We start from the raw sequence: 144,179 nt of genomic DNA on the forward strand, positions 1-144,179 counted from the left end.
CCATATGGTGTTAGAAGCGGGATTCTGAGCAACACCAGCATCCAAAGGGCCACACACAAAATAAAATGGAGATTTTTTTTAAAGAGTTTCTGTGCAAGCAGGCCAAACAGCAGGCAGAGCAAGATGAAAGACAAGCAAGGCAAAACAACCTACTATTGCAGCAGCAAACGCAACTCCTAATCGAGCGGCAGGCAGCACAGGATGAGCGAATGGCCAGGCTGCTGGCCCAATCCCATGTGTCTGCCAGTCCAGAACAAACCCCCGGTCCTCCTAAGGAAAATTTGTCCAAACGAGGATCCAGCGGTTTTTCTATTGATGTTTGAAAGGGTTGCCAAAGCCATGGGTTGGTCTTGAGATCGCTGGGCAACCGCTTTTGCCCCGCTCCTCATAGGAGAAGCCCAGGCCTCATATCAGGGCCTACCAGTGGATCAGGCTATGGACTATAAACAAGTAAAAGCCGCTATACTGGATCACTTAGGCTTGACCCCAGAGACTTACCGGCAGCAGTTCCAGAACCTGAAGTACACCTCTAAGATGAGGCCCTGGGTCCTAGCTCTGTGATTACTGGACTTGTGTACTCGCTGGATACAACCCGAGCAGCGCAGTAAGGAGGCGATTCTCAAACAATTTGTTTTGGAACAATTCCTACAAGTAATAACTGTCAGGACGTGCTCACCACAAACGAGACGGGACCGCGGTGCTGAGGTGGGATAGGATATAACGCCACCCACAGCCACGAGGGCACGTCTTGAGAGTAGAGTGGTCTGGGATTCCGAGTCGGGGCAGGAGAGGTACGGATGGTAGAGGGTGCTGTTTGCCAAGTCCGGGGTTAGAGAGAAGGATGTAATCGTTTACCGTTTGCCAGGATCGGGATGCCAGAGGTGCGGAGAGTCGTGTTGCCGTATGCCGAGTTCGGGATGCCAGAGGTGCGGGTAGACGTAGCGGAAGCCGGTTCGGTACACGAGGAAGACTGCAAAACAAGACAGGACAAGACAGGACTAGGGAGGCAGAGAGTGATGAGAACAACTGGTTCTATGCTCAGCCAACGAGTCAGTGACACTGTAAGGTATATATAGGAGAGAGGATCCAATGGCAGCGCAGCAAGGTGGGGGTGTGTGGAAGGGCCAGGCTACGGCAGGGATAGGTCCAGCATGAGTCCCAGGGGAGGAGCCATAAAGCCCAGTAGTCAGACTGCATTTGATTGCAGCAATGGTTTGAGGTGCTGTGCCTTTAAGGGGTTGGTGCGGCTCTGTGTGGCCACGCCTCTGTGTAGCTGTGCTTGCGGGCGCGTGACCGAGCGTAGCCGCCGGCCCAAAAGTAGAAGAGGAGTTTTGGCATGCGCGCGCACCCACGTGGAGCTGTGATCGGCGTTCCGGAGGCTGCCTGCGTGCCGCGGGGGGACCCGTCGGAGCTGCAGGTGAGTGGGGAGCACGCCGAGGGCGGCGTGACTCCCAGACCCTTACAATAACCCCTCCCGCCCGCTCTTGGGTAAAATGCCATGCTGCTAAAACCCTAACTTTGGCTGTCCAGCTCGTTGAAAACTTCCTTGGGGCTGAGGATAAGGAGAGTGTCCTGGACCCAACGGATCGACTCCACCGGCGCTGGCTGACACCCAAAGATGGAGACCAGATCGATGGGTAAACTATGACCCATCCACACGCAACCGGCAAGTCCCACGAAAGGAGCCGTTGTTTCAGCAAATGAGAGGTCTAAACTCCGGTCCCCGCCGAGACCCTCGTATACTTACGATGTTGGCTCATCACCAAACGAGAGAGACTTCAGAAGACATTACACACAGGACCCATCCGACTCCTGGTCTCCAATATTATGTCCAGCTGAGCGGTATCCACGTCAACCTCAGATGAGAGATACCTCGCCATGTTCTACCTGCGGTGAACAAGGCCACCATCATATGGAATGTCCACAGATGGATTATTCCTTCAGCAGGACAGTTGCCTCTGCCTTCCCCAGAGAAAGTTGCAAACCATGGCTACTTCCAGTCCGGATTGGGGGTAAAACCATCCTGGCCCTTGTGGATTCAGGCTCTGGGAAAACTCTGATCTTTCAGGAATTGTTACTGCCAGACGTGCTTTCCTATGACTCCTCATGGAGCGTAGAGTGTATACACAGCGATATAAAATGGTATCTGACGGCCCAAATCCTGCTACAGGTAAAAGGTCGGGTAGGCCAGGCTCCAAGCTGGTGTCGCTCCTTGGCTCCCTGCCCCCATTTTGCTCGGCTGGGACTGGCCTTTCTTTTCAAACCTACTGGCTCCCTCTCAGGAGGAGCCTCATTCTCTGGTACAGGAGAAGCCTGGTACACTATTCCCCTTCTCAGCAGATCTATTCCTCAGTAGACACAGGGTTCCGAAGGCTCAGAGGCAAAGATGTTGTGACAAACGGACTGGTTACAGAAATCTGTGACTCAAGGTGGCCATACTAATAGGCATAAGTCACAGGTAATGACTGGGGATGTGTAATGCCTGTATGCCCGCAGACCTGGCCAGTCCTCAGTACTGAGGTGGGTAAGGGTATAACACACACCACAGCATGTGGTAATGCGTTGCCGGGCCTGGTAAGAAAAGGGTTAACGTATATTTGCAAAGTCCGGGGTGCCAGAGATCGGATAGTAATGTCCGTGTGCCAGAGTTCAAGGATTGGAGAGAGCAGCGTAGTAGTGTCCATAAGCCAATGTTCAAGGGTTGGAGAAAGCAGCATAGTGAAGTTCCGTAAGCCAAGGTTCAAGGGCAGGAGAAAGCAGAGTAGTCAAATCCAAAGCAGTAAGTTCAAGCCAGGGGAATCAAACAGAAACAGGTACAGGAATCAGCGCTGGAACAAACAAGGGAGCTAGGCATAGACACTGCACACACAGGAGTCACAGGAAAGCTATGCAGAGCAATGAGTAAGTGGACAGAGTGGGGTTATAAAGGAAGGAGAACCAATAGGAGAGAGGGGAGGGGCAGAGGGTTGAGAGAGAGTTTGTAGGGATAGGTCAGAGAGCAGGGGAGGAGACAGGGGAATAATTAAGGGATATGGCTTGTAAGCCACGGGGGGCGGCGCTAGACAGCAAATAACTGAAGCATGTGCGCTCGCCCTCTGTAAGGGTATTATGCGCGTGCACCGCACGTGTCACAGAACGTGAGGGAGGCAACGCCGCGGGGGCGCTCTGCAATGGGGGCGAGAGGGACGGAGATGCAGAGGAGTAAGGTAATGTGGGGGCTGGGGGAATAGAGGCACGCCGGGAGCCGCGGGTGCAGCGGTGGGGTACCAGGGATCGTGAACGCGCGCGCGCACATTGCAGAGGACACGCAGGTGGCCTGAACGCACGTCAGGGCATGCCAATCGCACCGCAGAGGAATGGCCGTGAGGGAGAGAGCGAGGGAGCAGGGAAGAGAGAGGGCTAGAGGCAGTGGAAACAGAGGTGACGGGGATATGCTGGGAAGCGCGAGTCCCCCGATCCGTCACAGGATGGCCTTGAGGGAGAGATAGGCCATGGGGATTTATCAGCTATTTCTACCTGATTTTTGCCAGAGGCAGAGGGAAGACCCATTCCTGGCCAGACAATACGAGAAAGTGGTAAACATTGATGACCAGATATTGAATGCACAATGGGTAATGGTGTTCCCTAATTTTGAATTATCAAATGTTATTCTGTATAGGCTGAACAGGCAGGCACAAACAGGGGAGGTCACCAGACAAATTTTGGTTCCCCAGGCATTTGTTAAAACTTTCTTCACCCTTGCCCATACTGTCCCCTTGGGGTGGTCACCTTGGTAGAGATAAAACCTTGGACCGTATTTCGTTCCGGTTCTGTTGGCCAGGGATGCATAGTGATATTGATAAGTTATATCCTGAGGCGATCCCACTGAGAACAGCAACTGCGAAGCAAGTAGCCAACAAATTGTTGGAGCTGTACTCACGGGTCAGGCTTCCCCAAGTTAATTGACGCCCTTGGTAAAGCGGAGTATATATCCACGCTGGACCTAACAAAAGGATACTGGCAAATACCTTTAGAGGAGGAGTCCAAGTGCAAAACAGCCTTTGCCACTCTCATAGGTTTATACCAGTTTGTGACAATGCCATTTGGATGCATGGAGCCCCAGCCACATTCCAGAGACATATAGATAAAGTGGTGAGACCTCATAGGGCTTATGTCTCAGCATGCCAAGATGACATTGTCATTTATAGTAAACACTGACGGGCCAATCTAAATAGGTTGAAAGCATTCCTGAGGTCTATAAGAAAGGCAGGGCTCACAGCCAACCTTAAGAAATGTGCCTTAGGTAAGGCGGAAACCAAACGCAGTAGGAAGTGGAAAAGTAAGGCCACAAACCGACAAGGTAGCTGGCCTGAAAGAAGTTCAGACACCCTGAACAAAAACACAGGTACGCTCTCTGTTGGGTTTAGCAGGGTACTATCGGTGGTTCATCCCCAACAACTCTGAAGTTGTGGCACCACTAACAGACCTCACAAAAAAGTGTGATCCATCACAAGTGGTATGGTCTAGGGAATGCCAGAGAACCTTTGAGGAGGTAAAACGGTGTCTATCAGAGGGTCCTGTCCTTAGAAGCCCAGACTTTAATAGGCCTTTTATCGTACAAACTGATGCATCAGAGATAGGGCCGTGGGCAGTGCTGTCACAACAGTTTGAGGGGGTAGAATATCCAATCGTAGGAGTAGGTAATTGTTCCTGAGGGAAAGAAACTACTCGTTGATTGAGAAGGAATGCCTCGCATTAAAGTGGGCAATTGAGGCCTTGAGGCATTACCTGGCGGGAGTCCATTTTACCCTGGTGACAGACCACACTCCATTAAAGTGGTTCAATTCAATGAAAAACTCCAACACAAGGATGACCAGGTGGTATATAGCCTTCTCATTTGAGATTCAGCAGAGGCCTGGAAAAGAAAGCACAAATGTTGATTTCTTCTGTAGAGAAAGGGTGGATGATCGGGATTCAGCCTTGTGTGGCCCCAGCCAGACACTAACAGGGGAGGAATGTAACAGGGTGAATATCAGACACCAGCCCTATGCCAGCAGACCTATGTTTAGGTCTGCAGTCCAGCAGTGACCGGGTTAAAATTCAGCTGGGAAAAGGTCTGGTTAATTGGTCAGGTCCCTGCTGCTTCGTTAAGGAGCTTTAAAAACCCAGAATGCTCACACATGCCTAGCTGTCTGAACCAGTGAGAGACTGGAACGCTGGAGGAAAAATGCTTGCTACAAGGTCTGTCTTTCCGGTGCTATAATGTTTGCTTATTGCTATTCTGGACTTTAAAACAGCCCTTGTGGAAAAAATGGCAAAGCCCTGCCCAGGACTTAATTTTCTGTTTGTTTGCATATGCTGAAAAGAAGCTGTATTATTTTTGAATGCAATATTTTGAGGCTAAATAAACAAGCCCATTCAAAGAAACCCACGTGTTGTATTGACCCTGCAATATCCACTTTGACAGATATGGGCAACTGTTTCCTTGATAGCAGATACCACGCAAGAGAAGTAAAAGCAGCTACTGATAAAGCTGTGGACACTGAAGCATAGTGACCTATTGACAGTAAAAAGGACACTATTTCCCTAGACAGATTATGCTTTACAAGCATCTATTGGACTGCATCCCAAGCTTTCAAACAAATTATTAAAAAGTATTGGCACATTATTAGTGCCAATCCAATTTTAAGGCAGAATCTGGATTCAGTAACACATTTTAGCTACACTAGGGGCCAAAACCTCATGGTCTAGCTGTTGAAAACAGACCTTGTTGAGAGCAGGATGCTTAGACCAGCGAATTGGTTGAGTAGCAAAATGGTGCAAAAAAATTCTCTTGCTGTGTTAACTGCAAGCATATCATGACCGGCTCTGCATTTAACCATCAGCACACAGGGAAGTGGATCATCATTAGACACAGGCTCACTTGCGACTTAGCATACATTGGCAAGACCAATAGAAAATTGAAGGAGAGAATACCCCAGCACAGGTCCTCCTACAAACTCCCTCTAACAATGTAGACTTAAAACATCAACTGGTAGCTAAACACTTAATTGAAAAGAAACATCAATTATCAACATTTAAGTTTATGCCAATTGCTCATGTACCAAAACCAAGCAGAGGAGGGAACCAGGGTCATTTGCTATTGTAGAGAGAGTCACGATATTCAGTATACTGTAGTCCTTTGATTGACGTTGAACCTAGAACCTGCCTTTTTTGCTACTGTTTTTGCCTATATGGAGATACTGCCTGTACTGCATGTGATGGTGAGGGGGTACCCAGGCCAATAAATAAAGGTATTATGCCCGGCTGGTTGTCCCTGAGTCATATTGGGAAAATTCACAGTGTCAGCTCTGCAGCCCAGCAATGGCTGCAACCCTGTAAATGTAGGAAAGACTCGCTGATCAGTTCTACCATAAAACAATACCAATGCCTAAATGCATAAAATACATAAAGTTCAGCTACAGGCACTCAACCACAGACAAAATAAGTGTGGGTATGTCCCCTGGTTGACCCCAAAATAGTTCAAATACAACCTTAGAGTCCAATCATATGTGATTACAGTCCAGAATAATGAGACGTTCCAGGAGGGTGCTGAATTCTCAGATGGAAGTACTAACCCAGCACTTCAATGGTAACTACAAAGGATGAAAAGAACAGAAAGCGCACACTTCCTGGTGCAAATTTTTTTGCACCAGGAAGTGTGCGCGTTCTGTTCTTTTCAACCCTGTAAATGTGTTATAATTGTCTGTGTGTGTCCCGCTAGGTATAAGGGGACAGCAGCAATGCCAGGAATGAAACTGTATAAGTATTGTAACCAGTAATGTGTCAATTATGAACATTGTATCAGTGTTTCCCCGCAGACCGCAGAAAGGAAAAAAGGTTTTAAATGACAGCAGCCTCACGCATAGCTCATAAGCGGTAAGCTAACTTTGGCATGAACGTCCTAACTCTGTGAATATTGCTGTGCGTACGGCTGGGGGTAAATCATTAAAACTGTCATATTTTACTTTTTATAAACTTTTATGAAAAGTCATGAATGAAAGTCCCCCTCTTTTAAGTGTATTAATATTAAAAGAGCAAGGGAGTTTTCCTTCAAGCAGGTGGAATGGCGGAAACACTTGATTCACAAGTACCACGATCAAAAGGTATATGGCAGGACATCCCTGCAAGTGAGTCGTGCATGCCCGTGGCATACCTTGAAGCCCCTTTGCTCGGTTCCATGAAGTCCTGGCAACCTTGCCATAGGGGGGACGTTTAGATCCCACGCAGCGATTGGCTGCAGAGTATAGAGATAGAACTTTGGTGCTTTTAAAAGTCTGTGCAGCCAATCGGGAGTTAGATTCATCATGCAGTAGAAAGATTAATCTGAGCTGGATTCGAAACTTTACTACATCGTAACCTAAGTCGGTAGTTCGTAAGAACTAGGGAATCCACAACCAATTCTACGGCGGAACAACGAACGGAATACCTTCGGCGGAGAAAAAGTGGTAGTGAGCGGTGCCACTAGCCAAAGATTATTTTGCGGCTCTATTTGCGCACCAACCCCGCTCCTTGGAATTGGTGCCTAGAGACTTTGTTTCTGTGAATTTCGTTTCAGGAACATTTTATTTAGTTTTGCCCCGTCCCAGTGCCATAAAAATTGCAGGATGTTTTCTCTGATGAGTAACCTATGACTGTGCGTCTGTGTACTTATAATATCATTTGATGTATCTAATTATAGTCAATGAGGAAGCTATTAGCTAACATAATTTTTATGCTCCTTATTTATCTAGATATACGTGACATTGATATTATTACGCTAATATCCTCATATCTTCTCTGACATTGAGTGTTGAACATAACAATATAGTAACCTTTCACTTTGAAGGCACTATGTAAGTACTTACTGTGCTTTACTGTACCATGATGTACATGATTTCTTCTAAGCTGGATATGGGTGGTAGCAGTAGTACTGCCACCTGTGTTGAGCTGTAAACACTAAAATTGTAGTCTATGATGGTAATGTTCCTGAGTGAATGTCTAAATAATAGTGGGTTACAGAAAGGCTTGAGCTAATGTGGATATACAGTACAGGCATACCCCGCATTAACGTACGCAATGGGACCGGAGCATGTATGTAAAGCGAAAATGTACTTAAAGTGAAGCACTACCCTTTCCCACTTATCGATGCATGTACTGTACTGCAATCGTCATATACATGCATAACTGATGTAAATAAGGCATTTGTAACAGGCTCTATAGTCTCCCCACTTGCGCACAGCTTCGGTACAGGTAGGGAGCCGGTATTGCTGTTCAGGACGTGATGACAGGCGCATGCGTGAGCTGGCGTTTGCCTATTGGGTGATATGTACTTACTCGCGAATGTACTTAAAGTGAGTGTACTTAAAGCGGGGTATGCCTGTAGTTGGTTGTGCTAATCATGTACATAAAACCAAAGTAAGATAACCGTGCAAGTTCCTGCCTAACACCTACTTCTAGTCAACGTGGCTGGAACCCCATGATATACAACTCGCTGAACAAAAGGTCAACATGTGTGGTTTTTAGCTCAACTCTACTATTACTTGACCACACAGATCTCATACCAGCTAGTCTCTAGCAATATTAAATGAACTGCCGTAATTTTTGGAGGAGGTAACTCTTAGCCCCATGCATACATGGTGTAAGGTCTCCCTGGGATAATAGTATTGTGATGCTCTGCAATTAAACTATTTCACAAAGTTACTATATTCTAACCATGCAACACTGTATTTGCAGATTGGGTATAGCATAAGATGCAGTCTCTCACTTAAATAGTTTGGTTGAATGCGTGCTACTGAATGTTTAAAGATTGATCAAACATCACTATGGTCATTAAACTGCTATGGTGTCATTTTTAATATGGATATGGGAGCAGAAATAGGTTGTTAAATGTATGAGCTTTATTTAGAACTGCCTTAATTGATGTAGGAAAGCATTCATTGAGTTTTCCTCGGGGGGCAGCTGTGCATGATTAAAACTCTGGCAGCCTATAGAAGGAAGTAAAGGGATTAATCAATTTTGGACATATGTGATTTTATAATAGACAATTATTGTCAAAACGACACAACAATATACGTAGATTTATTAATGTTGCTTTATATGTTATGCACTGGATTGTGCTCTACTTCCAAATATGGATTTATGTTTTTCTAGATAGTTTGTGTATGGTGTCCATCACGTTGCTTAGTATAGCCCCAGTATCCATTAGGGGATTGTCACATGCTGTGGCTTAGTCAATAGGGCGGCTGCATTTGCAATTAAGGCCTTTTCAGTGCAAGGGAGCCTGCGCTGGCAGTTTTCAATAGGGACAGTTAAGAGAGGGTGCAGTTACATGTTGCTAGGCAACCAGTGAAGCTGTGAGAGATGACAGTTAAGACAGTTTTTGAAGAGTGTCAGTTGGAGCTGGGAGCTGGGTGAGTTAGGGTGTGTGTGCAGGGAGCAGTAGCCCCTGGCACTAGGCCTAGTTACCCCAGAGGCCCCAGATAACAGTTACCATTGCCCCAGTTTGTGGTTGCTTCAGGGACAGGCCCTACTTGAGGAGTTCTGCCCCTTTAGCTGTTTGGGTTTAGTTAAGGAGACACTCAGTGTTGCGCAGTCTGATTCCTGGGTCTGGGCTCAGACCTCAGTTATATAGAGACTATCTTCTCGGAGGCCACGCCAAGCAGTGACTGCGACCTGCCGGCTGCAGGCGGATCCCCGTCAAGGTACAGACGGTGCGGAGCTGTGGTGATATTATCCATGCTGGAATTCACCCCACACGTAGGAGGACATCACGTCGGATCAAGCGGATCCAAATCCAGTTGTATAGCGGCACCCGCGGTCTGGAGCCCCGGGCAGGTATCTATAAATAGTGCACCAACACGTCAAGGGATAGTGCTATCTCCAACACACGTGGGTGGGGTTTGGACATAAGGTACTTTGGGGAATACCTATGTGGATGGGTGCATCCGGTGCACGTCCATGTGTATGGCTATGTGCATTATTCTGTGTGGTACAGGTACCAAAGTTATTATTAGTAGCAATAGTAAACAGTTGTTAGCATACACTGTGTGCGTGTTTTATTATTGTGGTTCCTGTAAGAGGACCATCCCACTCAGGTGGGAACCCTTACAGGTGGAGGCGCTGTGTTCGACGAATCAGGTAACCCCAGGCTCCAAGTGGCGAGGTTCAGGCCTTCTGTGAGCCTATCAGGTAACGCACCACACCCGGTAACACAAGTGTAGATTTCACCCACCTGGTCCCCATCTGCGATAGGAGGGGGGGGGGGGGAAGGTGTTACATTTTGGAGGCACTGCTGAGATCTCAGACCTGGGGTGCCCTGTCCTATTTTTCATCCAAATTTATCAAATTTAATTTTCCACTATGTGGGTGCCCTCAACGCATGAGGTCCACGCATGGGCCACAAAGCTTAGCCCGACCCCGAACCGCCTGGTCGTTGTGGGCGGAATTCCTGCTCACGCATTCGCGTCAGACATCCAGGAGCATGTTCGCAAACTCCCTGGACTGGCGCAAGCATGGGTCATAGGGCGAAAGTATGATTCCCTCCATCAATGGAGTGCCATGATACTAAAGGTAGGTCATTCCATAAGCGAGGAAGATGGTCCCCAATTATTAACTCTGCCCGAGGGTCCGACCAATGGGTGCCCAATTATCTACCTGTAACGGTGTTTCTGGCCCGGCCTGACCCACCCAATCTCACATTGGCCCCTGTGGTCTAACCGGACCCCATTACAGTGTGAATATGCCTGATGGTGCACCTGCTGGCTACAGGACTCCTGAGTCTCCCGCATGATGGTGTGTGGGGAGAACCCGTCAGACAGGCAGCTGAGGTAGTGTGCTGAGTCTCACCTAGTTCCAGTGCAGCGCCTCCACCTCACCAGGGTCCCTGCGTCCGCAAGGGGATGATCCTGGCGAGGAACTCCTCCGTGGTGCTCCTCTCTGTACACTCATTCCAGATAGATACACGAGAGGGTTTCTGGCTGAACTCATCTTTATTGACACGGTGGGCATAGCTGCCCTCCACAAGGAGTATCTTCAGCCGCTCATCTCGCCAGTGCTCCCTTTAGTTAGGTATGTCACCCAGATCAGGGATTCACTTATTCCCGCAGGAATCACTGTCCTGTGCCAGGTCCCTGGACACAGCCTCCCATGGAGTTACTATAACATAACTGACACTCTGATAGAACTTGAACTCCTTCCTCAGCTCTGACAAGAACTGGAACTCCTTTCTCTGCAGAACAACTACTAGACAGCTAACTTTGCAACACAGTGCTGTGCCTTATGTAAGCTTCTGAGGCTGACACATCTCTGACATCACTAACTATGGAGTCAGAGCATGTGACCAGTCCCAGCCATACACAGAGCACCCCACCAGGGTGTGAGGGGAAACCTCCATAATTACTGCTGGCATGCCCACACTTACCAGGCCTTACTGCCAACAGGAGAGATGACTGTAGGCATTTTACATGACCGCTACATTCTCCCCCTGGTGAATCCCATCGTCCTCGCTGGGACCTAAATTTGTATACCTCTTTCCAGGAAGCACTGTAACGGAAAACATAATTAACATCACACAAATTTCCTCATAATACAGTACACATGAATACAGTCATCCGCCAAGCCCGCCCCGACCAGCAGCCACGAACCCGCGTAATGTCTCAGTACCCCCTTAATAATAGTGATCTGGGTCAGGTTTCCTCACTTCCCGGTTACCCATATCCAGGACCGTAACATAATAATGCCTAGGTGATCCTCTCTCTGGCACATAGGTCACCCTATGTTTGTGAACATTTCTCCCTATGCTCCACACTCGCATCAGGGTGTCTATCCTTTCTTCCGCCTTCTTACCTACAATGTCGCTCCCCCTATTGGCTAAATACAGCTCTATAGTTTCTTGGAGCCACGTTTCCCTATTGTCCTCAATTTCATCCATCAGGGGCTCCGGAACATAGGGATACTCCAACCCATGGGATTTTTTATATTTGACTATTATAGCCCTCTCCGCCCTACTGACCCTGGTCAGATCAGCATTACCTGCCCTCCCAGGTAACACCCATGATAGGGGCTCATCAGGATCGACTGGATCTGACAGTGTGTCGGGACCCATGGGCGCTATGTCTCTACGCTCCAGCTGGAACCACCTCTTCTGTAGTTCCCTGTCCCTCTGCTCGGGTGTAAACTCTCCCTCTTTCCACCAGAAATCCACCACGTCCTCCCGCCGGATGAGGAACCGAGTACGGTCCATCCATGCGGAGTACCCCTCAAATAGTGGAGCCCACCACCTGGTCTCCTTAAAGGGATTAGGCCCTGGTTCCCGGTCGTCGTCAAATGAAAATACCCCTGACGACCTTGTGGATCGCGAGTTGAACCACCTCGAGGACCCCGGAGCCTTTACTGCCGGTTGGGGTGCTGTATCCGCCACCCTCAATTCTCCCCCTCCCCGTGAATCACCCTCCGTAGCTCCACTGAGCTGCCTCTCCCCAGTCCGTTTTTCCTCCCCCCCCAAAGGTATGTCCACAAGTTCCAAGCTGGGCGGTGAACCCGGTGACCGTGGGATAGGGGTAGGGGCATTAGCTAGGGCATGGGGTTGGGTATAGGGGCATGGGACGGGACCCCACGGGGTTACGACCCGCTCCTGGCTGTCCGTAGACTGGTCCAAGGATGATGTCTCACCCTCCTCAGTCCTGAGATCGTCTCTCCGATTTCTGGGCAATACGAGCGGTCGGGGACCTTCCCCCAATCGCCGAAGCGTCGCTGCTTCCCCTTCCTGGGTTCCGCCGTCGCCACCGGAAGTGACGTCCTCCCCGGAACCGGAAGCGTCGCCATCTCGCGTTGGACCCCCATGCGGGATCTCTTCTCCCACGACATCCGGTTGCTCCGCCGTCGCCACCGGAAGTGATGCCGTCCCTCCACGTGCGCGTTGGGCCTGGCGCGGCCCTTCCAGCGCTTCGCCGTCTGTTGTGACCAGGTAAGAGATAGGGCTTTTTGGCTTACCCATCCGCAGGGGTGTAGGCGTCTCTCTCCCATCTCCGCTAGGTCCTGGGATGGCGGGACTCCGTCGGTCGGATCGCCGATCTGCGGGAGACGTCCGGTCACTCACCCCACGGGGCGTCATTCTCCCCGTCTGTCTTTTCCGCTCCGTTCTTGCTACCGCCAGCTCACGGAGGTCCTCATCAGAGTAGTCCCCTCGCCCCGACCTAGGGGTCTCGGGGCGGGGTGAAAGTCTCTTTGCCCCTGTCGCGGGGTTTAATCCAGCCGCCTCAATGGCCAGTGACCCAGCCGACTTGACCGGCTCCAGTCCCCTGTCTCCGGGACTCGCGCGGTTGATCCACAGCGCGCCCGGGGACTCAGCAGAGCGCCGTGTCACATCCACCGGGGGGTCAGCAGGCTGTATTGGAACGAATGTGGGCATAGGCCACAGATACAAAGTCCCGCAATGAGGGCAGCGTGCCATCGTATTCACTGTACCTCCGGGCAGCCCGCATTGTAGGCAGAGCCCGACTACCGTCTCTGTATTGGCCACCCTCACCACCAGCACCCCGCCGGGCACTGAGTAGGGCTGGGTGGAGACCATAGTGCCCACAGTGGAGGAGCAGGCCATTCTTTGTACAGGAGTCACTTCCTGTACAGGTCTCTCCTTCTCTGTGGTTCCTCGCAACTGACTGGTGGAAGTTGCTGGATCCGCCACTCCCTGCTTCGGCTCCTCCCTTTTCTGACAGAGTTGGAACCCGCCCCCAGGGGTTGCAATAATGGGCGGGTCCCACAGGGGAATATCATGCCCCTTAATTAAGGCCGCACCTCTCTCAGTCCTGGTGGGCGCGGTCTGCGTTTTCGCGCCAATTTCCTCCCCAGAGCTGGAGTCCTTTCCCGCGGCTAGTTCCCGCCTTCTCCTTGCAGCAGCTTTTTGCACAAGGTACCTTTGCTTGCAAATCACCTCCACGGCCGGAACTACTTTTTGTAGTGGCGCCGTCTGGATATCAGTCCCTGGGCCCAGTGGGTGCATTCCCAAAGGCCATAATTGAAAATCACTCCCCCTGGTAGAAATCAGGGGAGGGTCCCATAGACTCAACGGTTGACTCAGCACAGGGGCTGAATTAGTCACTGTCCATTCCGGCGCAGCCATAGCTTTCGCGCCATGCCCCCCATCAGGGCGGGGCTCTGCTGTTCGCGCCATTCCCGGCCAGCTCCTGCAGCAGCCATTTTTTCTGCGCCCGGCCCATGCGGTTTCCCTAGCAAGCGGGAACCGCCATTTTGGTTGGTTTTGGCGCCCAAAAAGTCCATTCGTTCGCTCTCCTCACGGGGTTCTCCCCCAATTATAACAATTTCTTCACACTCTTCAAGGGTGGCCCCTCGCTGTCCCATACAGGATAAAAACGGGGCAGCCATAGCCTTCGCTCCGCTCCAGAGCAGCCTGGTCAATGACAACTCGGCGACAGTCTGCTCTTCAGTGGGTTGCACGCCACGGGTGCCCTCCCCATCAGCCTCTGTCCGCCATTTTACGTTCTCCGCGCCACGCGGCTCCTCCACTCTCTCATAACAGTTGTCGTACATGAGGCTCCACTCTGCGGGGCAGCCACCACACCGGTACAATAAAGATTAGCTCAGATGCACCACCACATGTGTACCTTATCTAGGTGTGACTCAGTGTTGCACTACCTCAGGCTAGGCTCACTCTCTCAGTGTCTGCTGTGACTCCTTCCTCCCAGTCTGTGCTCCCTACGGTGAGTGTCTGGAATGGCTAGGTACTCTGGCTGGCTCTGCCATGCAGTACTTGGGGCGTCTACCTGTCTTGGTCAGCCTAGCGCAGACCCTCTCCAGGACTCCTGACCAAGTTAACAGGCTGTCCCTTCTGGCATCCTACCAACTAGCACTGCCTCAAGGTGACTCGGTCAGCTATAGCCCGCTCCAGACCCCTCACTCCCTTCAGGCCCCTAGGTTGTCCCTGCGAACTGACAATATCCCGTCAGCCCCCTGACCACCCCTAGGTCCGTCCCTACGCAGCACAAAGTGGCAGCAGACACTCTCCCTGTTTCCCAGTGACCTAGCTAAAAGCCTGTCCTGTTGACGGATCTGCTCTCAGCAGCGCCTCCAAATGTAACGGTGTTTCTGGCCCGGCCTGACCCACCCAATCTCACATTGGCCCCTGTGGTCTAACCGGACCCCATTACAGTGTGAATATGCCTGATGGTGCACCTGCTGGCTACAGGACTCCTGAGTCTCCCGCATGATGGTGTGTGGGGAGAACCCGTCAGACAGGCAGCTGAGGTAGTGTGCTGAGTCTCACCTAGTTCCAGTGCAGCGCCTCCACCTCACCAGGGTCCCTGCGTCCGCAAGGGGATGATCCTGGCGAGGAACTCCTCCGTGGTGCTCCTCTCTGTACACTCATTCCAGATAGATACACGAGAGGGTTTCTGGCTGAACTCATCTTTATTGACACGGTGGGCATAGCTGCCCTCCACAAGGAGTATCTTCAGCCGCTCATCTCGCCAGTGCTCCCTTTAGTTAGGTATGTCACCCAGATCAGGGATTCACTTATTCCCGCAGGAATCACTGTCCTGTGCCAGGTCCCTGGACACAGCCTCCCATGGAGTTACTATAACATAACTGACACTCTGATAGAACTTGAACTCCTTCCTCAGCTCTGACAAGAACTGGAACTCCTTTCTCTGCAGAACAACTACTAGACAGCTAACTTTGCAACACAGTGCTGTGCCTTATGTAAGCTTCTGAGGCTGACACATCTCTGACATCACTAACTATGGAGTCAGAGCATGTGACCAGTCCCAGCCATACACAGAGCACCCCACCAGGGTGTGAGGGGAAACCTCCATAATTACTGCTGGCATGCCCACACTTACCAGGCCTTACTGCCAACAGGAGAGATGACTGTAGGCATTTTACATGACCGCTACATACCCTTACCTAGCAGTTTCTTTGGCTCCCTCATCTGGGGAGGCTAATCATGAGTCCCACGTAAAATGGCATCTCCCGCCAAATCAGGAGAGCGCACGTGCTAATGGCAGCCAGGCTGTACCACAATGCGTTACAGTAACCAGCCCGGGTATGGCGCGAGAACCAAAGCTCCACCCCTGTGACGTAAGTGAGTCTCAGTCCACCACTTCTGTTCCCCGGCAGGGAGAAACAGGATGCAGCTAACTGCACCCTCAGTTATACAGAGGTTGGCGAGTAAAAGGAGTGAAAGCACCCTCTTTTGTGCCCATGCTTACAAAAAGGAGTTGAATAAGTATGGCGGTATGGACTTTGACCCTTATCACCTACCAGTAGAACTTCTGGTGGCAAAAGTGGACAGGCATGGGTGCGTACGATGTTTCTGCAGCAAATGTGATTTTCCAGATGGAGAACTGACTTGGGGACCCAAGAGTGCTTGCTGCGGAGCACAGTTCCTGCAACCCATGCTGCTGCGGCCCACGGAAACCGCAGAGAAAGATGTGACAGACCCCTCTACTGGGTCGGTCAATGCTGCCAATCTACCTACCTCAAGAGCGGAGGTTTTGGTGGGCCCATGTGCCCTAACAGCGGTTCCAGACTCAACTCCAGAATCGGTTCCAGATTCGCTTCCAATGACGGAACCACAGGATGTTTGAACCAACGAAGGGTAAGGCGTCCCTACCCCCATTCTCTTCTACTGACAACAGTATCCAATCAGCCGTGGTGATGCGCTTGCCGGCGGACCACTCAAGTGACGCTGAGGACAACAGGCTGATTGACTCACCTACTGCGGACACTGCTGTGGGCCCGTGGGCCCTGCCACGGCCTGTCCGACCTTCAACAATGGTACCATCGGTCCCAGGCTTGGGATCAGTACCTGCCAACGACGACAGGGGTGAGTTGACTGCCCTAGGGGTGTCGGGTGTGAGCTCCCCGGTAATCGTGGAGTATGGTGGCTCCAAAAGTAGGGTCACCCGGGCGATGGGCTCACCCCGTCATCGCGTCCTGGTGGAGATGTCTCCCTTAGAAGACCTCTGCAGACCAGAGAACCGATTTGACCCCATCAAGGTATCCAGTACAGCGGCTATCGTGGTACTTATTCCTACAAGAGGAACCTTCAATCCTTCTCGTCTCGACATGGACCTGCATGTAGATATTGTGATGTCCCCAGAAGACGTCACCACTAAAGAGATTGCTGGAGTGAACAAAGACTGTGCTGTGACCGCTCTGGTAATTATTGCCTCCTTCATGCGCACGCTGGAGCGCTTCATTCACCATATGGTGGACCGAGGCAAAGAGCAAGACCTCCTGGCCCACCTCGTCCATGTCGCGGATGGCCGGGTAAAAGTTTGGCAACAAGACCCCTTACTATTCCTTCTACCAGGGGGAGGAGATGGTTTGGGATCAGAGACTGTAGCCCCCGATCATGAGCTCCAAAAGACTCCCAGGAGTCAATCACTCAATCAGTTAGGGGTACCCCACGATGAGACTCAGCTGGCCTCGGGTATCAACGTGATTTGTTGTGTATCCTATGCAATGCATTTTTCATTATATAACTCTGTTATATGTCTGCTACCCAAGCGAGGCCTTTGGGATTTTACCAGGGGGAGTGTATAGCCCCGGTATCCCTCAGGGGATTGTCACATGCTGCGGCTTAGTCAATAGGGCGGCTGCATTTGCAATTAAGGCCTTTTCAGTGCAAGGGAGCCTGTGCTGGCAGTTTTCAATAGGGACAGTTAAGAGAGGCTGCAGTTACATGTTGCTAGGCAACCAGTGAAGCTGTGAGAGATGACAGTTAAGACAGTTTTTGAAGAGTGTCAGTTGGAGCTGGGTGAGTTAGGGTGTGTGTGCAGGGAGCAGTAGCCCCTGGCACTAGGCCTAGTTACCCCAGAGGCCCCAGATAACAGTAACCATTGCCCCAGTTTGTGGTTGCTTCAGGGACAGGCCCTACTTGAGGAGTTCTGCCCCTTTAGCTGTTTGGGTTTAGTTAAGGAGACACTCAGTGTCACACAGTCTGATTCCTGGGTCTGGGCTCAGACCTCAGTTATATAGAGACTATCTTCTCGGAAACCACGCCAAGCAGTGACTGCACCTGCTGGCTGCAGGAGGATCCCCGTCAAGGTACAGACGGTGCGGAGCTGTGGTGATATTATCCATGCTGGAATTCACCCCACGCGTAGGAGGACATCACGTCGGATCAGGCGGATCCAAATCCAGTTGTATAGCGGCACCCGCAGGCTGGAGCCCCGGGCAGGTATCTATAAATAGTGCACCAACACGTCAAGGGATAGTGCTATCTCCAACACACGTGGGTGGGGTTTGGACATAAGGTACTTTGGGGAATATCTATGCTGATGGGTGCACCCGGTGCCCGTCCATGTGTATGGCTATATGCATTATTCTGTGTGGTACAGGTACCGAAGTTATTATTAGTAGCAATAGTAAACAGTTGTTAGCATACACTGTGTGCATGTTTTATTATTGTGGTTCCTGTAAGAGGACCATCCCACTCAGGTGGGAACCCTTACAGGTGGAGGCGCTGTGTTTGACGAATCAGGTAACCCCAGGCTCCCAGTGGTGGAGTTTCAGGCCTTCTGTGAGCCTATCAGGTAACGCACCACACCCGGTAACACAAGTGTAGATTTCCCCCACATGGTCCCCATCTGCAATAGGGGGGGGGGGGAGGTGTTACATTAGCAACACACATTCTCCCTTCCCATGTGAAGTGTATATAATGTGTGGCCCTTCCTTGGTAGCCCTGACAAAGGGCCCAATGTGAAACGATTGGTTACCTTTTCTGTAATGGGACAATAAATACTTAATTATCACTTGCGTGTCTTGTGCCAGTACTATGACTGTGTGTGTGTGTGTGTGTGTGTGTGTGAGATAAGGAAAAGGGATACATAGTGGGTACAGTAAGAGACTGGCAAGATGTAAGGTGAATAATAAATTCACTCTGAAATTGCTGCTAGAATAATGCCCATATGCCCCCTCCCCCGGGAGGCCTAACTACCCTAGTTTGCCTCAATATATAAAAACACTTCATTACCTTGTTCCTATAATACTTAGACAAATGCCATCTTCACTGTTGCGTCTGCGCACTGCACACTGCACACTGCACACACACGCCTTAACATAAAATATGACCACATAACTTCTATTTTTGCAGGAGAAACAGATATCTATCCTTGGCACCTCCTAATCATCAAGTGTTTTGCATAATCTGATTCGTGTAATCACAACGGTTACAAATATCTATTCTTGCAAATTGCTGTCAGGCCCAGAATTCCATATTATGGTTAATATATTTTGATAGGTATGGCTAGTCATGTCTCCTGAAACTTTGTAGGACCCCTCCAAGATGGCTTTTCAAGGTACATTTAAAAGTGTGAAACTATACATAATACCGCGCTCCTCCCTATAGAAGTTTGCTGCCGGTAAACAGATAGGCCTTACATATATAAAAACAAAAGAACGATTCCTGCGCTCTAACCAATTAGGCTAAAATAATAATCTCATGAAAAGGGTATTTTGTTAAACCCTTTGGCCAAAGCATTTGTAAACCTGCATGCCACGCCAAGGCATACCCGTTTATGCAGGTACCTACACTATATATATGTAATAGTTTTCCCATGGACTGATGAAAAAAGTGTAAAAGCCCTGAAGGGGTTAAATAAAGCATGTGCTTATGTGAGTAGTGCAATTAAAATCTGGCTAAAGCCAGTATCATACTTACCTTTACTATAGAGGTAAACTGTGTGCACAAATTCCCTGGTGTGAATGTAACGGTCAGACCCCCACCCAATCTCATATTGTCCCCTGTGGGTGTAATCTGCTCCCAATTACATTAATGTGTCTTGTGGTGCACCTGCTGGCAACAGGACTCCTGAGTCTCCCGCTGGTTGGTAATGGGGAATATCCATGACAGACGTCTGAGGTAGTGTTCTTAGTCCTACTCACATTTGGTACAGCGCCTCCACCCCATCAGGATCCCTACGGCAGCAGGGAGGAGTATCTGACGGGGAACTCCTTGGTGTATCTTCCTGAGGAATAGCTCCAGACCCACACAGGAAGGGTATCTTGAACCAGGGCATCTTTAATTGCATGTTACTTGGCAGACTGCCCATCAAAGCGGCCGACACTTAGCCGCACATTTCGTTAAGGTACTCCATGCAGAAGGTTCCTCCTCTCTCTCTAATCGAGTTGCTCTCCACCTCTCCCCTAAGGGAGATCACCAGCTGTGCCACTCTGACCAGCAGAGCTTAACCTTGAACCTCACACTTCTTACACTCTTAGGCCCGGGCCATAGAGGGGTGAGGCAATCCGAGCCGCGCTGACACTGAGGCTCGCCCATACAGGCGAGCCAGCGGGCGTGATCGGAGCCGGGGGGAGGTGGTTGGAGGCGGGGCAGTGACATCGCTGGGCCAATCGCCTGCGACGCACTGACGTCGACGTCACGGCGCCGTGACGTCGACACTGCTGTGCTGTGATTAGAGGTTTTCAGCCGACAGCGCGCTGAAAAACAGCTTTGCGCTCGGCTGAAACCTCCATCTCGTTAGCACGCCTGCGGACGCTCGCGTGAGCCCCCTCTCAAGGCATCCTCATTGAGGATGCAAGGTCTCAGCGCGGAGCGTCCGCACGCCTCAGCACGGCCTGTCCGTCTATGGACTCGGCCTTAGTCTGACTAACTTTGGGCAGTGCTCTGTAATATATAGACTCCAGAAAGACCCACCTCTGTGTCACTAGCAGTGGGCACAAAGCATGCTGTCACTTCCTTTGCTACATATGACACTTCACCAGGGTTTGAGGGCAAACCTCCATGATAGTTACTGGCAACCCTGCCTTCTTACCAGGATTACTGCCAGCATTAGAGAGATCTGTACACCAATTTTACACATGGCCACATGAATATAATACAACTTACACATATACATCAGGCCGTAGAAGGACACTCCCACCTAAAATATTTCTCACTCCTCTGGAATTCCCTCCCCTCAATATCCGACTAGCACCCTCTTTATACACCATTAAGGCACATCTTAAAACACACCTATTTAATCAAGCATATGGGTAGCTCCTTTTGCTGATACTATACATCTCATATGCATTTACTATGACACCTTGCAGACGCACTTACCATAACACCTCCCCTCTTACTGTCTCTGTAAGTTCTCTCTACTTACCACTTAGATTGTAAGCTCTTTGGGGAAGGGACTTCTTTTTCTAATGTTATTTTTGTGTATGACGTGCTTCTTCCTATTATGTCATGTGTTACTGCTCTAAAGCGCTATATATATGGATGACGCTATATAAGTAAAGATATACATACATTATTACATAAGGTTTATTTCTACAGCATCATTTATTTGTAGATTACAAATATACAATTTTCTGAATGTGCACCTTTGTGGAATGGGGATCTATGATCGGCAGCAACTACTTGTGAAAATGTTAGATTGCATCAATGGAAGAAATCAGATGACCTGGCTATTGATAGTTGGCTCACCTGCAGAAAAAGTGAATACATAAATAAAATGATTTATCTGCAACAGGACAATAATAACAACACTGGAAACTGAATGATATTGGTTGCTAAAAAAAGAAATTAGAAATCCTTTAAAGCAGCAAGGTTTCTTCTTGTATACCCCTTCTACCTGCAAAGAATGATGCTGCAATGACACCTGTGGTGAGATAAGAAATAAGATTTAATCACATTTAAAATAACACTTTAGTTTTACTTAATTGTATCTTGTGGGAAAATACATGTTTTCCCATTTTTTTTGTCCTGCTGAATTCATACTTATCAGCTTCTTACATGCAAGTTTTCTCAGTCTCATTGATTTTTCAGGAATGTCACCGACTTTAATAGAGTCTCTGTGACTAAAACGAGTACTTTTCCATTCAAATGCCACTTTAATTTTTTTTTTTTTTAATCCATAAGCACTCCACTGATATTTTGCCTTTGGAGGTTGACACCTCTGTACTTATATTTATATCTAGGACTAATTATGGCATAGTAATGTTTTTACAAATAAAGAAGCAAAGACTTTAGATTTGAAGACTGACAAATAGTTTTACCATCAAAATAGAGTAGATATAATTGGTAAAAAAAAAACTGGAAATCAATAGTGCTGTGCATGTCTGTTTTTGTTTAACCCCATGAAACATGTGGGTGCCATGACACCACTGTGCTCCAGCTCGGTATTGCTCTGATGACACATGGACTAATGTATTTGATACATAACAGCTGGTAGAAGTGACTGTACTCGCCGCCGTGAACATTTGCTCTGTTCATGTTGTAACTTTTCAATAAAGCACAACATAAAAAAAAAAAAAAAAAAAAAAAGGCAGTAAAGCTTGTTGTCTATAGTCTGTGTACACAGACTCACCCACGCAGGGAGCGGGCGCGCGCGCCCTCGTGTGCAGCCGGCCAACCACCCAGAGCGCGGGGTCTCGCGGATACGTCGCGTGAGGGGCTGGAGTGTGGCGCGCGCGCTGCTCTCTCTCCCTCCCTGCTTCATACTGTACTCCGCTCGGTGTCTCTTGCCTACACGGTCGGTGAGGCGCGCTCCCGCGGGGGGGAGGACGGCCGGGCGAGCAATAATCCGGCGGCTGTGCGGCCGGGCTGAGGAGCCTCGCTACTTTCCTGTGGGAAGAAGACGGTGACACTCCCCTTTCCTGCCGCCGCTGGAGTGTTTTGGGTGGGCGGTGGGATGTCTGCGGCACCGGGCGCCATCGGGTCGCAGGCAGCCGTCCTGCCGGTGACAGGAGGAGGTGAGGCGGCGGCCAGTGCAGCGCTGCTGTCTCGGGCTCCTGAGGCCTTTGCTCCTCTCCTTCCAGCGCTGCCCTCCCTCGTGGCTGGGGTGCTGGGCCCGGTGGATGAGGTGGACTCATTGGATGGTCCAGAGTTTGAAGAAGAGGAGGTGGAGATCCCGCTCAGCGCGCCCCCGACCAACCAGTGGGTATCTGCACATTCACCCCCCCCACACACACACTGCACCCCCCCCACACACACTGCACCCCCCCACTCTGATCACTTCAACTCACTCTGTTACTGCTGCCCTAGCCACCACACTCCTATGTACTTTCCACTCCATCACACTCTCGCCCTTTCATCTATTCTATTCCATTCTTGTATGTTTACTGGGCATTTCGCACCCCCACCTCTTGCACTTTGCGCACTCGCTCTGCCCCCTTTGCGCGTGCCCGGTACGCTCGCTCTGCCCCCTTTGTGCGCCCCTTTGTGCCTCCTTGCCCCCATTCCAACCCCTGGAACTTTTTTGCTTGGCCCTCTTTGCTGGTATGGGTGAGCGCACCTGATTTGGCATTAACTTGCATTGACCTATACAGTGGGTTCACGGTTATCCGACGGAATGCGTCCCGCAAACCGCCGTCAGTTAACGGACCATCAGAAAGCGTGTCCAATATTAATCGGTGGCAGTGACCGTTGGATACGCGAATTCGGCGTTGGACAATGCGTCGGGGACTGCATTGTTCGGCATCGGATAACGCGTTTGTCGGATAACACGTTTGTCGTTAAGCGGAACGTCTGATACCGAGGACTGCCTGTATTTACTAAAGGGTGCTAAGCTTTAGCACATCTCTACTCCTAGTCATTTGAATGGGAGTTAGGGTATGCTAAATTGTAGAACCTTTTAGTAAATATAGGCCATTGACATGAAGTGTAGTTAACAGTTTATCAGGCGTTAGCCCACACTTGCTGAATCTTCCCCTTTAATACTCCTAATCTTGTTCACGCTACTGTTTCTTTTCACCACCTTGTTTTTTGCTGTCATCGTCCGGCTACCTCGGTAGACCATGAGTCGCTTTGGTTACATCGGTATGGTGTGTATATGTTTACTTTGACCCGGGGTGCTGGAATTCAAGCGGCTGGGCGATGAAGTAGCAAGGGTGTATAATAATGGGCACCAGGACATTTCATAGCACAGTTGTCATTTATTTGTGACCGTTAACGTTGCACTGTACTTAAATACTCTTCGATCAGTGCCCTTGCTTAACACATGAATGAAGGTACATTTCTTGTTCCTTTACTGTAATGAGACACAGGGCCCCCTCCTAAGAGTTGTGGAACCTCTTTCCTCATTATTTGGGCAATACTAGGCTCATTGGAGATCCTAGCAGATCTTTTATACGTAACCCAATACCTTTTAGCCGTTATTGTTACTGCCACTTCTACTCCAGCCTGAGAGGAAAGTATATGCAGATCCGCGGTTGGAGCCAATCTGCCGTCACCCGGGAGTCCTCGTTACTGAGGCCCCTCTAGCGCATGCCGTTTCATACTTCGCACTTATCTTGGACTCCCTTAGTCTTCTCTAGGGATCCTAACTGACAAGGTTACTGTCCCTGTCTAGAACATAACAAAGTAAGAGGGCCTGGTCTATTCTATCACCTTAATTGCATGGGTGTCTACTCTCCCCGAGGCTCCTCTCCTCATGTCCTCCTGGAACCTAACCTTCCAGAACAGTCTCTCCTTAAATAACCCTGACTGACGTCTGGATCCCCAGGCAGGCCTAGCCCTACAGTAAACCTTTAGGAGGGGAGTTACATCTATGCATACTGTAGTTTTACACATTCTGAGTAGATTTTATTGCTCATGTATACTTTGTTGTACTGCACCTTTTAATGTCAGCACTCATATTTTTTTATTTTCTTCATCTGCTATTCTGTAATACAAACACATGAAGCATACAAAATAAGGATGGTAACAATACAACTTGGATTTAATGAGAGCTGAGATCAAAATGTAAAAATAGGGAAATGTTCCTGTTTTGAAGAGCTTGCAGTCTTTAGTGCTATTTCATTAAACTACACTAGCTGTGTCACACTTGTTCAGCTTACTGGATTAAATGGACATGATGCCTGCTATACAAATACATTAAGACAGCAGAATATGGCTGATATTGCATTTTAACAGCTTCTGTTTTTTTAGTGACCAAGGCTTGTTATATAGTCCTCGCTGCTGGGCAGGTGCCCGGCGTTGCACGTGGCGTGCGCATTCAGTTGCTAGGGTGCCAGCGGTGATGCCCGTGACTAACGTCACAGCGTTAGTCCGTGCTGTGATTAGTTTGCGGAGTGGCAGCAGCGCGAAAATACAATTTTATTGTATTTTCCCTGGTCTGCCGAGCCACTGCTCATGGCCGTGCGCCCAAGTATATACCACAGCCAATTATAATTGACGCGCGCACTATATTACACGCCTAACTCTCCAAGGGGAAGATACTAAGATACGGGTTATCATGCAGAGACTGAAGGCAGAATCGCTTTGTAATAACACATAGTGGAGTTTAGTGAATCCTGGCACAAGTGCTAGAGCAAATAGTGAACAGAGAATGGGCTATAGCAGTGGCGTGGGCAGTTAGTCCTGAGAACACTCCTAGTCCTTTTAATTACTACACCTATTATGGGCTCTAAGGCTGTGCTTATAGTGACGTAAGGCTGTGCTTATAGTGACGGCGACGCAACGTCGCATCAAAACAAATGCATTGCTTTAGCTGCCGCGTGTGCTTATAGTAGGCGTGATGGCTTGGTCACGATCGCTGGAAGTCATCTCAATTTGATTTTTCTAGTGACCGTAGCCTTACATCGGAATCACCGTCGCCGTCACTATAAGCGTAGCCTTAAGATGAGTCCCCGCTGGCGCTGAGCGCACTCATGCTTGGAGAGCGCTCCAAGCATGAGCGCCGGGTGTCCTGCATGTACACGCGCGTGTGAGGGGGTGGCATTGCGGGTAGTTGATCATGCGGGAAAGTATAGTTTTTTTGTTTGTTTAGCGCGGGTTAGCATGTGTGCGGGGACTTACATAGATATGTAAGTGCCGCCCGCTCAGCACTAGCGGGGACGCAGCCTTACATTGGAAGTAGCAAGGAGATTTATTTCATAGGCACTGCCATTTGTGATATTTTACAATGTAAATATACAGACAATGAATACGGGTTTAATATAATAGTACAATAATATGACCATTTTAATACAAGCTTGAGATATATAAACGTAGATGTTAGTGGTGAATCTGACTGAAGATATAGCAATGTAAGCATTGAGGCATTGTGAGACTATAGCAATAATGTAATTGCATTGTTTGTTTTTTGCACATCAGAGCCAGCGAGGAGGGTGTCACAATAGTTGGCATTTGCAAGCATTATTAAAATGCTTTTCTGATTTTAGTTTTGTCTAGGACTAGAGTCGCCTCCCTCGTTGGATCAGAGATGTTACTATATTAGAGAATGATTGGGAAACATTGGTGACTGCGCAAATGATGTGTATATTTCATGTTCTCCTGCACATTCTGCACTTTGTATACAGATTTTAGGTAGCTGATTACCAGTGACAGTAGGAGTAAAATGGGCACTCTGACTACAAATGCTTATACACCAACATGTGGAATATGACATTTGGCGGCGACCAAAGCGCCACTGGCTGTCTGCTGCCACTACAACTCGCCACTGTACAATTAGCCACATTTCAGTCGCACGGCGCTCCTACTCCCGTGGCGACATGGCTGGCAGTGAGTTATAGTGGTGGCGGACACCCGACGGTGCTTTGGCCGTGGACAAAGGTCCTAGACCATCAACGTGTTGGTTGTTGTGTTTTTTAAAAAAAAAATACAGTTTGTTTATATTTACCACTGTGACAAGGTGCAACATCTGAGGAGGGAAAATTGAACTGAGAAATAAAGTACACTCATCTAGTGTTAAAATATTTGTTGTTCTTCATTTGTGAGGTCCAACTAGTCCCTATGATGGAAACTTTATTCTCTTGTTTGTAGCTGCTAATATATTTTTCTTTGTGTTCATCAATTTGATAACAAACAACTGCCATGCCATTCAAGCCACGTGTAACACCTCAATCCTAGAACATGTGCAGATGTGATTCCTATTTGGGGGATGTCAGTAGTAACAGAAGCTAGAAGTGCCTTATTGTATGATGCTCAGTTGTTTATGTGAAGTCTGAAGCTCATTATCCTCCCATTTGCTTTCCTGCTTCTGACTCTATGCTCATCTGTTTTATGAAAGGGCTTTGTGGTAACCCAGCTGTCACAGCTGGTGAGGGGGAGTGCATGACAAACTAATTCAGCTCGGAGTTAAAGGTGCAGTCCCTCCTAACTGTAAAGTGAACTAATGTAAATTAATCTTAAGCTTAAGTATTCAGATTTGATTCATAAACATAGCGACCTGAAACTTGAGTGGTGGTTATCTTCCTTTTGCTCGTAACTTTTAGTTTGCGACTGGGTTGAAAAAAAGTCAATATGCTTGTGAAATTCCATAGGGTTATGTTTTTTTAAAAAATATATTAATGTATAGTTATTGTGTTACTTTGAGAACTGACATGATCACTGCAAATAATTGAATCCCTGAAGCGCAGCACACTTTCTTTAGGTTGATATTTGTTCCTGTTGGGTGAGCGCAATTTACAAGCAATGGTAAAAATATGTGGTTTTTTTTGTTAACCAGTGTTTTTTAAAGTGTGTTTCCGCTTAGGGTATTTGTATTAATTTTATTTTCCAGGTAGGAGGCAGGGTGTCTTCAGAGCTGAACCACGTTAATTTCAGCTCCAGTAACCCCTTGCTTCCTGAGATGCATACCACGAGGGTGAACAATATGATAGTTTAGAGGTCCCGCATCAGAAGGGCCGATACGAAGCTGTGATGTATGCAGCTCGGGAATGCAGGGGGTGCTCGGAGATGAAATTACCACAGTTCAGCTCTGGAGACCCCCTGCTTCATACCATAGGATTTTTTCCCCATGAAATGCTCTTTTAAAAAAAAAAAAAAGTGCTGCAAAAGATGCTGAACTAGTAACATTTGCACAAAATATATTTCAGGCATGAACTTGCACATGAGCGATGTTCGTAGCTGTTACACAAAAATGTCTTTTATACTTGAATTTTACAATATCGTACAATTAGCTGGTAGTTGATAATTACCATTACTGCTGAAATATTGAGAGGAAGAAAAATGTTCACAACTGATAAAGCATATATTTTTAGCAAATGCCTGCATTATTCTCCTCTGCTGTCTAACATAGAGTGGCCGTGAGAACACGTTAACTGTAGGGGAGTGGTCCCATAACGTCAGGATGTCATCCCTATGCACCTTGCAAGAGCAGCATTGTAGTAGGTGCCTATAAATGAATATGGAACACTATGGTAGTTGAGGTAGTGTGTTTTAAGAGTTGCCACATCTTCCTATATGTAGAAGTAGCTAGGCCTAACCTTTTTAATATGCTTTTGGTTCATAGGAGTGCCCACGCCACGTTTTAAGGATGGGAGTCTGTATTACTGGAGAGAACTACAGGCTGAAAAAAAGTCATTCACAACTTTGAGCAGCTGTTTACTTGGCACCTGTGTTAAAAAGATGCTGTAATTAGTATGGTAGTGTGGCCTTCAGGAACTGCAAGAATCAAAGGTTGTTTATAGCTAGTTCTGATATTCTTCCATACATCAAAGTAATTAAAATATATATTTCTAAAGAAATATGGTGTCTCTTGAAACGCAGATAGCACCAGCTTGGAGAACTGTGCAGGAAAAGGTGACTTGTTTGTATTGCTTCTCACAGGATGTGGTGGTTACCACAAGCTACCAATAGACGTCCTCTCTGTCTATTGTCTTTCTTTTAACTTGTAGCCACAATCGCCACATAACACCTGTCAGAATGGGGATATGCTTTATCTCTGTCGCATCAATTTTGGTAACTGGACTATATGGAGACATCTCGCCGTGGATACAATCCTTATTTTTGATTGCTTGAGGTACCTGTTATGGCACACCCAGGCCCTATGCCCGATACTTTCCATTGCCACAAGACCTGACCATTGACTTGAATGGGAATATAGCCTTAGGTCAGAATTCACTAAGCTCCGAATAATAAGGATCGGAGCTTGATTATGCATTATTAACCCAGGCTCAGAAACCAATCTAGAACATTTGCTCGCTGCTGTTTTGCCGAGATCAAATGGGTGCCGGTGCTTTACCGTGACTCACCCCACCGCCGAAAGCTGCTGCTGACCACCTTGCCACTAAGGTAAGTGCTTTACCCTAAAACCCCCTAACCCATGTCCTCACCCTAAAACTCCTTAAATGAGCCCCCTACCCTAACCACAAAAACGCATTAAATGAACCCCCTTCCCTAAACTGTAATTAAACTTACTTTAGAAGTGACTGGGATTCCAGCGGCGGTGTGGTGAGTCCCGGCGAAGCGCCAGTGGCCATTTGGTTGCAGAGATTAGATGCGACCAAATGTCCCATTCTGCTCAGAAAGCCCTTATCAGGCTTAAAGAATATCCCCCCCCAATTGGCATACCACTGTAAGTAAAAACTTTTCAAACGGAGATAATTCCCAAGGGTTGGTAATGGCCATTATGACTAGGTTACTAATGGGGCTATTCATAAAACTGCGATAGTGCCAAACAGGGCACTGTTGCACTGAAAATCAGTTTGTTAATGAGAGTTTCCGTGTGACAGTGCCCTGTTTAGCACTACTGTAGTTTAATAAATAACCTCATGTACTGCATATGAATGTTGCCTGTACACACTTAATGATTTGTTTCAATGTTTATTTGGGCACGGGAACAAAAAGTCCTCCGCTTTTACTCATTTCCCCTTCTGCATTTTAAATTGTCATGTCTCCCCTCCTGACTATAATCTGCATAGTTTGCACATCCTGACACTCGTGGTATTTCTCAAGGCCTCCTTTTTAAATTATTACATTTTGGTAATATTTTTCTAACATGACAACATTGTCTGTATTATTTCTTGGTCTACATTTTACATTTGCCATCATTTTCTTTACATTTCTTTTCTCTGAGGTATAGATTGTGAGCATGTGTCCAGACCCTATCACAGCTTGTTGTGGCTGTTTTGTTTTAGTGTGTGAAACTTCAGACTATATAATAACTAAAAAGCATAAATAAGTATTGTGCATCATATGTGACAAAAACAGCATTTGCATTTGTCTACCCCAAAACTCGACTTTTTAAGGGTGAGGGTAAGACATTAAAGACCTGTCACTGAATATTTTTTCTTGCTATATTGGAAGTATTTATTTATTTTTAATCATTCGACCCAATTGTTTTCTCTTTACATTTAGACTTGGTTTCTGTAGACCGAGCATATATTAGGGTACTTGGGTCACTAGCAGAATTCATCCTGTGTACGGATGTAAATATGCCCATACAAGTAATTTATTGAGTCTGGAAATTCTGTATCTAAGTAAGCTATGGCTATAAATGACATGAAGTATTCAATATTTTGATTTTATTTACTCTGCTAATTCAGTGTATGTAGTAACCAGGTTTTTGTCTTCTGTAAATGTTGGGTGAAAAACCACTCTGGCAAGACTACGGGAATTTGCTACTGTATATAAAAGTGCAGTCCTACATAGAATCAAATTAAAGAAATTACAAATATGTTTAATAGCTCAACTTGATGACTGCTATACTGTACTGTATTCTAAAACAATAAATAAATTGGACAAGTGAAAGTGTTTTTTAAATTAATCCTGATATTGTTTCTAAACATTAATCTGACCTTTTTCCCTTTCCTAACTAGCTCTAATTTAGGGGTAGATCATCAGAGATCTGTTGGATATTTAATAGTTCCGTTACTGCCCTTTATCGTATCGATACCCGTAATGCATATCCACAAAGGTGATTTGCTTTATGATACCCTCGTTGGTTAATGCGGAAAATATTGCATCAATAAATTAAGATACCTGGCTTACTGATATGCAAATCATAAGCTAATTCGCCGTTTACATTGCAGATCTTCAGACCTCTTTTAATGTTAGCGCATGGAAATAACGTTGTGGTAATGATGTCACACCAAAACCTGGCATTTCACACCCAGGCCATGATGATCATTGCGTTATTTCTGGGAATAGCCTACAAGCAATGTACAGTATAGCACTTAACTCTTTCCTTACAAATTTTTTTACACGTGTCATACAAAGATAAAGATATATAGATCATATAAATGTCTGAAACACATCATACGCTATTGTATGGATTTTAGTGATTAAAGTGAATGTAGGATATGTTTGTGACCAAATATGGCATATGTAAAACAAATATATATTTGCTGTGCTTCTCGTTGTAAGAAGCCTTCAGCTGGCAAAAAGATTGGCCATACATATGTGAAAAACAGAAAGTGAATTGCTGCGTTTCTCCCATTGTGCAAACAATATATGGTGAAAAATATACATTTTGAAACCCAAGTCTGTACGACAAAGGAGACTTTTGGTTGCATCTTTTGATCAAATCATGACATCCTGTTATCCAACATCAAGGTAAGTCTCAATATAGCAAGTTCATTTGCTAAATGCATAAAAATTCTAGTGAACCTCCCACAAGCTGCTCATTAAGCAGTTACAGGTGGATTGGCTAAATGCATGAATCACACCCTAATAGTGGTGCCTGCAGGAAGTGTGCTGCTAAGGATTTAATTCGGCCAACAGAAAATATCTATATATCTATATCGTTGTTATACCAGTTTTTAACTGCACTAAGGCCCATAATATAGTGGGCGTGTGCCTGTGCGCTCGTGCACGGGATGCACACTTTGTGTGTGTGTGTGTGTGTGTGTACAGTCCGTGCTGCTGTGAGCGACATGCTTGGGAGGGTACTCTCTGTGTGTGTGTGTGTGTGTGTGTGTGTGTGTTACCCTGTACCTATTCAATTTATATTTAAATATTTTATTTTTGTCAGAACGTTTAATTTATATCTCATTGGGTGTCAACAATTCACTGATTACCAAATTAGTGAAATGGTAACCCTTTTGCCTTCAGAAGGCCCATTAATGCACAGGTAGTGAAAGTGTTAATGCATAACTACTGACTTTAAAGCTGCAGTTCAGTCAATATCCTGCATGTGTGTTTTTTTTTAATAAATCAGTTCTGTAGTAAGAAAAAATACTTTTAGCATTTTCTGTTTTTAAAAAAACAACTTTGAAAGACCAATTTTCTTGTATTCTATTTTAACAGCCATTTGCTAAGGCACTGCCCCTTCATGTCCTGTCACAAGCCCTGGCACACCCCTTTGTCAGCCCTGCCCTCCCTCTAGCACATGTCAGTGCAGTAGTGCTCATGAATATTCATGAGCTTCCACTGACAGACAAGCAGAATATAAACAGATCCCTTCACTAATTATGTCACCAAATTTCGACCTATCGGGTAGCCACAGGATGCGGAGATGCAGAGCACAGCACAACAGGATTCCACGGGACAACCGCGGTATAGTAAAAAAATGCTTTATTCACACATCATGGTGCAGACAGGGACGGGAGCAAAAAAGCCTCCTTCCCACGCTTTTCACGTCTGTGCGGCGCTTCGTCAGAGTCTCTCTGCAGAAGCACGCATTCTGGAAGGCTTAACGGGCATGGTTCCACGTGAGTCTTTGTACTTATCATTGTACTAGGAGGTTTACTATAAAGGTGTTCATAGGCGTTGTTTTCAGACAGGTCCTCATTGGGAGTGATGTGGTGGGGCTTATATATCTCCACTCACCACACTCACCAGGACATTATATATATGTCTTAGCTACACGCCCACCTATATACCTCATTTACTCACTTATATACCATTAGCCCAGCCTATCATCCTTCTTCAATCAAGATATTATCTATTGATCACATGTTCAACACTTAAGGTCATTAGAGCACTATCATGAGCTATGTTCTTTTCCCCAAATTTCGACCTATCAATACATGGAGAACGAATTGACCAGCAGCTATACAGTTCTTTAGGTAATTAGAGATTGCACACATAAAACTATTGAAGTAAAAAAATAAATTAAAAAAAAAAAAAAGACTGAACTGCAGCTTTAAACAGACATGTCAGCTATCACAGATTTTCCCATGAGTCTTCCTGATTTTCTGCATGAGCGTTTAATATTCTTCACTGGAGTCTCACTGATAAAAATAGCACTTTTCTATTAAAAAGCTATTTTTATTGTAATTTTTTTGCATTTTGATTTCACTGATTTCCCTCTTATGGAGGTTAACATCTCTGTTTTAATTGGTGAGATTCCACTGAGATCTATGAGGCTGCTGATGCTAAACAAGCAAAGAGTCTGACTCCGAAGCAGCGACACTAGCAGAGAAGCAATGAGAGCTGAAATGTCTTCAGTTCTACGAGTTCTGGAAAGTAGGTGCCGAGGTTCCCTCTTCATAATTAGTAAGAGTTTTCTTGCGAAAAAGTGGAAAAAGCGACTGACTACACACATGCAAAACACATGCAACATACACAAACATATATACACACACACATATATATACACACACACATATATACACATACACACATATATACACACACATATACACACACACATATATACACACACTGCAGACTGAGCGGTAGCGGCGCAAAAACATAGTTTTCAGAGTCTTCCCCCTGATCGCCCAGCTCCACGCTCACTGCCGCGCAGGGCCCTAGTATAGGACGGCTGGCTAACCACAGCCAACTATAAGTGGCGTGTGCACGGCGCAGCAAGCGCGCCCACTATATTACGGGCCTAAGTCACAGAAGCATATACTTCATTTATTGACCCCTTCATGGCATATTTCACACAATTCACTAGAATTTGTATGCATTCAGCATAGGGACCTGCTATGAGGCTTACCTTGACGTTGGTTAACAGGCTTGTCATGATTTGATCAAAGATGCAGCCAAACGTCTCCTTTGTCATACAGACTTAGGTTTCAAAATGTATATTTTTCACCATATATTGTTAGCCTAATATAGTATACTGTAATCATGAGTGTATTAAGTGGGTGTAAAATAATGGTTATCCATGCATACCTCTACAATAATGAGCTTTTTTTAAAGTACAATTAAAATGAAGGAAGAACACTATAAATAACTTGTTATAGTCTAAATATTTTAGTCTACCATACATTATAACAATAATTGCATTTCTGTAGCTTTAGGTAATACTCCAGTAACACGTCTAACGCATTAATTTTAACGCGCGTCAAAGTTTGGCCAATGCGCATATACAGTGCATTAGTTAAGACTTCTTTCTGCAACGAAAATCACTATTAATAGCGCTGCTACCTTTACTAATGACCGTTATTTTTGCATATCATTAGCTTTGAGGATACCTGTTAAACTGAGGAGAAATAATGTACTTTACCTATTTCGGTAACTGTCGTTATTGGCACATTTAGTGGACTTCTGAGGATCTACCCCTTAAAGTTGGTATCTACGTGTATGATTACCCCATAACTGCCATTGTCTCTGATCCTCAATGACCATGCACAATTTGAAAAGCGCAACTACAAAATAGAAGGCTCAAACCTTTTCATCTCTATGGGAGTGCTATGGTGACTTGAATTTAAGAGCAAAAGTGAATAATGCCATCCCACATCCCTCTAGAACCTGATCTTTCTTACATTTAATACTGCTTTAAAGCTTGCAAATCATATATAATTAACAATTTGTTAATTCTGTTCAACATAGTCTTCAAAATTATATCATTAACTCTTGCATATTTCTTAGTTCGAAAAATGGGCTTTTTAGTTGAATAGGAGGCTTCATTGTTATCTTTGGTATATTGCGTGATATGTTGTAACATTCTGCCCTTGAATACTATAGAAACAATATTCTGCATAAAAGCAGGTTGTGTTATCTGGGGAAACAGTGTCAACTGCTACATCTGAATACTGACATAAGAAAAGCCTACCCTCTTTGGCAAAGTATTCCCCAAAGGGTAGGTCTCACAGTAGCAAATATTTACCTTGTTTTGCACTTTAAATTACCGCTCTTCACTCTCATATGTGAAAGTACTTTGAATGCCACATCTTTAAAAACACTAGCGGCATACCTGTTTGTTTGTGGGGGGTTAGCTTAAAAGACCTGCTATATTATTCACCGTGGAGGGCACATTACCAGGGGAACCTTTTGTTGGCATGCATCTCGGGAAGCTAGGGTTCCTCGGAGCTGAAATGAATGTGATTAGGATAAAAAAAAAAAATGGTAGCATATGGTCAATCTGACTCGCATAGTCACTATAACCTGAGCATTTCTTAATAAAAATATGCAAACCTCGCCAGTCTCCCTCGCGTTTAACATGGCTGACACTCAATTACTCTCACACATGCTGACACTCGCGCACTCTTTCTCTCTCACGCGCAGGCTGACGCTCGCGTTCTGTTTCTCATGCGCTGGCTGCCTCGCGTAGGTGGACGCTCGCGCACTCTTGAGCACAGGGGGACACTGGCACACTCTTTCCCACATGTACAGGCTGACGCTCGCACACTCGCTCTGTCGGACTTGCACACTCGAAGTTCTCTCATTTCTGCTCCAGAATAGTTTTCTATTCATCTGTTATACATACATTTTTGCTGGGATGGGTTGAACATTTTATAATTTTCTTTTCTGTTGTATTTTTATTCATGTTCATTAATTTTCTTAACACTTTTAGATATACAGATATTAAGTTGAGTCCTTACCAAAATTATGGTCATAGATAAGAATTTGTATCTGCATTCAAGTCTTGACAAAAGGCATACAAATGCAGACCTGAAGTCCATTTTATGTTGAGTGTTTGGGGATACATAGACCTAGATATAGGGTCTATGTCTTATAGGGTCTAAGTATTAGTTGCGCTTGTTTATTTTCTCTAATATGTTTAACTTCATTGCTTTCTTAATGTTGTCATTAGAGACATTATCTCGTGTGTTAATGTCTGACGTCAACGTGCTACATGTCATGATGTCGGATGCTGGCATGGTGTCCGCTTGTAATTGGGGTATGGCTATTTTTTCCATTATAAATGAGCTTTTCAATGAATGCACCTTTTTAATACAAATGCATACCTAAATGCCAACTAATTTCTGCCCATGACATCCGCTTTTGCTCTCACCTTATCTCCTCTCACTCCCGCCTACAAGACTTCTCCTGTGCTGCCCCCTCTCTCTGGCATTCCCTATCACATACCATCAGACTCTTCCCCCAGCTTTCAGATGTTTAAAAACTCCCTTCAAAAACTTTTTCAAGTAAGGCTAATCGCCTTACCTCTATCATCCTACTCTCCTCCAACCCCATTGGGACCAGCTGTGTCACTTGGCCAGTCTCTACTGTATGTTAAATCGCCCCACCCCCACTTCCCCCCAAAACCTTAATGGTTTCAGCAGTTAAACTGGGCCATATTCTAACCTGTGTCGCACCTTATCTTACAATATGCAGCCGCCTTACCTTCTGGTTTCATCATTGTCCCTCATTCCCTCTAGATTGTAAGATCATGTGCAGGGCCCTCATTACCTCTTTGAACATAGCCAGGATTAAGCACTTGCTCCCCCAGAGGATCTTACTTAGCTTGCCCATACCTTTGTGCACTAAACCTGCAACTTGTGCAGAATGCTGCAGCCAGGTTGTTAACTAACCAGACCTTGCCACAGATCACCTGTTCTTCATTCTCTGCACTGGCTGTCTGGAAAATGATACAAGATACACTATCTATTGCTCCCCAATAAATCTTTTTTGTTTTGCGTCGTTGGGCACTTAGGCTAGCAGCTTGGGATTATACATTGTCCCATCTTTTGTTGCCCCCATAGAGTGCAATAGTGGGTTTCTTCTCTAGCTTGGATTATTATCCAGACTAGATTTTTGTGTCTGGAAAATTACACATTTATTTCAAGATTGGCTTGCTGACATTCAAAGCACTAAAAGATCAGGGTCCCGGCTATCTGAAAGAGCTTCTAGGTCCCTATACTCCCATTTGCTCACTTTGATCTGCAGATGAAGTTCATAGAATCTCCTTGACTTCCTTTGGGGCCGACCTATTAGCCACGCTGCTCCCACTCTCTGGAACAGTCTGCCTCGTACAGTTAGAGAGGCCCCTCTCTGGAAATCTGTAAAAACAGGCTCAAGACCTATCTGTTTACCTATTTAGTAGCTGCAGTACTGTCCCATCCTGTATTGTATCTTTTCTTCGGACTCTTATAACCTTAAATGTTTTCTTCTGTATCTCTTTTTGTAACTGTGAAGTACTTTGAGTCCCGCTGGGAGAAAGGTGCTATATAAATAGTTATTATTGTATCTGCATGTTTGTCCTCCCTTGTATGCAACTGTTTGTTTTTGTAATAAACATAACACCGTACCCCATTGTACTGCGCTGCGGAATATGTTGGGGCTTCACAAATAAACGATAATAAGAATACATTTGCAAGTTAAAGTAATAATTTTCGAGGCGCATGCGCAGCAGCTGGATGATTGGACGCTTGGTTCCTGAGCTCTGTTCCCACCTGCACTAATAAAGAGCATAATCGCCATAAAAACCACATCCTCACCGTGGACACAGATAGCCACAGCAGCGGAACCTCCAAGGATGACCACCTGGTCAAAATCCAAGAAAATATCCTCTGTTTTAACAGATTACTTTAAAAAGAAACAAGATGGCGCGAGTGGGGGAGGCTCCAGGGTTCCAACCACGAGTGGGGACTCTGACTCCGACAGAGAAAGATCGGATGACAGGAGCGCTAGAAGAGATCAGCACCTGGTGACAGATCAGAAGCAGATTTGCAACTTGACCGTTGTCACAGAGCTCTCCAGTCCAAACCTCAGCCAGGGGACCCGCCCCCGAGATATTATAATGCGCTTTCGTCACTTTCGAGTAATGGACGCGTTGTGCCAAATTACCAGGGCTATGAACACCAATTAATTTGAAGGGATTGAGCTTCAGGTGTTCCAAGATTTGTCCCCCACCACTTAAACCAGGAGAAGGAATCTATTCCCTATAACCAAGACGTTAAGGGGATCTTCCCCTTTTGGCCTTTTAGCGCTAAAAAATGGAAACATGGTCACAATGAGGCACCTGGAGGAAGGAGATGCATTTCTAAGAAAACGACCTGAATTCAAACTCTACCATCCGTGCTTCAGGAGGGGAGTCCACACCCAATCCAGCTTGGAGGGAAGTGAGAAGCCCAGAACGTGAACGGAAGGATAAAGCTGCTAATTGATGGCAATTAAGCCCTTAAAGGAGAATGGTTCCATTCTGGTTGTGTTTTTTTACAGTTTAAAGTGGCACCACCTCTTTTGAAGCCAAAGATGATGCGAGCAGTGGCCATCTTGGATCCCGTCGGAGCGAGCGGAGGGCAGAGCGCACCCAAAACCTTTTTGGAGCACCCTGACCAAGAGCACCCGTCGTGAATGACCCCAATGGAGAAGCCCCATAGTCGGATGCAGCGGAGACAGCAGTACCTTTTGGCGGGGAGGAGGGGGGAAGGAACATCAAGCTACAGGGCAGCGAATTTAACCTCGGAGTGCCCTGGGATGGATGCGGAGGATGCGGTACAAACGACACATCAGCTCCTAAGCAGCAGCAGCCCAGACAGCACAGAGGGTCAAGCCTGGTGAGCGAGCAACGTGTGTGAGTACCGCGATGGAGGGGGTAGAGGCCGGACATTAGAGGCTTGACCTGGACTGTGGAAGTTGCTGGATTATACCACAAAGGGGACATAAGTCTGGAAGGGGCCTAAGGGTTAGGGGTTTTATGCTGCTAGCGGGGAGGCCGGTCAACCTGTGGGTCCCACTTAAAGACATCTGCGGTAATAGCATGCAAAGAAGCTGCTCGTAGAGCCTCAGACAGAGTCCTGGGCTGTCCCTTGTGTGTAACCTAGCTGGTCAGGTTTCTCCCGGATGCTTGACGCTGCCCATGTGTTTTCTTTGAAGAACGTGTATGGATGTTTAGGCAATGTTTAGAGGACTACTTAGAAATGCTTAAATCTACATGACGATGGTACTGAAACTCAGCTGGGACACAACAGGAGACAGGGACAGAGGCCTCTCATGACTACTGGCCCGCTCCTAAGGAGCCTGCCAGCGCAAGAAAGGTTACCTTGCATAGGACGTTGAGTTATACTTACAAATACATAGCTAGAGAAGTAGGTGAGAGGGGTAATATGCCACATTAGTTGTTAATTAAATAGTGATAGAACAGAGACTGCACGTTAGTTTTTCTGTCCAGTACAGGTAGCCCGAGGTTCAGTGGGCCCAGCTTATTTCTATGGGGGTCCAGTATCTCACATAGACAGGGCTCAGGCATAAGCTCATAAGGACATCCCAGGGGAGTGATCTACAGGTACCATGCTGGATTCAGTGTCAGAGTGTGTGTGTGTGAGACAGGAGAGTAGAACACGCCCCTTCTCTCTTTCCATTTGTCAGAGCAGGGTCATGTGACCCATGCAGGAAAGTATCTCTCCCTTGTCTCCCCAAGCAGAACGCTTGGGAGAGTGTGTGCGCGCGTGAGCACAGCGGGAGAGGAGATGTGCTGATTCACATAGAAGAAGGTAAGCGAGCTTAGCGCCAGCGGGGACTCAGCCTTAATGTGATATGTGCAGGAGATAAGGTGGATTGTGATTGCAGAAAAAACCTGGTGGCAGTGATACCGTGCTCATGTTGAATGATGTTATAAAGAGAGGCTACATCTAAGGTAACCCATAAATAAGATGTGTGCCAGGAGTGATAAAATGTGCTTGGTGTCCATAACATAAGGTAAATTATGCACAAGTGGTTGAAGGAAGTGATCTATATATTGTGAGATGTTCACCCAGGGAACCAATGCTGGAAATAATGAGTCTACCTGGGGGTGTAGTGAGTGTCTTGTGAATTTTGGGAAGGTGATGAAAAATGCGTATGATGGGATCTGGAGTGATGAGAAAGTCCCTTTCGGTGGAAGAGAGAACATGTAACATCTCTCCTTCAACCAAAAGTTCACCACATTCCCTTTGAAAGGAGATGGTGGGGTCGCTTGCCAAGATACTATATGCTTCTATATCTAACAGCTGTCTCGATGCCTCTGAGATAGAGATTATTATATCTAGGACAACTGTAGCACCCCCCTTATCTGCCTTTTTTATAACAATCTGACTGTTCAATGACAATGCTTTAATGGCCTCTCTCTGTGAGACCGTGAGGTTATCCTGCTTATGCCCATGAAACCCAGTGTCCCTCGCTTTGATGTCTCCAGCCAGGAGTAACAGATCATGTTCCACCGCCTTTTGGAAGGTATCAATAAATTGTCCCTTCATATATGAGGGGTTACATTTCGATTTACTTTTGAAACCTGATTCTTGCCTTCCTAAAAATTCGGAAGGATCATAGGCAGTGTTCTCGTTAAAGAGATCTGTTAAATCCTGCTGAAATCACAAATCTCGAAAATCTAGGGAGGGAGGCTGGGCATAATTAATGTCAAATAGAGGGACAATGTCATTGTCCAGTAGTTTGTCTCTATATTGAACAGTCCTAGAGGAAAAAAAACCGTTTAAGGGTTAATTTACGTATAAAACAGTAAACGTCCCCCATAGTAGAGAATAGGCTGAATCGTGTATTCGGAGCAAAAGATAGTCCTAGATGTAACACGGACTGCTCTGCAGCAGTGAGTTCATATTGAGAGATGTTAATCACATTGCAGTGTCCCTCATCTAGAGCTTTAATCTTTTGGCTGGCATTCCACCGTATGTTTTTCCTTTTACTTCTTGTCTTCCCCCATTTTTTGGAGCTTTTTGACTCTCCGCTCTGTTAGGGTTGGACATAACAATTGAAGTTGTATTTTCTTCTCCAGAGGATGGACAAAAGTCACTTTCTGAGAGAGTAAAGGAAACTGCATGTGCTGTATGAGCACTGTCTGAGGGTCCGGATTGGGTTCGGTCTTTGGGAGTTTTAAGGATGGATTTGTTGGTGCTGTCTTTTTTCGCATTGCAATTCTTAGATTTATTAAAGTTACCCTTGATCTTAGATGTTGCCTTTTGCCAAATATATACTTGTTTGGCCTCCATAATCAGCATTATCAGGTTCAAATTTAGTTTGCTTGGTGATGGTTATGATTTTTTCTTGCTTCTTAATTTTACTAGCCAGATTAGAGTCTAAATCTTTGCAACTATCAATGTGTGAAAAAGCCTTTAATTTTGTTTTTAAATCATTCACTTGTTTTAACCACCAATTTCTTTTCCAGCATTTTATGTTGGATAATGAGGTCCATAAGCTTGAATGAGCATTCATCCAAAATCATACACCATTTGCGCTCAAAGTCATCTTTATCAAACCCAAAGGATGGTGCTGTAGTCAGGCGTAACCCTCTTGGTATACACCTTTCTCCATTATATTTTTCAATGGTCGTGATCTCCCACCAAATTTTTTGGTCATGAAGCAAATACTTCTCCAATCTAGTAAAATGCATTTTAAGATCTGCATCTTCACAAAAAAGTTCAGAGGAATCATTGAAAATGGCTTCTGCCCTGAGTGCCCGGTGGGAAGTGTTGCAACAACTAAAAACAGTGTCTGTAGGGCTGGCAGATTCAAGATCCATGGTGCAGCCTGCTGTGTGTGTGTGTATGTAAGACAGTCAATCTGGACAAACTTCCACGTGAGCCAATAGTGTATCACAGCTCTATAGGATAAGGTCCCAGGTTAAGCTTCAGTACAATCAGAGAAATCATGCATTGACCATCAAGTGAAGCCGAGCTGCTGACAGAAAGTAATCCAAAGGTATGCGCTCAGACATCCCACTGTGTAAATCCAGCACTTAGTAGTGGGAGTAGCTGAAAAGGAAGCAAACGGAGCATAGGGGGACCTCTATGATAGTCGGGGCTCAGGGGTAGAGAAAGATAATCTTACCCCTGTCAGCTCTTCCGTCTTGGGTCTTGTTGCTCCTTGGTAGCGCTTCCCACGGGCTGCATCCGGCAGAGTGAGCATACAGAGATGAAGAGAGAGTATCTGGTGCCACAGCAAACAGCAAATCTGACGTCCGTTCCGGTGATTGTACAAAAAAAGCTTTATTGAAAAAGACACACACTTGTAAAACAGCAGGCTGCAGCACAGCCTCCTCCTCTACGCGTTTCACGCTATGCTAGCGCTTCGTCTGGGAGTGAGGAGAGTGACTGCAAACCCAACTTTTAAAACACAAAGCCCGCGAACAGGGGCTCAATTAAAACTGCTTCAGTTGTGAACCTCCAATAGGAACATGTATACGTCGGTAATCATCTGTGATGTGTTCTGCCAGGCTTGTCTGTGAACAGAACCCTATGCTGCTCTAGCAATGCCCTGGCTTGCACACGCTGCTGTGCACTGAGCTGGGACCCTACGTCTACCTGCTCTACTGTGCCCCCCTTCTTAGATTCCCCTACGAGGTCAGGCAGAGCATTGCTCGCCAGGTCCCCCATCGGTGGGCTACAGATAGCCAAAACTGATGCCACACTATGTAAAATACTCTAACATGTTAATGTGATAGGTCCTATTTCTACCTGTCTCTCCATCATAGTACAACATAGCTGTACAACATAGTTGCACTCACTCATCTTTCTGATAACCGTGTACGGTCCAGACCAGGCAGCCATTAATTTGTTCTGCCGAGTGGGCTTCAAAACAAGTACCTGCTGTCCTTGGATGAATGATCTACTATGGGCATTTTGATCATACCAAGTCTTCTGCTTGGTCTGAGATTAGCCCGTGCTAACCCCCTAAGCATTTCTAGCTGGTCTCTGAGATCTACCACATACTGAAGCCCAGAAGCATCAGTATTGGTAGTCTTGTCCTCTCATCCCTCACGGAATAAGTCAAGAGCTCCCCATACCCTAAGACCATATAGGAGTTCGAAGGGAGAGAAGCCGGTAGATTTTTGTGGTACCTCACGGTAGGCAAATAGCAAGTGCTGCAAATTAATCTCCCAATATTTTCCTTTAGCCTCTATTAAAAGCTTGAAGCATCTTCAACACAGTTTAGTGTTGGGACCTGCAAATTTGGCTATGCCTTGACGCGGCTTGCAGGCTTATACCACTTTGGCCAAAGGGTTTAACTAAATGACCCTTATGAGAATATTATTATTGAAGTATTTAACTATATACTATTTACTATATATTGTCACATTGGATGTAGCATTGGGCTTTTCTGTCTTTTTTGTATTTTTTAACTTGTAGCAGGAGTTGATCTTTAAAATTAGTTCGATAGTATTGGATAATAGTGGCTGCTTTTTGTATTTTTATTTTTTCAACTCCATGCCATGTTTAGTTTTTAAATATACTGAGCATCCTTTGATTTCTATAGCCGGGTTTAGCACACCTCCCCAGCAGTGCAAGATCTTTGTAACATTTTCCTGTTTGTGATCATTTGTTGCCAATATTCCCAGCAGTTTGGGCTGTAAACTATAACAATAGATAATGTTACCTTTAGTAATGTAAAAATAGATTGTAGCTGCTGAGTTACACTGATTGAACGATTGATTGGAACTGAAAGGCGGTCATTTCGTTAGGCACACAATCAGGATTTTTACAGATTTATAACAGGAGCACCAAACGATTGCCAGCTTTTTGGTAAGCAAGTATGAATATACATTGCCACATGCTTTACATATAAAAAAGAAAGAAGGGGGAGGAGGGGGGGAGAAATGTAGTATTGCTAGTTTAATAGTAATGTGTACACCTCATATAAATAACATTTCACCTGACCCTGTTCAGAATGAATTTAGTAATCTGTACTATGCATGATAGACACCAGTGTCACAAAAAGCATACTACTTACAGATAGGTCAGACTTTGGCGACTATGCTCTGGCATTCCCTTTGTGTACGCGAGATTGTATTGCTGTCTTGCACTCTAGTAATGTGCTCATGCACAGTGCAGTGTTAAATAAATCTTGTTGGCTATCGTCTCTGGAGAGAGGAGATGGGGGGTAACGGACTGCCTCAATTTAAACGACCGGGGCTCAGAGGTATATTGTCAGCCCTTGCCGCTAGAGCCTGTCTTCCTATCTGGGCGAAAGGAACCACGGTGTTTGTATCAGTTCCCCGATCCACGTGGTGGTAGGCGGGCAACATTACCGTTGTAAGACTCCCCGGGCACTCTCCGAGACGAAGCACCCTTGGCGTGAAACGCATAGAGGGAGGACACGGCAATACCTGTCCATGTGTGTGCAGCAATGAAGCCTTTTTTTTCTATATACCTGGGTTCGTTTCCGCTGATTGTCGGCGCGCTGCAGTGGCTCCGGATATTTCTTCTTTTTCTATTCCCTCTGTGTACTAAGGCTAGATATGCAAGCTTGAACTTGGCCTTTTAATTTTTTTAAATAATATTATTCTGTAGATGTATTTGAAGTGTGGGGTGAGAAATGTGTTTGATGTTTTCCTTTTTTACACAGGGTCTTTAGGTTGTGGAAGTTTTTAAAACCTGCCAAGACAAGTTGATAGTATACAGTGTAATTGTAACCTATTATGTGGCTGGTAGTTGCACAGTTGCTTTAAATGTGCACTTACAAAAATATATATTTTGTTGGGGGGTAAATTCATTTTGCATGTACAGTTAAGTGGTACAGTATTCCTTCATAGCAGGTTTTTTTTTAATTTTTTTAAACTGTCTGTTTTTGTCTTGTTGAGAGATTCTGCATTAAAATAAAATATTCACTCATTTGCATCGCAAGGAATTTTTCTATTTCCTTTGGGTGTGCTCTCATCTTATCGGGTAATTATTGTTTTTCCTTCTTCTTTCTTTGGCTTATGATTGCAGCATAATTAGTTTAAACAGGAAACCGTTTACCTGTGTGTGTAAATACAGTTTCCAAACAGTCCTATCACAAAATCATTCCCTGATGAAGTGGCCTTTATAGTTGCTACGAAACTAGTTGGAATTATACTTTTATTGATCTACTAGTACCCTTGGTATTCTATCACTTTGCTGGTTGAGCTGACCCTGATCGGTGAGACTGTCCCTCTACCAGCTACTCCTAAACGGAGCTTGGGACTTATCTACCTGGATTACGTGGAAGCCTAAAGGGAACCCTCCGCTTCTAAAAGAGCCCAGCAGATGAAAGCACAGCCTGATATGACTGCAGATTCCTGACATTGGGTGCAGCCTTCTCCTGTGTTCTGATACCTGAGTTTTAACAACTGTCAAAGTTACAGTTACATGCCTGTTTTACCTTTATCTGATGTACGCAGAACCTTGAATTACTTTTTAATATACATTGTTCACTCTTACTTCACCATGAGCGTTGTGCGCTGTTTTGTGTTTTGTTCTATCACAAAAGAGCCTTCTGTTAAAAAGTGTTTGAAAGACACCCACATCTGCTGCTATTCCCGGTATGTTAAGTGATAAAAGAGAAAGCTGACCATCTTTCTCTAGGCAGTAGGACGTGGTGATGAGATTGTCGCAGGATACAGCATTTAGAGCTCAGAGAGACTTCCAGAGCTTAAAGATCACAAGGCTCTGGAATATAGTGAGCGGAGGCACAGTGGAAGATGAGTTTGAGAAAAGGTGATGTCTGAGAACAGAAAAGGCGAAGAAAAAAATAAACCTTGTTTTTTCCAAAAACTGTTAAGTTGTAACTATCATTATGGGTCCTGGAAGCAGTTCAGGAGGCCGCATATGATAGTCTCCAAGGAGAAATCAGAGAGGACAGCGGATGTGCTGGAACAAGGGCAATAGATGACGGCAATACCTATGGAAGTGGAGAAAAATTGTAGAGCGTAAAATTCAAAAGATGGGAAGGATAGAAGTGGGAACATATAATGACTAGAAACGGCAGTGTATAGAGAAATTCTACTCCACCACCACACAGGAGCGAGGAGTTATGAGAAGGAAAGTCCACCATAGGAGAGTGCAGCCTCTGTAACGGTCAGAATCTGAGATTTAAGTTTTAGTCAGGGAAAGGAGATTTGGTGTGAGGGAGGAAGAGGTCATGTACAGTTAGGACCTGTGTTTGTGAGCATTTCAGAGAGCACATGAGTAAAGTGACGAGGGCTAGGCTGATTAGAGACAGGGAATAGATAAGAGGTTACAATTGGCACAGATGAGTCTGAAGCAAGGAAGAGAACAAGTAGTTACATCCACAGTGCAGGAGATAGTGCAAACTACGTAGCTCGCGCCAAAACAAACACTAGGACTACAATGTGTGCATGCGCTACGGGGAGACTGGCGCTTCGCGCTACAAACATGTTTGTATTTCCCGCGCGACGGCCGGATCACGTGAGCGATTCGCCCAATGAGGGCAAACAGCTCTGTGATGTCACGGTTACGCCTCCCTGTCACCTCTGCAGGACAGGAAATATCTCCTGCTGCAGGCGAGCGTGCGGAAGCTAGCACGTTCCACTATGGACGCATCCTAAGACTATGGAAGGGGGCCATAGTTAGGAGAAACATCAGCTGCAAAGCAACAAGATGGAAGAGAAAGGAGGTGATATTGGGACTTGCAGGAGTGTATCTTGCATTGAGCGGTAGAGGTGGTTGAAATATTGAACATAGAAAGGAGAAAAGTTCATGGGAACAAAGAAGAGCAGTAAAAGGGCACTCATGAGTGTTAGACCCCGCTCACATAGCACACTACACGACGTGCGCACACGGTCACAGATGCCTGGCGGACAATGGTAGTGTTAAGTATTGAAACTACCATTGGCTGCAAAGTACGGCGTCGACGCTGCTGCAGTCGCGGGTGTCTTTTCAATCTGTGATCTCCGGCTGCAGCAGCGTGACGTCAATTTCAGCAGCCAATCAATGTCCAGACGTTTACATTGATTGGCTGCTGAAATTGAGACTCGGCAGTGAAGAGGGGGGGGGGGGTCGAGCCCAGCGCAGCCTCGGATGGAGCCGGATTGCTACTTTTATCCTCCGTGCTAAAGGGAGCTCCAGCACAGTGCTGTGGAAAAAAAAAAAAGCACCATCCATTTGCTCTCCGCCCGTGACACTGCGCCGCCGACCTCCCGCTCTGTCGGATAATTCCGTCTGCTGGGGATGATGACACATTGCCCAGCAGATGGAGGCGTGCGAACGCAGCGTTGTGAAGTCCCGTGTGAACGCGGCCTTAGTGCTGCTGACTGGATGACAGCCAGAATAGTTGCTTTCCCTGCCCAATGTATATGGCCCCATTACCCTCCTGCTCAATGACTGCCAGTCTGCGCCCTAGTGCCCTGGTGCACCTATTCAGCCCACCAGCACCACAATCCTTCTCTTGCCCCCTCACCCCCAGCTCAATAATTTGCCTGCCGGCACCCAAAACTCAATTTTTACAAGAGCGGGTGGTGAGTCCTAAGGTCACATGAAACGGATTTGGTCACATAACAATTTTCTGGTATGACAGTGATTTAAGCAATGCGACATCCAGATAATGTCTATTTTCTGAACGTATGTGGCAGAATCCCTGAATGAATCATCTGAAGCTGTAATACAAAAAGCAACTACTCCAAGTGTTCACAGCTGTAATAGATGTTGTAGAACGTCCCTTGAATTTTAGATTTGCGAATTGGGAAAAAACAATTGGTGTCCTAAAAATGTACACACAATGTAAATTTAACCGGCAATATTTTTTCCCATTTTATCAAATTTTCTTCCTTTCCATCTGTAGTCCTTTCTCAGAGTTCCTTTTCTTTTTTTTTTTTTTTTTTAATACGACACTTTGAAAACTCACCCCCTTTGCATATCTTCTGTTTCTATACATAACATACAAATAAAAAATGCAATTACTTTATGTAAAATGTATGTTATTAATATTAAGGGGGGATGGTTTGTCTGTGTGAGAACTGCAGAATAATACAGTAAGATTTCCCCTCATTTTCTGTTTAATTCTATTGGCAAATATTTGGTTTACATAAAGTTGTCACTATATTCCCTTAATCAGCCCCTGACTTGTTTTATGGCTGCTAGTGGAAAAGTATTTTGGAATCATATCCTTTTGGTTGTTGTTGTGGCCAATCCATTTATTGAATCCCAAGGAAACTTGTAAGTAAGGGTTCTGCGTAGTCCTTCTATAGCTCACCTTCTCATGCAGTCTTACTCCATATCTTTTCAGGTGGTATCATGGCAAGCTGGATAGAACTATTGCAGAAGAACGTCTCTATCAAGCTGGCAGGACTGGAAGTTATCTAATCAGGGAGAGTGATCGTAGACCAGGATCATTTGTACTTTCCTTCCTTAGCAAAACTACTGTTGTCACCCATTTTAGGTAAGCAGGAAAGATCTCAATCGTTACTGTAACCTAGAGAGAATTGTATTATCTAATTATAAAGAGGTTAAAGAACAATGAAATCTATCAACATTGTAGTATATACAAAGGTAACCTCCACCTGCCAGAGAACAGGACACTGTGCATGTTTGGTAAAGAGAAACATTCACCATGTGATAGACTCCACAAAGATTCTTGACTAACATTTGCATTGTTTTTAAATGAATACCGGATTGAAGCAGCGGGTCTCTGGGGCCGAACCCCATTAATTTTCAACTCCAGGGACCCCTTCTTCCAGAGAGACAGACCTCCGGGGTGCCGTCGTCTTTCTGCAGTTTTCAGCCCTTGAAAGCTCCCGCGTCACATAGGCCAATAGCAAGCTGCATCGGGTGACGTGGCGGCTTCCTATTGGCGCGCAGGGCCTGGGAGCTTTGAAAATCGGCCATAATAGGAACCCTGGAGCGGCTATCGGCACCCATTACGGAAGTATCTCCGGAAGTAGGGGGTCCCCTGAGCTGAAATTATTGGGGTCCAGCTCCGGAGACCCTCTGCTTCAATCCTCTATTAAACAAATGAAGCGAATAAAATAAAAAAATGCCTTGGTTTGCCTCTCTAAGGCAGACCAACATTAATTTTCCTAAACTTTTAATGTTAACTCAAGAACTGGTTCACCAGTACCTTGACTTATCGGAGTATGACATTTGATTTTCTATCTTAAAAATAAATAAATACTGTAACCCCTTTCACTTTAACTTTTAGCTGTAACTTCATGGATCCGCAGTCTTCCTATCCTATTTATGTACACAGGCTTTTATGTTATACATTTCTTAACAAATTAAAATATTACATTACATTTTTTGGTGTGATACCTTTGGGGAGCCACAAGTTTCACTTGAACATAGGTTAAAAACCCCATGCTGCAGGAGATGAGATAAATGTTATGTCAGCGGGCAAAATGTTTTGGTATGTACTGTATGGAAACTGATTATTTCTTCCTCACAGGATAATTGCAATGTGTGGTGATTTCTATATTGGAGGGCGAAGATTTTCCTCACTCTCAGACCTTATAGGATACTATAGTCATGTGTCATGTTTACTAAAAGAAGAAAAACTCCTTTTTCCTGTAGCACCTCCAGAGGCAAGTAGTTTTGTGTGTGTGTGTGTGTGTGTGTGTATAAAGGTTGAAACATGTCTGTGAGTGGTTTGACTTGCTTTGCTAGTCCCATGCTGTGCTTAAAAGCTGTGTGAACGGCGATGCATCTGCTTAAATGGGCTCCATGTGTATGGATATTCCAGGCAAAAGGTGACACATTGTGTGCTCATTTGCATGTAATTTCCCAGAATCCCTTGCTGCAATGGGAGCACTGTATGCTAGGTGATAATGGTTGAAAGGCAGGGGTGCAGACCTGTCTAAAGCTAAGTCCCCGCTGGCGCTGAGCGCGCTCATGCTTGAGAGGGGACTTACATATATTTATATATGTAAGTCTCCTCCGCAAGCGCCGCCCGCTCAGCCTGATCAGCGCTAGCGGGGACTTGGCCTAAGACATGTGAACGTGCTCACAAGGGATATTCTTTATTGGCTATATCTATCTCTATCTACATCATTTTAAGTAATTTTGGAGTAATGTTGAAAACACATGCATCCCTCTATCTGGCTAAATATTTTTTTTTTATAAAACCATTTTTGAATACAATTATAACGTCTTGTAGATGGTGGGTGGAGAAGTGGCTGAAGATTTTTATAGAAACGTGTACAAATGTGAATATCATTCAAATTGTAATTGCAATGTTGTATATTTATATTTTGACATAAATTTAAAATGCCATGCACAGTATGAATATTGAGCTACAGCATTTACCCAAAAGTTGTCAGATTTACATTGAAACACAATTTTTAAGCAGCTAATGTGTTTAGAAATGATTTTCAAGTTTAATAGATTTGTTACACTTTTAGCATAGTTTAAAATTGTGGATTTTTCCTTCTCAGCCTGTGGAAGACCGGCGGCGAGTGCGAGCCATTCTTCCTTATACTAAAGTGCCAGATACGGATGAAATAAGGTACCTTTTAGCTGATGAGACGCAGTATAAAAAGCATTAGAACTTTAAACATTGCATGCTATGTTAATTTTAATAATCAGACATTTGTAGTATTGTTCACTCTTGACACACGTGTTTGCTTAAATCGTGTGCACCTCCTGTGCTTTAGCAGTGCTTCCAATCATTGCTGTATTATTTCTGGCTACTTTTTCTGTTTTTACTTTAATTAATTTCACTGTACATCAATATTGTTAAATTCAACATAGCTTGCTGGCCTATTGCACCGTTTTCCCACTATTGCCAGCTATTTGTCACGTGAAAACTTTTCCTCTTGCAGTTTCTTGAAAGGAGACATGTTTATTGTCCATAATGAATTAGAGGATGGATGGATGTGGGTTACCAATCTCCGAACGAACGAGCAAGGTCTTATAGTTGAAGACTTGGTGAAAGAAGTGGTCAGTTGTTGCCATTTTCAACTTATTATTTATCTTCCTAATCATTCTAAGGAATGTGTACAAGAGAATTGTTTAGTGACGGAGGGAATTTCTTATTGTTATATCGGACAGGGTCATTAATAACTTTTAGGTAAGCAAGTATCAGTGCCAAGGACAGAGGAAAATAGTACCGTACATTGAAGAATGCTGTATTTGTGGACACCTCACTTGACATTTCTCTGCATATTTGAAGGCGTTCACATATTATAATGTTTCCCAAAGGTGATACAGAGAAAAAAATATTGCTGTTACTTGCGAGATGATTAAAGTTTTTGTCTTTTTTTTTTACAAAATCCTTAATGTATTGGTATAAAAGTTTAAATGAGGACTGTTGCTGCACTACTTGGTTATGTCAAAGTTGGGAACATAAATTAATCCTGTAACCCCTTCTGATCTATTGGAATATAATACATGATATGATTTGTAAACTGTTTCAATATTTACACATATCTGTGATTCACAGGGGAGGGAAGAAGATCCACATGAAGGCAAAGTGTAAGTATTAAGATATCTAAATCTATATTTTTATCAATTTTTGCAGTTTATGAATTTCCTGGGGGTTTATTTTTTTGCCGTTTTTTAAATTCTGTGGCTTTTATCAACTGGTGTTGTATGTCTTTATTTGTATTGTATGTCTTTATTTATATAGCGCCATTAATGTACATAGCTCTTCACAGAAGTAATACATGTGGTAATCAAATAAATAACAGAGCATGGGAATAAGTGCTTTAGACATAAAAGTAAGATTAAGGAAGAGTAGTCCCTGCCCCGAGGAGCTTACAGTCTAATTGGTAGGTAGGGAGAACGTACAGAGACAGTAGGAGGGAGTTCTGGTAAGTGCGTCTGCAGGGGGCCAAGCTTTATGTATCATGTGTTCAGAATATCCACAGTGCTATTCATATGCTTCTTTAAGCAAGTGGGTCTTAAGGTGGGTCTTAAAGGTGGATAGAGAGGGTGCTAGTCGGGTACTGAGGGGAAGGGCATTCCAGAGGTGTGGGGCAGTCAGTAAAAAGGGTTTAAGGCGGGAGAGGGCTTTAGATACAAAGGGGGTAGAAAGAAGACATCCTTGAGAAGAACGCAAGAGTCTGGATGGTGCATAATGAGAAATTTGGGATGAGATGTAAGGAGGGGCAGAAGAGTGTAAAGCTTTAAAAGTGAGGTGAAGAATGGAGTGTGAGATGCGGGATTTGATCGGAAGCCAGGAGAGGGATTTCATGAGGGGAGATGCTGAGACAGATCTAGGAAAGAGTAGAGTATTTCTGGTGTTGCATATATAATGTCATTATGCAGAATCCAAGTTTAACTAATGCATGATGTGAGAATGTGGTGACGCACGTTCTGAGGACTTGTGGAAGATGTGCAGATAATACTCATACATTTCTTATCTTTGCTCTTCCCTGTGTGATGGGGTTTTCTTTCATCATTATTTTTCTTGCCACTGTCACCTTATGTCTGAAGTAATGTAGGCAACATTAATGGATAACATTTCACAACAGTAAAGGACTTGAATGAAGTTCTGCATGTCCAAATTCAGATTGGTGAAGAGCACATTTAGGGCAGCAATCCGTGCTGCTCAAACGGTTTAACCTTTGTTTACCTTTATGTAAACCTAGGAGTCCCCTTAAGTGGAAGCGAGTACCCTAACCACCAGGGACCCTACGGTTCAAATGAAAGTGATTAAGGGGGGTAGCTGACATGAGATGTGTTTTTAGGCTCTATAAAACGATATTGATAATTTCATCCATTTCTTTTACATTTGTAAAGATGGTTCCATGGAAAAATCTCCAAGCAAGAAGCTTACAGTCTTCTAATGACAGGTAAAAGCTGATTAACAACACCAGTTATTTGCTTTATGAATAATCTGTTTTTAATAAGATTTATAACAAATATTTGCATGTGGTCCTGACCTATAACAAAGTGCCTTATCAAATCCTTTAAAGCGGCAATCCATGCTGGCAAATTGTTTTATTTTTTATTGAAGCAGGAATTCTCTAGTACCCCGCTAATTTCATCTCTGGGGACCCCCTGCTACCGGAGATACGTACCTCCAAAGTCATTGTCAGTAGCCACTCTCCTCGGATACCAGGGTTCACAGTATCTCTGCTGCTCAAAGATTTCACACCACGTGGAACAATAGGAAGTCGTGACATAATTAGTGCGGCTTCCTATTGGCCTATGTGACGCGGGAGCTTTAAACTTTAAAGCTCTGCTTGATCAGCCAGAGCAGCTACCAGCACCTACTTCAGAGGTAAGTATCTCCAGAAGCAGGGGGTTGACTGAGTTGAAATGAATGGGGCTCGGCTCTGGAGACTGACTGAGCCACCTTTGATGAAGCAGGTCAATCCTCAAAATCTGGCCTGTTGGTGCCCCTTGAGGACTGGAGTTGCCCACCCCCTGCCTTGGCATATCCCTAATATTGGAAGACTTTGATAATATTTCTACCAGCTCTAGAGGCATGATTAAAGTATGTGCTTATACATTAAGAATAATGATATTGTGTAGAGCTTGTTAAAAGCTTAATGATATTTTACATTGATTTTAATATTGGTATCAAAATATTTATTAATATTTTTCTAGTTGGCCAAATAAGCAGCTTTCTTGTGAGACCATCTGATAATACGCCTGGTGATTACTCGCTGTATTTCCGTACCAATGAAAACATCCAACGATTTAAAATCTGTCCAACACCGAACAATCAGTTCATGGTGGGAGGTCGGTACTATAACAGGTAACATGTGAATGTCCTGTTAGTTATTTATTTTCTTAGCTGAATGAACTCATTTGAATACTGCATGCTACTAATGACATATTTTAGTAATAGGCTTGGAGGAGTTACAAATCTATAATATGGCTTTTCATTACCGGATTCTATATTAATAAGAACAAACAAAAACGGGTGTTCAAGAACAAATACTGGCATGTATATCTAACATTGCAGGGTTTATATAAAAGAGCCATACCCTTGACTACTCATGGTTAAGCATCAACAAGTAATTTGCAAAGAAGGCACCATAGTAAGAAGAACTAAATAAATTGGGGGTAATATATAAAGTATGGGAGTCTTGATATTCTATAGTAGGTGCATTTGTGTTTTCTGCAACATTTTGAAGTGTTTGCCAAGTTTTGATATATTTGTGAATATAACACTGCCTTTTCTTGTACTTTATAGCTCACTTCAGAATGTATCTGATTACCTGTCTCAGTTAATGACATGTTCCTTACATTTACTCTGAGGAGGAATTTTAAACTAAAAAACGTAACGTATGTGTATTTATGTGTAGTGTAGGAAAATAAAGTAAACCCCTTTCCATATACCTGAACATTAGGATTAGACTTTTGTTATCAGTTCCCCTGAAGTTTTTGCATAGTTGAACATGGGGCTATGGTTAGGTTAAATCTCCCGTATGTAAACACTAGACCAGAGATTCCCACCCGCCTTTCAATTCATAGAGTACAACTAGCACAGCAACTGTAGGGTTTGTTATTAACCTGTAATGTTTGGTGCACCTATCTTCGTGGTTTAGGCTGCTTCTATCCACGCAGGGCTCTACTTTCCTCACACTGAATGATCACCACGCTGGAAAAAATGCGTGTGGTTTCAGCCTCCATTGCTCTTTATCCCATAGGAGAAGTAATGAAGAAATAAATCCTGCCCCACAACTCCTCAATTGGGGGTTGCACAAAATTAGAGGGCAGTAGAACTGAGCAGTGCAGGTCAGCATTTATCATTTTTGAAGAATCCTGCCCTCCCTTTTTTTTTTGTTTTGGTTTCTGGTGGAAGGAGACAACTACATGAAATATAGTTCAAGTTCTGTATTCTCTTTTATATTTTTGAACAGAATTGATGACATCATAGAGCACTATAGAAAAGAACAAATTGTGGAAGGCTATTTTCTAAAGGAGCCTGTCCCAGTACAGGTAAGATACATATTTTTGTGTAGTGAAGAGATACAATAAGGATGTGTCATACAGCGTGGGTAAAAAAAAAGTATAATACGGTAAAGGCAAAAGTATAGCCGTTTGTGAAAATTCGATTGAGCAATGAAACTTTAATCTGTAATGTTTGTGTGTGGTTAGAAGTGACACTCCCAATACCTTACTTGATTTACTGTATGAATAGCCAGCAGTGTTTAGAGATTGATATTGCAATAATTAACATTTGTATCATTTATTCACCAGCATCAAGAACAAGTGCTTAATGATGTATTGGAGAGCAAAGAAATCTACAATACAATCCGACGCAAAACAAAGGATGCATTTTACAAAAACATTGTCAAGAAAGGCTATCTTCTGAAAAAGAGTGAGCAGTTTCTCTGTTTTTGTCATTTAGCTAGTTATTAGTGCATCAAGCGGTCACGGGTTCAAGCTGTGGATTTTGTCATAGGCTTTGGCAGGCAAAAGAAAAGAATATTGTCAACAAACGTGCCTGTTGCTTTGCAATGTAGGTGCCTGCCTCCTTTCAGTTCTTGTAACTGCATCCTCCAGTGTATGGTGGGAATAAGGGGATGTCTTATTAGTTAAAGGGTCATATTTTAAAGCCTCTCTGCTTCTTTAGTCTTTGTGAAGGGAGTTTTGGTGCAAGATCTCCAACTACAAATTAACTAAGCTAGGAAGGAACCACAGGACAGAGAGGAAGCATTGCCGTTTCCCTGGAGCTTATAATGAATCTGATACTGAGGCAGGAATGTCTACTTCTACTTAGAAGCTAAGCTCATTTTAACGTTCTATGCTTCAAAGTATGTTTTCCACCAAAGTATTGGAGGAAACGGAGGGGAAACAATGTCAAAGGGAAAACGACTGTTTACTTCTGTTTTGCATATCGCAACCATTTATTGTATTCATAATTGTATCTATATAGCGCCGACAGTGTGCACAGCACTCTTACAAATTTACAGGGCAGATGAAGTACAAATAACGGGGAGAAGAACGGCAAGTAAATGAGAACATTAGGGAAAGGGAGACCTTACCCCACAGACCTTTACAAGACCATGTATAAAATGGTCTCATCCACAACATTACACACTAATGTTTAAGATAATGTAGTAGCTATGTTATTTCATTTCGGTGCAAAGAAGTAGTTATAGCAATACGTTTGTTTTGTAGTTGCCTTTTTAATAGACTAGGCTTAGAGCAGTTACTCTCTTAAAATAGAGGAGATACTTGCCCTACACTCCTGTTCTTTGGGATCGTTTTCTTGTAGGATTATTTTGAGATGTGTGCTTCTCTGTGGCGGAATTTCTCAACCACCACATATAGTCACAGCACCTGAGGAAGGATTAACATTGGTCCCAGAAATGTTGTACTATCTTTTATATCACCAAATAAATGATCTAATTATCTTTTGAAAGAAGTGCAACTATTCTCCTACTAGAGTTACCTTAAAGCAGCAAAACGGGGGGAAATCCTATATGGTTTTTGTTTGTTTTGTACATCTGTACTGTAGTATTAGACAATAACTGCATTTTATTTAACTCTTAATGCCATTTTTAATGTTTTTTTTTTTTTTTTTTAATGGACTGATCATCTTTTGGTCGATACAGCAACCATTTAGAAACTCATATCGACTTCCCCTTTTGAAACAGGCTCTCACGCACACACTTTTGAGCTGTACTCTTTGGCAACAAAATATCACAAACAGATCTGTTGTGTTCTAAACAGCAGACTGGCTATTGCTCTGTAAGCTGTAACAATGTGTTACATTTGGTAATATAATGTTCATATCACTGCAGCATTTCACAGACTACAGCACAAAGGTAGAAGGTGGCCATTTCGTGTGTATAATATATATATATACAGTGTTCGACAAACCTATACATTTGCTCGCCCCGGGCGAATGGATTTAACCCCCGGGCGAGTAAATATTGGCCCAAGCAGCACACGTTTGGTACTAGGTGGCGAGTAGATTTTTTTGTGTGGCGAGTAGATTTTTTGGTGATTTGTCAACCACTATATATATATATATATTTATATATATTTATATATATATTTATATATATATAATCTCTCCTCTCTCCTGGTTTAAGTACACTCACTTTAAGTACACTCGCGAGTAAGGACATATCACCCAATAGGCAAACGGCAGCTCACGCATGCGCCTGTCAGTACGTCCTTAACAGCAATACCGGCTCCCTACCTGTACCGAAGCTGTGCTCAAGCAGGGAGACTATAGAGCCTGTTACAAATGCATTATTTACATCAGTTATGCACGTATATGACGATTGCAGCACAGTACATGCATCGATAAGTGGAAAAATGGTAGTGCTTCACTTTGTACATTTTCGCTTTACATACATGCTCTGGACCCATTGCGTACGTTAATGCGGGGTATGTCTGTATAAAGTATATATCTCCATCTCTGCTTTAATCCTGTCTGACAAATTTTCATTTACCAACCGTTTCCATCAGGTATAACCTAATGGATGCAGGATAACTCCTGTAAAGACTGTCAATGTAAATTTGAGGTACACCTATTAAAAAGGTCCCACAAACAGACTTACTGGTGTATTTCCTTAGAGCATATCAGAAGATGTGGGGATTTGCAATGTTCCCTTTGGACACTAGCAATCAGTAGGATATTTTATTTTCTATTTTACATTAATTATTTAGGGGGTTGTCACAAACGTACAATATTACCTGTCAATAACGCTTGTCAGTTGTTTGCAAATCCTTTCTACTTATTTCCAGAAAAATGTAAGTCATTAGTACTTTCATTTCAATCTGTTTTACTGAGAAAGGACAATAGAAAAATGTGTTCAAATATAGCAAGGAGTCCCTCCCTGGTGGTCCCCAGAAGTGAAACGTGCTGAAATGAAAATGGTGCGGCTTTGGGGACCCTCCTGGCTTCCAACATAATTATAATTTTTGCTGCTAGTGTGCTTTATCCTATTAGTCTGCGCATTAGAAGGCATCTTGTTTCCCAAGGAAAATGGGAGAAGACCTGCAGCTAAAACTGTAAGACTCAGAAAACCAAGGGGTCCCCGAAGCTGTTAAATAGTTTGTTTTTTTGGTTAAAGAAATAAAAAATAAAAAAGAGAGAACCGAGCAACTGGACTGTTCTTTTAAGCAATTAGTCCCAGTTAGAATGAAGTGTGTTTGTTTTTTACAGGCCAGTTTGTACTCTAGCCAAATGTAGTGTGTTAAGTGATTTAATGTATGTATTCTTTTTTTTGCAGGCAAAGGCAAACGGTGGAAGAACTTGTATTTTATTTTAGAGGGTAATAATGCCCACCTTATTTATTTTGAAAGTGAAAAGCGTGCCACAAAGCCCAAAGGATTAATAGATTTGAGTGTGTGTTCTGCCTATATAGTCCATGACAGTCTGTTTGGCAGGTGAGAGGTTCCAAATCCTCTTTGTTATTATGTTCTGAGTGTTTCACAAATTCCAAAACAGAGTAAACTTGTGTTTTTTTTTTTTTTTTTTTAAGCTAAATGTTGGGGGTGGGGCGGGGGGGGGGTTATAGCTTAATGAAAACTGCAAAGATACAATCACATTTTTCTGTTTCTTTTTTTTTTTGTCTTCTACAAATGTTCTTATTGGGAAAGTACTGTAAACTTAAAAATTAGTGACCTTAATCCGCTTGTAGAAGGAGATTCCCTAACTAAGCTGTGATACTGCCATTTAACGGTAGTGTTAACTGCCATTCAAGTCAGTGCCACTTAATGCAGGAACATAGAGCCACAGTATCATAACTTGCTGTGGAGAAAGCATTTCTCTAACATTTTTCTGACAATTCTTTGTTCTGCAGAGGGATCTATCTATTATCTTTGTTGTCTGAAGCAAAAGGAGATGGGGCTTTGCTCCTCACCTCACAGTTAACATTTGCAGTGTTCGCTACCTTCAAAGGCACTCGTGACATTACAATTGAATGACACTTTCTCTCTATGTCCAGTACGCACAAATGAGGGTGCAGCAATCTTTTAATTAATCCAGATAATCAGGTCTCTTACAAAGGCTCCCTGGTCATCTTCGCCCTCAGTTATGTTTATGAGATAGGTGAGGGGAAAAAAAAGGAGGAATAATAGTGTGATTAAAGACGAGGATGTTCATGTAGGAGTCGTCTTGCTCAGCAGTACTGTACTGTGCGTTTCAGTTTTTTCCTTGAGGGCTTGTGGTTTTCTGCACAAGGAATCTCGTGTGGTTTTGTTACTAGGCCAGCATTGTGCTTATAGACCTGTTTTTTCCTCTCCATTTAGAGATCTGTTACTGCTATCATTCAAGTGGTTTGGCTACTGTGCATTGAGTTTGTTGTTGCACATTGGGCCAGTCTGGTGGTGGTTTATTAATTATGTAGTTTTTAAACTATACTGGTGACATTGGCATCATACTACCACAGATAAAAAAAATTTCAGGTGGCTATGCTGCAAAACTTTTGGTCATACTTCTAGCCACAAAGATTGTTAAGTGGCATTAGCATTCTTAATGTAGTATTTAAAGGAATTTTCAGCATCTGATGAATTAATACACGTCTTGGTTTTATCTGTGACCAGGAAAGAGATTTTCCATGGAGTCTTTTTTTTTTTTTTTTTTTTCATGGATAATTAAATACAATTTTCCCACCCTAAGAAAGGAACTGCTTGGGCAATTCCACAATTCCCCCCCCCCCCCCCCCCTTTTTTTTTAATTTAATTTAATTTTTTAAAAATCCATTATTTGCTGTGCTGTTTTTATTTACAGCTAGACGGCTAACACAGGGAGAATTAGATAATGGAGCCTTTGTGGAGGACTGATCTTGTTTCACCGAGTTTATCTGACCCACAATTGGAAGGGGGAGAAATCGCCATTCATTTGTACTGCCATGGAAGGACTAGAATAGAGTAAAATACATTAACAGTAAGATTATTGGACCTTCATAATCGATTCATTTTGCATAGCATTTCAAACAAAACTCCCACATTGGCCACACTTCTCAGACTCCTGGTATAGCAGGGAGGTTGGCTCATTGCCGATAAATGCCCAATTATTTCTTCTCCTTCAACACTACTTCTAGAGAATTCATGTTCTTTGCAAATTCATGCTGCTCTTCCTAATGCCATCAATATGCTTTTTACATCTTACTATTTATGTAACTATTGTGGAGTATTAAATTGTTCCAAGCAAAGGTAACTAGTAAAATGTTCTGAAGACCTTGCATTTGTGCACTGGTTAGGGTGACCAGGCGTCCTGGTTTTTTAAGTGACTGTCCCGACAGTTTCTTAAATGTCCCGATTGCGCACTGCAGTTCCTGCTCCTCTGTACAATGTCTCCTCCGGCTGATAGGTGGTGCTGTGGTGCTGTGCTGCATCTGCTCTCCCGGCTGCAGTGTGCAGAGAGAGTGCTGGCAGGGCAGGCCTTACCTTTGGCGGGGCCCAAAGTGGCATGCCAGCAGCAGAGCCCCTCCTCTTGCAGCGTCATGACATCACAGTGTAATGTGACATCACGTTGTCATGGCAACGCGTCACCATGACCATGCGATACTTCAGGAGGAAGGCTGCTCTGCATAAGATAACACCCCCCTTACACCCTTTGCGCGCACACATCTCCCCCAGCTACACACATGCACCCACTCCGTCCTCAACTATGGCCGCGATTATAGTGGCCGCTGTAGGGTGCGGGTGATGTCACTCACGCGAAACCTGTACTGTAGGCAGGTGGCATCGGGAGGCGACAGCAGAGGTGTGGCCGTGACGTCACACGAGCGGTTCACCATGATTGGCTGAACAGCTTCACGTGACGCTGACATCACGCGGCCATTGCATGGAAAGACAAATTTATTTGTCTCTCCAGGATTCTGCCTCACCGTCGCGCTTCTGTGCGGTCGCACGCACTATGCCCCTTCACGGAATGCGTGCGCCGCCGTGGCCACTATAATCGAGGCCTTACGGTGAACAGCGGTGCGGTCCTGCACTGGTTCAGGAACTCCCCAGCTCCCTCCTCCAACTCTACCCTCTCCTGTCGGGCGGAATTTAGATCCCGGCACCAAGAGGAGGAAGGGAGCATGGGGCGCCCAAGGCAACCGCCTTGCTCTAAATCTGGCCCTGTGTGTCCAACTGGGATGGTGGCGGGGGCGGGAGAGACACTGGGGGGAGGTGGAGAGAGACACTGGGAGGAGGTGGAGAGAGACACTGGGAGGAGGTGGAGAGAGACACTGGGAGGACGGGGAATAAACACAGAGGAGGGGGAGAGTGACTGGGGGGAGGAGGGGGAGAGTGACTGGGGGGAGGAGGGGGAGAGTGACTGGGGGAGGAGGGGGAGAGTGACTGGGGGGAGAAGGGGGAGAGTGACTGGGGGGAGAAGGGGGAGAGTGACTGGGGGGAGAAGGGGGAGAGTGACTGGGGGGAGAAGGGGGAGAGTGACTGGGGGGAGAGTGACTGGGGGGAGAAGGGGGAGAGTGACTGGGGGGAGAAGGGGGAGAGTGACTGGGGGGAGGAGGGGGAGAAACTGGTGGGAGGGTGAGACACTGGGAGGAGGGGGGTGAGAGACACTGGGAGGAGGGGGGTGAGAGACACTGGGAGGAGGGGGGTGAGAAACACGGAGGGGTAGGGAAGAGATTCACTGTGGGGGAGATACTGGGCGAAGGAGAGACATTTAGGGAGCAAGAGGAGAGAGACAGGGGAGGGAGGGCGAGAGAAGGGAGAGAGCATTAATACAGCATCAATGGGTACACTATTGGATAAATACCATTTAAATATTTATTTTTAAATTATGTAATTTGTTTTATAAAAATGTTTTCCTTTTTTATTACATTTCCTCACCCCATAACTGGTATAAGTGGAATCATCACTTTTAGTTGCACCTACCTCAAAATACTAGTCTGAGGTCAGTAATTACAGTGCGAACATTTTTAATTGGATCTTATTGGGGAAAATTAAGTAACCAATTTTTGAAGATCAATCTCCGCCAACCACTTTTTTTGTGACTTTATTGTTTTCATTAAAATGTGACCATCAGGAACAAAGTTGTTTCAAAAGATCTAAAACAATCAGTGTCTCCCTCTACTTAATTTCATTTATTTCCACTTCACATTGATACACACACCCTTATTGTCGCTCATTATTATTTTAATATATGCAAGGTGTGACTTTACATTTCTTTATTTTAGGCCAAACTGTTTTCAAATTGTAGTTCAGCACTTTAGTGAGGAGCATTACATATTTTACTTTGCTGGGGAGACTCAAGAACAAGCTGAGGTAAGTGACTATATTATAAAAAAACATAAAAAAAACAATGCATTTTACTACAATGAAGCTTAAATGTGTAAGTACAAGGGAAACCCATTCCTGATTCAAATGGATCAACGGGTATTCTAATATTTAATCAAGGTCCTAGGAAGGATACAAATGTACTTCTATTTAGAGTTGCAACCCTACTACCTCCCAAAAGTATTTGTGGAACCTTGATATAAATGTATCATTTATTTTGTAGTTACTTATTTCTTTTCTTTTTTTGGAAAAAGGTTTAGTTTCCCACCAGTTTATTATTTCACTGGCATTAGCCATTACAATAGAAATGCCAGTAGCCATTTTATCTTTCCTAGGCGATGCTTTCAGCAGCTGATATATGTAATTAAAGTCTATAATTTAATTTTGGAGATTACATCACCGTAAACCGGATAATTGTGTCTTTACTTTATTTATATCAAACACTCCGGGTCTATTGGGTACTATATACTTTTATTTGACAAAAAGAGAAACAACCTTTTAGAATCTGCCATCATTTTTCTCTTTGTGGCAATAGGCTAAATTCCGTTCTAGTGGATGACTTTCTGGTCATTTGTTTAAATGTTAGTGCATGTATTACTGATTTCACACTGCTCTGCATTAGGACTGGATGAGAAATCTTCAGGCATTTTGCAGTTTACGAAAGACAACCCAGGCCACATCAAATAAGCGTCTTCGTCAGGTTAGTCCTGGATACCTGTCTGTATTACTCTGAGTTGTACTTTAAAGCTATAAGATTTGTTTGTTATGATTGTTTGGTAGTCGAGCTTAAAAGAACATGTTGTAAACATTTGGTAAAGGAAATATTATTACATTTGCGCTTAACAGAAAAATAAGCCCCTTGGTGCTTACGCGATGTTTAGCCAGATGAGTAGTGATGAAGACACCTCCATCAGTTTTTAGGCTGGTTAGGTTTTAAACAAACCTTTGAAATTGATTGAAATGTAGTATGGGCAGCTGGACAAATCGGTATCTGTATCATATCAAAATACATATCTTTTAACATAAGTGCACGTTTGATATTTTCAAGATGTCACCAGGGCTGGCATGCTAGTGTGTCTCTTGTGATGTCCTGAGAAAATCATGCCTATTTGCACATTTTCACATTCACCTCAGTCCTGGAGTGGTGAACGAGATCTGAATGTAAAAGGAGAATACAAAAGACCACTGTGTACTGACTAGTATCACTCCTTGCAAAATCTAGTTTTCTTCAGTGCTATTATTGTCCCTACAAATATACGCCTGAATGTGCCTATATTTTACATGCCATGCCTCCTTTGTTGTGTGTGTCCCACTGATTTTCTTACTGACCATCATCGTACCAATGTTTCAATTGACTTCCTCTCCCATGTCCTCATAGGGTTAATTTTCTTCCCAACCTCCTCTCTTCTCCTGTTTGTCATTGTCTCAAGTTCTGTCGTTTTCTCTCCGAGTCTCCAGCTCCTTTCTTGCACACCTCTTAAAGAAAGGGGCTTGCCATTTAGTATCGCACTCACCGGGTCAATGTATTTTTTGGGAAAGCAATTAAAATATTTGTATTAATCATTTCTTTTCCCCCCTAGGTCAGCAGCCTTAATTTGCATGTTGAAGAAGCACATAAGCTCCCAGTAAAACATTTTACTAGTCCCTACTGTAATATCTACTTGAACAGTGTGCAGGTAGCGAAGACACATGCCCGTGAAGGTCAAAATCCTGTTTGGTCAGAAGAATTTTTCTTTGAGTAAGTTGCTAATAGTTTTTGACAAACGTTTGACCTGTTTTGTTCTCTTTTCAGCCTTTCATGTATATATTAAGTCACAAAGAGTATTACAGAGTATCACACTATCTTCTTCTTAACCCCTTTGATGACCGAGGGTGCCATAAACGCATGGCAGTGACTGGGTGGGGGAATAATATTCTAATTTAAAATGCATGGCTTTCTTGTGTATAGATGTAATGCATGTTATTTTCAACTCCAGGGACGCCCTTTGCTCCCAAGATACGATACTGGTGTATTTGGCAATATCCATGCTCCTTCTAGGGAAAAAAAATGGCCGACCAATCTCACGTGTCCTTAGGGCCAATAGAAAGCTGCAGTGTCATCCATTGTGGCTTCCTATTAGGCAGCCATTTAAATCCCCTTTAAATAACAGACATTTGCCAGTAAGCATCTGGTGAACCAGGGATTTCCCAGAGCTGCAAATATCGGGGTTCAAATGCTGTAAAAAAAAAAAAATTTGATTGGAGTAAGTTCGAGGGACGGGATTGCTGCTTAAAGCTTGTATCTCTGTGAATATTTTCTGTATCTCTAGCTAACATAACTTGCAAAATAATAAAATATAGCGTTATGTTGAAATCCGGGTCCAAGTAAATTTTGTTTAAAAACAATTTAGTACTCCCCAAATTGAGATTGCTGGGAATGTCAGAAATTCATCATAATCTCTCTTATAATATAGTAGCTGTACCCGGCATAACATACACTAATTTAGCAGATCTTAAAGTTTATTAATTAAACATTACTCTTTGTTTTCACTCCTCCCTGTAATGCTTTGCTGTTTCTTGTTCCCTCTTGCCCACCTAAGGCTAAGTCCCCACTGGCGCAGAGCACGCTCATGCTTGGAGAGCGCTCCAAGTATGAGCGCCGGGTGTCCTCCAATTACGCAAGGCGCGCAGGGGGGGGGTGGCATTGCGGGCTAGCTGAGCGCACGGGGAAGTATAGGTTTTTTGTTTATGTAAGCACCGATCGCGGCTGAGCTTGTGCACGCGCGTGAGCGGGGACTTGCATATATCTATATATGCAAGGCTCCTTCGCAAGCGCCACCCGATCAGCGCTAGCGGGGACTTAGCCTTATTCTCCCCTCTATCATGCCACTCCTTGCCTTACTGTGCCTGCTCCTCTCTGTGTGCACAACACTGCCTCCTCGCCTACTCATCTCTTCTATCTCCTCCTCTCCTTGCTGTCTCTCGGTTTCCTTCACCTACTAACCTTGCTGTCTCTCCTCCCCTCTCTGCACTTCCTCCTGCCCCATGTGCACACTGCTCTTCATTCCCTTCTCCTAGTCATCCATCTGTCTCCTCCTCTCCTTGCTGCCTCTCCTCCCCTCCTTGCTGTCTCTCCTCCCCTCCTTGCTGTCGGGGCTTAGCATCCCTGTAACAGCTGAATCTTTATACGGAAACATACTTAAGCCTTTTATAGAGATAGATATAGAGATCTATAGACATTTCATATTTTCCAAGTTGCAAAGAAGTGAGATCGACGCTCGTGCTGTCTTTTGATATACAGACGTATGCCTGAGCCCCTTGCAGCTATCGGCCTGGAAATACTCCTAAATCTCCTAAGTGAGATCTCCCAAACCAAAGAAAAAAACACAATGCAAATAGTGCACTGCGGGTCAGTGAATTTAAAATATATGTTTTCATTTTAAATATAAGAGTCCATTAAAATATATAGTGGGCCACATAAAACAAATGACAATAATAGAATGAAAAACAATAACACGCTATGCTAACAAGAAAACATGAGAAAATAATTATAGTGATAAAACAATAACCAAAATTCACAAAGAGTATGGTATATAATAACAAATACCAGTGATTAAACTAAATAAAAGATATTACATGCATAAAAAGTTGAGCTGACCAGGTAGTGGGAGTAGGGCTGCTGCAGAGACTCGCTGATGTTGGGTCTGGACTGCGATCTCCGACAGCAGATTGAACACCAGCTCGACCTTCCTGGTTCCGCCACCTCCTCTGACGAAGCACGCAGTGCTTAACACGTAGAGGTCACGTGAGGCTGTCTGGCGCAAGCGTTAATTGGTTTGTGTTGCTGAACCAGGAAGTTCAAGCTAGCGGTCCATTGGATGTCTATTGTCATTTGTTTTACGTGACCCACTATATATTTAAGTGGACTCTTATATGTAAATTAAAACATTATATACTTTAAATTCACTGACTCCCATTGCGCTGTTCGCAGTAGAAGATACAAAAATGGACTCAGAATTGGGTTTAGTCTTTGAAGTTCAGTATTTATCACATGATCACCACAAATGCCGAGAAAGTTAAGAACTAGTAGTTTAAATATTTTCTTCTCTATAATAGTGACCTATCGACAGATATCAACAGGTTTGAGATAAGTCTAAGTAACAAAACAAAGAAAAGCAAAGACCCAGACATCTGTAAGTATGTTGTGTTTCCCCAACCCCCCTTCCCACTCTCTGATATTAAAACGGGACCTCAGTAAATGGCTTCTCTAAATGTAAATCTTAATTTAATTTTTTTAAATATGAGGTAATGAAACTGATAGGGTGCATAAGATAAATGTCGTATACTGTACATCAGCGGTAGCCAACTCCAGTCCTCAAGGGCCACTAACAAATCAGGTTTTCGGATATTCCTGCTTCAGCACAGGTGGCTCAGTGGTTGAGCCACCTGTGCTTAAGCAGGGATAGCCTTAAAACCTGACTTGTTGGTGGCCCTTGCGGACTGGATTTGCCCATCCCTGCTCTGCATAAAGCATTTATATTGTTTTAACAATTGGTACATTTTTGTTTCTTCAATGGAAACATTTGTGTATACAGCCTCTTAAAATAGTTATTTGGTATTCTGCCGTGAACAGAAGAAAGATATGGTTATCTTCTACATAATATAGGAAAAAGTACATTTAGTGTAAAATACAGGTATGGCCGTTCTTTTGACTTTCTTTCTACTGTGTTTAGATTAAGTTGACTTTATTTTTCCATTATTATATTGAGAATGAAAAACTGGATTACATTCAGAGACATTTTTACTAAGCCAGTGGTTTCACACCTCTCCTCAGAGACCCATGGCTGTGACCGCTTTTAGGGATAACCTATCCACTTGCTCACAGGTGAATGCATCCAGTTTGCATATGAATACAATGTTGGCACTGCACCTTTAAAATGCAGGAATGTTATTTAATTCAATTAACGTTTCTGCATTCTGATAAATGTAAGATGTTGCTTGTAACACCAAATTTAGAATAATTATTTTTCACTCCTGTACGTAGTATTTATGCGCTGCCAGTTAAATCGATTGCAGAGAGGACATGCGACAGATGAATGGTTTCAACTAAGTTCCCATATACCACTGAAAGGTATAGAGCCAGGTTCCTTACGTGTCCGGGCACGGTACTCGATGGAAAAAATCATGCCGGAAGAAGAGTACAGTGAGTTCAAAGAGGTATTACATTACCATCCAAATAGAATATTCTGTACATTAGGGTGAATGTTACATTTACATGTTTTTACTCCCAATTGATACCATACGCCCTGCAATTAAAACAATGTAAAATGCTTTTTCTTTAAATATAAAAAAAGTGGTTAATTTATAACATGTTACAATATTTTCTAAATGATTCTTGGCAAATATGTACTAAAGCTATCGTAATATTATTTTAGCTTATACTACAGAAAGAGCTGCATGTAGTCAATGCATTATCACACGTATGTGGACAAGACCGAACATCACTGGCTAGCAGTTTATTACGAATCTTTCTACATGAAAAAGTAGAATCGTTACTTCTGCGAACACTAAACGACAGAGAAATAAGTATGGAAGGTATGTTCTAGCTAAATGTCATATCGCTAGTGCTCTCTTCTGAGAAATTTTTATATACTATATTGTGTGCCTGCTTTTATTCCTGTTTGCCTGCAATGTGCAAATGTGGTGGTGAACAATTTTGAGTACTTTATATTTATATCTAAGCTTTATTATGAATTTGGGCAGCTAATGAGAAAGTAAAATGAACTGCACATATCCCTTACACTGCATCTATAGTGTATCCCCCTTACATTTTTTATTCAGTGGCTGTATCTTGGTCAGTTGAATTTAATATACAGTTAAAATCATGCCTACATTCAGTTATCCTGCTATGTATTTACCTCAAAAGGAAGATGTAGAGATTATACGTTGGAAGCGTTACTTCATGTATCTAAGTGAGCCAGCACTTGTCTTAATATATATTTTTTTATTTTTCATTCAGATGAAGCTACAACTCTCTTCCGTGCGACGACACTGGCAAGCACACTTATGGAGCAGTATATGAAAGCCACGGCAACGCCATTTGTTCATCATGCTTTAAAAGACACCATTTTAAAAATTATGGACAGCAAGCAATCTTGTGAGGTGAGACTCTAGGTATTGTTCTCTCCTGTCCCTCCATTTTAGCACACAACATGAGGGAATAGGATCTGCCCATCTCGAGGTAGAACACGCGACCTTATAAGTCCCTCTATGCCTCAGATCGGTTAGCGGTCTCCAACGCTGTAGGAGGACCATTTTTTATTTTAACAGCTGCTCTCGCTGTCTTTTGGTGAATTCAACTACGGTCCCCATCCTGTAGCCCTACCCCACCCAGGACCTGCTCTAATGCCATGTCAGTCGGTCTGATGGGCAACCACAGTGGACACATGCATTCCAGCTGGGTACCGGGGGCAGGCTCGCCACACCCGCTCCCGCTCATGTACCTGATTCCCACTGCTGAATGCAGAGGCGAAGACCCGCATGCTTTCTCCCTGCTGTGTTGGCCGGCAGGTGATTTGTTTGATGCGCCCAATGCGAAATAGGGAAATTCCATATATGCAGAGACGCGGGTGACACCATCACTGCATGCCAGAAAGCGGAGCACCGGCTGGGACAGGGAGCGCCTGCTTGCAATGTGAATCTGCAGCTATTCTTATCTGCTTGTGTTTGAGGTACAGGGAGGTTATCCCTAGTGGGAATAAGTTTGTCGGAATATCTATTGTCCATCTATCTGTCTTTGCTATGTCTAACCTCACTCCCTTCTCCCCTTCTGGCAGTAAACCAAAGTCTCTCCCTGAAGACCCTCTAGTCAGACCCAAAAAAGTTTGCTGCTAAATCTATGCATCTAAATTGCATGGCTGTAGTGAAAGAACTGCGTGTTTGCTACCCAGGCAAATTGTGTGAAACATGCATCAGACAAACTGCGCTACATGAAGCTCCTACTCCGATGTCAGAGGTTGTTCAATTGGTTTAAGACCTCAATGAAAGAAACATTCAAAGAAGCCAAGGAAGAAGCCCTGCAGTCTTCAAACAGATATCCCAACATGTCAACCTATGAAGCGGGTTCAAATTTTTCTGGCCAGGACTCAGAACAAGATGGTATGTCAGACACATATCTGCACTCTTCCTCAGACGAAGAGGTGGTCAGAGAAGATTACTCCAGCTTTAACCTTGACAATATCGACAAGCTGATTAAAGAAATTGCGTCAACGCTAAGGTTATTAGAGGAAAAGGAAAATCTTAATACCCTGGATAGAATCTTTTACGGATCTAAGAAAAAACCAGAACCTTTCCGGTCCATAAAGTTTCAAAGGATATTATTGCGAGTGAATGGAAATATCCTAACCGCAAAAGCAGAACTACGAATAAATTCAACAAAATTTACCCATTCAGATCAGAAGATAAATAAGATTGGGAAAATCATCCTAAAGTGGACACCACAGTATCCACTCACAAGGAGGACAATTGTCCCTCTTGAAGACGTGGCATTCTTCAAATACCTTATGGACAAGAAGCTTGATGGCCTATGAAAGAGGCAGTATTCCACATTAGGAGCATCCCTCAAACCAATGATTACGTCCGCTTGTCTTCTAAGAAAAACGAAGATCTGGTTCTCTAGTATTCAAGAAGCAATACAATCAGGAACATCTCGTCAGACAATCCTGAAAGGCTTCAATATCATGTCAGCCATTTTATTTTCTCTGTCATGCCTCATTTGACACAACCACTGGCCAGATCTTCTGCAAAATCTGGCGTTGCACGCAGAACTCTGACTCAAACTCTTAGATGCTGATATTCATGTTGAAAAATAAGCAAATTTCTATCCTTTTTCAAGGTTAAGTTCTATTCTTCCCCTAACTGGAGACCATAATTGCATGGTTTGCAAGGGGAAAGGTTCATTCCTACCTCAAGACAGAAGAACCCATTTCTCACTTTATCCAGAGGTTAGAGACAGTCCTTTCAAAGCTACCGACCATTCAAAGGACCAAGACCCTCAAACAAGCAAGAGAACAACACATCAAGCAGACAAAATTATATTCACAAAAATTAAGGGCTCCAGCAGTGTTTGAAGACTCTTTGGAACAACAAGTGATTACAGAAAGGAACCAAGAACATCATGGGCAGGGGTGTGCAAACGGGGCTGCAAGATTTTTCAGGGGGGATGTAGCGGTTGCAGAGGCCCCACCCTCTTCCCCATGGCATTTAAATGCCTGGGGATCGTGTGAGGCCTCTACAACTTCCCCTACGTTGTCTTCGGCAACGCAGCGTCATTTGACTCCGAAGACAAGGAAGGAGGAGGGTGCGAGCCATGGAGGAGATCAGTCGGGTGCGCAGGGGGAACAGTTTGTGCACCCCATATCTAGGGTTCTACTTCTACTCTTATCCTGATCATGATGCCAAGAAAATAATGCTCTTTTCATCCTGTACTCTATTTCAAGCGACTGAACAAATGTATAAAAATTACACATTTCAAGATTAAATCTGTCAGGTCAATCATAAGTGCTTTATGTCCGGGAGATTTGTTTGGCAGATGTGGACATCAAAGATGCATACTTGCATGTACCCATTCTTTTAGCACACCATAAATTCCTTACCTTCAGCGTCTTCATCAGATATTACAAATTTACAACTCTCCCCTTTGGCCTTGCAACAGCTCCTCGGAGATTTACAAAAAAAAATTTGCAAGATTTGCAACTCTTGTCATCCACACCGAAAAGCAACTTCTATTTTTTATCCCAAATCTCAACGATGGTTTGATCGAGGATAATTCCGGAGAAAAAGCAAAACATGGGATATCCGTCATTCACATATTAATCAACACGGATGGTTGATAAATTAAAAAAGAGCAGATTTGCTCCCTCCAAGAAGTGCAATTTTTTGGAAATACCCTTCAATATGTCAACTGCAAAGGTATACTTCCCTGTAGAAAAGATGCATCATATAAGGCATCTATGTGGGGAAATAATACACCCACGACATCCTATGGCATTGCACCATATATGTGTCTTTTTGGAAAAATGGCCCATATAGAAACGGTATCCTGGGCTCTGTTCCACTTAAGAAAGCTTCAACCCAAACTTCTGTCCAGCTGGAACAAAAGCCTTCAAGATGTACCGCTGCTACCAGAAACTCTGCAGTCACTGATATGGTGGAGGTCAGAACGCAACTGATGTTCTGGTTGGGGAGCAAACTGCCAAGAAATGTTGGTCCAAGGAATGTGGGCAACCAACAGTGCTTTGCAACAGGTCGCAATCTGAAATGCTATCTCTTCTCCAGACACCGATGCCACCAGTCATCAGCAGTAGAGGCAACAGACTGCTCAGGACTTTACTAAGTAAATAGTAGATGGAGTGCTACACATGCGATATAGATAATAATCATATACAAAGACATTTTGGGGAAGAGACACAAGTATATCTCGAATAGTGTTCCCACCAGTAATACTCATAATTGTGAGGTTTTTGGATTAGTGAAAGTGTTTAAACTTAACATTTATTGTGTTTTAGATGCTTTATTTTAAACGTGGAGAGAATTAAAGGTTCAGGTGATCTGATGGGGTAGTCAGATCGCAAGTACAAAACCTAGTGAGTAAAAAGATGGTTTGTAGTGCTTCAAACGTGGCATAGACAGGTTAATATTCCACTAGTACAAATTGTTTAATATGTATATGCAGGGCTTGGCAAATTGCTTGGGGCGCGTGCATTTTGCCAGCTGTCGAGTGTTACCTGCGGCGGCGTCTCCTGGCATTCTCCTGCTTTCCCCTGCAGCTCCTGTGAAAATGGCTATGTGACGTTGCGATGAAACTTGACACCGCGTGATGTCTTGGTGTCACGTAGCGTCCCGTTGTCATGGCAAGCAGCCATTTTCACATTAGCCGCATGGAAGACGCGCGCAAGTTGCAGGAAAATTGCCGGAGACGCCGCCGCAGGTAAGACTTGTGATTTTTTTTTGGGGGGGGGGGGGGATTTGTCGAGCCCTGTGTTTATGTATACAGTGTCTAGAAGTAGCAACAGTGTAAGCATACATATAGTAAATTGCACTGAAAAACACCAACTGTGGTGTATATTTAATCAATGCCGTACATACTGCCATACATAGCCATTCATTAGGAATAGGAATTAGGAACGTGTGTGTGTGTGTGTGTGTGTGTGTGTGTGTGTGTATCCACACACACAGCCACAATGAAGTTATACACAGTACCAATGTCCTATAGAATTTTCAGACCTGTAATCTGGTCAGAGGAACTGTCATATTAGCAGGTGAGGAATATCAACAGGTAGTGCTGCTAGAAAATAGTTGATAATGAGCTCTTAAGAGGTTAATAGTATCGCTGCAGGTACAGTAACTAACTAAATGCTTAATAAATATCGCTGCGGCTGTTATGGATCCCCCAAGTCTCTAGACACCACCCTCCATGATGTCTGACATTACAGTAAAATCCCCAACGCACGTTTCGTTCTACCAGGAACTTTTTCAGCAGTGGATGTTCTCTCAAGAAAGTGGCAGTTCCCGTTGGTCTGTTTCCCCACAAATTCCTCTGATTCAGTGGACATTAGAGAAAATCAAAGCTGAGGGTATAATTGCCATACTGATAACGCCAGAGTGGTCAAGAAAATACTAAAAGAAATGTAAGTGTACTTACCGTGGCCATTTCCTATCTCCCTGGGCCTTCTCATGCAGAGCTCAGTCAACCACCCAAACGTACAAATGTTGTACCTTACAGCTTGGAACCTGAAAGGGAGATCCTAAAACGACAAGTATCAGACACACTGATCCAGGCTAGAAAGCTAATAACATTCAAAATCTATTGTAGAATTTGGCCAATCTTCAAATCTTGGTGCGTCAACAATAACGTGAACCCACAATTGGCGTCAATACTGACCATTCTAGATTTCTCTCAGGAGACTTTCAATAAAGGTCTGTCACTCATCTCTTAATGGTCAAGTGGCAGCACTCGGTTTCTTTCAGGATCAGATTACAAACCAAAAGCATATTCAGAAATTCTTAAAAGCAACGGGAGAAATAAGACCTACATAGGATCATAGATCCAGTCCTTCGGTGGGATTTAAACCTAGCACTACAGAAACACCCATCTGAACCTCTCCGTTCAATACCAACCTGATGTTTAACGTTCAGCATTTCACATTAACTAGGAATTAGTGATGCCTTCTTTCTGTCCAAATTCCCAAAATCTGAAGGCAGAATGTCTGCACACCTTAGATAAAGCTAAGGGCTTATGTCCAGAACTGACTCCTTTAGAAGATGCAGAAGTTTATTTATCTTTTCAGGACAACAAAGGGAAAAAACAGCATCCAATACAGCTATAGCCAGATGGGTAACAAACCTCATTATACAGGCTTATAAACCATCAGGGAACGCACCACAAATTAGTTTTAAGGCTCTCTACCAGAGAGATCGCAACTTAGTGGGCTATGGAACAGCAGGCAAAGCAGCAGCTTGGTCTTTCCTACATTCTCAACCTTACCAGCTAAATGTATCCACATCACCCGAAGCTACCTTTGAAAGGAAAGTCCTCCAGGCTTTAATTTGCCCAACCGAATATTTTTCTTTGGGGTGTAATGCTTTGGGACATTCTCATGTCATGTGCTGACATGGAGGAACAGGAGAGAAAATGGAAATTTTAATCGCCAATAATTTATTTTCTCCTTGGCCCACTATGACTGTGCATGCCTAGTTCCTACCTCTATTTCTCTCTTCTTGTGCAGTTGTATGCAGTACATTTATTTTATTATTGTATTATCTTTGAGTCCATATGTATATAGTTCAGCTTGGCTAGATGTACAACTGCCCTGAGGCGGGCATAGGAGGGCTTGTAAGGTTCCAAACAGGTCAGTCGTCTGTTCTACCTTCAGATGAGCGGAGCCTATAAACTCGCGTTATGCGCTGCCATGGAAGGACCAGGAGAAAATACATTATTGGTGATTACATTTTTTATTTTTTTTTATATACTGGGTAAGCAAAAGTTTCTCGCAAGCAGACACACAGATGGCACTGGTTCTCGAACTGTACTTGGTCACAAGACTAGTCATCTGTTTTTAAAGTCATAAGAAATTAAGTTCTTCATGTAGGTCTTTTGCACAGGTCCAATCCACTGTTACTTAATATGAAATATCATCTTTCCCCCCCCCCCCTCCCCATTTTAAAAATGCTCCTTAGGACTCCTTTTACAGAGTGAATCAAAATTGGTGTAAAAATATTTACCAAACCGCATTGGACATAAGGAATATGAGGACCCACTGAAATGGAAGCTGCTGAGGAAGTAAATTTGACCTGTTGGGGAGAGGGAAGCTTGAGGACTGGTGGCGTTTAGCACCCTTGGGATAACAGATGAATAACTGTAATCATGTGAAAGACCAATGTAAAGCAGGAAAATGGAAATGTCCTGCGTTTACCATGTTAGTCATGTGTTGATTTCAGGGCATTTGGTTGTAAATCACTATAAAATCTGAAATTAGTGGGTCATCCTCATATTCCCATGCTTGTCAAGGACACTTAGTCAGAGGCCAACGGCTAGAGAAATACCAAATGAGCAAATCAGTCCAGTGTATTTCATGCCTTATTTTATTTTTAATAAGTTGTCAGTTGGGTACGTTTGACTTAATAAATATGTCCTTAGTTTTTCACTTTTTTTTTGGAGGCGCACTGCACCCTTAAAAAAGCAGCAGTCCAAGCTGCCATTTTTTTTATTGTATTTATTTGTTTCCCTTTAATATGTGCATCAATACAATCCACACAATGATAAGTAATTAGCCAAGTTGCCGATCGATCTGCTCTCCTGTGATCGATCGGCGAAGATTTGGCTCGGGGTTCACTATATGGCTGTTGGTGCAGCAGAAGAGGACCAAAGATGCAAAGTTCTGTGGGGAAGATCATGTGACCAGGCAGTCGCTAGATACAATTGGTGCACTGCTAGAGAGGGCAGGGCTCACAAAGGGGTGTGCCAGAGCCTGTTTTAGAAGAGGATGGGGATGTGACTTTGTAAATGGTTGCTATAGAAACAAAATGCTTGTCACATTATAATAACTAAACAAAAAAAAAGTAAAGTCAGTTACGAGCACTCTGCCACCCTACTGTACTGGATGATGCATGATATTGGATTAATAAACTTTATTTACAACAATAGTTAAAATAATGGGTATTAAAATCGAACAACGACGTGGGATAAATCCAATATTCAGTACTATGGTAGGTACTGGGATCTGGTAAGTATAAATAAGGGCTGTGGACTAAAATACAGTCCTAAGCGCCTTATCCAAATGTATAAGTTAATAAAAATGTATCCTCACAAATATGTTGAGGGAAATGGGAGAGACTGAAGACAACTGTATCTTTGTGTTCCTGGGTGGACTGTATACAACACCTGGTTGTGAAGAAAACAAATATGCTGCCTTAAATAATTCCCTTACATTGTAAGAGCATATAATCACGCTGTCAATACAGATGCTCTATGAGGTGCTTGGTACAATTGAATCACCAAAGTGATTGATGGTAGCTCTATAACTGTGAAGGCTACAAATGTCTCACAATGTCAAAGTCCGACAGTAGGGATCAGTACCCTCTATGATGATCATATAGAGCCCTATGCAGCAAATGAGACATGGGATAGAGTGCAGACAGAAAATATATATACATATAAACCTGTTGATAGATGTTAGTAGTGGCTCACTTCCATCAGGATGGAACAGATAGGGATCAGTACCCTTTCTGCTAAACATATAGTTCCCAAAGCAAATAGTAGATGGCCAGCTATAAAACATCAGATCTCTCTGCAGTATCAGAACTTAACATAATATGGTAGCTCACAGTTGTAAGTCACAACAGAGATTGCCTGCTAAAAATCCATATAACAGTGGTTCCGTTTCCCTTGTCGCTCAGATCCGCCATTAGGCATATCTGCTGAGCAATGCATCGAGCAGGGGTCTGCGGCCAAGTAACAATACCCTAATACGGTTGGTAGGAGACCCTGCTCGTGCATGTGCTATGCTGATGCGCACGTTTCATGTAATGCTGCCGCTTTCTCAAGGCATGGGACGGAGGAGGGATTAAAAATGTCGTTCAAGTTGTTAAAAAAAAATGCAATTTTCTCATAGTACAGAACTGATTTATTTAAAAAAAACACGATTAACAGTGTCAATGAGAGGAGAAGCTTTTGTATCAAAATAAATTGGTGGAGGTATGAGAGGTGTGGGTGAAAGGGTAGGAAGCTTGCAATGAAGGAATAGTGAAAACTGTGACAACTGATAGACCTGTCTGGGAAAGTATTGTTCATCTCATATCACAAGATAATAAACCATGTACACATTATGTGCAACAAATATCTTGGTTTAAAAAATATAATAATAATAATAATAAAAAAAAAAACACTGTGTCTAGATAATTATGTAGTGGTAGGCTAGACTGACCATGCATTTCATGGTCATCCTCCTGCTAAGGTCTAGCTGTTTATTATTATTTTTAAAAACCTCTGCCCCCAAAGGAAAGAAACTATAGTGCAATTAGGGAGCGAGATGGTAATTTTTCCATTATGTGTAAGCAGATTACATATATATTACTGTGGTTCATTAAATGCTTTAACATTAATTGGCAATCCTGGTACTTTGTGATTTATTTGTATAGTTAAATCCCTCAAAGATGGAGAAGAACGAAGACGTGAACACTAACCTGGCGCACCTGCTGACTATACTTTCAGAGTTGGTAGAGAAAATTTTTATGGCAGCAGAAATACTCCCTCCGTAAGTGACATCTTTAAACCTAGCATTGAATTGTTGTATTTCATTGCATTAAAATGTATAAAATGCAGGAACTGTGAGAAGTATACAGTACTTTGATATATATGAAAGTAGGAAGTCCGCAGCACTCTGGCTGGATGAAGGTAAACCGATTTGCTATTTTTACCATTTTGTTCTTTTGTGAATTTGATGGATTGATTAAATGGACTTGATATTTTTACCAATGTGCTGTGGTCTTTCTACTTTTCAACCAGTATGTCACTGGTCTAGTGAGGCAATGCTAGTCCCTCCAACGTGCAACCTATTAAGATAAGTAGATTTAAAAAAAAATATGTACAGTATATGCTTTGTCGTTGCATTTTTGCATGCTGTATGTATGTGTGTAACTTGTTGTTTTTTTTTATAACGCATGACATGATATGCCACACATTTCAAGCAATTAATTTTTTAAATATATTTTACATTTGATTATTGTTGAAAACAGGACTTTGCGATATATTTATGGGTGCTTACAGAAATCTGTTCAACAAAAGTGGCCTTCCAACAACACTATGAGAACCAGGGTTGTTAGGTAAGTGTATGAAAATAGAATTCATTGTATAGTAAACAGCAGCACTTCAAATAAATCCTATAAGTCTAATAAACACATTTTTCACCTGCTTAGTTATGAGTAGTTTCAAAGTGTGTGGACTTTTTATTTTAATATTTTGAAAGACCAGGAAAATGTTTTCTATTCTACAATTTATTAATGTAGCGTGGTGGATTTTTTAAAATCACGTTTATTTTTTTGTCTTTGCGTTTAGATTTTTTACGGGTATCTGCATTAATTTAATGGAAACGTTCCTCTGCACTAGTACAATGTTATTATGTGGCTCGCTGCACCTGCAGACCCCGTCCATACATCTCATACTATATTCCTACCATCTGTGTTTTGTGGATGAACATTTAAGCAATCTCCATTCCTTGTCTTTCCTCATTTTTAACTCCCTAAACAAATCACGTGAAGGTACTTTGCATGTGGTGTTTTACAAGCTTTTCCTAATGGATATTTCTTATTCAGTTCTTGAGACATTTAGCACTTGGGATACCTTCCTTTTCTGTTCTTATGAAGTTGGAAAAAAAATGCTCATCTGTATTAAAATTGTTTTGTGGAAAAAGCAGATATTACTTATTTTTGATTGTCTTTTTTTTCCTTCAAATGTTGGTATTTAATTAATTCACATTTTCTGTCTTTGCTCTTACTTTTTCTTAAGTGGCTTTGTTTTTCTGCGATTAATCTGTCCAGCTATCCTCAACCCAAGGATGTTTAATATCATCTCAGGTATGCACAAGACCCGTTGAAAGAATGTTTTTTGTTTTTCCCTTTATCTGGACATTGGTGTACTTTTTTCATTTTGTGCTTGTTTGTACAGTATTGTGTAATGTTGACCTATGATTACTTCTCCAGTTTTTAAAGAAAACACACCAACCAAGTAGTGATTACGGTGTAGGTAATACTTAAGTAATAATCCCCGAAGAACAGGGCATTACTGGTCAATAATGCCCTGGCTGGAAGAGTTGAAGGCCCGAGGCGAAGCCGAGGGACTTTAACCCAGCCAGGGCATTATTGGCCAGTAATGCCCTGTTCTGAGGGGATTATTACTATTATAGGCTAAATGTAGACTTTTTTTTAAAATTTTCATTAAAAAAAGACACATTTTTGTAGTCATTGATTTTTATCAGTGTATATACCTGTGTAGGAGAAAGAAGTAAAGTAGAAGATGAGAAAGCTGAGGGTCCGGAGAGAGGTTTAGGGGGGGAAGAAAGGTGTAAGGGGGAGAGAGGTGAAGGAGGGAGGTGGGAGAGAGGTGAAGGAGGGGGGAAAGAGAGAAGTGGTGAGGGAGAGGTGAGGGTTAAGAGAGAGAGAGAGGTGAGGGTTAAGAGAGAGGTGGGGGGGAAGAGTGAGGTGTGGGGGAAAGGTGAGGTGAGGGGGGGAAAGGTGAGGTGAGGGGGGGAAAGGTGAGGTGAGGGGGGGGAAGGTGAGGTGAGGGGGGGGAAGGTGAGGTGAGGGGGGGGGAAGGTGAGGTGAGGGGGGGGAAGGAGAGGTGAGGGGGGCAAGGAGAGGTGAGGGTGGGGAAGGAGAGGTGAGGGTGGGGAAGGAGAGGAGAGGTGAGGGTGGGGAAGGAGAGGAGAGGTGAGGGTGGGGAAGGAGAGGTGAGGGGGGTAAGGAGAGGTGAGGGGGGGGAAGGAGAGGTGAGGGGGGGAAGGAGAGGTGAGGGGGGGAAGGAGAGGTGAGGGTGGGGAAGGAGAGGAGAGGTGAGGGTGGGGAAGGAGAGGAGAGGTGAGGGTGGGGAAGGAGAGGTGAGGGGGGTAAGGAGAGGTGAGGGGGGGAAGAAGAGTTGAGGGGGGGAGAGGGGAAAAAAGGGGTGAGGGGAGAATTGGGGGGAATAGAGGGGGGATGTGGGAGAGAAGTGGGGGGACTGTGATATTAACTACAACTAAATAAAAATAAATACAAATTACCTTACAGTAGCACAGGCAATAGATGTGGTTAGAAACATTACTTTGTTGCAAGCAACAAAGTTACCAGTTGGGACACACAGCTTCTGACAGCACTAGCAGCTGGGGGAGAGAGAGGGGGGAGAGGCTGCTTGTTAAGTGTGATCAGTGAGGAGCAGGGCTGCTCCAGTTAAGATTTAAACTTGCTGGGTTTTTTCTCGGCGCGAGCCCCTGCATCTCTGCTTTGAGGTGAGTTGGCAAGTTGTCAAAAATTCCAGGCATTACTGAATGAATAATGCCTGGAATTCTGACCAATCAGAGGGCAGGGATTTCAGTAATGCCCGGAATTTTACTGCTTTAGCCTATAATGGATCTTAATGTCTAAAGATAGTTTACATATTGAATACACCACATGAACTAGATATTTTCTTTCCTCGACTTACACGTATAAATCTTCTAGTCATGAGTCATCTGCATTTGGGCAATTTTTGTGGGCAGTTCAGCGATTCACTTACATTTTGATCTTTGCCAGATTCTCCCTCTCCGACTGCTGCAAGAACATTGACGCTGGTCGCCAAGTCTCTGCAAAATTTAGCAAATTTGGTTGAATTTGGAGCCAAAGTAAGTCAATTAAAAAAACAATACATATGCAATAGAGCGGAATAGTATACAACATTTAGAAATGATATGATTTGCAGGCCTGTCAAGTACAAAAAGAAGCAAAAGGAATAGTTGCATTACAAATTTACCACTAAAATGTGACTCTTGCCTCTTCTTCTTCTGGTGTGTCGCGCTCCCCCCTTCTTTGGGCGGGTGTTGCTCTACCCTTGTGTATGCCGCCTGCCTTCCCCCGTGTGTGTGTGTGTGTGCCGCGCTCCCCTCCCCCGCACTCCCCTCATATGTCTGATCAAAACGAAGCATGACTACAGTCAGTCTGACAGTAGTCCTTTCCATGGATATTCATATTTATGTAGCTTACAGTAGTCTAAAAAGTGACTCAAAGTTTATGAAAACTATCTGTCATCTATTTACTTAAATAGCTAGGCTCTCCAGAAGTTTACCAGTTCCTTCTTATAATTTTATAGTCTGAAGATACTTCAAGTGCTTTAATTTCTTATTACACGGACTCCCCATTCAGTTTTGACAAGAGAGATTAAACGCTGAGCTCAAGTAAGCGAGTAGGGTGTGTTGGCCAGCCAGTAGCACAAGTTGTTCGTAAATGAAGACTTGTTCTGAAGCTGCATTAGATAATTACAGTATATTGTAATTTTGCATACAAATTTGCCATAAAAATGTAATTATCTGTTTTCTCAAAATGCTGCCCCATTTGGTTTTGGTTTAAACATATTCTTAGTCCCCAGTGGAACACTTAATGCATTATAAACATCAATTGCAGCTAAGAAGTTTTATTCACAATTACCTTCATGTATATACGATAGCTGAAATCAGTTCGTAAAAGATGAAAGCAATCTTCTGCTGAAGTTTACTTTTTCTTTTCAAAGAGAACATTTGTTTGTAATGTTTAGGAACGTTTTTTTTTTTTTTTTTTTTTTTTTTTAAAGTCTGTTTCTGCATCTGACTGTGTGGACAGTCATCTGAAGAAGAGATGTGAGGCCTTGAAACCACATATATAAAATATATCTGAATAACTCCTGTTGGTCCATTACCACCTACAAACTGATGTGGTTAACAATGTCTCATCAACATATACATTGTATTTAATCTATTCCCCCCCCCCCTCTCTCCACCCTCCTGTTTTACTGAGTATTGTACTGTTGTTATTTAGCAATGGAATATTTATGTACATGAGTTATACAGTACTAGCTTTTTCTATTGTAAATTAAAAAGACAGAAAAATCAAATAAGAACTTTTAAAATGTGCCAGTGTTTGGATTTGCTTGTGGGAAATGGTATTTCATTAATAGCTTTTAATATCTTCAGACACTATGTTGGACGTTGACAAAAATGTCACGAAAATGTGTGCATGCCGGATAAGAAGCAGTTATATAACATTGGAAACTAAATTGCATATATATTTTAGCAAATCTTATGTAGAGGACTTTGTGGGCTTACAAGATGTACCAGCAACATTTGGAAGTCTGAGACTTGGTGTACATGCATTAAGTACATAATACGGTCTAACAACAATTCCTTTTATTCTGGTTGGCACGGGAGGGACACGCTGCTGCTGTGCCACAAAGCTGCATTTTTTTCTCCGGAGCTGTAAGAGAAAAAGCTTTTTCTATCTTTAATCTTTTAACTGGTAGCCGCTTCTGCACTTGCCATTGCATGATCTTCATTCCATTGTAAGTGTAGTCCATCTCTCATGTGTTATCTTGCCACTCTCACTGTAGCCCCTGGGCTGTGACTAAAAACTTAACATTTTATCTGACTCAAATTTTAAGTATTTACTCTTTGATTTTTTTTTTTTATGAAAAGTGCATTACTCTTCTAAAAGATGGGAGTTTCTCTCTTTTTTTTTTTTTTTTTAAGAAACAGTTGACTTTTTCAAGTGGGACTGAACCTTTTAAGATAGTTATATAGATTATAAGTGTTCTTAATCTAAATCTACTGTGAAAGAGGGTGCAACCTCCATTTGAAAATACCATATCAAATTAATTACTTGTATTACTTAGTTTCTCCACTTTTTAATGTTTTGGAGTAGCCACTAGTCCAATAATGGTTATGCTACTGTTCGCCACATTATATAACCAGCGTGACCCATTCTGAATCTTCGAAAGTCGTACCAGAGACCTAAGAATCTTACATTTTAGCAGCAATTACTGCATAACCCTTCTTAGAACTTTTTTTTTTTTTTAAACTATTTTAATAGTTCCAAATAGTGAATTTTACTTTGCATCTGGTTGTCTGGCACACCCTTTTTCTCTTAATATCAGCTCTAAGGATGGCAAAGACTATATACAGGATCTGTAGAGAGGTGTACTATTCGACCTTGGCTATAATAGCACTTGCTCTCCTCTTATGTTCATGCTTCAGGATAGATTCTGCCAACTACTCTGAAGGAGCCTCCAGCAACACATCTGTATTCTGCAGTTGAGTTCTGAATAGCCCACTTACAAAGAAACCGTTTCCTTTGGGCAACTTATGTTTGCTACAGGCTTCTTAATACAATTTTTACAGACTAGTATGTGGCTTGTAACATTGATGGCTTGTTTTATTTGTAGTGTTTTTTTTGTAATTTATTTTACAGTTTGTTTTGTTTTGAAGTTTAACATGTATGTCCAGTGATCAGACAGTCCTACTCTTCCCTCACATTCTACGCTCTTATACCATTTCTTATGTCTTTATAATAAGGCTCTCTTGTGTGCGTGTTATGTCAGTTACTAGCAAAATGAGAATGTGTTCTAAATGTCTGTTTGCATAACTTGTATTAGGAAGTTTGGTTTTAGATTATTTCAAAACGGCTTTATTTTTGGGTAACTATTCTTGTAGGGCTACTAGTAATTGGAAGCAGTACAATTGGGAGTCTTAGCTTTATGAAGACAGTACTAAATTTAAACCATTCATACTACAAATAGAAAATATGTAAGTATTTGTGATTAAAAAAACTGCTTTAAAATGGTATTTTGACTTTTTTTTTAGGAACCCTATATGGAAGGTGTTAATCCATTTATTAAGAATAACAAGCATCGTATGATCATGTTCTTAGATGAACTTGGGGTAAGCAGTCATCTTTTTCAGATGTTTCCCAATGTATTTACGGTATGCAGCAACCCTCCTACATTAGTAAAAATCCTATAATGTTAATATATTGCCCCTTAGCATGTTCTGCTTATTACAAAAAATGTCTGTAAAAATCACAAATTTCTAGCTCTGAGGAAAGCTCCATTTTGACCTCCCATGCACTTAGCCTCCTGATTGGGGAGGCATATTTTAAAAATAGTGTAGGAACATGCAAGAGCTCTTTTTAAAGGAAAAGAGTCTGCTGCTATAAGTTGTTTCTATACTTGCATATCCTAAGAGCCACCATTGCAACTCCTAGGCCTCGTCCAGGTAGGGAACAGACGCTCCGGCGCTGCGCCCTGCTCGGCTGTGCTTTTCCTGGCTGGCTAGGTGCACGCGTGTCTGGAGGCGCGCAACCAACGTCACGGAGCTGGGCAAACAGCTCACGTGACGCACTTGCGAGCAGCAAAATCAATTTTGCTTGCTCGTCAAGCGGCTGGCCCGTCCGCTCACACAGGCCACGTGCATTGTTGCAACGGGTCCAGCGTGAGCGTGTCCCTGCTCAGCACCACCCTGAACAAGGCCATATTGATTTGTGGAAAGGGTGCACTTAATTTATAAACGGCACATATCAATTCAAAGTAAAACGTGAAAGCTGTCAAACCTTTCTTTATTTTACGCTTTGTTTTAATTGCTCGTGTATTTCCATGTTTAGAATGTACCTGAGCTACCAGATATTACAGACCATTCTAGGACTGACCTGTCCCGCAATTTGGCAGCTTTACATGAAATGTGCGTCGCTCATTCTGACGAACTCCGGACCCTTAGCAATGAACGTGGTGCTCAACAGGTACAGTATTTATTTCTACAGTCGGATGTGACATGAACTTGGTAAAGGCACATAATCCTCCAATTACAATGTATGCCGTATTAAAAGGCAGAAAATATTAAGAGTTTGGTAAAATACCGTATGGTAACTATTGTTTCATATCTAATCAGTTGTGGCATGGGAAGTGTACAATATGAAGAAAAACCCAAATAATTATGAAGTGGACAAGTAGTTCTGAAATGTTACGTTTTTAAATGAAATACTTAAAATATACTCATCTAGTATGTCAAAGGCCTCGGCCAGGCTCTTCGCTGGCGCAGGTGCTTTCCCTGGCCTTGCGGTTGCTTGCCCTGCGCACCGTCAGGGGGCGGGCCAGGGACGGACCAGTGACGTCACGGAGCTGGTTCGCCCTCATTGGGCGAACCGCTCACGTGACCGGCCCTGCGCTCTGGCAAGCGCCTGATTTAAAAAATTGCCTAAGACCTACGCTTCCGCGCACTTGCGGAAGCGTAGGCGAGCCCCTATTAAGCCGCTCTAATTGCAGTTGTAGGGGCTCAGTGGCAAGCATGAGCAAGCGTCAGCATGCTTCAGCGAGCAAGCGCTTACCATGGACGAGGCCAAAGGTATTCACTGCTATAAAATGCATGTTTTAACAAAACAAACCCATATTTTTTTCTTTTTACATTACCTGAACCGGAGGGTTGCTCAGAGCTGATCAGCTGTTCCCTGAACTCCTGGTTTCTGAGATGAGGCTTTATTCACCGGAGCAAAAATTCTTGCCTGATGTACACGATTTGCCACCAGGGTCAGCCTTGCTTCGGCAGTCAATAGAAAGCTACATTATCAGATCCCCTGGTGGCTTTTCTACTGTTGACCTAGCGACCATACTGGTGGGGGGAGGGGTTGCTCACACCAGCACAAAAAATAACTACTATTTCTGGAAGCAGAGGGTCCCCAGAGGTTGGGGTGCCACAGATAAGCTGCAAGAGATCCTCTGGTTCAGGTACAAAAAAAAAAAAAAATGGGTCTGCTGCTTTCAGTTATGAAACTTACTGGGAAAATAAAGATTGTATTGTATGTGTTTATTTATGTCGCGCCATAAATATACATAGCGCTTCACAGTAGTAATACATGTAATCATATAAATAACAGGTCATGGGAATAAGTGCTTCAGACACACTGTAAGCGTAACATTAAGGAAGAAGAGTCCCTGCTCCGAGGAGCTTACAATCTAATTGGTAGGTAGGGGAACGTATAGTGACAGTAGGAGGGAATTCTAGTAAGTGCGTCTGCAGGGGGCCAAGCTTTATGTATCATGTGTCCAGGCTGATCCATAGTACTATTCATATGCTTCTTTAAGCAAATGTGTCTTAAGGTGGATCTTAAAGGTGGATAGAGAGGGTGCTAGTCTGGTATTGAGGGGGAAGGACATTTCAGAGGTGCGGGGCAGAAAGTGAGAGGTTTAAGGCGGGAGAGGGCTTTAGATACAAAGGGGGTAGAAAAAAGACATCCTTGAGAAGAACGCAAGAGTCGGGATGGTGCATAGCAAGAAATTAGGGCTGAGATGTAAGGAGGGGCAGAAGAGTGTAAAGCTTTAAAAGCGAGGAGGAGAATTGAGTGTGAGATGCGGGATTTGATCGGCAGCCAGGAGAGGGATTTCAGGAGGGGAGACGCAGAGACAGATTTAGGAAAGAGTAGAATGGTTCTGCCAGTGATTCTGGCAGATCTTCCGTTTATAGTACAGCAAGTTCCAAGTATTGAACTTCGTGAAATTACACAGATGTCTAACACTGTAGCTAACAGGAAGATGCATTGGTACTTGAAATCGTAATCACAAGCTACAAATTTTAATCGGATAAACATCACTGATCTTGCACTTCCGGGTAAATCCTATATGAAGCATCATATTGATTTCCCCCTCTTTTAGCTGTCCAGCCACAAGTGGGAGACAAAGGCAACACAGGAGTATGGGAAACGTAATTTAAATGCCCTGATAAGCATCAAATTCAATGGTCAATATTTTTTCATTAACACTGAATGCAGATTTAAAAAAAAAAAAAAAAACGTTTTTTAATTAAATTAAAGTAGACTGGAAACATCTGCTAAAACTAAACCTGTCAAACTTCATACTAAAGTGTTTGCTTCTTTCAAACAACATCTCCCCTATAATACCAAATGCCCGGGCCGTAAATGTCAAAAGAAGTGACCATAACGGGGACACGTTTGCGTTATTAGTGACGCATTTAATGTAAAATAAGACATTAAAGTTCTCTTACTTGGCGTTAGAGGTAGCATTGTAATACTGTACTAATAAGTGGACAGTAACCCAATACTTACCATTACTGCAGTATGCTGACTGCCTGAATCACAGCCTCCAGTCAGACTCCCCCCAGCCATGGTTCAGCAGGACGACCATGACAGGGGAGAAAAGGGCATGTCTGGAAGTTCAGTGATGGAAGTTTCCACATGGAAGCTTTACAGAACCTCCCCCCTCCTCCTGGTAACTTTGAACTCCTGCAGTTATGCCCTTAAATTGTATGCAGGAGGGAGAAAGATCATGATGTGCTTGGAGAAGTAAAAAAAAAAAGGTCTGTAAAAGGGTTTTAGCTAATTTATTGTAAAATAAATGTAATTTAAAATGATTGAATTTAAAATTAACATTATAATTTTAGTATAGCTAATGTTGAAAAACCAGAATACTGTAATAAGTTTGAATAATTAAATGTTGGGTTCTGGAATATTAAGTTTGCATCTACTGCAGGTGTCTGCCTTTACCTAAATACTTTTTTTTTTTTTCCAGCACGTCCTTAAGAAACTTTTGGCGATCACAGAGCTTCTTCAGCAGAAACAAAACCAGTATTCTGTGACTAATAACACCAGGTAGCAGCATCTGCATATACTTCTGCATGGATTTAGCATGCACACCTGGAAATTCACAATGTTACTTCCTTTTTCTCTTTCCAAAAATAGCGCATATTATCCACATCTCAAATGATGTGTGGGATTATGCAGCAAAGATCCTTCTGCTGGCAAATGGTTGTGCCAGCATTTTTTTTTTTTAAAGCTAAATCGGTGCAGATTTGCACTTTCATATTTTCAACTGACTTCCACCACCCTCTGAGCCTTTGTTTACTTACTGATCATCTTTCATAACGCAAGATGCTGTCATGAGATGAACTATAGCACATTTTCATGCATCATGCCAAAGTCTACACACCCAAAACCTGTCAACTGATCAGGGATGTTCTGCTTTTTGACAGTCATAACTGGACTAAAAGCTATTTTTATAATGTTATTTCTAACTGGTTTCTGTTATTGCTCAAGACTGTTCAACCAACATGGTTTGTAGTTTATTTCAAGACTGACAGAACAAGTGCTACTTTATCATGTTTTCTCTTTCTGGTATGTATATGGGAAAAAAGGTTCTTGCCAACTTTAAATGTCACTGAATAATTCCATTAAGACCCATGTATTAAGAGGAAAAAAAATGAAGCTTTTGTAAAATGTTTACACCAGTAAATAATTTGAATTAATTAAATGTATGGATTGTATCAGATGTGCATGCATTAAACCATTTTGTAAAGTATCTTCCAGGTCTGACATTTTGTTTGAGATTTAAAACTTTGCTTTTTTCTCCCCCATTGATATTGACTGTTAAATTTTAGTGTCATCCAATCTGTAATTTGATCTTAGGTGTTAATGGAACTGAAGAACATTTAATGGGTCAGTTAATTGTTTTACTTTTGTTTACAAGCAATTTATAATAATCCTGGGTTGTGTAATGAGCACAGAGGGTTAGGTTTTTTTTTTTTTTTTTTACAATGTACTGATGCAAAGCCACTGAACATAATTTGAAATCCGAACAATTCACCAATTCCTGCTGGACAAAAGTACAAAGCCTTGGGATCTTTACTTATGGAGTTACAACTAAACACTGAAGACAAAAACCATGTACAGGCATACCCCGCGTTAACATACGCAATGGGACCGGAGCATGTACTGCAGGTAAAGTGAAAATGTACTTAAAGTGAAGCACTACCTTTTTTCCACTTTACAATGCATGTACTGTACTGCAAACATCATATATGTGCATAACTGATGTAAATAATGCATTTGTAACCAAAATAAATACAGTAGGCTTTATTCAAATAAAATGAATGGGAGCAAGCAAGGAGGTGAGAGGCGCACACGCGGGTCAGTACTGTATAGCAGCTCTCTCCTCGCAGTCGCTCAGTCTCTCTCTCCTTCTGTGTCTGTCACACTCCTCTCTCTCTCTGTGTGTGTGTGTGTCTCTCTGTCAGTCACTCTCTGTCACACACACACACACACAAAGATTGCAGCAGATCTTCTCCTCCCCCTCACTGTTGCTCCGTCGTAGCTCCGTAGTTCACATCACATGCAAAGTTTTGCAGGAGGGGGGAGGAGGAAAGCGGAGGAAGCAGAGCCAGGAGCTGCAGTGAGTGCGTGCGGAATCACTGGTTTAGCTGCTGATTTATGGAACGGGAGTGCAGGGGGAACGGAGACAGATGGGAGGGGGAGGGAACGGAGAGATCGGGCGCACCATAGGGACAAGCATGAAGGAGGTTGCGGGATTGTTGAGCTGCGCACACCGCCCCCTGGTGTCCGTACTCCCAAAGCACGCGTACGTACACGGGTATGGTGCAACTAAAAATAAATGTACATACTTGCGAGTGTACGTAAAGCGGGGTATGCCTGTACAGGCATACGCCGTTCTATGGACCTTTACTTTACAGACACTCGCGAGTATGGACATAGTTACAATAGCACCATTCCCGTGTGTCCGTACTCTCGCTTCGCAAGTACGGACACTGATTCAGCCCCAGACCGCCGTAGTTGTATGATGTTCTGATACCCCTCGCCCAATTAGAAAATGTCCGCTCGCGCCTGCACCTGTGTGTAGGACACAGGCACGTCCTGAACAGCAATACCGGCTCCCTACCTCTACCGCAGTGAAAAGATAGTGCTTCACTTTGTACATTTTCACTTTACATACATGCTCTGGACCCATTCCATACATTAATGTGGGGTATGCCTGTATACAGTTTAGCAAAAAACAGTGACATTACAATCTCCATAAGTGTATTGCTTCATTGAGTATAAAAACAAAGCTTACACACAGATCTACAATAAGTTTTATTTTAATAAAATACAAATATTGTCAAACATTAAATGACAAACTTTATACACAATATTCCAATTAAAATAGTTGGAACACTTTTGCCTACTGGCAGATGAAACGCATTGGCATGTTGGAAGATTTGCTTCTAGTTACACACACTGTAATGTCCATTACAGTGAATCTACCAAATCATCATCAGTCCATTCTTCCTAAAATCAAGACAAGGAAGATTTAAAATCAAGTATTTCTGCAAGAAAAAGGTTAATAAAATGGTGATCTTTCTAATTCAGCCACATTAACAAGTATACATTCACAATTAAGTAATAGGGACTCATTTATACAATAATCAATTTGCCCAATATGAAAAGAGCAATCACATTTCTAATAGTTTATGCGTAACCCATACAAATCTTTACGAGCAGGCAAGATAACTACTACCAAGGTTTAACAGCACTTTGGTGTATTTTACTGTGGCGTTCTCAGTGTTAAGAACAGGCATGTAGTTCTAAAAATATGTTCACCCATGTTTCAATGCCTTCCTCCAGAGTTAAATACCATTGTTTTAAGCTCTGGGGCACTTTCAGTACCAAATACTGGTACTACTTCCTGATTTTTAAAGGCAATTTAAATGGCCATCCAATACTAAGCTGCAATATCAGGTGTGGCTTCCTATCTGCTAGAAGTTTGGTGGCCATTTTGTTCCCCCCTGAAGGTTCAAACCCAGTAACTTCATCTGTACGTATTTGGGGAACAAAGAGGGCCCTAGCCCTTTAAAATAGTGGCATTTGGTTCAGTGGGACCCCTGGTTCACTCGTAAAAAAATTAAAAATAGCAAATGTTCCTTTTAGCTTCAATGTGTAATCATCTCCATCACTCAATGTGAGTGTATAAAAGGATAACCCAAGGAAAAAATGCTGGTTCAGTTAATACAGATTAACACATACCTCTTCAGTTTTAGGCTTTTTAGATATATAGTCATCATCTTCATAACCTTTTCTCTTCCTTCTAAAAACAGACATGATTTAAATCTATCAATTAAGTACCATACTAATTCTAACCACTGCTTACCCAGTATACAAATACAGTATCAGAGGCTGGAAAAATATCTTGACATTACACAGGAAAAATTTCTCAAATCCATAAGGTAATAATACAAACATTGGTACATAATTCACTACGAACAAGGCACAAAGTGCTGTTATCTTGTGTATTCCATGCAGTTTGCCTCCTCTTACTAGCTACCTTAGAATTCTCCAACTTATGAGCACTACCTCATGTCTTTACCCCTTATTTTTTAAATATTAAGACTCCCAATATCAACCCATTTAATATACACACTTGGACCAGTTACTTACACGTTTCCACTCAAAGCAAATTCAGTACTATGGCATTTCTCCAACTTCTTCTTTATAGCTACAACATCTTCAGGCCTGACAGGTTCATATTTTGTTACTAGGGCCTTTAGTCCTGCATCAAAAATGTAAAAAGAAAGTTGCATTAGTAACCAACCCAGGCAGCACAACTTGAGTGAAGTTAGTAGTCATCGACTCCAACACTTTCTAATTCAGCCAAACTTATCGTTTCACCATCGCAGCTAAGATTAAGATCTCCCAGCCCAAACGTGTGAAGCTAGCAATAATAAAAAAAAAAAAAATCTGGCAAATGAGCACAAGCAGGAGACACCATACATCTCCATATACAAATAATTTCCAAACTAAATATTTAAAAAGTGCAATTCCTGTTTGCTTTAAGCATAGTTGCATATTTTTTGGCCAGCTAAAATAAACAAGCATCTTTTCTTTGGGTCCTGTGAACAGTGACGTGTTTGTCAATCGTGTTTCCCCTACACTCCTCTTTCAGCTAAAGTAAAAGGAGTGGGACAAGATTGCCTGTACAAATTCTTTAACGCTGTTTTCAAAAAAAGGGTAGGAGATAGATACATGTATATAAAAATAAAACCCATCCCAACTGTTTACAAACTACAAAAATAAAAAAGCCTCATCCAGATTAAAAATGTCACTTTGGTCCTTGGAAAGACCCCCCTTATTTAAATAATGTGCTCCCTTCCATTATACCCGCCTATCTTTCCCTCATGCCCTGCTCCATCCCAAGGTTCTGCCGCTCAATGCTCTCACATCCTACGGTAATCATTTCTCTGTTAATAAGATCGTGCTAAGTGCTGCTCTAGGCGGAGATGCCTATGTGAAGGTAGCATATCTACTTCACCCGCTGCTACACTCATAGGCAGACTGGGAACAAAATATTTCAACAAGAAAGTCTGTCACTGGTCGTAGAATCGACAGCATGTATTTAATATGCTACCCATTCTACTCATCCAGTAACCACAAAAAAATTTTTAAAAGGGACATAAGTTTATTTTTTTTTATTGTTACATTATTTTAGAAAAACATATGCTACAATCATCAAATGCAAAATAAAATGCAGACATACGGAGTTTGGCTGTACAAAAGTTATTCACCAAGCTTCACTAGAACAAACCAGTTTTGGTGCAATCTGTGTGAAAGAAGAATTACATACTTCTCATTCCGTCTAGTAAAAGAGACTTTGTTTCACGATTTTCCTTTAGTGAGAGACATTCTGCTAAATAACTGAAATACAAAAACAGTACTTTATTTGGTACGTGATACTGACTTGCAACATTACAGAAATTACACATTCTGACCATCCTTTTACTTACCAACGTTGCACCTTAAAAGCAGGGGTGCATACATTTTTTCATCTGCGCCCCCTGTGCACATGCCCGCCCATCCCTTTTCTCCAGCATTTGACGTTACAACTGCGTTGCCATGGCGATGCATCACCAGAATCCGGCGCAGAGCAGGTAAGACTATACAGAGGCTGTGTGCACTCCCCTGGCATTTAAATGTTGTGGGGCCTCTAAGCGCACCGCCCCTCCCCCCCAGTTTGCGCACCCCTGCCTTAAAGGGTCTGTACTGTACTACTTTACAAATCTTTTCAACACCATTAATAAGTGACAATGTGAATCATATTACCTTATGCTTACATTTATTTTGGCGCAATCATTTAACGCTCACACTTTAATTTAGTTTAGCATACAGTGTTAATAGCCATTAGCATGGATACACCATTTGTTCTCCAGAAAGTTGCCAGCTAGCAATAGCTACTGGAAGCAGGAAGCCTCCCAAATAAATACTGCACGAGTAAAAGCATTCACTGCGACAGTATTGCAGTCACATCATCAGGAGAACCCACCTTCCTGATGCTGGTTATGCTTTGAATTAGGTGGTTGATTATAGACTGTGCAGTTCCTGTAACTGCTACTAATAACCGCCATTTTTTAAAAAATAGGATACCCCTTCATGTCAACCCCGATTGGTCAGAGAAAAAAAAATGGCGGATATTTGTAATTCCTCATCAGATGAAGGGAAGAGATGTTTGACAGATTCCTCCTCCAGTCCCAACTCTGGTGATTCCTTACTTGATGATCTTGTGCGACTATAGAAATTAAAAGCTTATTTGAAGGACACCCCCCAATAAGTATTCCACTGGTTGGTTTCCCCTGTTTGGTGTACAGAAGTGAAAAAATACATAAAACATAGCACTCCAAATTAACCAGAAAGGCCTGGGTTCTCATCCTCCCCAAATATCTCTGGAGGAGTCAGACGCCCCTAATTCATGTAATAAGGATAGGGCTAACATGTCATCCTTTCACCAAGGTGTGGAATGGGAAATGGAATATTTATTTATAAAATGTTTTACGCTGAGATAATAAATTGAGTTACCTTATTTTCAAGCATGTGCGGGGCACAGCATTACGATAACACATGGTTACAAATACATAGCTACAGTAAAGCTGCAGTTCAGTCAATATCCTGCATGTGTGTTTTTTTTTTTAATAAATCAGTTCTGTAGTAAGAAAAAATACTTTTAGCATTTTCTGTTTTTAAAAAAACAACTTTGAAAGACCAATTTTCTTGTATTCTATTTTAACAACCATTTGCTAAGGCACTGCCCCTTCATGTCCTGTCACAAGCCCTGGCACACCCCTTTGTCAGCCCTGCCCTCTCTCTAGCACATGTCAGTGCAGGAGTGCTCATGTATATTCATGAGCTTCCACTGAGTGACAGAAGCAGAAGAAAAACATATCCCTTCTTTAATGATGTCACCAAATTTTGCCTATCAATACATGGAGAACGAATTGACCTGCAGCTATACAGTTCTTTAGGTAATTAGAGATTGCCCACATGAAACTATTGAAGTAAAAAAATTAATTAAAAAAAAAAAAAGACTGAACTGCAGCTTTAAGTGAACAGGGTATACATTATATACAAGACACTGCACGCACAGTTAAAGATAATATATGTTATAGGCGTATGTAACAGGTACAGACCAGATTACGTGTCCACCCCTATCCAATACCACTAGTGAGAGGCGAAAAGTAGTAACATGGAAATGGCTATGCTAAGCTTAGCTGGCTAATGTCCCCCCCCGCTATTAAATTAATTATTATTGGTCAATCATTAGACCTACACAGTCAGAAGTTTCTGATTGAATCAAATTGACCGCCAGGTCCCCTTAACCAAGGAGGATGAGATGGTATTTAGATCACAATGGCATTCCACAGGATGCTTATTTTTTGTTCTTTTAAACTTCATTGCTTTACCTTTGAGAAAAGGATTATTTCCTAATCTTTTGCAAACTGGCAGTTTTGCCAAATTCAAAGAGAACAAGAAAGTATCTCCTAGCCACATTTTTTTTTTTTTTTTTAAAGTAAAAGGATTGCGACCTAGCAACGGCGGCCCTGCCTACTGTATGTTATTCTGTTATACGTTACTTTGCGTAATGGCATAGGTCATAATAAGTTTTGTATGTTTCCTTATTTTTTACTGCAGTTTCGACATGGAACACCAAACAAAACTTACATTCAGACAGAAAACAATTAAAACAATAAAAAAGGTAGTCAGAATCTTTTTGCAGGAAATAGGGGTTACTGGGTTATAACATTTATCAATGGTATTATTTTCCTTTATTACCAGGTGGTCCAAATGTCTGGAATCCAAACACTTGCCCAGATTTTATTATTGGGCAGCCCTACAATATAGAAACAACGGATGGATAGGGAGTGATCACAGGACCATACCAATTGAGTAATGTAATCAAATATTTAAGTGAGGTAATCAAAAGGATGGGTGCAAACTGTGAACTGAAAAGTGAATCAGAAAAGGGGGGAAGGGAAACAAAAATGACTGTGCACCCTAAAAGAATTCACTTATATGCACACCAAACTAGTGTAAAAATTAACTTATAATAAATTCCTTAAAACATATATTACCAAAGTAAAACAGCTCCAAGTAGGAGACTGACAACATTGCGTGCAATGTTGTCAGTCTCCTACTTGGAGCTGTTTTAATGTAGTGTCTGTAGTCTCCTGGTTCTAACCTTATAGACCCTAGTAGTTAGCTGTTTATTTATTTATTTCCATAGTTTGTCTGCCTGCTTCCCTTGCACTCTATGTGAGGTGTTTCCACAGTTATTTTATGTGCTATTCACCCCAGCACTGCTGTGTCTGACGTATGTTGCAGTGTTTGTATTATCCCTACACTGTATGTGCTAGCTCTACTATCCAGGCTATTGCACTTTAACACACTTAAGCCTTCATTGCAGTGCGCAGTGCTGGTCCATCCAGCAAGGAAGCTTTAGTTGCTGGCCACCCACTTATGAACAACTATATAATTTCACTACTGGGTCTCATCGTTGCTCCAGAGGGGTTAACACCCTGACTTCTAGCATCCCCTGTCTCTTGTATCCCACTATTATTAAGTAGACATCTGGGACAGCACGATTCAATAATCAAAGACATGGATGCCAGATATTTCTGATTTAATACATTTTTAATCCACATTACACATTACTTTGGTAATATATGTTTTAAGGAATTTATTAAAAGTTAATTTTTACACTAGTTTGGTGTGCATATAAGTGAATTCTTTTAGGGTGCACAGTCATTTTTGTGTTTCCCTTCCCCCCTTTTCTGAGCCCTACAATATAGATTTGTTGCTGCTAGGTTTATCTCAAGTAATGCGTTCATTCTGTCACTTGTATTTGTTGCTTTACATATTCTCATTAAATATGTTCCTACCCGACAATTCTAGTTTCAGACTGGCTTATTTCACAGAGTTTTGAGATGGCAAATTCCCAAGTGACATGTTCAATACAAACGGACTGTTGCCCTTCTAATTTCTGTTACATGTATTATATAAAAGTTGTAGGTACGTTTAGCAACAGAACAAAAACATCAATATACGCAGCACCTTATGGAATTAACAATACAATGCAAGGAGATAAAAGTTTCACAAGTGTATTAAACAGGAGTTTAAATAAATGTTAATGAAGTATCTGCCTGTAAAGCCTACAATAGAAATTGTGACTGTACGCACACACGACATGATCACTGGGACTGCTTTGACTTGTGCAGTCCTTCTCTGGGAGGACGTATACTCTTTACTGTTGCTTGGTGGCAAATCATATATTCCTGCAAACACTTATTACAACATACACTGCTGGCTGACAACTCAATGGGACGGTAGTAAATGACACCACATACCTTTCCAAATTAAGTCCTGCTCGGGTGGAACTAGATAAGATTGCTGTAAGTGCCATCATCGATGGCGTGAACAGTAAACATGCGTCTGTCAATGCAACCTGACTCATGAATTCATCGGCGGCTTTCCTCAACACTTCAGGGTTCGGCAGCAGAGAGTATCGAGTCTGGAAAGTTAGGATGCAGGGGATTTGCATTATTGGTTTGCATAAGATCAGCAAACTTTTACAAATGTATTCTACAATTTTCTACCATTTTTAACCGGCAGTTAATGTGGCTTCATTGCTACAATTGGTGAAGCTGGTAAATACACCTCTGGGTGTATGACGCCCCACTTCTGCATGTAAAAAACTTTTTGTTTCTAGGGGAGCTTTTTCTAGTTGTAGGATACAAAATTTGATAAAAACGGGATACCTTTAATATTTTGCTTCATTTGTAGAACTAACCTTCCCTGGAACAGCCTGAAAATCTATTTATAAGGCTTTAAACAAGGCATTAATGAATGATCTCTAGCACTTCACACAACATATTTAGAAACTGAAATGACGTTCTTTATTTTGCTCGTGAAGTTAGCTAGAACCGAAATAAAAACATTTTAAACTTCAAACCATGGAATCAAAATAAGAATTAACATCTAATTTTTGTACTGATCTCCCTCTGAGGAAAGCAAGGGATACATTTTTTTTTTATCCATTAGTGCAGCACTGAGGAACATTATCTAATTAATAATAACAATTAAAAACATGCCCTATATCCCATTATATATTAGCTGGTTTAATTAGATGAAAAGTACAAGTTTCAGACAAAAACAAAGTTACTTCACATAGAAGGAATCGATAGCAGTAAGCCAATACAACATTTACACCTCACTCCCTCCCAATCACCCAAGTTAAGCTATTTGTAGTTCAAACAGTCCTTATTTATAAAATCTTGGACACAATTGGTTTATAGCGTGGCATATTTATATTTGATTCTAAAATAGAAATTTAAAAATGCGAGAAACAACAAAAAACACAAATATAAAATACAAGAAGCACATGTTATAAAATTAATAATCTGTGTAAAGGTTACCTCAAACAAAAAGATTTGCGAGTCCTTTAAGTAAATTGGTGTTCTGCAGCCAGAGTAATAGGGGATCTCGATTCCCCTATAAACCAATAGGAAAAAAAACTCTGGCGCATAAACTCTATCCTATATCGAATGCACAGCCTACTGTGCCGAGGTGCCTAAGAATGAAGCATTCAAAACAAGTATATAAAGTATTACAAAATACACAATCAATACTAAAAATATCTAGAATAGTACTTGAGATTGAACATTACATGAGCTGAATGATATATAGCAATATTATGATCTAATATACATCCATATATCCCTAATCCATAGTGACGAGAGGTTATTGTTGTATAGATAAGTAGGTAGGGTCTTGAGACTCCAACAGGGGGTCCCTGAATAACTCCAATAATTGGTCGAATAAAGCGCTTTGTTTTACTTCTGTTTCCGGAATTATAATAGATTATAGGCTAAAGCAGTAAAATGCAGGGCATTATTGAAAACCCTGCTCTCTGATTGGTTAAAATTCCGGTCATTATCCAATCAGTAATGCCCGGAATTTAAAGCAGCAGAATGTGTAGTTTTCAAAGTGTTTATTTGCAGCCAATCACCTTTCAGAACAGCTGAGACAGGGCAGGGGATTCGTCTGATTGAAGTAACACCTCTGAGACAGGGCAGGGGGTTGGTCAAGACGTATCAGCCACGGGGGGTGGGAGGGGGAGTCTGCAAAGCAAATAAGTGGCTGTCTGCAGTTTCTTTGTGGCTGCAGTTTGTGTGTGTGTGTGTCAGTAGCAGTGTGTGCTGTGCTGTTGTATATCTGTGTAGAGGTGCTGTGTGTGTGTCAGTAGCATGTGTGTGTAGCAGCAGTTTGTGTGTGTATGTATGCTGTGTTGTGTATAGAGGTGCAGTGTTGTGTGTGTGTTTGGGGTGTATAGAGGTGGGGGGAGTGCAAAGTTTAGTAAGTGGCTGCATTTTTTAATGTGGCTGCAGTGTGTGTGTGTGTGTGTGTTGTGCTGTTGTATGTGTAGCAGCAGTTTGTGTGTGTAGAGCTGATGTGTGTGTGTGTGTGTAGAGCTTATGTGTGTGTGTGTGTGTGTGTAGAGCTGATGTGTGTGTAGAGCTGCTGTGTGTGTGTGTAGAGCTGCTGTGTGTGTGTGTGTGTGTGTGTAGAGCTGCTGTGTGTGTATGTGTGTGTGTGTGTGTGTAGAGCTGCTGTGTGTGTGTGTGTGTAGAGCTGCTTTGTGTGTGTGTGTAGAGCTGCTGTGTTGTGTGTGTGTGTATAGAGCTGCTGTGTTGTGTGTGTGTGTATAGAGCTGCTGTGTTGTGTTATGTGTATAGAGCTGCTGTGTTGTGTGTGTGTGTATAGAGCTGCTGTGTTGTGTGTGTGTGTGTGTGTATAGAGCTGCTGTGTTGGGTGTCTAGAGCTCCAGTGTGTAGAGCTGATGTGTGTGTGTGTGTGTGTGTGTGTGTGTAGAGCTGATGTGTGTGTGTGTGTGTAGAGCTGATGTGTGTGTGTGTGTGTGTGTGTGTGTGTGTGTGTGTGTGTGTGTGTAGAGCTGATGTGTGTGTGTGTGTGTGTGTGTGTGTGTGTGTGTGTGTGTGTGTGTGTGAGAGCTGATGTGTGTGTGGAGAGCTGGTGTGTGTGTGGAGAGCTGGTGTGTGTGTGGAGAGCTGGTGTGTGTGTGTGTGTGTGTATAGAGCTGCTGTGTTGTGTGTGTGTGTGTGTGTGTGTATAGAGCTGCTGTGTTGTGTTATGTGTATAGAGCTGCTGTGTTGTGTGTGTGTGTATAGAGCTGCTGTGTTGTGTGTGTGTGTGTGTGTATAGAGCTGCTGTGTTGGGTGTCTAGAGCTCCAGTGTGTAGAGCTGATGTGTGTGTGTGTGTGTGTGTGTGTGTGTGTGTGTGTGTGTGTGTGTGTGTAGAGCTGATGTGTGTGTGTGTGTGTGTGTGTGTGGAGAGCTGGTGTGTGTGTGGAGAGCTGGTGTGTGTGTATAGAGCTGGTGTGTGTGTGTGTGTGTGTGTGTGTATAGAGCTGCTGTGTGTGTGTGTGTGTATAGAGCTGCTGTGTTGTGTGTGTGTGTGTATAGAGCTGCTGTGTTGTGTGTGTGTGTATAGAGCTGCTGTGTTGTGTGTGTGTATAGAGCTGCTGTGTTGTGTGTGTGTGTATAGAGCTGCTGTGTTGTGTGTGTGTGTATAGAGCTGCTGTGTTGTGTGTGTGTGTATAGAGCTGCTGTGTTGTGTGTGTGTGTATAGAGCTGCTGTGTAGTGTGTGTGTGTGTGTGTATAGAGCTGCTGTGTAGTGTGTGTGTGTGTGTGTGTATAGAGCTGCTGTGTAGTGTGTGTGTGTGTATAGAGCTGCTGTGTTGTGTGTGTGTATAGAGCTGCTGTGTAGTGTGTGTGTGTGTGTATAGAGCTGCTGTGTAGTGTGTGTGTGTGTATAGAGCTGCTGTGTTGTGTGTGTGTATAGAGCTGCTGTGTTGTGTGTGTGTATAGAGCTGCTGTGTAGTGTGTGTGTGTGTATAGAGCTGCTGTGTAGTGTGTGTGTGTATAGAGCTGCTGTGTTGTGTGTGTGTGTGTGTATAGAGCTGCTGTGTTGTGTGTGTGTATAGAGCTGCTGTGTTGTGTGTGTGTGTGTATAGAGCTGCTGTGTTGTGTGTGTGTGTATAGAGCTGCTGTGTAGTGTGTGTGTGTGTGTGTGTGTATAGAGCTGCTGTGTAGTGTGTGTGTGTGTGTGTGTGTGTGTGTGTGTATAGAGCTGCTGTGTAGTGTGTGTGTGTGTGTATAGAGCTGCTGTGTTGTGTGTGTGTGTGTGTGTATAGAGCTGCTGTGTAGTGTGTGTGTGTATAGAGCTGCTGTGTAGTGTGTGTGTGTATAGAGCTGCTGTGTTGTGTGTGTGTATAGAGCTTCTGTGTGTGTGTGTGTATAGAGCTGCTGTGTTGTGTGTGTGTGTGTGTGTGTGTGTAGAGCTGCTGTGTTGTGTGTGTGTACAGAGCTGCTGTGTTGTGTGTGTGTGTATAGAGCTGCTGTGTGTGTGTATAGAGCTGCTGTGTTGTGTGTGTGTGTGTATAGAGCTGCTGTGTGTGTATAGAGCTGCTGTGTTGTGTGTGTGTGTGTGTGTGTATAGAGCTGCTGTGTTGTGTGTGTGTGTATAGAGCTGCTGTGTTGTGTGTGTTTATAGAGCTGCTGTGTTGTGTGTGTGTAGAGGTGGTGCTGTGTTGTGTCTAGAGCTCCAGTGTGTGTGTGTGTGTGTGTGTGTAGAGCTGATGTGTGTGTAGAGGTGCTGTGTTGTGTGTGTTGAGCGTGTGTGTGTGTGTGTGTAGCTGGTGTGTGTGTGTACACAGAGGGACGGCAGTGTGATATAGATATCTGCAGTGTAAGCATATATAGAGGTGGTTTCATGTATTTTTATTTAACTATACAAAATTATATTTAACTATACAAAAGTGTCTATTATTTATGAAAAAAGTCTACATTTAGCCTATAATAGTAATAATCCCCTCAGAACAGGGCATTACTGGCCAATAATGCCCTGGCTGGGTTAAAGTCCCTCGGCTTCACCTCGGGCCTTCAACTCTTCCAGCCAGGGCATTATTGGCCAGTAATGTCCTGTTCTTCGGGGATTATTACTTAAGTATCCTCTGTCTCTCTGATTAGAGTTGGGTTCCTCCTAGTTGGTATAACTACACAAAGTTGCATTACACCTACAGGGTGTCTTAAGTATTTTTTACAATATGACTTTTAAAATTGATTTGGGCACAACTGTGTATAGTTATATACCAACTAGGAGGAACCAAACGCTAAATCAGGGAGATGGAGGATACTCTGTTTTACATCAGTTTCTGTAATTATAATAAAGCGCTTTATTCAACCAACTATTGGAGTTATTCATGTACCCCCCCATTGGAGTCAAGACCCTGCCTACTTATCTACACAACATTAACCTCTTGTCACTATGGATTAAGGATATATAGACATATTAAGTAGGATGTATATTAGATCATAATATTGCTATATATCATTGAGCTCATGTAAGGTTCAGCTATCAGGTACTATTCTAGATATTTTAGTGGTGATTGTGTATTTTTTAATAAATGTGTATTTCATACTTGATATACTTGTTTTGAATGCTTTATCCTTAGGCACCTAAGCACAGTAGGCTCTGCATTCGTTAGAAATAAATGGGTTTATACACCAGAGTTTTTACCTATTTGATTATCTAAATATATATACCAAGTCTTAGACCAGAAGATACCAATGCTTGGAGAATATGAAATATGTCATGTTACAGTATATTCATTGGCAGTGGTGCCTACAAAAAAAATAAAAAAATCATTAGGCGCTCACTGCTATTACCCCAGTACAGCCAAGGTTCACAGTGCCTCAATTCATTTTGAGATGCTACTGCTGGGTGTGGCGATGATTGGCGGCCTGTATATGAAAATGACAGTAAAGCAAGTTGAGTTGCCAGGTGTCCAGTATTACCTCTCTGAACATAGTGACCGGACCAGCTCAGAGGACCATGGGATTTCCTTGAGCAGAGAGAGAGAGAGCAGGGCTGATGCTAGGGGGTTGGGCAGCTTCTTCCATCCTGATTTGGCTGCTGCTGGACAATACAGTCAATCAGAAGGAGATGTCAGGAGCCTGGGGATGGGGCCAAGGAGAGGAGGAAACAGCATGGAGCAGAGGTGTGTGTCTCGGGCGCGTCGCACCTTTCACCATTGTGTCCATTATTTTTTGAGAAGCGACCTGGCAACCCTAGTTAAGACAGTCAGTTATGTTGCCTCAAATCTTCATGTATTACAAATGTTACAATGTAATGCGTATGTTAGCGAAGGGTGGTCAAAAATATAAAATAATTTAGGCGCCAGCCAGATTTTTTTAAAGTCAATGTTTTGTTGAGCGATGTTTCCCCAAAAGTCAGTGGGTCATCCTCACACACAGATACCATTACCCCCTCTCCTGGCTACAGTAGGCATTTTAGTGGAGCGCTCTGCCTATCTGTGCACTCAGCCCTTTGCTCTCCCCCTCATTACTCACTAAAGCAGCAGCATTGCAGAAGTACAAGAGGGGGGGACGGGGGGGGGGGTTTGGGGGGGGATTTACCACTGCTTTGTGTTATAAGATAAAGATGATCGGTTTCTCATGTCACATTACCTTTAGATCAATCAAGTATCCTTCAAAAGGTCTATATGGATTGTGCACAATAAGGTGGAAATTCAGCTGCTGAATCAGCAGTAGTTCATATTCCAGGATCTGCTCAAGGACCTTCTCCTGTCCCAATGGGTTTTCTTCTAAGTTGCCCATAAACTGGACACTGGATACATTGAATTCATCTACTTTGCAAGCCAAGAATGAGCAAGTGAGCCTTGGACAAACACACAAAACATAGCACTTCAGTTACTGCCATACTGTGGGCATGATAAAGTGAGCGGTGCTTAGGCAAGACAGGCGTTTTCTATATACAGTATGTTTATGTACCAAGCACTACCCATGAGCATGGCCCAAAAATACTATGGAAAACATGATGCAGGGAAATACTGTGATACAATTGCAGTGAGCAGAAAGACTGATCATGTTTTAAAAATTGGCAATGGTGGTCAAAATATTATCCAAAATTCATATTTATCAGAAACTAAAAGAAGCTGATCTACAAGAACCAAATAAAAGGGAAAAAGTAAAAAATATATAACACACACAAACCATTCTTATTTTTAATAGACAGTTTCTAAGGTTATAAACCATGTTACTCTATGGCCGCGCTTATAGTCCTGGCTAAGGCACATTCAAAAATATATATTGAATCCGTCGCATGCGCCTATAGTAGGAGCGACGCGACGGCTTGGTCGCGATCGCTGGAAGTCAATGAAAATTGATTTTTTTTTAGCAACCGCAGCGTGACGTCAACGGCCACATGAGCGGTTCAGCCAATGAGGGCGAACCACTCACGGCCACACCCCCGTCTCTAACACTATAAGCAAAAATCGCTGCTACAATGGCGATGTTACGCCGGCATCACCGTAGCCAGAGTAGAAGCGCAGCCTTATGCTTCAGATGTAGCTCGTCCCTTTCTATTTAAACCAGCTATCCCCTCCAAAAACACAGCAGTTTAAGTCGCATGGTGTTAGTACCTTGCCCCACGAGCAAAACACCATATCGAAAATCATAACTTTCTTAATCTTGTGTCTCAGGTTACCATGGCAACCTTTAGAGGCACTGGGCTCTGTGGAGAGCTCCGTTTTAACCTCCCAGACCCTTTATATTTCAAACACATCTCCTAAATAGAATCAGATTTTAGATATAAAAACAGCACTGAAAAGGGTAAGAAAACTTCTAAAAGTTAAAGCATATAGACTGTAAAAAATAATAATAATAAATGGAAATTAGTGTAGATTGCTGCTTTAAATGCTTTAGTACTTGACATCCTTGTCATTTGCATTTTTTTTAAAGCCTATTACAGCCTATTACATATTTTTTAAACCAGTTGCTTACATTAGAAACAAACCAAAAATATTTTTGCAACGTCAGAATTTGAATGAACGGCTGTATGACTAGAACGTGTCAATTACTTGATTTTCTATTGCCTCAACACCACATAATACAAGTACTCTGTGATCACTGCTATGCAGACTACAAGTCATAAGGTTTTGATTTTTACCCTTCTGGGGTAAAACGACTAACATTGGCACAGATTCGTTTTGCTTTTATTATACAGGACTGTGAATACTGTCAGACATATCACTAAATATTTTCACTGGTTTGTAATGGTGCACATTTCTTTAGACAAAACAAACTGGTTAATGACAGGAACAGACTCATATGATACAAAATCACACCATCCCACACGTCTCCAGCAGGACTAGTAAAGCAAAGTAAGCAATAACTTACATTATTATCCGTGGGTGATGCTCCATGACTGAATTATTGAGGTAAAAACGTTTGAAATACATACATGCTGTTCCCTAAAAAAAATAAATGCATATAAGTAGAAGGTTCACCAAGACAATGGCCAGGAGTCTTTAAGCATCAACCAAACCATCATTGGGTAAATACTAAACAACTATAACAATTAATGAGGCAGACTGTGAAAGCCATATCTAGACTCGGTATTCAATGACATACCTCTCTTATTAAGCAAATTGTATTGCAGTTTACCTAAAAGGATGCTACAGTCATGTAACAACCTTAATAAGGTTGGTTTCATCACTGATTTTTTATAGATATGTAGATATCATTTCACAGTACAAAAAGTACAGCAGATTGTATAATACACGCTGCTTTTCTTAAGGGCTATTCAGTGATCGCCAAATAACTACAAGATACAGCAAGTTCAGTAATTGGTAATAAATTGTTACATGCTTGTTGACTTCAGCTTGGTAAGCAAAGTCCTTTAACTCAAAATTAACAGGCACTGGAAAAGCAGATCAAATAATTATTATTCCCCCCCAACCCCCCAATTAAAGAACAGATACCATGTTGAAATTGTTAAGGATATACAGTAGTCAATTAATGTATAACACTTCACTTAATGTAACTATGTATTTGTAACCATGTATTTGTTATTATAACTATGACCAGGACATACTTGAAAACGAGAGGTAACTCAATGTATTACTTCCTGGTAAAACATTTTATAAATAAAATAACAATTACATGGCATATGCCCAATAGCCCAACTCACCGGAACAGATTTAGGCATTGTGGGTTTGAAAACACTGCAGAAATCAATAAGTCTCTTCTCATAGTATTTGCAAATTATAAGCTCTTCATGAGGCTCAAGAACAAATATGTCAGACTGTGGCGTCTGAAAAAAAAGATAGAAAAACTTTCTACGAAGGCTCATCAGTATAAAACATTTTGCAAATGACCCAAAACGACAAAATAAAATTATAAATAGGCATGAAGTTATACTCTTGTAAATTAATCAGGTCTTGTGGTCTGGGACCACCCCAATTTTGGAGCAGTGAGCCCAAGGCCAACAAGGAAAACAATATGGCAATAGCAGTCACTAAAAAGGCTAAAGCATTATCAGTAGATTACATTGCAGCTGTCTACTGGTGACAAGAGATGGGTGGTTAAGTCTGAATCGGTACCGCAGATTTTCCCAGACTCTACCAACCAAATCCGAACCGCGCGAATCAAAATCGCCATCTGATTACTTCATGGTAAGGCCTCTCAGATTCTTCAAAATCAATCGTTGGGTCTCGGCTGCACGGATTTCGAAGACTCCATAGATAGATTTAACTAAAATCCCAATCCGCAGAACGATTTTATATTGAATCCGAAAACTGGAGGTAGAAATACTGCCACGTCCACAATTGCCTGCACACCCATCCTGGTGAGGGAAGGGAGAGTGTGTGCTGCTGGGGAATTGGGAAGGGAGATAGAGAGAGTTTGCCGGTGCGAACTCAGAATCCGGACAGATTTTCATTGATGGGGGAAAAAAAACGAATCTGTCTTTTTGAGATTGATCCGCAGATGAAGAGACATTCCATGGTAGATTCAAATACCGGTGAAAATGTCACCCATCTCTATTGGCCATGTTTGTAGCCCAACATCTATTTTTGTGAGGTGTATGTCAAAGCACCATTTCCAATAAATGCTTGCAGAGTTAAATGTGGCAGACTATAGTTATTTCCCAAAAGCCTTGAGAAACACAAACACCTCATAAAATCAACAAATTGTGTGTGTCAACACACAGAGACACACACACACAGACACAAACACAGAGACACACACACACAGAGACACACACACACACACAGACACACACAGACACACACACAGACACACACACACAGAGACAGACACACACAGAGACAGACACACACAGAGACAGACACACACAGAGACAGACACACACAGAGACAGACACACACAGAGACAGACACACACAGAGACAGACACACACAGAGACAGACACACACAGAGACAGACAATCGTACACACGTCAGATAACAGATCTCCCTCCCGTGGATGCAGCTGCAGTGGCTGCTCACAGATCGGGGTCCCTGGGGGATTTTACCTTCCCCGCAGCCCGCGCCCGGCACCTGGCGTTGGCCTGGGCTCTCATGCGGTGCGGTTCCTCCTCGCTGGGGAAGGTCCAATGCTTCCTCTGGGTGCTGGTATGATACATGTCGCACAGCTGTAGACGCCCCCTCCCCGGTGCTGGGCAAAGCACAGCTTCACCTGGGCGCGCTCATTTTACGTCATTAAACACGCAGCCAAACGTCTGACATAAGGGCGGGGTCATGGGGACGTAAAGCGCGCGCGACTGTTTAGGTGACGCGCATCAGATTAAATTACTAGGAGGAGGAGTGCAGAGCAGGCAGTGCATAATGTGCGTGCACTCATATTATCTCCGTACACCACAACATGCCACAGTCTCTATATCCATGTCATTATTATACGTGTGAATGTAAAGTATAAGTACTGAGCTGCAGATATGTGGCGTCTCTCCCTCAGTCTCATAGACTGATAGACTTCAATAGTCTGATGCAAATCACTGCTTTTCCATCTAGAAATCCCCTAACCCCTTGATTTCGGTTCTTGGAGGTTTGGGCATCTCTGTGCGATGGTGCTGAGAAAACAAAGTATTCTGTTTATATGGTATATATTTATATTGGGAAAGAGGAGAGACGGTAGAAACATTACATATTTTTTTATTTTTTGTTATGCAGCCCCCTTTCCCCCTGTGTCAAGGCGACTGTGTGCTGCTATACCAGTGTGGCAAACAGGAGACCTGATCCTCCGCCACTGGGGAACCTGGGGTGTATGTATATCTACTAAACAGCTCTTCCACCTGAGAAGGATCCTCACATAGTATGATAACCCCTCCCAAGACAATATGCCCAATAATACACACACAGAGTATGGGAAACAGTATTTACTGCGAGGTAATAATGACATCAATAGGAACAGCAATAGACATATATGTATACCAACCCGCGGAATATCCCCACAGTACTTGGGTGCAGTGGCACCAGTGTCCCAGTGTCCAGACCCCAATGACCTTTCCCAACCCCAAGACAGAGCAGCCCACGTGAATGTTGGTGCACTTATGCGGATACCTTCCCTGGCGCTACAGCCCCCGGGTGTAGCTGAACAACAGTCAACGGGCAGTCTTGCTTCAACGACGCCTTCCGCCTCCGTGTGGGGTGGTCTCCAGCAGGAGCGTCCCACCATAGATAGTCTCTGAACATAGGTGGTCTGATCCCAGACCACAAGTTATGTGTCACCGCGTGGTGTAGACACTGTGTCCCTGATACTGCAGGGTCCCTAACTATGGGCTTCCCTATACAGCTGCAGTTGCCTACTGTGAGTCGGGGACTAACTGGGGCCTGCAGTGGAAAGCTGGCCTAGTCCATTGGCTACTAGCACTTGGGACCCTACCTCCCTCTTCTGTACCCTGTTCCCAACTGCCCTAACTGTTATCACTGTTCTAACTGTTATAAATGCAGCAGCCTTATTGGCTGCCTGGCAACATGTGGTTTGCAACCCCTGAGGCTGCTGGGACTTGTAGTTCCCAGCGGATCTATGGGTGTAATGGCGGCCGCTGGCATTATACTGCTCATGCGCCAGGTGTACAAAGATGGCTGCCACAACTCTAGATACTATCTGCGCATGCGCAGCCTTCTCTGCCCTCGGTGGAGCACCGACAACCTGCATTTCTACTAAAATGTTGATAACGGAAGCCAGCTTGTTCTTAGCCAGCTGCTGAGACTCATTGTGGGGTGCCCCTAACTGATCATATGCCACTCTAGTAGGAGGGCGTCTTTCTCGCTGACTTCTGCGAGGCTCTTCTTCTGTGGTTCCCACTAGGGAGAGTCTGTCATAGTCCTGGGGCCTTAGCCCATCGCTACGTGAATACTCAGTCTCTCTAAAGTCTTTACAAGGCACAAAACTTGGACTCCTGGGATTCAATGGTCGTCTTGGTGAAGCCACAGGTGTAGGTACCTGAGGGGCAGGCCCATTATCTGGTGCTCCTTCAGGAGGTGCCCATCAGTCTCCATTGGAACCAGCAGAGGTTCCTTCCATGGGATTCTGATTGAACTTATCTTGTGGATCCTATTGCTCTTCAGATCCCTATGGCTCACTGGCCCTTACTATTGTCTCTGATTCGGGGTCACTGTCTAGTTGGGGAATGGGCATCAAGTGATTTCTGTGCCAGAGCTTTACCCGGCCATTCACGTTTCGTATGCAGGAGGCCTGGCATCTGGGACTCGACTTCAAAGGATTAATCGCGCCAGCGGTCGCCCAGCTTGTATTTGCCGGGTATTCCAAGATTGCATAGGAGAACAGCGTCTCCAGGCTTTAGTTCCCGATAACGGACCTTGTGGTCATACAACCGCTTGTTGCTGGTGTTCAGCTGAGCTGAGGCTTTCTCCGCTAATTGATATGCGCGTTGTAAGCTGGCTTGGAGGCACTGAATGTACTTGAAATGCGCTGTATTGGGTACCCCATCGGTAGATAGCTGGAGGCGGATGTCCACAGGCAGTCATGCCTCTCGCCCGAACATCATAAAATAAGGGTATTTCCTGTGGATTCATGTCGGGTGCATGCACCAGAACTTCAATGTGCTTACTCCATTCAGTCTTTTGTGCACTCTTAGAGTGCCTAGCATATCAAGCAGTGTTTGATTGAACCTTTCTGGCAGGGCATCTCCTTCAGATTTGTTCCTGTAAAGTACCCCTAGTTTGGCATAGGTCTTGGTTGTCAGGGTATCAATGTGCATCCCGAATGTTAAGTGGGAGTCAAACCATATGCCCAGGTATTTAAAACTAGTGACAGGGGTTAGGGTGGTGTTAGTGTTGGTTCTAATCTAGAGCTCAGTCGCTGGAAGCTTTAAAAATTTAGTCTTGGTCCCAAATACCATTGTTACAGTCTTGTCAGTGTTTAAAAACAGTTTGTTGTGGGAAATCCAGTTTTCGAATCTCAAAAAGTCAGACTGAAGTATGTGTTGAAGGTCAGAGAGGCTATGGCTGTGTGCATATAGGATTGTGTCATCTGCATACATGTGTATTGAGGCTTCCTTACAAGCTGTGGGAAGATCATTGATGAACACTGAGAAGAGTAGGGGCCCCCAGAACAGAGCCTTGCGGGAGGGACACCACAGGAGATATCAAGGGGGTTGGAGTTAGAGCCTGAGATGGACACATGTTGGGATCTACCTGATAGGTAGGACTGAAACCAGTTTAAAGCATGCTTCCCTATTCTAGAGCTCTGGAGTTTGTTAAGCAGGATAGCATGATCAACAGTATCAAAAGCCTTTGCAAAATCTAGGAATATTGCACCAGTGAGTTGTCCCCGTTCCATTCCACACTGAATTTCATTGCAAACTTTTAGCAGGGTAGTTACGGTGGAGTGTTTGGATCGAAAACCAGATTGGAATTGGCTAGGGAAATTTGTCTTGGTATAGTATTCGCTTAATTGGGAGTGGACACATTTTTCCATGACTTTGGATAGAATTGGGAGAAGTGAGATTGGCCTGTAGTTTGAGACAGCGTTTTTGTCCCCACTTTTGAAGATTGGGACAACTCTGGCAGTTTTCCAGGTCTTAGGGATATAGCTTGCAGACAGGATAGAGTTGACTATGGAAGCAATTGGTATGGCAATGGCTGGGGCACCAAGTCGTAGAAACCTAGATTGTAGTAAGTCAGGTCCACATTGGCTGCTTAGTTTTAATTTGAGGAGCGCTTGTGTAATCTCTTCGGATACTGGGTCAAATTGAAAGTTGTGGGCAGTGTTGGGAGGGGGTGGGGCTATGTGGGTAATCCCAGGATGAGATTCAGGTTTGTGGTTTGGGCTGCGTTTTGCTAATAAGTTAGTAGCACACCCCACAAAGTAATCATTGAATGCATTTGCAATGTCAGTGGGGTTTGTCAGAGTAATATCCCCCTTAGTGATATTACTTGTTTTTTGATTGTTAGAAGGCTGGAATATATTGTTGATAACCTTCCAGAAGTTAGCTGGGTTTGATGTATTGTGGTGGCAATTGTCAGAATAATATTGTGTCTTTGCGTGGCTTGTTTGCCTTGTGCACATGTTCCGCAGGCATCTGTAGTGATTGAGATCCTTGGTAGTGCCAGTTATTTTGTAGCTTTTTCACAAGGTATCCCTGAACTGGTAGAGTGCTATAAGGTCAGTTGTAACCCATGGAAGGTGGGCCCCCCGTACCCTTATTTTGCGTAGTGGAGCATGGGTATCGCAGAGTTTTAAGAACTCGGATTGGAAATAGTCGAACGCAGAATCAGGGTCGGGAATTAAATCGATTCTGTGCCATGGGCAGTTGGTAAGGTCATCCAGAAACTGTTGTGGGTTAAAGTTTTTAAATGTTCTAGTGAGGAGAACTTTAGGGCTTGAATGTGGCGGTTTAATTTTCCTTACAGAGTACACTATGGCATAGTCACTGAAAATATCAGAAAGGATGCCAGAGGATTGGATTCTGCTGGGGTTTGAGGAGAGAATCCAGTCTAGCAAGGAATGGTTATGCGATTTCAGGTTTATCCGTGTGGGTTGGGAAATGAGTTGCGATAGGTTAAGTGACTTGAGTTGGATCTGGATTTTGTGGTTTTTAAGGTCAAGCCAATTGAAGTTGAAATCCCCAAGAACTAGCAGCTCACTCTTCTCATTCAGAGAGGAAATGGAGCCAAGAAACTGGGTGACATCAGTCAGGGATTGTAGAGTGGCTTTAGGGGGGGCAGTAGATGCCAGCCAGCAAGATGGGCTTAGAAAAGGGGAGGCAGATTTTGCCAACTAGAGTTTCAAAAGAGGGTTGGCTTGGGAGGCAATTTAACAGTGTAAATTGTAAGTTGTCTGCAGTATAAAATAACACCCCTTCTCTCTTTGACCTATCTCTCCTAGAAATGGATTATCCCTGAATGGTGATATTTGCATCAGGGGTTTTAGGGGTTAGCCATGTTTCTGTAAGAACGATGGCTTTGGGTTTATGCATAAGGCACCATGCCCTTAGTTCGTCCAGTTTGGGCAGCAGGCTCTGGATGTTTATATGGGCGACAGATAGCCCTTTTTGGAATTTAAAGGTGGAATTCTCAGGGGTATGGGACAGAGCTGAAATGGGAGGACCTGGGTTAGGTTCAATATCACCTGCTAAAGAGAGTAATAGTATGAGTAGAAATTTGGGTAGTTGTTTGCAAGTTGTAAATTTGTGATGTTTGCCATTTGAGTGAGAGGTGGTTGGTGTGCTGGTTTTTAGAGTTCCCCACCAACATTCAGTAGATAGTGCAAGGCTTTTGAGTAGTCCAGGGTGTATGGTGATGTTGGGCATGGGCCAGGAGGGAGGAGTTTGTTGTGGATAGAGGGAGTAACATCTCCATGAGGCCAGGAGAAAGAAAAAAGTTAAGATACATAGCAGGTTCATTATGCCAGAGGTAGGCAGTGCTGCATGGAGATGTTGTGAGCAAAGTGAGTGCGCGCAGTCTAAACAGCAGGGGTGTGCCTGTTCCTTGTCAAATGTTTTGCTGCATTGTAATGCTAGAGTCAATTCAGGGTTTCAGTGGACTGAGTGGGTGTGGGAGGTAGTTTTGTGCAGTTTTGGGAGAGGCTGCAGTGAAATAAGTTGTAAAGGGGTGGGGGGTTAAAATATGAAGGCTAACAAGCATGGGATCATAGGGTGGTCATATAAGCTCGCCGTTTGTTGCCTTGAGTAAAAGAGTTTGCAGAAAGATGAAGTCCCCAGTCACCTCTAGTCAAACTATTGTCTAAATATATATTGTCACTTAAAATGATCACTTTAAATGCATCACTCTTAAGATGCCAATGCAATCCCTGCCAATGCAGGGGGGTTGTTAGTTTTATACATCCAAAGCAGCCACATGAGCCTCCCCCCACCCCAATAAATCAGCTTGTTCCAGTTGGTCAATTAGCAGCACACAGTTAAGAGGGGGGTTTTGGGGGGCAGGGCATCCACCTTTTGATATTCAAACATACCAATAGATCAATAGTTTAAGCCGTGTGGGTAATTCTTTTAAAACAGGACTTGCAGATCAGGGACATACCAATAGATCAATAGTAAAGCCGGGTGGGTAATTCTTTTAATACAGAACTTGCAAATAATTCCAAATCAATCCCCGCACCACATCAGTGTTGGTCCCCAAGATGATCGGGTATCCAGGAGTTTCCCGGGGCTCGGGACATATGAGAGCCTCCACTTCCATAGTCTGGATCTTGCCAGTGTTCAGCTGTGATATGGCCAGCTGTACGGACACCACACCTTCGATGGGATAAGTCTCATTACTCAGTCCCCAAAGCTTCATCCTATTGCCCGATCGCATAGGCAGGTAAGTCAGGTGCTGGTCATAGAACGGCCGGTAGATGATAGTCACCTGAGACACAGTGTCCAGCAAGGCCGATGATTACATGCTTTCCACGATAACTCTTACTATGGCGGACGGCCCCACCCGACTGGGCGTCCGGTTGGGGTACTTCCTTTGAGTTATCCGCTGGGACGGTTTCCACCGGTGACAGAGGTGGCGTGTCAGTCGATGATACTGTGAGGGTCATGACCCTAGCATTGAAGACCTTGGGGTTCGGACATTCCTTGGCAAAGTGTTCGCATTGGTGACAGTTGAAGCAGGCATCAGTGCAATCTTTTTCAGCACTGGAGGTGAGAGCTAATCTTCTGGGGGAAGGGGCGGCCTGTCTATATGGATTTTGGAGGTTAGTCGCCCCAGACATTTCCTTGGTACTTGGTTGCTTCCCTGGAGTTGCATCGCTCTCCCCTTTTGAGGGGTCACGGGATGACTTGGGGGCCTGGAACCTCAGGATGGCCTCTTGGTCCTGGATTTGGTCTATTAGGTCCTCAAAGTTGGGAGGATTTCTGGTAGAGATCGCACAGCAAATCCTGGCCACTAGGGGGTGTGTGAGTGACACTTGCAAGAATTGCGGGGTTCTATAGTCATCTAAGTCAGTCTTCCGAATTACCTTTTTGTTGACCATTGTCCACAACATCATCTGTAGTCGACGCAGAAAGTCGGATAAGTCTTCTTCAGTTCATAGAACTGTTCTAACAACGCACTTGGATCGTCCTTCAGCCCATAGGCCTTGGTTAGGGCATGTATGAGGTCTTTAGCCTCAGCTTCTTCATGAGTCTCACAATACAATCGTAAAAGGTTGGAGGCTGGTTGCCGTAGACACTCCACGATTCTTTGCCTCTTGACCATGTCCGTGCACGTCAATTCGGGCAGAACTTGAACTGCATGATCACGCCATTCTTCAAAAGCTTCTTCCCCGAGCGGTGTGGTCCGCAGCCCAGAGAAGGCCTTCAATTTGTGGTAGGGTTGCACAGGGGCTAACTTTTCTATCTTGTCAGAGTAATCGTGGGCCATCTGTACTGCGGGCACTGGGGTGGCTTGCTTCAGACCTCCGACTGCTAACCTGGCTCTGGCTAGAGTTCTCTGGGGACTAAGCAGGTGAAGACAACCGACATTCGACCACGCTCGGAAGGACGTTAAGCGTTTCGGTTTGCGGGCGACGTTTGGGGTATATGAGCGGGCTTCCTCCTGGTGGAGCTTCAGGGAGCGGCAGAAATTGGGGCGCAGTCTCCGTTGGGACATCCTTTTGGCAGTCAATTAATAGTGTACTCCACTGATTGGATGCATCCCATTTGATGTCTGATATTGGCTTTAGCAAACCCCTGTTTCTGCCTCATGGTGGCGTGCAGGTCAGGCAAGGGTAGGGATGCCAGAACCTGGCTGATGGCAACCATGTGGTTGCGCGGCACTTGGCACCGTAGGGCCCACTTGTGAACATTGTGGCTTGAGGGTACGGACATTTCCCCTCTGGATGAGAATATCTTAAATTTAAATAGGGCACCCCAGGTCTGGATCTCAGCAGAGCCTCCAAATGTAGCCCCCTTTCCCCCTTTGTCGGGGCGACTGTGTGCTGCTATACCTGTGTGGCAAACAGGAGGCCTGATCCTCCGCCACTGGGGAACCTGGGGTGTGTGTATATCTACTAAACAGTGCCTCCATCTGAGAAGGATCCTCACATAGTAGGATAACCCTTCCCAAGACAATATGCCCAGTAATATACACACAGAGTATGTTAAAAAGTATTTACTGGGAGGTAATAAACAATTACATCAATAGGAACAGCAATAGACTTATATGTATACCAACCCGCGGAATATCCCCACTTTACTTGGGTGCAGGGGCACCAGTGTCCCAGTGTCCAGACACCAATGGCCTTTCCCACCCCCAAGTGGGAGACAGCGCTGCCCACGTGAATGTTGGTGCACTTATGCGGATACCTTCCCGGGCGCTCCAGCCCTCGGTTGTAGCTGAACAACAGTCAACGGGCAGTCTGCTTCAACGACGCCTTCCGCCTCCGCATGGGGTGATCTCCAGCATGAGTGTCTCACCATAGATAGTCTCTGAACGTAGGTGGTCTGATCCCAGACTCTAACTATGGGCTTCCCCATACAGCTGCAGGTGTCTACTGTGAGTCGGGGACTAACTGGGGCCTGCAAGGGAAAGCTGGCCTAGTCCAAGGGCTACTGGCACCTGGGACCCTACCTCCCTCTTCTGTACCCTGCTCCCAACTGACCAACTGCCCTAACTGTCTTAACTGTTATCACTGTTCTAACTGTTATAAATGCAGCAGCCCTATTGGCTGGCTGGCAACATGTGGTCTGCAGCCCCTGAGGCTGCTGGGACTTGTAATTCCCAGCGGATCTACGGGTGTAATGGCTGCTGCTGGCATTATACTGTGCATGCGCCAGGTGTACAAAGATGGACGCCACAACTTTAGATATTATCTGCGCATGTGCACGCACAAACAAAATGGTGGAGCCCTCGGCGGAGCACCAGCGACCCGCTCGCCAGCTCACAATCTCCCTGCAGCAACCACACAGCCGTCCCCCTCGTGCAGCCTGGAGGTAAGAGAGGGACCTGGCTACATCACATATCAGGGAACCCTGGGATGTGTTTGTTAAAATGTGTTTCTCGTGATTTACCTCTGGCATAAAGCCCTTGAGAAAGCGCTATAACAGCGTGAAACGTGTGGGAGGAGAATTTTGTTGGTTTTATCCCCAGTATGTTCCCAGTATGTTATTTTTAATGTAGTTTAATACATTTTCTTTTATTTTTGTTCCAAACCCGGCGAGTTGTGAGTGCTTGGGCGTGTTCGAGTTGTCCACCAATCTTTCACAGCGTACTTTACTTAAGGCCCTAGAGGGTTCATTGTATGGGCAGTAACAATTGTATTGTCGCTATTCATCACATTGGGTAGGATGGCTAGACAAAACCTAGCGACCCCACCTTCTAGAAGGTGCCGTGTGATGTCATTAAATAAGGTACTAAATAGAGTGTTAAATGCCTCCCTAGTGATAGGTGATGTCACTATGGGGTATAGATAGTTGGGATGGAAGATTTTTGTTCAGATCCCAGGAGGAGACAAAGATGGGGGATCTCAATGTAAATCGTGTAAGTCTTGTGAGTCTGTAACTATGTGTGTTAGTATCAGGGACCCCTTTGTTATTTTCTATTTTAGGGAAAGTGTCACTCATATATACTAGAGCCCTTCTATATGGTCCTGAGGCATGTTCCACCCACAAGAGGGGCTAGACAGGTACTCTAGAGGGGGTTCCTTAGTCAGGGCCTTGGGGCATCAACTTAGAATTACTAAGGGGTAAGAGTCTCCCTGGTTCTGTCAGAGGTGATAGGGTGTAATTTCTTATGCCAAAGGGCACCCTGCCTAGTGATCCCAGTTCCAAGTGGAGGTGGGAACAACCATCATTCAAAAATGGAGTGCTACTTTACAGTACAAGTGAAATAATGTGCCTCTTTAGGGGTTGCTGCCGGAGAACCCCTAAGCAAGAGGTTGGTTTGTGTTCAAGTAAATAAAGTTAACAGAAAAATTCCTGGTGCCTTCTATCTTTTCTTCTACTGCTAATCATACCAGAGTGCCAGCACCCTGAGAAACAAGGTAAATAAGAGACAGACGGGAGAAGCGCGGTGAATATATATATATTTGTTTTACATTTTCTGTTGAGCCAAATTAAATCTCTAGCAGCACACTTCCAGTGGGCACCACTATTAGGGTGTGATTAATGTATTTAGCCAATCCACCTGTAACTGCTTATTGATCAGCTTGTGGGAGGTTAGTCCCTCCTTTCAAGGTATATATTCTCCCAGTAAGGTCCTTGTAAATTCACTTTTGAAGGAAAACCTTTATTCCTCGCCTAGGCTTCAGAACTGAGAGGAACCTTTCCTCTGCCAAGAAAGCTGAAGGCCTTGTGACTGGATACACATCTGCACCGTTTGCAGCATACTTCCCAGGAAGCTTTCACTCACTGCAACTTGTTATCTCCGATTTTTGTTGAACTTATAGGCCCGGGAATACGAAAGAAATGAAACGTAACGCAAGCCAGGTTTCAAATCTTTTGTCTCCATTTATTACTCTTAGGGTAATTTTAATGGACTTTTATACCAGAAAAGGAAGATATTGGTTAGAGGCGTAACATAGGCGTGTCTTGGGCGTAGCATTGATTAGAGGCGTGATTTAGGGGCAGGACATATTAGTGGCATGATTTTGGGATGTGTTTCTCCCAATACAGGCAATGTCTGAATACATAGCTTATTCATTGTCTGTTATCAAAAGAGACCTTGAATCTCTAGCAACTAAATTATACTATTTTGCCTCTTTCAGAGAACCAGCCTTTTGTATATTTGACTAAAAGAGCAGGAAACTGACAATACAAAAAGTATCTTAGCAATATCCTGAGCAGGGAGAAAGGAAATGTAATTTGGCAGAAACTGAGTGCATTAGGAATTATATTTCAGCAAAAGGCTGACTACAGAATCTTAACTAGTTATGATCAGACAAAATGGATGCTTAACACAAGTGTAGATTCTGGCCTGACCTACTGGTCCTAACAATTTTACTTGCATACATGTAAGTATCTTCACTAGCATATACCAGTTTTTAACTGCACTAAGTTACATAAGCTTATGCTTAGTTTATTAACCCCTTCAGGGTATATTTCACAGAACATTTGTATGCATTTATCATAGGGACCTGCTACTGAGACTTACCTTGACGTTGGTTAGCAGCCTTGTTATTATTTGATCAAAGGATGTAACCAAAAGTCTCCTTTGTCTTACAGACTTAGGTTTCACTATGTATATTTATGTCCCCATTTATTGTTAGCCCAATGGGAGAAGCGCAGGGATTCACTTTGTTTTTTCACATGTGTATGGCCAATCTTTTCACCAGCAGCATGCTCCTTACACGGAGAAGAGCAGTGAATATATATATATATATATATATATATTTGTTTTAAATAAGAGAGCATCACCTGCGCATAAGCAACCTTGAATAGACAGTGGTTCGTTTTGGAGTGTCTCTTCTGTTGCCCAAGGGGGAAGAGGTGGTGCATATATATCAAAACAATTATTTTTATTTAAATCATTAAATCTCAGGAGTATTTATGTAATCTACTTCTTGATATAATTACAGCAATTTCATTATTACATTTCATGCAACATTTAACACATTATTTGCCTTTTTATTTTGATTGCTGATTTGTGTTCTTTTGTGTACACATTGGCAGTTAGGCATTTCCCTGGTAGTTCTAGCACCCACTTGATCATACTACATGTGGTAAGCTTATTTTAGTTTTTTTTCTCCTTGAGCACCACCCTTTTTTTGCAGCACTGTATTGTGAGATCTGATGGGAGTCGCGGTCGTGCCACTTTGGAACTAGTGCATCCCTGATTCTACAATGCCTCTACTACCATGGCCGAGATCTGAGGTTGCTCCGCCTGCACCAAATGAATGAGGACATGAAGCAAATTCTTGCGCCCCAATACAAAGATGGCCAAAGACAAGAAGTGGCCAGCTTCGCCCTGAACTAAGATGGGGACTGTTAAACTGGCTACATCAATCCCAGGCCTTTATAAGGCAACCTTTTACAACCAGACAGTACATGAGCAAGGTATTTGTTCCCTTGGAGTGCTTGTTTGTTCCTGTTCTTTTACAAAAGCCTTGATCCCCGCCTGTGACCCAGACTACGATCTTTTGCCACCTGCGAAAATCCTGACCAGTGACCCCGACTATGATCTTTTGCCGCCAACCTCTGCCTGTGACCCCGACTTTTATCCTTTGCTACCTGCTTTGCTCCCTGCCGGTGACCCCAACTTTGTCATCCTGTATCAGGACTCAGTCCTGAGGCCGGTGATTAGCCTCAACATCTTGCCTCAGCCCTGCTGGTCAACTTCCTGACCTGAAATTAGCACCGTCACAAGAACCTGCTATTTTCTTGTAATGCCATGAAAGTGTGTAAAACTAGGGCCACTGACATGGGGGGGGGGGGGGCGACTGTGGTTGTCAGCTTCTTCACACACAAGTCAACACAGGTTCGATATATTGAGTAATTTATTGATCCACGATACTTGTGATCAATCAAGGTAAGTCAGAGAGACTCTAGTTGAGAGCAATCCTCACAGAGCTCTTATACAAAATTGCATACATTGGCTAACATTGGTTGCTAGGCAGATTATAATGACATTACTCAAGCATTCCCTGTGCATGACGGGATAATCGTCTTCTAAGCCAATCAAGTTGCAGGTCATGTTATCTATTTTAGACTGGTCATTTCATCTAGCCCAGACTGGTTCTACAGATTATAGTTGACTAACTCAAACATTCTTGAGTGTTTGAGCAAGGCATAGTCCATATCCTCCAGCACCCCCTGGAGCAAAGTTCATTCTTGCAACAACACGCATACTGACAGAAAAGGTTAAAGAAAAAGTCAAGATAAATGCCTATGAAACAAAATGGATTCCACTCTCCAGAGACCCCTCCAGTCTATATTTCACAAGACATCTGGCCAGGACCTGCAGCTGCGTTGGGCCTGGCTGGCCGGTGCAGGAAATTGGGCCCCTTATTGATGCAGTACCCCAGCTCTCCCCAGCTGTTGCTGTTGCGGTGGGCAGGCATGCCTCCCCCACCGAATCTCCGGGCTGTGCTGGAAGTTGGGCCCCATGCTAAATTTTTGTGGGTATTAAGGGAGTATGTATTGTGTTGGGGGTATATATTGTGATAGTATTGTGTGCCGGGGTACGTATTGTGGGGGAGAGGGTTATTGTGTAGGTATTGTGTAGGGGAGTATTCAGGAGGTATTGTGTGTGGGGTATTGGAGTGTGTATGTAGATGTATGTGTGTATGGAGCCGTGCGCTGTGGCAGTTACTGGGACCGCAGCCTAAGAGAGAGAAGGGGGCAGTGAGAGAAGGGAGGGTGAGAGAGAGGAGATAATGAGAGAGGAGGGATATTAGAGAGAGACGGGAGTGAGTGAGTGAGAGAGAGAAAATAGGGAGTCAAAAAGAGAGAAGAGTGAGAAGGTGGGGGAGTAAGAGGAGGAGGATAATATGGGGACAGTGAGCGAGAGAGTGGGAGAGTGAGGTGGGGGAGAATAAAGGTGGGTGAGAGAGCAAGGAGGTGCATAAGAGAAAGAGGCCGACAGGCCTGGGAAGGCTGTTGGCAGCCCTGTGGATAACAACTAGGGATCTTTTAAAAAATTGACAAGGACATCCAGTTAACTACATCCACAATTGTTTGGAAAGACCCAGAGGTTTGATGTGGTAATGTAGAACAGCTTAACAAAATAAATAAATTATATAACTATATGTAAAATGTTTACAATTAGCAATCAAGGGAGAAGCAATGTACTTTATTAGTTCTCAGAACTGATTCACACTATTGCAGTTTCCAAACACATTGTGCACATACTGGAAAGATATTAGCGAAAATATTTTTCACATTGTTATGATTAACAGTTCCTTTTGATGAGTATTAAAGTTTGAGAAGATGGTTGTGTCTATATTACATTTCTTTTTTCCAAGTTTATGCACTGCACATTGTAACAAAATCAGGTACAACTTTAGTGGTTCCATTAACATATTTATTTGTAAGTTACGCAGAATCCTTTGTTGTTACACACGTCTACACAGAAGGTGGCTTAATACCTACTTCAATGATCAATCCTTTGTGAATCCCAATGCTACCTTCCTACCACGACAACACATTTTATTGCCCTGTGTATTAGGTACCAAAATTAGACGGAAACCTCTTCAAGCATGCATTTATTAGACCTGTACAATTCTACTTACCACAATGTGTACATTGTCAACGTTATCATAGAAATGCAGCAAAATTCCCATTATTGAGAATGTTAAATAAATATAAATTGTAGCTTGGATTTTGTACACACGAAAGATAAGGAAAATGATCAATTGGCTGTTCCATATTTGCACAGACAAGCAATATTATGAAACTGCCATAACACATTCAAGAAACATGATTATGTTTATTAGCTCTGCTTGCTGTGCTCTCACCATTTCCAGTCTGTCAGATAATCTGGAGTATGCATATTGTAATGGACAAATAAAGCATCTTCATGGTCTACAAACTTTTCCCCTTAATTAGTTAGTATATGTGATTAATAGAATTTATAGTTACTTATGGAAATTAAAATGTAATGCAGTGAAATTAAAACAATATTTTTCATTTTCTGAGCTTTTCAAAATGTGTTAATTTAGCAATTCAGCAGTTTCTAATTTCATTGCTGTACTTATCGTCTTTAAACTTCAGTTTCTTCTCTAATTATAAGCTGTCTTTCCGAAGTATACAATATTATGTTCTGCATTTTCAATGTGTTCTTGGTTTGTACTCATTTTTATATAGACAGGGGAGTGAGATTGTAAATATTTAACACCGGTACCTGATACTCCTGATAGCCCTACTGCACAATTTCACTATTATACATTTTGGTACCTATTATACACTGCTAAACATACAGACACAGTGATGCAGTTGAACACATGGCACTGATGTTCTCAAATTGTAAGCTTGTGCTTTTATTGCTTATATGAGTTCTGATGTAGTTAACAAAATGTTGAGACAAAGTTATGTGGGCTTTATTCATTTTTGTGTAATATTTTTAATCTAGGAATAAAGACCATTGTTCAGTAGAAGTTGTATTCTTGATTTGGAGATTTCTTGAACAACAACTACCAAAATCAGAATAGTCACTACTTGCCTGAATTGTTTTTAATAAAATATTTTCTTTTAACCATTTTTAAAATCATTATACTGCTGTTAAATGCTATTATATGCATTTGTGCTAGCACACATTTTCCCTTTTGACTTGTGCACATATCGTGCATTATTTTGTTTCACATGGAATGCGCCCTGAATTAAGAGCCTCGCTTACTGTACCTAATTCCTTTCAGTGTTGTTACAGTAGTTGGTATAGATATAAGTTTACCATCTGGTTCTTGAGCTGTCCATGCAGGCTTGGTTTGGAGTTCTATATAGTTTATCCAAATGGTCTATCTAGATGAACCTGTCCAACGAGATACTTTCATATTAAAAAGAAAGTTTTGATTTTTACATCAATCATACAAATTTCAAACCATGAATGAGATGGACGGATCTCAGGAGGATCAATGAGCCAGGTTCTATCCCCATGGAAATTCAAAGGATCTCCTTAAAATCACTGACTGGCTGCAGTAATTGCTCAAACTAGAATTGATTTCCAAAGTTTCACTTTGACAATACAAGCTTTTCCACTAACATAACAACAATCTCACTCAGTAAAAATACAAGGATGGCAATTTTGATGATGTCACATCATGGTCTAGTAGTGTGCTCAAAGTTACTTGATTTATCTCAAAAGAAAATGTTGAACTCATTAAACTTGAGCTCATCTTCATGATAAGATCCAGCACATAACAAGCACGAAAAGAGACCTTAGTCAATAAATGAAAAATATTCACAGACTATCGGTGAAAGGTAGCATATTGGTCACCATGTCAGTAAAGGTAAAACACAAAGTTAGCACACAACTTTATTTGACTCTAAAGATGACATTTAAAGCTACCCCTAGCAAAAGTGTGAAATTCAGGTGTAAGGCATACTGTACCTGCAAATGTGAGTTAAATTTACATAGCCACTTTATTCAATGTGTTTGTTGCCTAATAGAGTATATCACATGGCACATTGACAGTACTACTGACATAAAAGGCATTATTACTCCTGTTACCACAATGTGATGCTTTACTGCTATCGAGTTATTGCTGTAAGATATAATGCAAGCACGATTGAGAACAATGGAAAACAGTGGGTGGGGGAGTGGGGGAAGTGGATGGACTGGGCGCTTCCTAAACAATATAGTAATTAGTGTGATAAGTGACACACCTTAAGTACACACAATAAACCTATCACCATATAGTGTTAAATAAAATAAATAAAACCAGTGTACAACAGCAGCTCAACTTCCTCTTTTGGGATCGTTCCTAATCCCAGGATGTGAAGTATTTATTTTCTTGGGGTTGAGGAGGAGCGCTGGATCTCGTGATATGTGAAAAGATATAGATATATATAGTGCAGATGGTAATTCACTGCTTTAAATGATGTAAAACATAAGAAATGAACTCACAAAGAACGTATAAAATCACTGCATGTCAGAGATCCTTCTCTCTCTGACTGGAGCCCTTTATGTTACTGGAGTCTGTATCCTCTCAGTGAAGTGGATGATATGAAAATAAAGAAAACCACAAATAGTGCAAATAGTATGAACTATACAAATGTATTATGCACAGGTAGTCAGGAAACTAACATTTTCCATAATAAAGTTGGGTGGTGGAGAGAACCGCCGATAGAAGCAGGCTGCTGTTCGGTGCTTCACTTTCCCCTCACAGTTTAGTTCAGGGCATTGAACTACACTGTGAGGGGAAAGTGAAGCACCGAACAGCAGCCTGCTTCTATCGGCGGTTCTCTCCACCACCCAACTTTATTATGGAAAATGTGAGTTTCCTGACTACCTGTGCATAATACATTTGTATAGTTCATACTATTTGCACTATTTGTGGTTTTCTTTATTTTCATATCATCCACTTCACTGAGAGGATACAGACTCCAGTAACATAAAGGGCTCCAGTCAGAGAGAGAAGGATCTCTGACATGCAGTGATTTTATACGTTCTTTGTGAGTTCATTTCTTATGTTTTACATCATTTAAAGCAGTGAATTACCATCTGCACTATATATATCTATATCTTTTCACATATCACGAGATCCAGCGCTCCTCCTCAACCCCAAGAAAAGAAACAATGGAAAACGCTTTATTTAATTTTAATATTTTTTTCCTTATGGCAGCAGGGTGGGTTTAATAACTAGGCCAAATAGGCGGCCGCCTAGAGTCAAAAAATTTTGGGGATGCCCTGTCGATGAAGAGGATCAGGATGTTGATAGTGACAGCGGAGCAGGGGGGTGGGGACAGCAGAGGAGAAGAAGGAGGAGGGCGTAAGCGGTGGCCGCAGAGGACAGCAGGGGCAGTTGCAGAGGATGATGGGGGCAGAACTCGCCCCTGATGTCAGTGAAAACGTCCGGTGTTTGCCACCTACATCATAGCTAGAGAACTTTAATAAATGGAGGGGAGAGAGAGAATAGAGGGGAGAGAGTGAATGGAGGGGGGTGAGAGAATGGGGGATGGAGGAGGGAGAGAGAATGGGTTAGTGGAAGAATAAAATATAACCTTTATTAGATCTGATAAAATAATATCAAGGAGAGAACTAGTTGGTTTAAAAACAAATTAAACCAATAGCTGTGACTCAAGGAGACACACATGAGACTAGCACTTGCTGCAGGTAGGTCACTGGTGATGCAGAGGTCTGGGCTCTTTAAACATGTGTATGTGAAAAAAACTATAAACTGTGAAAAAACTATAAACTTGTGCACAAAACAAACAAATAATTGCCAAGATAATGCTTGGGTATAAAATAGACCAGTGGAGTCGTGCTTATTAGATCCCTAAGGACCAGTGTGGCTTATTACCAATCTTGATTGTAAAAAAGATCCCAGACCACTGTAAGCAGTCTGTGACTGTTGCTCCATACGACAGCACTACACCTATGAGTACAATTGTGTTACATTTTTTGTCACATTATAGTAGCAATATTAGGTGGTGCTTATGGAGGCATTGTGCGAAACACTTATTGATACTAATGTGCCCTGTGATGCAATAGTAGCGCTGCCGCAAGTAATGCTGGTATCGGCGTCTCTGACACCTTTTAACTTCTACCACGTAATAATAGCAGTGCTAGTTGGTGCTTGTGGAGACACTGGGCTAAATGCTTATTAGTAATAATATGCCCTGTAGCGCTACAGTAACCCTGCAGAAAGTAATACTAGTATCAATGTCTCTTAGGCTGCGCTTATAGTAATGGCGACGTGCTCGTGACCACTGACGTCACGCCGCCGTAACTATAGCGAAAGTTGCACCTGGGTAGTGTGATTTCGCTGGCAGCAAGGGCGGTAACATCAGCAAGGTGGAAGGCACAAAAGGCAAGATGGAGATGTGAGAGTGTAGGGAAGCAAGGAGCACAGCTGAAGTAGAAGTCTGCAGGGAGAATCCTGTAGAAAAAATGAATAAGGGGCACAACTCCGTGCTAAAACTGAGGGTGATTTATTGGATAAATGCACAGGGACAGAAACACAGCCCACACACCGACATGTTTCGTCCCACGGGACTTTATCAAGGTGTACCACATCACTATACCTCCTTACCTTTAATACACCCGTTTCGCGCCCAAATCGCCCAACCGAGTACACTGCGCATGCGCGCCGGCGACGCGTCGCATCTCCGTGACATCGCCTCCCCTCTGGCACTAGTCCTGGAGTCAGAGACCACGTCACTGGGATGCGTCCGTTTCCACCCTGGAACGCATGCCAGCTGTGCTCCTATTGGGCGGAGGCGGAAGAGGGATGAAAACTACATTTTTTTTTACATTTTTTTACACTCAACAACTTTATTAATGTTAAAAAAAGAGACAAACATATTTTGCCCATAGCTAAACTTTGCAAACAGACACAGTGCTAGTTTAGTTTAGGGTTGCATTAAAAACAAACGCTAATCACATTGAATAACCTTTGATAAAATAAAAAGAAAGAAGATGTTTTAAGCAGTCACAAAGCTACATTTAGACTTCAATCATTTTAGAAGACTATATTCTAATCTAAGTAGATAAGTATATACAAAAATGCTATAATATGATTATTTGTATCAAGCAATAACTTTATCCATACACTTGAATTATGTAGTCAGAGTATAGACTGAATCTATGTGATTGGCTGTATCCTTTGATTTTATATGGGGGAATAGAAACAATTAATCATTAAAAGTATTGGATCTTTGGGAGATGGTGTCTCACGCTATGTCGATCGGTTCTTACAACCGATTGTGAAGTCTCTGCCCTCTTTCATACTTGATAGTGGAGACCTCCTGACATATATTGATCAAATTGTATGGAAACCTAATATGATCTGGGTCACTCTGGACGTGACGTCCTTGTACACAATGATTACACATGAGCATGGATTATCAGCTGTTGGTCATTTTCTTTCCCGCACAGATATGTCACCAGCACAGACAACATTTTTATTAGATTCTATTCACTTTTTATTAACGCACAATTATTTTTTGTTTGATGGGGTTCACTATCTCCAAACACGTGGTACAGCCATGGGAACGAGCTTCGCTCCCAGTTACGCCAACCTCTTCATGGGGTGGTGGGAGTCTGTCCACGTGTTTGGAGATGGGAACAAATTTAGGGAGCACATTTTCTTTTACAAACGTTTTATTGACGATCTCATTTTCATTTGGGAGGGTGATGTCACTTCACTTTTATCTTTTATTAACACTTTAAATATTAATATTTATAACCTTAATTTCACGTACACATATAATCACCATCACATTCACTATTTAGATTTATACTTATACATTGACATGAATTTATCTATTCAATCCGACATTTATCGCAAATCTAATTCACGGAATACTTTCCTACGTGCCAACAGCTGTCATCCAGGGCCCCTCCTTAAAGGTATCCCAAAGGGCCAATTCATTCGCCTACGGCGCAATTGTTCCAATGAGGAAGACTATAATGAACGTGTAAAAGAAATGTTTGATCGTTTTGTGCAACGGGGCTACAAACCAGATGATTTAAATAGGGCAATTGAGGAGGTCTCGTCTACCAATAGATCAGAACTATTCCACCGCTCAAAGAGAGGCTTAAGATTTAATGATACACCCCTGTTTATTACCTAATTTAGCTCTCAAGCTGAACAAGTCAGATATATTCTTAAAAAACATTGGTCGGTACTCTCCCTGGACCCTACATTAAAACAATATATTACTGGAGGTCCTAATATTGTTTATAGGAAGGCCAAGACGGTTGCGAATTCTCTGACCCCGAGTCTCTTCTCCTCACAAACGGCACATTGTAATACAGCTCCTAATGGTTCTTTCCCCTGTGGGAATTGCAAAATCTGTGGCTATATCAATAAATCAAACAAATGTGTATCCAGTCAAACTGGAAAATCTCATGCCACTAGATCATTTATCAACTGCAAATCCACATATATTGTCTACCTCATCACTTGCGGGTGCGGCAGCCAATATGTTGGAAGAACCATTAGGAACCTTAAAGTGCGAATTATGGAGCATATCCGACTGATCTCCAAAGGAAATCTGGACCACCCTGTCCCTAAACACTTCACCAACTGCAGCAAAGGTGGACTAAAAAACTTTACATTTCAGGGTATTGAGTCCATTCAGCTGTCACCCAGAGGGGGTGATAGAGTTAAAAAGCTTGATCAACGTGAGGCATTCTGGATCTTCACATTAAGAACCAGGGTGCCTCACGGTATGAATATCGATTGGGACCTTTCCCACTTTCTATAATGGAGGAGGGTTCTTTATGATGCCACTATTCATTTATTAATTGTTTAGAATATAAGTATACTTTTTGACAATAAAATTGTTCTATGTCCTTCTGTCCCATCAATATATGGGTTATGAATAAGAGAAAATCAATACATGCACAATTATAAAAATTCTCAATAATCAATTCTTTTAATGATTAATTGTTTCTATTCCCCCATATAAAATCAAAGGATACAGCCAATCACATAGATTCAGTCTATACTCTGACTACATAATTCAAGTGTATGGATAAAGTTATTGCTTGATACAAATAATCATATTATAGCATTTTTGTATATACTTATCTACTTAGATTAGAATATAGTCTTCTAAAATGATTGAAGTCTAAATGTAGCTTTGTGACTGCTTAAAACATCTTCTTTCTTTTTATTTTATCAAAGGTTATTCAATGTGATTAGCGTTTGTTTTTAATGCAACCCTAAACTAAACTAGCACTGTGTCTGTTTGCAAAGTTTAGCTATGGGCAAAATATGTTTGTCTCTTTTTTTAACATTAATAAAGTTGTTGAGTGTAAAAAAATGTAAAAAAAAATGTAGTTTTCATCCCTCTTCCGCCTCCGCCCAATAGGAGCACAGCTGGCATGCGTTCCAGGGTGGAAACGGACGCATCCCAGTGACGTGGTCTCTGACTCCAGGACTAGTGCCAGAGGGGAGGCGATGTCACGGAGATGCGACGCGTCGCCGGCGCGCATGCGCAGTGTACTCGGTTGGGCGATTTGGGCGCGAAACGGGTGTATTAAAGGTAAGGAGGTATAGTGATGTGGTACACCTTGATAAAGTCCCGTGGGACGAAACATGTCGGTGTGTGGGCTGTGTTTCTGTCCCTGTGCATTTATCCAATAAATCACCCTCAGTTTTAGCACGGAGTTGTGCCCCTTATTCATTTTTTCTACAGGATTCTCCCTGCAGACTTCTACTTCAGCTGTGCTCCTTGCTTCCCTACACTCTGGTTTCTCTGATCAGGATTGCACGCAGTGGAACTTCGCCTGGATGGATTTCGTATCCCTATACACTCAATGGAAAGGTAATGGGCAGTAGCCCTCATTCTATGTTACCTTGGTCCCTATTTAGGGAAGTGTATATGTTAAGGGGGGTAAGCAGGGTAAACCATATCTGCGGTAGTCGCGCTGACTGACCGCTAGGTCCCATGTTCATGTCCCCCCTTGACCTAGTATTATATAATTGCTGGAATTATTTATAGAAGTTCCTATCTACCTATATGCTGTAATACAGCTTGTGAGTCCATACACTTGTATGAGCGTCAATCTCTACGTTTATACATATAAGATGGAGATGTGATTGGCTTGCCACCAGTCACGTGTTGCGGCCATCGTTGTATATCACAAAATCCATTGACTACAGCTATTTTTGTCTCCCTGTCGCTATGCAGCACCACCGCGGTCACGCCCACAGTGTCCACCCGCGATTGACTACATGTACTTGTTTTGGCACTGCGTGCTGTCACCATTAATACAAGCGCTGTCTAAGACCTATGTCTCAGTCGCGCTGGTGATGTCACACTATCTCACGTCACCGAAAACCGAGGCACGTTTCATTCAACATAACTTCTTCGGAACATGGTCTCCGAAAGAGGCTCACAATTTGTTTCCAAATTTTTGCGATCTTTTTCCCAGAGGATGGGCATCTCTCTAGATTTTTCGTCCGGATACCACCCTCAGACCAACGGTCAGACCGAGAGGACAAATCAAACTCTGGAGCAATATTTGAGATGCTTTATTTCCGATGCCCAAGATGACTGGGTGGATCTTCTTCCCTGGGCTGAATTTGCCCACAACTCCCTTAGGAATGAGTCTACTCAGGAATCTCCATTTTTTGTTAATTATGGATTCCATCCTACACGTCTTTCCATCTCTTCCTCTTCTTCCGGGGTTCCAGCGACAGACAACAGAATCAATTCTCTACAAGAATCCTGGAGGAGAATACAGGAAAATCTTGGAGAGGCCACTCGCAGGCAAATATCTCAGGCGGATCGTCATCGGCGCAAAGTACCGGAGTTCAAGCCAGGAGACAAGGTGTGGCTTTCCTCTAGGAACATCAGGTCTACACCTACTCACAAGTTGGCCCCAAGATTTTTGGGTCCATACACCGTGTTGGAGAAGATTAATCCGGTTGCATACCACTTTCAACTTCCCTCTTCTATGAGGATACCATATCATCTGTTGAAGCCTGTGTTTCAAAGTTCACATTTTCCAGATACCTCTTCTACTCCTGCTCCTGTTATCGTACAAGGACAAGAAGATTACGAGGTACAATCTATTATTGATTCAAGAATTTCGAGAGGAGTGGTACAGTATTTGCTACATTGGAAGGGATTTGGTCCAGAAGAAAGATCTTGGTTACCTCATCACCAAATACATGCTTCCAACCTCATTAAGCGGTTTCACACAAAGTACCCTCTTAAACCATATTGGAGTCATCCAGAGGCCGCTCCTCAAAGGGGCGGTACTGTAAGGAATCGGGGACCCTCCTTTCCTGATGTCTCACGCAACCCCACCGTCCTTACGGCGCGTGCGCGCTCCCACAGGAGCTTTTCTGATGTTGCAGAGTCTGGCTCCGCCCCCCACTTGCGGCACGCATCAACGTCGTGCGGCGTGCACAAGAAATGTTTGTGTACCGCTTCCAAATTTGTGTCAACACTCGTTATTATGCCCACCTGTCTCCTGTGTCTTTATCCCTATCAGTGCCTCCGCTGAGGCCGCGCCTCTGCTCCGCCCCCCTCTCTCATTGGACATACTCCCTCATATATGCTTAGCTGAGCCACTTGCACTTTGGCTGAGCATAGTTCCAGTTAGCGCTGTTCTCCCACTTCCTGGTTCCTTGTCCTGCCTTGCCTTCTCTCGGTTGCCTTGTTTCAGATTGATCTCCTGTGTACCAACCCGGCTTTACTTTGGACTCCGCACTTCTGGCTTACCGACCCGGCTTACCTCTGACCTTCCTCATCTCTCAAATCCCGACCACGTCTTACGGACCTCTACGCCCCTACTGGCTCCAATACCTGACCACGGCTAAACGAACACTGACCTCGGCAAGTGCCTGTCCATTCTACTCTCTCCAATCCTGACCCGGCTGCCTGACCATCTGCACTCCAGACATGCCCCCGTGGCTGTGGGTTGCGTTATACCCATCCCCACCTCAGTACCGGGGTCCTGCCTTGTTTGTGGTGAGCATAGCGTTACAGAAATGTTCAGTGATGTTTAGGAGGGGCATGCCATAATGTGGGAAGATAACCTTACAAAAGGTTAAGAAAAACAAAACAAAAATATAGAGTAAATAAGATTGCATCTTTAACAAAAGATGCCCACATCCCTGTAGTTGTCATACTCTGTAGATTATGGTGGCAATTGCATCATGGTTTGTTCTGTTTTATATTCCATTAGACTATAGTTTTGAAATAAATCTTTCAACTGCAAGTGACACTGTATAATTTACGCTGTTAATCATGTGTGTGATTTAGATTTAGAACTGTATTAACAAACATAATTAGCACAATCCAAGCAGCTGCCTATTAGTAGTTCAGGATACTGGTAATTCCAACTATTAACCCCTTGGCAACAAAAAGGATCAAACAGGAGTGAAACATGAATGAAGTAGAGTATATTAGGATAGCATACATTTGTCACAATGTTGTCCAGATTTCTTAGGTTTTCTTACAGGCTTTGATTTTTTTTAAGCAATAAGTACTATTGAATTAATACATTAGTTCATTGAAATAATACAACATAATTGTTAATATGTATTTATTGTATGGAATAATAAATACTGGTTTACCTTAAACCCTTAGGCTGAATTACATTTTACCTTGTAATTTACATAAGCATACACAATATGAATAATGCATTATATTTTGGCTTTATGCAAGTCTTTCACTTTGCACAGTGCAGTAGTACAGTATACAACATTTTTATTCACTCCTCCCTGTTTTCATTACTGACAATTTGTTAGGAACACAAAGGGGGTTCAAAGGCTGGAAGAAATTGACAGTACTTATTGTGAAAAAATGTTTGCTTACTTTTCAAGCAGTTGTAGTCCAATGTTTTGCCTATAATTAATGTAGTTTTTTGTCTTTTTTTTCAGCAGTGACCGCATTGGAGGATCTGCGATTATTTGTGATTGCTGTTTGCTAGATAGGATCATATATATAACATTTTGAAAGGAAGGTAGCTTATTTGTTCTCTATTTGCATAAAAATGAAATTTTGCTGTGGAACAAGAAAGGCAATATATGCAATGTTTTCTAGGTCTTAACAATTAAACCTTAGATAAGTATTTTGGCAGGCCCAGGAAGATATACAGTAGATTTTGAATGATCCAAAGAACATAATTTCCAAGGAATTATAATACATTTGACAAATGATGAGCTCATAAAAGGCTTTTATGGAATAAGCTATATCTAATATGGGAGGGAGCAATCCGATTGCCAATTCTTGGAGTCAGGAAGGAATTTATTTTCCCCCTTATGTGATATCATTAGATGATATGGCACTGGGATTTTTAGTTTGCCTTCCTCTGGATAAATATACTGTAAGAACGGATATAGGATAAAGTATCTGGCCTCTAAATGTAGCATACTGTAGGTTGAACTTGATGGCTACATGTCTTTTTTCAACTTCATATACTATGTAACTATGTAAGGATGGAGGGGGAAGGAAGAAGAAACATATAACAAACTAAATTAAGTAGTTGGGGATGGGGAAATAGCAAGGGGTCATAGAGGTAGAATGGGGGCAAGTGGGAGTTTGACAAGCAGCAAGACACTCATATTAAATACAGATAATACTAGAAAACTTCTAAAGACTAAACCCAATTGGCGTAAGAAAGGCAGGAGCAGATAAGGTAATAGAACAGACTGACAAAAAAAAACAACTTAAATGCATGCTTGCTAAAACAAGAAGCCTGACAGATAAAATGGGAGAGCTTGAATTAATAGCTATGATATCATAGGCATTACTGAGACATGGTGGGATGAAACTCATGACTGGGCAGTTAATTTAGAGGGTTATTCCCTTTTTCGTAAGTATCAAGCAAATAGAAGAGGAGGTGGAGTATGTTTATATGTTAAACCGGATCTAAAACATATTATAAGGGAAGATGTTTTTGAAGGGAATGATGAAAATGTAGAGACTTCATGGATAGAAATTAGCAGTGGAAGTAAGCGTAGAAAGTAAATGTTTGCAGGCACATGCTACAAACCACCAAATAACTGTGAGATTGAGGAAGCCAAAATACTTTTGAAAACGGAGAAGGCATCAAAACTACAGTGGCGACACTGTTTATTCTAATACGGCCGTAACCGCGGTGTGGGGAAATTTTCGGGAAGCCGGCAGCTCGTTTGGGGTTTTCCCCAGCGTGTGCGGCGCGTCACTCTGGCGCCGGTCACACGTTTCAGGGTTCCCCGGCATCTCCGAAGGCTGCAGAGGCAGCAGGGGTAAGGGAGAAGCTGCGCAAAGCTGGAGCAGCCAGGGGTTCTGGGAAGGGGAGGGGAAGCATTTTAATTAAACACGCGGGAAGGGGAAGATGCGGCTCGCTCGCGGCTCCGTTTTGGCGCCAGCCGGGCTCCAGCTGAAAAAAGCCCCGTTCATAACGGGCAAATGTTAGAATACACTGTGTCGGTGCAGTAGGTCATGTTTGCATAACAGGTGATTTTAACTATCCAGACATAGACTGGGGCAATGAGATTAGCGTTACAACAAAAGGAAACCGTTTTTTGGGGGTTCTTAAAGACAATTTCATGACCCAAATTATTGAGGAACCAACCAGGAGAGGGGCAATACTGGATTTGGTAGTATCAAACAAGGTAGAAGTAATAACAAATATTAAATTCCTGGAACATTTGGGTAACAGCGATCATAACATGGTCTCATTTGAAATAAATGATTAAAAACAGATTACTTGGGTTCAACAAAGACCTTAAACTTTAGAAAGGCAGATTTTAATAAATTGAGGCATGTTAAATCGGATACACGTGTATATCCTGTGAGGTGCGTCAGAATGAATGAAAACAACCGCTGCGTGAAAAATAAAATCTATGAAACATGAATGGCAACTGGCCCAGCTCTGGGCACTATAGGTTGCAAAACTCAAGGTTTGGAGATAGGACGTCTTGTTGCAGTGCTCAGTGGCAGTGATGTGCTGTTGCACCGCCAACCCTGTAGTGACCTCAGTCCATACCTTGTTTTATTCAAGGCTGTGCTTCGCTATTGCTCTGACTGCTGTTGGAGGAGTTTATCCTTTAATAAATTGAGGACTAATCTGCAAAATATAAAGTGGGATGATGTTTTTGCAGGGGAAAAATGTGGAAGATAAATGGCAGACTTTAAAACATTGTTTGAAAAACCCACTTATTAGTGTACACCCTTGGGTAATAAATATAAAAGAAATAAATCTAAAACAATGTCGCTAAATTAACAGGTTGGGGTAAGAAATGGAAAAGGAGAGGCAGGCGTTTAGATTCTTGAAGTCAGAAACAGAGGCATCATATGAGAATTATGAGGAATGTAACAAAGGTTGCCAAAGGGAAATCAAATGAGCAAACTTGGATAATGAAAAAAGGATTGCAATCGAAAGTAAGATCAACCCTAAAAAGTTATTTAAGTACCTTAATAACAAAAAAAAAATAGAAAAGAAAATATTGGACCCTTTCAGTGTGAGATGGGCAGGCAGATTATTGGAGATAAGGAAAAAGCCTGTGCCTGTGTATGCTGTATGTATCCATGCTGCTAATAAATTAGCTTTGTTTTTCACTTTGGGAACGCTCTCCATGCTTTTTTAATAATTTCTACCTGCTGGAAAGTAGTGCTTTGTCTTTTTTGGTTCCTGTTTCTGAATAAGGAAAAAGCAGAGGTATTAAACAAATTATTTGCCTCTGTGTAGACCAGGGAAGAATCAATTGCAATAGAAGTGCCGTAGGAGGAAGCCACAACCTATATATTAACGATCAATTGGTTAACTGAGGAAGAAGTTAACAATTGGTTAACTGAGGATAAAATTTAAGTAAATAAGACATCTTGCTCCGATGGCATATATCTAAGAGTTCTCAAGGAGTTAAGTTCAGTAATAGCCAAACCATTACATTTAATATTCAAGGACTCCATTTCTACAGGCTCAGTACCACATTGGCGTAAAGCGGATGTGGTGCCTATATTTAAAAAGAGAGCTAGATCACAACTGGGGAATTACAGACCTGTAAACCTGACATCAATAGTGGGGAGGTTACTTGAAGGTTTAGTTCAGGATAATATTCAGGATTACCTTATGGAAAACAAAATTATTAGTAATAGTCAGCATGGATTTATGAAGGATAGATCATGCCAAACTAACCTTATTTGTTTCTTTGAGGTGGTAAGTAGAAATTTAGACCAGAGAAATGCAGTTGATGTGGTCTACATAGATTTTGCAAATGCTTTTGTTACGGTTCCACACAAGAGATTAATGTACAAAATAAAGCAAATTGGACTCGGTAAAAATATATGCATCTGGATTGAAAACTGGTTGAAGGATAGACAACATATTGTTGTCATAAATTTAACTTTTTTTTAGGTATGGCTAAAGTGGTGAGTGGATTACCTCAGGGATCGGTACTGGTACCCTTGCTTTTTAACCTGTTAATTAATGACCTTGAGGTTGCCATCGAGTGCAAAGTCTCCACCTTTGCTGATGACAATACATTTTGTAAGGTAGTAGAATCAGAGCAGGAGGTAATTTCTCTCCAGAAGGACTGGGAGAGACTGGAAACTTGGGCAGGTAAATGGGAGGTGAGGTTTAATACAGATACATGTAAGTGTAACGGGGTTTCCCCCACCCAATCTCACATAGGGTCTCCCGAGGGAACTAGCTCTCTGGTTACATGGTTCTCGTTGGTGCATACCTGCTGGTAACAGGGGGCCCTGAGTCTCCCGCAATGTCATAGGGGATAACAGGACAGGCTTCTGGGGCTGTGCCCGAATTCTTCTTACTGGTGCAGCGCCTCCATCTTGTGCAGCCCCCAGCTGTGCGGGGTGGAGTACCTGCAAAAGAGTTGTCTCCCTCTCCTCCCAATATAATCCACTCTCAGGCAGGAGATGGTTCTTTATTGTCCATTCATTTTTAGCAGCAAAGTCTTTCGTACAGCACACAGCACTCTCAAAGATGTTCACCTCCAGGATGTTCATAGACACCACTCCTAGTCAGTACACTATAAGCTGTCTCTTGCTCTTCTCTTACTCCTTTGTGGAGCAAGAGGAATATTTCTCCCCTCTCCCCTAAGGGAGGGCCTTCAGTTTTCCAGAGCCCTGGCAGCCTACTGGGATCTGACTCTCCTCTCTCAAATCTAGGGAGGAACACACTAAAACAGGAAATGGTAATTCCTTTAGTACAGATCCAGTAGTCCCACCCCTGTGCCCTTGACTGACACAAAGCATGAGCACTGCCTTCTCTGACCAACTGAATCACAGTGGTTGTGGCAAACCCATTTTAACTCCTGGCAAACCTGCCCATACCAGGGATTATTGCACAGGAGGAGGACAGAATAATAGCCCAAACCTACCAGGGCTATATAAGGTTATGCATTTGGGAAGCAAGAATAAACAGGTGACTTACTGTACAAATTAAATTGGGATAAATTAGGGGAAGCCTTGATGGAGAAGGATTTAGGAATGCTTGTAGATAGCAGGCTTAGCAACAGTGCCCAAAGTCATGCAGTAGCTGCAAAGGCAAACAAGGTCTTATCTTGCATTAAACGGGCAATGGATGGAAGAGACATAAACATAATTATGCCCCTTTATAAAGCATTAGTAAGACCACACCTTGAATATAGAGTACAATTTTGGGTACCACTCTTTAGAAAAGACATTATGGAACTAGACAAAGTGCAGAGAAGAACCACCAAATTAATAAAGTAGATGGATAATCTAATTTATGAGGATTGGCTAGTTAAATTAGATTTGTTTACATTAGAAAAGTGGCGTCTAAGAAAGGATATAATAACTATTTACAAATATATTCAGGGACAGTACAAGGAGCTTTCAAAAGAACTATTCATCCCAAGGGCAGTACAAAGCACACAGGGTCATCCCTTAAGGTGGGAGGAAAGGAGATTTCACCAGCAACAAGAGAAAGAGGTTTTTTTTACAATTAAAATGTGGAATTCATTACCCATGGCGACTATGATGGCAGAAACAATAGATATGTACAAAAAAGGTTGGACATCTTTTTAGAAAGAAATGTATTTACATTTTAATCTGATCTGTAACTGTAACATACGCCTATAATATATATTATCTTTAACTGTGCATGCAATGTCTTGTATATAACGTATACCCTGTTTGCTTATGTAACTATGTATTTGTAACCATGTATTATTTGTCATAATAACTCTATGCCTAGGACATACTTGAAAACAAGAGGTAACTCTCAATGTATTACTTCCTGGTAAAACATTTTATAAATATACCTAATACGTAATCATGGGAAGGATGTTCATCCAGGGAGTAATCTCTTTGCCAGTTCTTGGAGTCAGGAAGGAATTTATTGTTCCCCTTATGAGATATCATTGGATGATATTTCACTGGGGTTTTTTGTTTCCCTTCCTCTGGCTCAATATACTGTAAGAACGGATATAGGATAAAGTATCTGTCGTCTAAATTTAACATAGGTTGAACTTGATGGATGGATGTATTTTTTCAACCTCATCTACTATGTAACTATGTAATATTACTTATGGAGCTATAATAAGTTATCTAAATAAAAAGACACAACTTTACACACCTCTGTCTCAGTGAATACAGTACTTCAATACATTTGGGAAACAGATGCATTTACAACTGACTTACTGTAAAGGTGAAACTTTAACTATATTTGGGTAAAACAGCAGATGACTCCAAGGCAGATAACAATGGATGGGTTAATTCCTTTTCTTTAATTCCCTCCATGCAAGTACAAACAAATGGGAATTAAGCCAGCCCAGTTATAGGTAGAAAATATTTTTAACTAATCAGGTTCCATCTGCCCTTTAAGGCTTGTTGCTCTCCTTGCATCTGGTATCCATCTACACGAGCAATAAAATATTAAAGAGAAAACATCATAACAGATATACCAAAAAAAAAAATCACTAGGGAATGAAATTTGTAGTGGCATGGAGGGACTAGAAGAAATGTAATTAATACTTAGAATAATTCCCATTTTCTCTCTTACCTCATATGTCAATACGAATAACTGAGACATACAAAAGAAGTCCTCTTCTCACTGTGAGAGAAAGATAAATATCCATACAAAAAAATCTCAAACAGGAAAAAACATCTGTGAGTGAGGTGCTCTAAGCCATCAGCAAAGCACCCAGTTAAGCCAACAGCTGAGTAAACCCCTCTGAGCCAACAGTTGAGCGAACAGCTCTGAGCAAGAGCAGAACTATGCGGCTACATACACATTCAGGCAGATTTACAGAGAGCGTCGCCGTATGCACATAAAAAGAAAAAAACAGTGGATAGTGTAATATTGTAAAATACAATAAAATGTAAAAGTGAATAACAAGTTCCTACTCACAAAAGTAGCAGGAATATAAGCATGTGAGTGACTGATACTCTGTGATGCAGCTCGTTCCGGAGGTTTGGTATATGGGTCAGCACATCTTGGAAAAATAGAAAACAGCCATAGTGTAGATGGAAATAAACTTTATCTAATAAGTAAGACAATTGGAGGCTTACGGCATTAGAAGGAAATACAGCATTGGGGATGTTTATCTCAGATGCAGCATAGATCGTCTCGTCTGCTTCTACCCGCTGGCGGCGTCCGCGAACGTCACTTCCGGATCGTGACGTCACTTCCTGCCGGAGCTAAGGATCGTGAGAGTTCCCTTCCTTCTTTCCCTCCTCTACCAAGATGGCGGCGGAAGCCCGACTCAACGCGTTTCGACGTGATGACGTCTTCTTCAGGAGTGGCTTATGGGTACTGACAGCTCGGTATATATACCTACTACCTTGCTGTGATAGGTGCTTACTTATTGACAGCGCGATTTTGAATAACTTTATCCAATCATTACAATGAACAGACTAATACATGTGCACACTATAAGTTAAGACAATAGCAATAAAATAACATATAGGTCACAGTAAGCAAACTAATAAATATATGCACACTATAGGTTAATAACAATAAAATAACCTATAGGTCACATAGTCTGATTTTAAGAATCTTATTCTAAAATCAGCAAACTAATGTATATACAAACTATTAATAATAAAATAACTAATTGTATAACAATTAAAAAATGGCTGCACTATGTGTAAAGCTTGCAGATATAGGGCTACAGATAAATATGGGTTTGTCTCCAATAACACTAAAAAGAAGTTTTTAATCAAGAAACACATTACATGTAGGAGTAATCATATCATCTACCTCATAGAATGCCCATGTGGGCTACAATATGTTGGGAAAACAAAAAGACAAATAAACATTAGAATTCTTGAACATATTGGAAATATTAGACGCAATGTTTTAACACATCTCTTATCTGAGCATTTTATTAAAAAACATAATTGTGATCTTACAGGTTTTAAATTCAGTGCAATTGAACAGGTCCTCCCCCATTGGAGAGGGGGTGACAGAGAATTGGAATTAACTAAAAGGGAATCCTTTTGGATTTATACATTAAAAACATTGGTTCCAAATGGTTTGAATGCTGAATTTGATTTTAAAGCATTTTTGTAATTTAACTGTTTTAAAATTATAGATATTTTTAGATGAGTTTATTAAATAAATTTTACTATATTGATTGTATTCTATTATGTTCATCTCTTAATATGTTTCTTTCTCATCTTATCACCATCAGAATGCATCAATCGTCGAATTTGCTATTATTAATATTGGATTTGCAATATATATTAGATCCTGTAATGTTCATGCTGTTTGGGGGCAGCATCAACACGTTTTTATTTTTTAATTGTTATACAATTAGTTATTTTATTATTAATAGTTTGTATATACATTAGTTTGCTGATTTTAGAATAAGATTCTTAAAATCAGACTATGTGACCTATAGGTTATTTTATTGTTATTAACCTATAGTGTGCATATATTTATTAGTTTGCTTACTGTGACCTATATGTTATTTTATTGCTATTGTCTTAACTTATAGTGTGCACATGTATTAGTCTGTTCATTGTAATGATTGGATAAAGTTATTCAAAATCGCGCTGTCAATAAGTAAGCACCTATCACAGCAAGGTAGTAGGTATATATACCGAGCTGTCAGTACCCATAAGCCACTCCTGAAGAAGACGTCATCACGTCGAAACGCGTCGAGTCGGGCTTCCGCCGCCATCTTGGTAGAGGAGGGAAAGAAGGAAGGGAACTCTCACGATCCTTAGCTCCGGCAGGAAGTGACGTCACGATCCGGAAGTGACGTTCGCGGACGCCGCCAGCGGGTAGAAGCAGACGAGACGATCTATGCTGCATCTGAGATAAACATCCCCAATGCTGTATTTCCTTCTAATGCCGTAAGCCTCCAATTGTCTTACTTATTAGATAAAGTTTATTTCCATCTACACTATGGCTGTTTTCTATTTTTCCAAGATGTGCTGACCCATATACCAAACCTCCGGAACGAGCTGCATCACAGAGTATCAGTCACTCACATGCTTATATTCCTGCTACTTTTGTGAGTAGGAACTTGTTATTCACTTTTACATTTTATTGTATTTTACAATATTACACTATCCACTGTTTTTTTCTTTTTATGTGCATACGGCGACGCTCCCCTGGAACTTCCTCTACACCATTGCTGCAAGACTTCTGGAACAGTCTTTTGTCAGGGTCGAGTGATAAGTTGTTTTTGCCTTTATTTCACTGTTATCAATATATTTCACTGATTATTATTTGAATTTTGTTACACTGCACAATTTTTGTATAAGATTTTATTTTCACTGCTTGTGGTACAGTAGAGCGCCATCTAGTGTTTTTTCACAAGATTTACAGAGAGCCATGCGGCTACACACAGAGAGAACTATAGTATGGCTCCAACAGAGAACCAATGCTGCTTAGCCAAGTTTACCAGTAGAGTGGAAGCCCAACTAGTTACCTCTTTGAAATTTATTGACTAATTAGTCTACACAGGATAGCTTAATGCAACAGAAGGTGATCACACCCAAGTGAGCTAAGGCCAGAAGAAGCAACAACTTTCTGTACCCATAAAACCGAAAAGGGAACAAAACAGGACACTTGCCGGTTTCTAAAGTGCATATACCCTCATAGAGGAGACACATATTGTATTGTATTGTATTGTATGTCTTTATTTATATAGCGCCATTAATGTACATAGAGCTTCACAGTAGAAATACATGTGGTAATCAAATAAATAACAGATAATATAAATAACAGATCCTGGGAAAAAGTGCTTCAGACATAAAAGTAACATTAAGGAAGAGGAGTCCCTGCTCCGAGGAGCTTACAGTCTAATTGGTAGGTAGGGAGAACGTACAGAGACACTAGGAGGGAGTTCTGGTAAGTGCGTCTGCAGGGGGCCAAGCTTTATGTATCATGTGTTCACAATATCCACAGTGCTATTCAGCTGCTTCTTTAAGCAAGTGTGTCTTAAGGTGGGTCTTAAAGGTGGATAGAGAGGGTGCTATATGGGTACTGAGGGGAAGGGCATTCCAGAGGTGTGGGGTAGTCAGTGAAAAAGGTTTAAGGCGGGAGGGGGCTTTAGATACAAAGGGGGAAGAAGGAAGACATCCTTGAGAAGAACGCAAAAGTCTGGATGGTGCATAACGAGAAATTAGGGCTGAGATGTAAGGAGGGGCAGAAGAGTGTAAAGCTTTAAAAGTGAGGAGAAGAATGGAGTATGAGATGTGGGATTTGATTGAAGCCAGGAGAGGGATTTCATTAGGGGAGATGCTGAGACAGATCTAGGAAAGAGTAGAGTGATTCTGGCAGCAGCGTTTAGGATAGATTGTAGGGGAAACAGGTGAGAGGCAGGAAGGCCGGACAGCAGGAGGTTACAGTAATCAAGACGGGAGAGAATGAGGGCCTGAGTCAGAGTTTTAGCAGTCGAGTAACAGAGGAAATGGCGTATCTTTGTTATATTGCAGAGGAAAAAGCAACAGGTTTTAGATATGTTTTGAATGTGAGGGACGAATGTAGAGAGATGTCGAGTGTGACCCCTAGGCAGCGTGCTTGGACTACTGGGTGAATGATAGTAGTTCCAACAGTAATGTGGAAGGAGGTAGTAGGGCCAGGTTTGGGAGGAAGTATTAGGAGCTCTGTTTTAGCCATGTTGAGTTTAAGGCGGCGGAGGGCCATCCAGGATGATATAGCAGAGAGACATTCAGAAACTTTGGTTTGTACAGCAGGTGTAAGGTCGGGTGTTGAAAAGTACATTTGTGTGTCGTCAACATAGAGGTGATATTTAAACCCAAAAGATGTTATTAAGTCACCTGGGGTACCCCCACAGAGAGATCAATAGAGGAGGAGGAGGTGTTTGCAGAAGAGACACTGAAAGTACGATGGGAGAGGTAGGATGAGAACCAGGATAGAGCTTTGTTCCAAATACCAAGAGTATGGAGAATGTGAAGGAGAAGAGGGTAGTCCACGGTGTCAAATGCTGCAGAGAGGTCGAGTAATATGAGCAGAGTGTAATGACCTCTGTCTTTCGCAGCATGGAGGTCGTCAGTTATTTTAGTGAGGGCTGTTTCCGTGGAGTGAGCAGTGCGGAAGCCAGATTGTAGAGGGTCTAAGAGAGAATAGGTGTTGAGAAAATGGAGCAAGCGAGAGAATACAAGACGTTCAAGGAGTTTAGAGGCAAAAGGGAGGAGGGAGACAGGTCGATAGTTAGAAAGACAGGTAGGGTCAAGCTTGCTGTTTTTGAGTAATGGAATAACTGTTGCATGTTTGAAGGAGGATAGAAAGGTTCCAGAGCAGAGGGAGGAGTTAAAAATGTGTGTGAGTGTAGGGATTATAGGGATTATATCCTGCTCCAACTTTTGTAGTATAAAAACTCTCCACAAAGTATCTTAATGGATCTAATAAATCATAGAATGCATGGGTAAGAAGGAGGGCATAGCTTGTTGTGGAATACCACAAAGTCATAGCTATTAATTCTTAGCACAATAGCCGAGTCCCTTGGCACGCCCACACCTGACTGGTTCCCACTGGTGGCACTAGGGAACTTTGGCTAAATCTTCTCCTCTGCCCTGCAATAGGCCAGCTTGATGCACCACAATGTACCGCAAATATGACAAACCCAGTGAGGAGAGAATCTACCCACTTCACTGGTAGAGCAAAATAATTGTAGAGAGGAGGATTTGAAACTTATATTGGCTTAAGAAATCTGATTTCTTAAAAAGTGTCATGTTACACCAACTGGACATAGGAAGGGACATAGAAATAATTGTATTTTCACCTATGCACCATCACGACTCTTGCGTTCTGCTCAAGGATGTCTTCTCTCTACCCCCTTTGTATCCAAAACCCTCTCCCGACTTAAACCTTTCTCACTGACTGCCCCACACCTATGGAATGCCCTTCCCCTCAATATCCGACTTGCACCATCTATATGCACCTTTAAAACCCACCTTAAAACACATGCTTAATGAAACATATGACTAGCTCCGTGGCTGATACTATACACCTCATACATAAACCTCGGCCCCTTGCAGACGCACCCTCCTACTGTCTCTGTACATTCTTCCTACCTATCAATTAGATTGTAAGCTCTTCGGAGCAGGGACTCCTCTTCCTAAATGTTACTTTTATGTCTGAAACACTTCTTCCCATGATGTGTTATTTGTATTATTTGTTATTTATATGATTGTCATGTGTATTACTGCTGTGAAGCGCAATGTGCATTAATGGCGCTATATAAACACATACATACATTATATTGTAGCCACAAATTTAAGATAACAAAAAACAAAAACTTTGTTACAGTATATTGTACCACAAATACCTCCCAGATGGGTTCTTCTTTGATGTGTAATACCTAGGAGGTTGATGTAGAAATCTAACATCTTGCTAACATCTTTATAACAAAACACACAGTAGGGATATAGACATTAACAACACGTTGCATAAGGAAATAAAGCAACATTCTAATGTTTGTCCTGGAGATTTTTGTGATGCATTGAAGACTGTTATACTTTGGTGTACATGAGCTTTCATAAAAACAGAAGTTTATTCTTCAAAGGCAAGAAAAGACTTGTGAAGTCTCAAACTTGCATATGCATGAACAACTTTCATGTTGATCCAAAAATTCTATTAAAATAGTGACAAATTGCAGAATAGGATGACCAAATCGTCATCAGTGCTCCTTCGCCAGGACTACACACTGCAGGTCGCCTTCGCCACCGGTCACCTCGCTGCCATCCACCATCCCAGCCGCAGGGCACCCTGGGCGGCTGCTACTCCGACTGCATTTGTGAGCGGAGCATGCCTGTGTGTGCATTTGTGAGTGGAGTGTGCCCGCACCCTGGCGGCCATGCTGACTGTCCTGCTGGTGCGCACGCACGCACAGACGCACTTCCCTCACAATTGCAGTGAGAGCGGCGCCGCGTGAGGTGCCCTGCGGCTAGGGAGATCCAAGGACATTTAAAGATGGCAGATGCCGGTAAGGTGACAGGTGGCGACGCGACCTGCGGTGAGTAGTTCTGGTGGCAGAGCGCAGGTGGCAATTTGATTGTGGTCGTGAATATTGATGTAATAAAATTGGTACACACATTAGAAGATTTTTAAGTAATTATTGAAAGTTTATCCTGTTCATGTTTGTCACATTATAACATGACGTTTATAATGAGATACTACCTGACGCTAAGCCTTATCTTCCCATATTGAATGTGATGTTAACCTAAATTAACCTCATATTAATAGTGACGCAAATCAACTAAAGTGAATGATGTAACATGACACTATTTAAATGAGTGAAAATTGGGTTATCATAATTTTTTACAAATGTTAGTGATATTGAGATGCAGACAAGGTGTACCCACAAGGTGTACCCTCAAACCTCACATATAAATATACTTTGTATACTCCATTAGTATATCTGCCAGGTATTTAAGGTTTGCTCATTTTGAGCATAGCTGTTTCTCCATATGTTTTTTGGAGGGTTTGAGGATATATATATATATATATATATATATATATATATATATATATATATAAAGCACAAGAAACAGCAGGCACTCCACTGGTAAATCCATAAAGTTAGGTGCTTATCCCATAAAGTAATCATAAGATGTACAATACCGTTTTGACACGAAATCAGAGGGCAGCAATCAGGTACGTAGGCAAATAAACCAAAGCAACACTTACTAATGTATTAGGCGTAGTGTGACTTCCTCAGGGGAAGTCACACTACGCCTATGTGACGAAACACGTAGGGTCTTTTTTGCTGGAGGGCTGTGTGCCAGGTATCTCTTTGTGAGCAGTACAGGGAGCCGTGAGGTCCACAAGTATTACAAGCACCGTTGCCTGGGGGTACCTTGATGCGTATGCAGAAGCAGGAAAAACATCATCAGCAGTTCCACGAGGATCCGGCTCCATTACACAAGTACTGCCTTCCACACTACTGAGGATCCTGGCGACAGTTTCATCCATGCACCATTTCTAGCGACTTTTGTGAGTTGAGACTTATTGATATTCACCATTAAACCTATTTTACAGATTTATGCTATGGAGCTCGCACTTTGTATTTTTGTTTTGTAGATCGTGGAAGGAGTTGGTTTTCCCTGAAAAGAGCTGCTTGGAGTCTCCAGCGTATCATCATTTATTTGGTTTAATTATCTTATTTTATTGTTTATTCCTTTCCCCACCCTTTCCCTTCCCCTATTTTCCCAGTGCTTGTTGTTTTGTGTCGTCCCTTCAGTGTAGTTAGTACATGTTTATTTAGGTAGGTTCAAATTGCTGCACTATTATTTATATTTTGCCTAGCTTGCAGGTTCATTATTATTATTATTTTGACCTTTCATAGTTTTAATTGTATATTGGTTGTCCACACTGTGGCGCTGTAATTCATCTCTTTTTGTTTTCTTTTTTAAAGATAGATTTATGTCAACACTCACATGTGGGACAGCAGAAGTAAACTGATTTCTTTTAAAATGTGAGTTTAATTAAATATAATTAATGTAAAATATTTTTTCCCAAAGATTTGTAAAGTAGTTTGTTGATCTTCCTCAAATGGACACTGCACTTCATTACATATTAAAAAAAATGGATGATGCTCAACATTGAAAAAGTATTGAAAAATTCCT

The 144,179-nt window shown here is 42.7% G+C and overlaps 2 protein-coding genes across 3 annotated transcripts; one reads left to right on the forward strand and one right to left on the reverse strand.

Moving 5' to 3' along the window:
• The first annotated feature begins 22,316 nt into the window (after positions 1-22,316).
• On the forward strand, positions 22,317-86,953 carry RASA1 (RAS p21 protein activator 1). Its single transcript, XM_075592712.1, has 25 exons — positions 22,317-22,903; positions 47,726-47,878; positions 48,881-49,016; positions 49,866-49,936; positions 50,253-50,370; positions 50,873-50,904; positions 52,174-52,226; positions 52,987-53,137; positions 54,249-54,327; positions 54,589-54,709; positions 57,582-57,738; positions 61,488-61,575; positions 62,210-62,287; positions 63,168-63,325; positions 65,683-65,759; positions 66,611-66,783; positions 67,002-67,161; positions 67,586-67,728; positions 76,264-76,379; positions 76,861-76,947; positions 77,630-77,697; positions 79,387-79,475; positions 82,458-82,535; positions 83,254-83,388; positions 86,168-86,953. The coding sequence occupies exons 1-25, from the start codon at positions 22,659-22,661 to the stop codon at positions 86,249-86,251; spliced, it is 2,850 nt and encodes a 949-aa protein (XP_075448827.1). The 5' UTR covers positions 22,317-22,658; the 3' UTR covers positions 86,252-86,953.
• Positions 86,954-88,508: 1,555 nt separating this feature from the next.
• CCNH (cyclin H) lies at positions 88,509-105,353 on the reverse strand. 2 transcript variants are annotated; one of them, XM_075592726.1, is made up of 9 exons: positions 105,165-105,352; positions 103,821-103,943; positions 103,028-103,101; positions 101,297-101,507; positions 95,094-95,257; positions 91,046-91,116; positions 89,863-89,974; positions 89,452-89,512; positions 88,509-88,716 (listed from the first exon to the last, which is right to left on the reverse strand). In XM_075592726.1, the coding sequence occupies exons 1-9, from the start codon at positions 105,273-105,275 to the stop codon at positions 88,678-88,680; spliced, it is 966 nt and encodes a 321-aa protein (XP_075448841.1). In that variant the 5' UTR covers positions 105,276-105,352; the 3' UTR covers positions 88,509-88,677. The 2 variants fall into 2 exon arrangements, with proteins under 2 accessions (XP_075448841.1, XP_075448851.1); XM_075592736.1 differs by lacking the exon at positions 103,821-103,943 and having other exon boundaries at positions 105,165-105,353.
• Between the last annotated feature and the right edge of the window lie 38,826 nt (positions 105,354-144,179).

The sequence above is a fragment of the Ascaphus truei genome, chromosome 1 (genome assembly GCF_040206685.1).
Source record: "Ascaphus truei isolate aAscTru1 chromosome 1, aAscTru1.hap1, whole genome shotgun sequence".
NCBI classification, from domain to species: domain Eukaryota; kingdom Metazoa; phylum Chordata; class Amphibia; order Anura; family Ascaphidae; genus Ascaphus; species Ascaphus truei.

Bases quoted from the DNA above. Each gene is read 5' to 3' on its own strand.
- RASA1 (XM_075592712.1), top strand. From the start codon at position 22,659: ATGTCTGCGGCACCGGGCGCCATCGGGTCGCAGGCAGCCGTCCTGCCG. The intron at 50,371-50,872 runs GTCAGTTGTTGC...TGTGATTCACAG, and splicing joins AAGACTTGGTGAAAGAAGTG to GGGAGGGAAGAAGATCCACA. The intron at 65,760-66,610 runs GTAAGTATGTTG...TCCTGTACGTAG, and splicing joins AAGCAAAGACCCAGACATCT to TATTTATGCGCTGCCAGTTA.
- CCNH (XM_075592726.1), bottom strand. From the start codon at position 105,275: ATGTATCATACCAGCACCCAGAGGAAGCATTGGACCTTCCCCAGCGAG. The intron at 95,258-101,296 runs GTAATGTGACAT...CTAACTTTCCAG, and splicing joins GATACTTGATTGATCTAAAG to ACTCGATACTCTCTGCTGCC. The intron at 89,975-91,045 runs GTATGTAATTCT...TTTTTGATGCAG, and splicing joins TTTACTAGACGGAATGAGAA to GACTAAAGGCCCTAGTAACA.